At 48.3% G+C, this 142,952-nt stretch overlaps 2 protein-coding genes and 2 long non-coding RNA genes across 6 annotated transcripts in view; all 4 read right to left on the reverse strand.

The window, feature by feature from the left end:
• Positions 1-10,054: 10,054 nt before the first annotated feature.
• LOC111141345 (Ras association domain family member 2) lies at positions 10,055-51,817 on the reverse strand. Of its 3 annotated transcripts, none has more exons than XM_022493820.1 (12): positions 51,684-51,817; positions 50,732-50,797; positions 26,925-27,015; positions 24,767-24,842; positions 22,642-22,793; positions 20,294-20,388; positions 19,158-19,318; positions 18,263-18,364; positions 17,182-17,233; positions 16,607-16,728; positions 15,005-15,102; positions 10,055-13,970 (listed from the first exon to the last, which is right to left on the reverse strand). In XM_022493820.1, exons 3-12 carry the CDS (start codon positions 26,981-26,983, stop codon positions 13,901-13,903), a joined length of 987 nt encoding a protein of 328 aa, XP_022349528.1. In that variant the 5' UTR covers positions 26,984-27,015; positions 50,732-50,797; positions 51,684-51,817; the 3' UTR covers positions 10,055-13,900. The 3 variants fall into 3 exon arrangements, with proteins under 3 accessions (XP_022349528.1, XP_022349530.1, XP_022349529.1); XM_022493822.1 differs by having other exon boundaries at positions 20,300-20,388; positions 51,684-51,816; XM_022493821.1 differs by lacking the exon at positions 51,684-51,817 and adding an exon at positions 51,557-51,644.
• Positions 51,818-52,213: 396 nt separating this feature from the next.
• Positions 52,214-67,420, reverse strand: LOC111141346. The gene is made up of 4 exons (XR_002640193.1): positions 65,375-67,420; positions 55,434-55,671; positions 53,046-53,157; positions 52,214-52,937 (listed from the first exon to the last, which is right to left on the reverse strand). It is a non-coding gene; the product is annotated as an uncharacterized LOC111141346 (long non-coding RNA).
• A 19,999-nt stretch (positions 67,421-87,419) lies between these two features.
• LOC111141758 lies at positions 87,420-102,625 on the reverse strand. The gene is made up of 4 exons (XR_002640225.1): positions 100,580-102,625; positions 90,640-90,877; positions 88,252-88,363; positions 87,420-88,143 (listed from the first exon to the last, which is right to left on the reverse strand). It is a non-coding gene; the product is annotated as an uncharacterized LOC111141758 (long non-coding RNA).
• Positions 102,626-117,204: 14,579 nt separating this feature from the next.
• Positions 117,205-142,952, reverse strand: part of LOC111141397 (solute carrier family 23 member 2) — a 134,207-nt gene continuing 108,459 nt past the window's right edge. The window contains exons 10-17 of the mRNA XM_022493913.1: positions 137,506-137,626; positions 136,853-137,009; positions 133,278-133,425; positions 132,016-132,121; positions 125,945-126,074; positions 125,165-125,302; positions 123,657-123,752; positions 117,205-121,896 (exon numbers count right to left, since the gene is read on the reverse strand). Coding sequence (XP_022349621.1) covers positions 121,664-121,896; positions 123,657-123,752; positions 125,165-125,302; positions 125,945-126,074; positions 132,016-132,121; positions 133,278-133,425; positions 136,853-137,009; positions 137,506-137,626 — 1,129 coding nt within the window. The 3' untranslated portion in view covers positions 117,205-121,663. The remainder of the gene's footprint in view (positions 121,897-123,656; positions 123,753-125,164; positions 125,303-125,944; positions 126,075-132,015; positions 132,122-133,277; positions 133,426-136,852; positions 137,010-137,505; positions 137,627-142,952) is intronic.

Genomic DNA, 142,952 nt, shown 5'->3' on the forward strand with positions numbered 1-142,952 from the left:
TTAAAATACCCAGTGGGCTAGACTTCTTAGGGAAGGAAAAGCCAAATTGAACATCTGAGATGGGGCCATCTGCTATCACTTGAGAATGGAGATGACCTCACCCAAGGTGAGACAAGTTGGAGCAAATCCCTAGGGCAGGGAGCAAGGTAACAGAGGGGCAATTTCAGCACGTCATTAAGGCTGACACAGAGGAGGGCTTGGCCTTCTGGATTACTAGCAGCCCCTCCCCAGGAAGGACTGTCTGCTGAGTCATGAAAACGCCCTCTTTCTTGGCTCTCTGTGTCATAATGGGATCTTAATGGTTTCCAGTGTTCAGTGAACAACAGGGGGAAAGAACCAAAGCTTCCCAGGATCACTCAGTGCTTTGGGAATTTCCCATAAGAATGTGGCAGCCTTGAGGTGGATTACAAGAAGAGAGTGATCCCCGAGAAGCAGGGTGTTAGGGGCTAGGGGGACTGAGGTCAGCCCTGCCTTGGCCCCGTTTCACTTATCTTTGTTTTTCATCCCTGGACAATGTTCCAGGCTTCCACTGGTATGCATTCTCTTGCCTCCTAAACAGGGTCATCCAAGGACTGCAGGCACTCCTTTTTGTCTAACTTCATTTTTCCCGAACTAATGCCAGTTTTCCACAGTAGGGGTAGGCTGGAAAACGGCCCCCAAAGATACCAAGAACCTGTCAATGTTACCTTATATGAAAAGGGGCTCTTTGCCAATGTGATTAACTTAAGGCTCTTGAGAAAGGGAAATTATCATGGATTATTTAGGTAGGCCATAAATAAATTTCTGGAGTGTCACATAGGGCAGAGGAGAGAAGCCTTTCTTTTGGGGGCATCCAGAAAACAGCAAGCTGAAGAAATGCAGATGCAAGTTTACAAAAGTGTGGAATAGTTTAAAAATAGTTTAAATATCCACATCTAACACATTGCTGCTTTTAACACATACAGATACACCAAGTTCATGTCGCAGACCTTGTCCATATCCACTTGCCGTTTCTGTGCACATACACTTGACCTCTAAAGGCCAGCCCTTGTGTCCCTTGGCCTGTGGACTTTTCTTTGGCCACCATAGCTTCCTCTGCCTGTGGACCCTGAAAGCCAGAGATGCCAGGGAATTAATGCCTCCCCAGCCTCCAAGGGCAGCCCTCTCTCCCTGCCACTGATGCCTGTTGGAAGTTGGTGTGTAAGTACCCCAGCTCTCTCACCCCTCGGTGGGAGGACTCTGAACTGTGCTCTATCCTGGCTTTCAGAAGTCTCAGTTGGGATGAAGCTCCAGTTGCCCAGAGAAGTAACTTAATTTATATGCAAAGTGTGTGTGTGTGTGTGTGTGTGTGTGTGTGGGATACACAAGGATCAGGATGGGATACCATCCTGTCTGTGTCTCTTACCAGCCAGCTGTTCTCACCAACTCTCTGTTTTGGCATCTACTTTCAGATAGTGAAATTGGTCTTATGGTACATCTTTAGACTTTAACATACTTTCTCTACAAATTCTGAATAAGGAAAGTATTACACATGGTGAAACACAACCTTATCGCCTGGACGTAAAGCTCTTTTATGTAGTTCATTGAAACCAAACTGTTATCTTTCAGTATGTCCCCCAAGAAAGACAGTATTACAGATCTTGATCTCAGGGGGGATACATTTTTGAAGCCTCTTCCTTTTGGGGGAGAAAGTAGGTTAAGTCATGACCACTCAGCAGGGTCCTTTTATAATATCCTGTATGGAATCTTTGGGTGGCTTATCCCTTAAGTGGGGGCTCCTGGGATTTTGGTTTTTCCCCTCGCCATGCCGAATGTCACATTGGCCTTGAAAAGCAAATTCACGACTTTAAGGGCAGCTTAAAGTTAGTATTATAAAGCCTAAAATCTACACTACTTTCATCTTAACTCAGGGTAAATTTCAGTAATTACATTGAGAAGAACATGGTTGTATGATCCCCAGAGGGGTTTTTGGGTCCTAGATCAAAAGCTGGATGAACTTCTAAAAAATATTATTTCAGGGGCGCCTGGGTGGCTCAGAGGGTTAAAGCCTCTGCCTTCGGCTCAGGTCATGATCCCAGGGTCCTGGGATCGAGCCCCACATCGGGCTCTCTGTTCAGCAGGGAGCCCGCTTCCTCCTCTCTCTCTGCCTACTTGTGATTTCCGTGTGTCAGATAAATAAAAAAATCTTTAAAAAAAAAAAAAGTATTATTTCATCGTTTTAAATTAGATCCTTAGGTGACGGGTGTGCACATGGAACTCAGGGTAAGGAGTGTTACGGGGAGGGCCTGTGACCTTCCAGATCAGGAATATCAGCTGGTGCTGCAGGCTATCTTAATACTGCTTTCTCATTTTTCAGTGTTTAGGGTTTACAGTCAGTGTTATTAGGGTTTAGGGCTCTGGATATCAGAGGCAAAGTCACGTTTAGGTCCAGGTAAGCCTCAGGGTAACCTCTGTCACAGTTCTCATATTATTTGGATCATTAGGATGAAGGCATAGCATCATTAGGGAGACGAGTGTAAAGGTTAAGGTTGAGGTCAGGATATATGAGGGTCTGCTCTAGTCTCCTTTCCAGAGTTGACAGTGTAGGGTCATTAGTTTAGGGTAATCAGAAATTTGGGTTAGGTCAGGGGAGTCTGAGTCAACCATACATCAATCCTCTGTCATTTGGAACTCAGAGTCTTTGGGTTCAGCATGAATGGCCTCTCTGGGTCAGGGTTAAAAGTAGGTATATAGGGGCACCTGGGTGGCTCAGTGGGTTAAAGCCGCTGCCTTCGGCTCAAGTCATGGTCCCGGGGTCCTGGGATCCATCCCCGCGTCGGGCTCTCTGCTCGGCAGGGAGCCTGCTTCCCTCTCTCTCTCTCTGCCTGCCTCTCTGCCTACTTGTGATCTCTCTCTGTCAAATAAATAAATAAAATCTTTTAAAAAAAGAAAAAAAGCAGGTATATAAACAGAACCCTGCTCTTTGGAGCATGGATGCTGAGTCACTGGGGTATGGGGTAATTGGGGTCAGGACAGATCATCAACAGAGTGTCTGCGCCATTGCCTCTTAAGGTTTTTAGATCACTGCGTCATCAATGTCAAGTTCATTGAAGTAGTAGCACTAATGTCGCTGACAGTGGAAAAGTCAGGCTCATTAGAGCTAATCTCCATTTAAACGATTTAAGGTCATTTCGGGTTTAGGATAATTTTGGATCAATTAAAATTGTTTCAAGAGTCTGGGATTTTAGGTGTAATTAGGCTCTCTTAGGTCTTTTAGGATCTTTTGGACTGTTGGGTTTTAGAATCATTTAAATGTGAACTTTTAAGGCATTTGGAGGAAGGGGTACAAGGTTTAAGATCCTTTAGAGTCCATTGTGAACCTTAGGTACATTCAGAGTTGCCCGAGTTAGTATAGGGTCATGTGGGATACTTTGGGGCATAGGGTTTTTAGCATCATTTGAGAAATTTTAGGGTGTTTAAGGTTATTTAAGATTTAGGGTTATTTAAGATTTAGGGTTTCATTTTGTTGAGGATCTTTGAGGACATTTTAGGAAGTAGAGTAGTTCTACCTGTTTTAGGATCCTTTTGAGGCATTTAAGATTATGTAACTTACAGCCTTGCTATACAGAATGTGGCTTCTGGACCAGCAGCCCCCACAATCCCCAGGAGTGTGACAGTAAGGCAGGATCTCCCGCCACCCCCACACATCTGCTGAAACCAAATCAATATTTTAATAAAACTCCCGCCCTCCCACCACCACCACCATTAAGAGTCCCTCTGTTCTAAGATCGTTTAGGGCCATTTGGGACCATTTCCAATCATTAGAGCTTTGGGGTTGTAAGACACACTAGCCATGGAAACTTTGAAATGACTGGGTCCTTTAGGGCTGGAATGAAGATCATTTTCTTCATTTAGGATATTTTATGCATTTAGAGTTAGAGTCATCTAGGGTTCAAAAATACTGAAGATCCTTTAGAGATTTCGAAGGTTCAAGTTCTTTCTGGATCACTTGGAGCTTTTTAACCTTTAAGTGTTTGAAGTCTTGGGCCATTTCAGGTCATTTAGGATACCAAAAGGTTCAGGAGCATTTGGAGTGATTTAAGGCCCATTAGAGAGTCTGGGATGTCCAAGGTCATTTTCGCGGGGATTCCAGGGGTTACAATTGTTAAGAACCTTGGGCCAAGACCGTAAAGCTGTTATTAGCGTGGGCGTTCGTGGCATCTTAAGGTGTCTGTGTTCAGGGAACCGCTGGATATTGACTCGTGCGTTCCACAGATGTTATCAAGGTGCCCACCCAGGGGCAGGCAGTCCTCCAAGGGTTGGGGTTACCCTCATGAGGTTTGGGTTCTACTGGAGGAGATAAATCAACGAACCAAACCAGGTCATGATCCCAGGGTCCTAGGATCGGGTCCCACATCCAGCTCCCTATTCGGCCGGAGAGCCTGCTTGTCCCTCTGCCTGCCACTCTGCCTACTTGTGCTCTCTATCTCTCTGTCAAATAAATAAATAAAACCTTACCAAAAAAAAAAAAAAAGTTCCCCTGGTGATTACGATACATTCAAAACTCCTGGCCCTGAGTTTACAAGAATCTTCAGGACCCTTGAAGCTTTTATTAGGACGGGGGGCTTCTAAGGGCATTTTAGGGTCCCTTACTATCATTTGGGTTCGTTTAAGGTTCTTTACGGTTGGCTTAGTGCATTCATCTTTGTAGGGTATGGGTGGACATGTGAGGTAATTATTTTTAAAATAGGTTAATTGGATTATTCCCTGAATCCAAAAGTAATCTTTGCTGCCACCATGCCTGGACCTCTCCTCCCCTAAAACCCTTTGGAGAAGGAGAGCCCCTGCTCTGTGGGGATGTTGGTCAGAGCAGCTCCCAAGATCAGAGACCTTCTGGTGTGTGAGGTAAGACAGAGGAACAGAGACTGTCCCCTGTGCCAGGGTGGGGCGAAGCATACATATTCCAGAATCTACCACACGAGGCCTCGGTTAGCTAATCAGGGCAGTGCCTCTGGTACCCAGTTCTTAATAAAGAGAACTTCAGAAGTTCAGAACCCAAGTTCAACAGTCTGACAGCATATTCTGGATGACCTCAGGTTTCCAGAATTTATAATGGGGTTGTTGGTTTTTTTTCCTCCTTTTGAAAGCTGTTGCTTTTCTAATTCCTGAAAGAAGCATTGAGAGTACGATTAGAAAGCGGGTTTGGTGTCCAGGGTGACTGAGCCCAAAGACAAGGCATTCCCCAGTTCCTCACGCAGAGATCCCATCCCTCCAGCTCCTACTGGTTTTCTCACAGGCTCTGGGACTATGGGTGTGAGCCTTGCTTTCTGGTGTGTGTGTGTGTGTGTTTTGTGTGTGTTGTTACATCAGTGTGTATGCATGTGATATGTGCTACATGCACAGACACAGGGACTGCATTTCAATTGCATGACGGGCCTCCTAGGACAACAAGGACTTAAGTTTTGCCCTCGGAGAAGATGGACCCCAGCGGGGGGGATGAAAGTCTTGCTGGCTTTCATGTTCTGGCTACTGTTTGTGTTTGGTGTGTGTTTCTTATACATATATGTGCTTTTGGACCCTCAACATTTTTGGACATACTAGCAGGAAATTTTAACCTAAAAGCCAATGTAATAGAAACATAAAGAAAACATAATCCTAGCATTCCAATGTAACTTTTTGCATTGGCTTTTTTTTTTTTAAGATTTTATTTATTTATTTGACAGAGAGATCACAAGTAGGCGGAGAGGCAGGCAGAGAGAGAGAAGCAGGCTCCCCACTGAGCAGAGAGCTGATATGGGGCTCGATCCCAGGACCCTGAGATCATAACCTGAGCCAAAGGCAGAGGCTTTAACCCACTAAGCCACCTAGGGGCCCCTGCTTTGGCTTTAAATAGAAGCCTGCCATCCTCTTGAATATGCTATGTTATTCACTGTATGTAACAATATATTCCATGTTTCTACAAAAGCTTCATCATCATACCTTTAATGGCCGAATAATATTCATGATTATGGTTTCTATTTTATCTGCAGCATTATCACGGAAGGAAGAAAGGAAGAAAAAGTCTTGGCTTTTTTTTTTTTTTTAATTGAGGTATATTACTTGGCTTTTCATCGGGATTGTTTAGATCAATTTAGGGAGAGCTGCTGTCTTTCCAGTCCATAAATGAGTTATACCTTTCCATTTTTAGGTTTTATTTTCTAATCTCTTATTACCCATACATAGAAAAAAAATAAATTTTTATATATTCACGTCATTTTGGCAACCCTGCAAAATTTATTTGGTACTTCAAAATAATTTCTAGATTATTATGACCATTTTAAATTCAGCTTTCCCTTGTTGGTTTCTTTTAATGGGTCATGGATGTTATCATTTGTTCTTTTTGCTTAGGGAACTCAAGAGCTTTAGAGCAAACTACTCAAATGTATTTTTGTGACTTGTGTTATAGACAAAATTTGGCTAAGGAACTTTAACAATTTAAGCTGAACAATATATCCCATTTCTGTAAATATATACCTTACCTTTAGAATCTTTCCTTGGGATCATTTTGGACTCAAGGTTTTTCATAGTCCTGGACATTCAATATTTGCTATGTGTGGGAGTTCTCGTCTGCAGTTTGTCCCCGAAATTATACCCCAGACATCTCTGAGACATAATTACTTTCCATTAGCAAGCCATACCCATGCTGTCTTCTGCCCCAGTCTTTAGCACCAGCTACCCTCCTGGGAGCCCAGATTTCTCTCCGTGGAGGATATTGTAAGAGACCCAAAATCTGGGGGTTGCCCACCCGTTAGATGGCTCAGCATCTGTGGGCAGAGTTCAACCACAAGTTAATGCTAATGTGTCCGGTTCAAAAACTCCTTTAGGAAAAAAGGATCTCACTGGAACACAAGAACGTTTAAATCAGTGTTCTCAAAATATTGATATGTAAAATATCTGTATCACAGCACCCAGGTGGCTCAGTCGGTTAAGCGTCCCACTCTTGATCTCAGCTAAGGGCATGATCTCAGGGTCCTGAGATGGAGGAGTACCCCCCATCTCTGCTCAACAGGAAATCTGCTAGGGATTCGCCCTCTTCCTCTGCCCCACCTCCGCTCCCCCACCCCCAGCATGCGCTCTCCAAAAATAAATAAATAAATCTTTAAAAATAAAATATCCATATTATATCTTGCCTTTCACCAAAACGTGTGTTTAGATTTCAGTTCTGTCATAAAATGTAAATTTGAGTTTCCGCTTACGGCTTCTTCTTGACAACCTCACACATTATAATTACGGCGCGCTGTTTCTCTAGCCCATACACAGAGTGACCATATTAATTAGCCACACTGGGACATTTTGTGAGAAATAGGGGCTGCTTTTGATAATTACAACGGAACGACAGGTATAACCTGAGACTGTCCTGAGCAAACCAGAACTTGTGGTCCGTACCAAGGCGCCTGTGGTTTTAAAGCTTCTAAAGTTAACTGAAGTATCTACTTAAGTCATAAGTAATCATTTTTTTTTAAGTAGGCTTCATGCCTGGCATGGAGCCCAACATGGGGCTCAAACTCAGCACCCTGAGATCAGGACCTGAGCTGAGATCAAGAGTTAGACACTTGGGGCACCTGGGTGGCTCAGTCATTAAGCATCTGCCTTCAGCTCCGGTCCTGATCCGGGGGTCCTGATGCCAGGGTCCTGGGACTGAGCCCTGCACGGGCTCCCTGCTGGGCAGGAAGCCTGCTTCTTTCTTTTCCACTCTCCCTGCTTGTGTTCTCTCTCTTGCTGTGCCTCTCTGTCAAATAGATAAATAAAATCCTTTTTAAAAAGTCTCTGGGGTGCCTGGGTGGCTCAGTGGGTTAAGCCTCTGCCTTCAGCTTGGGTCATGATCTCAGGGTCCTGGGATTGAGCCCTGAGTTGGGCTCTCTGCTCAGCAGGAAACCTGCTTCTCCCCCCTGCAACCCCTCTGCCTGCCTCTCTGCCTACTTGTGATCTCAGTCTGTCAAATAAATAAATAAAATCTTAAAAAAAAAAAAAAGGCGCTTAACCAACTGAGCCCCCCAGGTGCCCCTTAAATCATAAGTGATCATCTTTATTTTGTGTGGTTTTAAAATGAAAAGAGCAACATCGATTTTACCCAAGTTCAGTTTTCAGTAGGTTTCCTTGCATCTAAGCACCTCAGCAAAACCTCTTCAGATGTATTCAGCACTTTACAGCTCGGTCTGTGCTCACAGCAAACTCCATTCAGTACTAGCTTCATTACTTAAAATAGACAAAACCAAATTATTTCATAAAATCTGTTTCCATAAAGAAAGCCAAGAACTGCTGGCTCCTTGGGGAGAAGGTTATTGGTATTTGCTGGGTAATTTTCTGCACTCTAACTTCGGTAAGGCTTACAGCCTAATTTGGGGTGTTGGTGGGACCCCAGACAGTTTATCTTTTGTCTTTGTCACCTACATGAACCATTCTGAACTGTACAAAAACCACACTTCCTTGGAAGTGTTTTAACTGTCTGCTCGTCTGTTTCACTCAATTCAGCAACCAAAAAGCTACTGCTCAGAGTGGAAACTCTAAATATAAAAAATCAAGACCACACTTTAGATGAGCATTGATCCATCCAAGTTTTTTCTTCTTTTCTTTTTTTAAAAGATTTATTTTAGAGAGCATGAGTTGGGGGGAGGGGCAGAGGAAGAGGGGGAGAGAGAATGTCAAGGAGACTCCCTGCTGAGCGTGGAGCCCATTGTGGGACTCAGCATGGGGGTTGTTGAGTCCAGGATCCTGAGATCATGACTTGAGCTGAAATCAAGATTTGGACACTTAAGCAACAGAGCTACCCAGGTGTCCCTTTCTCTCTCTTTCAAAAGAAACATATAGGGGTGTCTGGGTGGCTCAGTTGGTTAAGCGTCTGCCTTCAGCTCAGGTCATGATCCCAGGGTCCTGGGATTGAGCCCCACATCAGGCTCCCTGCTCTGCGGAGAATTTGCTTCTCCCTACCGCACTCCCCCTCCCATGTTCTCACTTGCTGTCTCTGTCTTTCTCAAATGAATTTTTAAAAAAATCTTTTAAAAAGTTAAAAAAAAATAAAAGAAACATATAAGTATCATTTGGGGGCATTGTTAAAAATCCTATCTTGGAATAAAAAAATAAAAAATTATTTTAAAAAATCTTATCTTGGTTGTTAGTTTTTTTTAGAGCCCAAATTATGTTGGTCACTATTTATGCTCTTAGGAAGAGCTCTTATCACATAGTCAAATGTTGTGAACCAACCATATAACCCCGCTGTGTTAAAGCTCTCCAGAAAAACAGAACCAACAGGACGTGGCAGTCTGGAGACCCGAGGAAGAAAGCCAACGTTGCGGCTCAAGTCCAAAGGTAGTCTGGAGGTAGAATTCTTTCTCCATCACGGGAGGTACTATTTTTTTTTAAGGCCTTCAACGGATTGGATGAGTCCCCCTGACCCCCCATTGTGGCAGGTCATCTGCTTTATTCAAAGCCTACTGATATAAATGTTAATCTCATCTAAAAAAACACTTCAGAGCAACATCTAGACTCATGTTTGGCCAAATATCTGGGCACTGTGGCCTAGCCAGGTTGACACAGAATTAACCAACATTGGCCCCACACCATAGGGTAGAACTTGGGACCTCATCTGGGGTCTTACATTTGGCAACCCCCGGGGAGCTACCTCCAGCAGAGGTAACTCCTGAGGCAAGCCCAGGTCCCCACTCCCCTACAGGGTGGCTCAGACATTTTAGAGATGGGGAAGGACTAAGGACTAAGATGGCCAAGGACTAGCAAAAGGTTCCATGATTTGGGCCCAGGATCAAAACAGGCCTGGGGTAGAGTCAGGGTAAAATCCAGCATCAATGGTATTCCCACCCAGCTCTTTCTGCTACAACTCTTGGCTCCAGCAGGACCTGAGCTCGAGACTCCTAAGGGACGTTCTCATTTCACTTCCTATTTGGAATATTACAGCCAAGCCTGAGCCTGTTCAAACCACAAACTCTTAGGGAAGAAAATCAACTTATTCCCTGGATATGCCTTCACACCCCCATCCCCGGCCCTCCCACAAGGCAGGGGTCCCCTCCCCAGCGGCCACACATGGACTCATCCACAGAGCAACTTCTCTTTGAAAAGTGCTTTATTTCAACAAGATCTAAGTTAGGTGCATGAAAACATCAAAATGTTACAGACATTTATGGCTCCCTCTGAGGCCTCGTCAAATGATGTTAGGATACCCAGATGCATCAGTTTATAAGTTCAGAACCAAACATTGAACCGGGTCATGTACCATTGTTGAAGGTAAGGTATGATAAAGAAACGAATACCTCGCAAAGCTAACATACATAAGTGGGGAAACCCTGAAGAAACACTAGCACTAACACACCAGAAACCATCAGCCGGGGAAGCTGGTCTGCAATCTGCTGAGAAGGCTCCGAAGGACAAACTGGGCTTTCCCTTCCGGGCTTGTTCACGTCTTGTGCTTGGTTCAAACATAGGGGGCGCTATAACCTTCCGTGGCAGGGGAAACGCTTTCCGTTCGACTGAAAGAAGGGCTGCCACGTTTCTCTGTATTTGCCTCTCTTGGAGATTCTCGTCTCACCTGACTCAAGCAGGACTTTGTGTAAAACAACTTAAGCAGTAACTCGGAAATGTGTGCTACGGCCTCAAGGATGCTGGGAACCTTCCCTGCTTGCTATCTCCGCTCCCACATCATGGTTTGGCCACGAGACCCTGAAATTCCCCCGCTCGTAGAAAATTTCTCTCTTGGCCGTTTATCTATGACACCATATTCTCTGTGCCGTGGAGCTTGGTATTTTTCGAGGCGGGAGAAGGGGGAGGAGAGTTTCTCTTAAGAGAGTTTCTTGCCCTGCTGGGAGCCATTGCACCTCTTTGCTCCTGACACCAAAATAACCACCCGACCCTGCAGAAAAGAATTGTGCCAAGAAGTTTTACATCTGAGAACAGATTTGCGTGTGTGTATCATTATATTTCAAAGTCTTATTATCTACAATGGTGATAAAATGTCTATATGGGGATCTCCAAGAGAGTGTATTGTTTTCTTTCTGCTAGGGAGAAGGACAGGGTGTGAATATTTCTCCTTGAAGTCTCAGACCAAAACCTCAGCTCTTGGTCCTAGCATGGGACCTAGTGGGTGGATGGCTAATCTAATCTCCTCTCTCTTAAACCTCACGTAGAATTCAAGTCTATCAGCCTGGAGCCCGGCGCACACATTCCTCACCAGCCCACACAGGCAAGCCTGCTGCTTGTGCTTGTCAGTCCTTCCCCAAGATTCCCCCGCCCTCCTACGCCCCCCTTTAACTCTTCACCTGCCCACTCACGTGATCACTGAAAATGTGACCTTGTGCTTAATTCCACCAACACCTGGCAGAACGGACCCCATCCCCCGCCCCCAGCCAGATGAGACTCAGGCTTTTCCTTCATTTGATCACCTTGTAACACAACCCCCCAGGAAAAGAAAGCCAGATGTGGCTAGCCTGCTTTTCACAAGTTAGGGAAAAAACCCTATAAATTGGCCTTTTGTTCCTCACCCGATTTCAGGTTCATTGCACGCAGTTACATAAAACCACACAAATCAGTAGAGGAATTCAAAGCTGCAAAGCCATACGATACCAGTGAGAAAATCCGGCTCCACACCATGGAGAAATGTCTCTGTTTCAGCCACTGCTATTTCAAAAGACCTTTCCAAAATTCCTGATGGGGTTATTAGGATGTGAGAAATGATCTCCAAACAGGGTGGGCCAAAACGGAAAAGTACAGCCCATGGTAAGGGGAATGTATCCTGTAAGATGCGATTTCCCCTGACTTTCACCTTGACACCCGCCCCCCTCAACCCCATCTTTAAGAGGCCAGGTCTACCCTACGTTTTGCAACATTTCCATATTGAAGCGATTGTAGTGCTAGTGCAAATCAAAGAGAACTTTTATAAACCAGAAGTCGCCATCTAACAAAAGTTAGAAGTTAGTCATCTGCTCTGTGGAAATTTTTCTGCCTAACCCACCAAGGAGAGTTATGGGACCAACACAGGCTTTGAACATTCAAAATAAAAGTAACTGGAAGAGAATTTCTTAGGTCATTTTCGCAAATGCAAAACTCAGGAAGTCTGTTTGCATTCACCAACCGGCTCTTTCCCAGCTCTAACAAAGGAAGCCTCTCCCCCTGCCCCCGGGGTTTTCTGTGCATTTTGCAGGAGGCCCACCAAGGGGTATGATGGAGACTAAAGCCTCCGGATTTCCAGTCCACGGCCCATAGGGCTGGTGGCGCTGTCCCCAAAGAGGAGGTCACCTTGCTGAGAGACCCCCGGCAAGATGCCAGGTGGCAGCATGCCATCGTTGTGAAAGTCAACAAGACCACAGCTGCAAGCCATCTAACGAGGCTACGGAAGCCACACAAGGGAGCAGGGGGCAGGAGGGGGCAGGAATGGCTCTGCTGCAAGCATCCCCCTTCTTTGCAGACACGGATCAGTGGCTCTCCTTCCGCCAACTGCCCGGTTCCCCAAACCTTTCTTGGAGAGGAGAAGAGATGGGGACACCATCCCCCAACAAGGCTGAGACACCTGCTGCTCGGAGCTCCCACCCTTGCCTGGTTGATCCTCTGCTCTCAGCATCTGTCTGTCCCTCTTCAAACTGTACCAGCCACATTGATGCCCAGCTACCCAGTGGTCTTCCTGAGAGGAGACACAGGGGACAGACTGTCCTACTCTTTCTCCCCCATTTGGGGTCTGTTCCAAAGATCACCCAGGTGCCTGCTCAGAGAAGCTCCACCCTCCACGTGCACCTGCATATGGCAGCCCAAAGAGCTTCCCTGAGCCCCACACTCAGTCAGTAGCAGGGTCCTCCTCATGCTTGGAGTCCATCTCCATGCATAAGTTGAGGGCAACTTGCAAGAATCCTGTGGTTGGGAAGAAGAAACCCTTGGCCTTGACCTCAAACACATGGCTTCAGCTCCAAGTGCAGGGAGAGCCCTTGATGATGGCAAATGGGCTGGCCTCCCAGGCATCTGTCACTTCAGCAAGGAGCTTCTGTGATTCCCTAAAGAGGGAAACTCTGGTCACCACCCAAGGACAAGTCCAGGTCCGGGCCATACTAGCCAGTTGGCCACGGAAAAACCCATGAGACATTTCCTTCGACTCAAGGAGGTGCCAAAGAGTTGGGGTTGGCCTCCACGGCATGGGGTTGGCATGCTGAGTGAGGCATCAGTCTCTTCTCTTCTCCTAGGCATGGCCACAGAGGTGAGGACAGAGGCAGAATCCACACAGATCACATACATCTTTGTTATTTTAAACAAAGTTTCCAGTGTAAAAACTTGTGGGTTTCTTGCATCTATCCCACAGATGATTTATCTTTCTCTTTCCATCTGACCTTCCCCAAGGGCATGGGGCGGCTATTTTGTTAATTTCCAATGCCCAGTCTTTCTAGACGTACAGGGAGGATCTCCACCAATATATAAATACCCCAAATGGTGAGTGTGCAGAAACCCCTTCCCTTCCAAACATGCGTGGCTGCTCCCTGGCCCTTGAGGGAAGACATCAATGTCAACCCCCCAGGTGGGTGCTGGTGGCTCGGAATTCAGTTCCGTGTAAATATCAGGTAGGCACGTGGATATGTACCATGTGTGCACACGCGCTTACTAGTGCATGCGTGTGCTCAAGTGCATACACACACACACACACACACACACACACACACACACACACATACATGTTGGGTCCTTATAACAAAATTCAAAAGTCCTGTGAGTGAAAGAAAGGAGAGGAGCGTGGGGATCCAAGGATGGGGAGCTGTCTGCTGGCTTCTCCATCCTGCTGTAGGCAATGGATGGTGGTTCCACAGGAGCTGGAGGGGTCTGTAGCTACACATTTCCATGGAAGGAAGGCTCCCAGCTTCCTGTGCGTCTTCTTGTGCCAGTGGCGGCCCCTGTGGTGTCTGGATACCCTCCTTCGTGTGGCTCAGATTGTTGCTGGGGTCTCGGCCATCTCTTCCAGCCTCTGCCGGATCATGAGCCGGAGCACAGTATACCTGGGGACAGGAACAGCTACAATGGGCAGCAGAAAGCAACACATGCTCCCTCTTGATCTTCCCCCACAGCCTGGGTTCCTGGGAGCCCCCTGTCAGTCCCTTCACTTCTATCAGTGGCCCAGCCGCCAGCCACCCTGTGTGGCCTGTGTTCATTTCCGCACCCAGAGGAGAGGAACTGAGCAGACCCAATCCAAACTAGACAATCGGACTACAGTAGCATTCAGTAAATGTTAACTGCTTTCGCGCGATCATCATTGTTAGAGCAAATAGAGCATTGGCACTATTCTCCAGGGGCAGAAATCAATCAATTGTTCTGCCGTATCCATGGAAAGCTGTCCACTTTACGAATACATATGGCAAAAAAAAATTTAAAAATCGTAAAATTCTCCCCAGAGAAATAGGGTGAAACAGGTGACGGGGATTGGGAGGTACGAACTTCCAGTTATAAGATAAAAAGTCACAAGGATGAAAAGTGGAGCGTCGGGAAGACAGTCAATAAAGTGTCAAAACGTTGGATGGTGACAGATGGGGACTTCGCTTATCATGGTGAGCACTGAATAATGTATGGAACCGTTGCATCGCTACGCCAGACGCCTGAAGCAAATATAACACTGTATGTCAACGACACTACGATCATAAAATTAAAAAAAAAAAATCCTCTCCAGAGAGAAGCTTTACTGGACTTTTCAAGCCAAATGTAATTTCCAGAAGAGAAGTGTTGAGAAGGAAGAAGGGTAGGAGAGAAGGATTTCAGAGGTAGGTAGCTCAGGCTACTTTCCACCACTAAGACAGCCTTCCTGAAATCCCCAGAACATTTTTCTGTCCCACATCAAAATGAGAAGCTGACCCAGGAAGCAGAGAGAACAACACACTTAAGCATTGTGTCCCCATCCGAGATCCACATGTGTCACAGGGAGTCCCTAGGAAGAAGGTCCCCAGGACCCAGGCCCACACAGCCACTCAGCACAGTCCCCGGGAGGCCCGGGGTCCCAAGAAGAAGCCCAAGCAGCTGCCCCGGGGCTGGCCATACGTACTTGCGCATCAGTTTCTTGACTTCTCGATCTTCTTCCTCTTGGAGCTTCTGAATGAAGCTTTTTAGGACAGGCATCTCAAACTTTATGTACTGGGCCACCTGGGGAGGAAGAAATCCGTCTTGGGTGCGTGCACGCCCTATCCCAAACTTATTCCAATTCCTTTTGTTGTCTGTCTCATGCAAGGTGCAACGGGGAAGGAAACCTATTTCTGCTCAGATCCAAGATTTCTTTAAAGGCTACAGTAGCCAAGCCCTGTTCATCTCACAGCTGGCACAGAGTTTGTGGTGACGGTCACTCCCTATCCGTGACACAGATCTTAGAACTTCTCATCTCTCATCCCATGTGTCCAAATGCACGACAAGCTGCTATCCAACATGCAAAGCACTCTCTCGTGAGGCAGCGATGCTGAGAACACCTGAACCCCCAAGTCAATAGACCTGTACGTTCTGCCCTATCGGGATTCAGGGACCCATGGCTCAGGACGATAATTTGCATTTGGAGTCTCACACGAGCATCCAAATGGGAACCTGCTCCAGAGAGGCCATGGGGGTGAGGGTGCCCCCAGGTGAGCTGAAGTTAAAGCAGCTGTCCCCTCGCCTCCACAAGAATCCCCCTCCTACTTGATCAACTATTTTCCATGGGAAAAGCCTATTCATGTTGAGCTGCTCGTGGCTTGCTTTGGTCGATGGAATGTGTGTGGACATGATATAAGGTCCGTTTGAGTGGAGGTTTCAGAGGAGCTTATGAGGGTCAGTCTTGTATCTCGCCCTCCAGGCAGCTGCCCTGGGAAGTGTACCCCAGGAAGCCACTACCCCTCATACCTGGGTCTCCGACTGAGACGTGCCACACACATCTGAACTCAACCCCAGGCTGGGAGCAGAGCAGGCAGCCACCAGCCTGCGGTGCCCTGGGCAAGAAAGTGAACATTTGCTGTGGCAAGCAGCTAGGATTTGGAGATGTTTGTTACTGTAGCAAAAGCTGACTAACACACAAGATAAGGGAAAATCCCTGCCAACAGCTTCAAGTTGCTGAGAGAGGTCTGCAGAAACTTCTCAGCCCCTTACAGTACCCTAGAAAGGTTGAAGACATTTACTCTTTCAGTGTAAACCACTTTGTGCCAGAACATTCCCTCAACAGCTCCCCCAGCGCATGCCCTCCGCCTAGCTTTTGTGTTCATTCTCCCGGCCTCATGACCATTCCTGCTTCAAGAAAACCTGGTATTAAAAGTAATAATAATAAAAGAAAAAGAAAGAAAAAATTAAAAATTAAAAAAAATTTTAATCGTAATAAAATGTTTCATTAAAAATAAAATAATTTTGAAAATAAATTTTAAAATTCAAAAAATAAAATAAATGAATTAGAATAAACAAAAATATTTAAATGTTAAAAATCAGAAATTTGAAAATGTTTTAAAGATGGAAAAAAGTAATAAAAAATAAAAAATAAATTAAACTTTAAGAAAGAAAGAAAAGAAAAGAAAACCTGGTATTGAGGAACGGCAGGAAAATGGGACTTGGTCCTTGGCCAGAAAGTCAAGCTGCACGTCACCCAAGCAAATCTCTGTCCTCCTGAGGACAGACCGCCCACCGGAAGGGGACTCACGTCATAGGTGATCTCCTGCACCTGGTCCTTCTCCATAAGAAACACTTTGGAGACTTGCTCACACGGTCCCTGGAGGATTCGGGCAACCAGAGGGTAATCGGTGTTCTTCAGCTTCTGTTTCTCTGAAACCACACACACAGCCAGGAACAGCCCTGAGTTTGGCCTGAGGCCTTTCTCACCGTAAGAAGCGGCCAACTCAGGGGCCCGGATGGCCCAGGCCCCTTAGAAGATGTGGCCACGTACGTTAAGAGACTGAATTGTGAATGAACAATTCTGGTTCAAAGCAACCATTCCCTCCCCGCTCTCCCTGACAAAACTACCAGGTTCCAACCCCGCTGTAAGACGCTACATGGGAGGAATCGGTTTCATCTACCTCTCGAGAAAATCTGGTTGTCTTTTAAATAAGCAGTTAGGTTTTAGACCACCTACGGCCTTCCCCAGTGGACTCAGACAGTGACCCCACCAGCCTCAGGAGCAAACAACATTTGGAACTTTCCAAAGGCCAAACAACAAGCAAAGGAGGATGATTTGAGGGACGTAAACATTTTCAAGTACACTGTGTTTTTCAGACTTACCACCGCTGGTATGGACCACGTACAAAGCAAACTCCTCTGCGGAATTCTCGATCTGAATCAGAAACAAGAGATGCTTGAAGAGAGTGAGTATTTACATATCCTACCTCTGAGCCATTCCTTCTGGAACGCTGCAAAGCTAAATGGATTTTCGGTGCTTCTGAGGGGGAGCCGTTTCTCTCCAGCTCTCAGAAGGGATGAGGAGAGGGGCCGATCACAGTCGATGAGAAGGACTCACCTTTCTGGCACCCTGCCAAGCACTGGGCAACACACTTGGCCCGTGTTAACTCATCTCATGTTCCCGACAGGCCCTCAGCTGGGTCCCGTGAACCCTCATTTTACAGAAGACGAAGGAGAAGCACAGGGAGCTTAAGTCACTATCTCGGCTCCTCCAATCAGCAGGTGACGGCTGGGGATTTGAACCCCGAGACCACCAGCTGACAGTGGCCTCAGGGAAAAATGGGGATCCCGGTCTCCTAAAGATTTCTTGTAAAGGGATCGTGTAAAACCTGCAGAGTAACAGGACTTTACGGACTCATGTACTAGAACTTGCACGTGTACTGAAGTTCATTTTTCAGAATACGTTTCCCAAATGTGTTTCAGAAGCCAGTCTGTGCCTGGGCTCTGAAGTGTGTGCCTGGGGCCTGGGGTCTGTGCCTGGGCTCTGAGGTGTGTGCCTGGGGGGTCTGTGCCTGGGCTCTGAGGTGTGTGCCTGGGGCCTGGGGTCTGTGTCTGGGCTCTGAGGTGTGTGCCTGGGGCCTGGGGTCTGTGCCTGGGCTCTGGGCTGCTTCTCAGAATTCAGCGGACCAATCTCCTGCCATTTGCCAAACAGTTTCCCTGGTCCTTGGGCTTCGGATTCAGTGGGTCTGCTTCAGGGCTGGGGACTGGGAAGCTGCTTGGCTAACAATCTCCCTTGGGATACTAATGCCACTGGGTCGGAAAACCCCAGGCCCCTTCGCCCAGTGCCCAGTGCCCCTCTGGGCAGTGTGCTTACTGCACACTCTCCTCGGTCCCCCTTCCCACCTCGGGGGCGCCGCAGGCCCCTGCGCCACCCCTCCAAGGCCAGCCCGCGGAGGGAACTTGCCTTGAATTTGTTGAGCAGCAGCTTCAGGACCTGGGGGGTGGTCATGGTGCTGTTGATGCGGACGTTGGTGACGGAGCCGTAGGCTGGCGTGAACACCGATGTCTGTCAATAGAGGGAGACCGCTCAGGGCGGAGGTGGGGACAAGAGGGGACAAGAACTGGGCCCTAAAACCCAGGTGTCCCGGCCCCATGACCTGGGGTAAAGGGCACAGTGACAAGGGCACTCTCCCTGTGCACCCTGAGACTCCCCCTCCTCCCCCACCCCACCCCAGAGAGCTGTGCCTAACTCCGGTTGTCTCCTCCCCACTGTCCCCATGGGAAGCTGGAGGGGTCTGAGCTCAGCAAGGAGGGGGAATGGACCCAGTAAGGAAGGCCCTCTCGCCAAAGAAAACATGCACAAGGCCCCTTCTACTGTGACTTCAATGCAAGGGGTCTCTGACCCCTCCTGTGAGGCACTTGCTTCTGGGGCTGGATTCAGACCAGGCAGTGGGAGGAAAGGAGGATCACCTAGAATTGGCAGGTGGCGGTTGGGTAGTGCACAGACACCCCCTGATTTGAGTCCTGCAGCCCTGCCTCAGTGGGTAGCACACAGCTCACAGAAAAATGAGACCACCCAGAAGCGAGAGGCCCACGGTATAGGAAGGGGGTACATGTGGATTTTCCAGGGAAAATCTGATGTTTGTGGGGTCATCTCACCCACCACCCTATGGGGGGCTCTGATCTGGGGTCCCTCATCCCTCCCAGAGCCCGTAGAGCCTGCAGTCCACCCATGACCCAAGACAGAATAGCAAAACTTGGCTTCCCACTCGTCTGTAGCCTTGAGGTGACCGCTGCCCAAAAGAGGCCTTATTCCCTTGGGGCTACCCCTAGCCCCTCCCCTCCCCCATCCTCTCTACCTTGTGGTTGTAGAAATGGCCATTGATGGAGAAGCGGTGGCGTCTGATTCGCCTCTGGTCACCGGGTGTCCTCACGTTGCCACGGCGACGCACCCCAACATCACTGCGTGTGCGCATCAGCTGGGGGGTGTCTTCCTGCAGGGGCTTGAGGCCCCTGGAGTCTAAGAGGGAAGGGAGAGATGAGCTCCATCTGCCCAGCCCAGGGTTGTGGCGGTTTGCACACAGTCCCCTCTTTGTGGCCAATGCTACCGTCGGTACCAGCCACGGCCTCCCCCTGAAATACATTTCATCAAAACAGTATTTCTTGCCAGGGCAAAAACCTATGGTATAATTTATGGAGAAGCAATACAGTGACAAGATTCAGAGGAGAGACTCGAGAGCCAGATTCCCAGGGCCAAATCCCAGCTCCACCATTGCCAGGTTTCACTAACCCCTCTACGCCTCAGTTCCCTCATCTATAAGATGGGCATACTAATAGCACCCCCATCACGGGGTTGTCGTGAGGGTTTCCTGAATTAATTCACACAAAGCACTGAAAATAGTGTTCGGCACAGGAGAAGCATGACATAAGGACCTGACAGTATTTATCAAAATTACAAATGCCTCAGACCTAGACACTCCACTTGAACGCATCCTACAGACATGACAAATGTGTGAAATGACACGTGTCCAGGGCCACTAACTGCCGCTTGTCACAGCAAAAGACTGGAATGACTTCAACGTCCATTAGCGAGGAGCGATTCAGCTCTCGTTTTCTCCACACAGTGGAACACAGCTGGATAAGAAAGCCAAAGTTCTCTACGGATTTGTGTGGAACACTCCTCAAAGCAAACCAACAGAAACAGGGATGTGCAGAAACAGAAAAGAGGAAGAAAAGAAATGGCCTCCAACCATAAAGGCATGTTGCTGTGTATTTGCTTTTCCCTGTCTAGAATACCTCAGAAAGAATGCCTTCGAGGATTTTCTAAGGAGGGAACCACTTATGGTGGGGAGAAGAAATGGGGGAACTTCCGACTGCCTCCTTTGAACACTCGTTAAATCTCGAACCATGTGACTTTTATTAATTCCATTTACAGCATCTAGATCACATCAGTCCTCCCAAAGGTGAGCCCAAAGTGGGACCCTTCCTGCCGCACCTGTACCTGTGGGGCTCGGTGTCTGCTCGCCCTCGGGCGGGGCATCCGCTTCTGAGATCTGAATGTTGGGCATGGTGAGGGGCTTCAGGATGGTGCTGGGGAGAAAGAACACAAAACGGAGACTGGTTCAGTTCCTGCAGGGGGACCCTCCCTCTCCTGCAAGAGCACTTGGCCTGGGCCGGGCTGGGGACCAGCACAGCCCAGTGCGGGCAGCCCGTGAAACTGGCCCCGCTCCAGGGCTGAGCATTGGGAGAGGAGGGGGTGTTCTGGAGAAGATGCTCTTTCCCAGCATCCGCTCCAACACAAGCCCCCAGTTCATCAAGCCCGGATGGAGAACACCAAAGAACAAAACCCAGGTGTTGTCTGCACTATTTCTGAGCACATACAGGTTCTCCGGCATATTTGGAAAACCCTGTAACAATGAGCATTTGCTTCTCCAGACAAGATTCCAGTTCAGATCCTTTTCTGTTGGAGGAGTAACTCAGAAATTGCTTCTGGCATCTTCAAGAAGGAGAAGCACAATACGTTGGCTGCCCACGAGGGTCAGAGCAGCGTTGGAAGGGCCACCGATGATAGTGTCCTTGGGGTTGCCAGACGGGATGCTCAGCCAAGCTGGACCCCACACAGCCAGCCTGAGCAGAGGCCCGGATAACTGGCAAATGACCCAAAAAGAATAAAGACTGCAACTCAGAGATGCATACTCCAAATCAACAGGAGATTTGAGCAGAGAGGAGAACCATATTTAACCCATTAGGACCATTCCATAGTAAGAAGAGCATAGGCTCCCTGGGATCCAGTCGAGATGGGACTTAGGATCCAGGGATGACAGTTTTAAGGGAAGACAATAAAAACTGAAAATCTGGAAGGACTCCCCACTGTGGTCTAACTCTGGACTTCTGACCACAGACTGGAGCTGGGGAGGGCTGCTCCCACCGCCCACTCCCTCACCGCAGCAGAAACTGGTCTCAGCCCCCTTCTTAGCCCAGTGGCCCAGGTATTTGCTTGATTCTAGCCGGCATTGGGGATGACATTCGTTACCGGTCCTGACAACCCACTCAAAAGCCCTGACGGGTTTCAAGAACCAGCCAAGCCCAGCTGGATGTTGCAGGGAAGGGAGGAGAAATGAGTGTGCGGAGTGAAGGACGCGCCAGCAGGTTCAGCCAAAAATCATGCAGTCAACGGCATTCTCAAAATCCCCTCGTGGAGGGGGCGCAATGGAACACAGCCTGGGCGTCGTCCGGCTGCGGCCATGGAAAGGGTTTGGCCCGCAGGAAATCCAAGAAGGCAAAAGGGCTGAAATCAAATTAGAGTGTGAAACTAGCCAAGGAAATGAAGCCCGAGAACCTTGACCAGACATCCCAGCAGCTGATGGGACGGGCGACTTCTCTCCTAAAATTCCCTGGGAAAGAAAGCACATCAGCTCCAGGGCTTGGCCACCATGTAGGCGTCTCTCAACTTTAGAGAAAGATGGATTTGGCTGCGGAGTTGAGCAGAATTCCAGTGTGTCCAACAGAGATGGCTTAGGTCCGGTTGAAAACAGAAAACATGTCACCGTGGTTTTGGCTGGGAGGTCAGCACACATCCCCCACACTCTGGCCTCAGGGCAGCACCAGCCAATTTGGGGACAGAACACGGCCGGTCACTGATACCCAAAACTGAAGCCCCTGAAGGAAGTCCCAGCGGAGAGGGCAGGCCTCAAAACATGGCACTTGGCTACTCAGCTGGCAGCAGAGGGAGGGGGCGACCAGTCTTGGGCTTTGCAGACCTTGCAGTGGGAATCCAGAGGAGGGAGCCTCCCAGACTACTGACTGTCACACTGTCACCCAGCTCCGGGTGTGGCCTGAAGGAAGCAGTCCCCTGGCTGGCCTCGCTGGAGCGGTTTGGACAAGGTGTGATGTTCCTTTTCTTCTTCCAGGTTCCTCCACCCCAAGTCATGGAAAGCTTTGGAGACAAGGTTCAAGCCCTTGCTGTCTCCAGAGCAGGGTCATTCTATAAGGAGTGGTCCCCATGGGGAGATGCCGGGGCCGGCTCTCCATTAGAAATCTGTAGGTGAGGCCCAGCTCACCACGGGCTACACCCCCCCAGAGACTCAGAAATTCTCTGTGAGGGAGGACACACTGCAACCAGGCCTTAGCGTTTCTCCCCTCTGATGTGGTGACAGGCACAGTGGCCTGATCACACCAACACCTGCTCCTTCCTCCTCCTCCTAAGCCCAGAACAGGTACGTAGTGTAGGTGGGGAGAATGGGGGCCAGGGTCAAGCTTGCTGGAAGAAGGTGGCATTTCTCTGCTCAAGGACATTTAAGAACAGAACCCCAGTCACCCCCGTTCCCCTCTCTCTTCACTCACCCCTGGGCCCCCAAGTTACAGCCAGAGTGCCAGGAGGAAGAGGACGGCGGGGGGCGAATACGCTCATTGTCATCCTGCATCTGTAGACGGATGGGCCGTCGCAGCCCCCAGGATATGTTCAGCAGCCCCTCCACGATGAACTCGTCTTCCTCCTGCCCACAAAGCAATTGGCACCGTGAGCCAGCCCCGAAAACCCCGCAGAAGCCAGCAGCACGTCCAGGGACAATGGACAGCGCCCCTGACGCGTCCTGGCTGGGCGCACGCAAGTTACACCCGCAGGCCAGCTCTGAGACACACCCCACCGCAAACGACCCCTGATGCCCTGAAGACAACCTCAAGGTCAACACAAAAGTTGCCTTGAAATCAAGCACATGTGTGTCAATTATAAAAAGGGTGGGGTTTTTTTTGTTTTGTTTTTATACTTTAAAGAAAGAAGAAGACATCTCTTAGAGTGAGATGAGCCTTGCTAACAGAAGTCAGAGCCAGATTCTCGAATTAGCTACTTTCCCCTCCCCCACCATGGGAAGATATGTCTTTAGCTAGAGCATATGCTTACCAATCTGACCTGCTGGATGAAGGAGATTTGCAGTAACATTTCCCCTAGTTTGTTCTATCGAATACTAGCTCCTCTCGCAGATCAACCGTTCCCTTAAATAGGGTGTCAGGCGATCATGAGCTGGGAGAGGATATGTTCATCAGATTTCTTACCAGCATAACATCCCAGAGCCTTTAATTAGCTAATGTGCTACATTATGGCTCTCCAAGAGGTGACTAAATCCTCTAAGAATTCCAAATTTATACTCAAGGGTGGTTGACTGCTAACAAGTTAAACATCAGACCCTTCTAAGGGCATCGGTGTGTTTTGTCTCAAAGAACTGAATCTCATTTATTATAATGAGTCTCTATGTAATCACAGAGCATTCTGAGAATTTATTCTATAAGACACACTGCTGAAAAGCTATCCAAGGACCAAAATCTTACAAATGGCTGAGCCACTCACTACGAGAAGCTTTAAGGGCAGTGCCTAAAAGGGTCAGACCTTTTAGAGGGTCTCAGAAAAACCTACAGCTGTCAGACCTGGGCCACAGCTACGTCTTCGGGATGAGCCACATGGATGAAGAGGACACCCGGCCAACAAACAACTGACCCAGATCCCAGGATCATCGACAGAGAGGAGGGAAGAGCCAAAGACGGCAGGAGAGGAGGAGAACAACTTTCAGGCTGGTAGGGGTCTTGGGGGGAAAGGCTTTATGTAAGAGCAGGCCGTATAGAGGGCCTTCTAGCTGGTAAAGCCTGAGGCTGGCATGCCTACTGTTACATAGTATGATTTTAGGACAGGATTTAACCCACAGTAGGACTTTGCCTGCATGGACTGGTTTGAGGGACACAGAAAAGGCCACTGCATCTCACATACTCTCCCCAACGAGCCTGCCCTTGTAGCTGAAATTCTACCATCTGATATCTGTTTCTGTGGATTGAATCGCCATGGCTTGATGAGCTGAAAATGTGTTTAGAAGGTATTACACACATCTTATCAGCCTAGAACACTTGAGTATAAATTACTCCACCTGGCTCCTCCATAACTCACCATCTACCCGATAACAGGCTTTAATGGAAATGGATACGGGATGAGTAAGCTTAGATTCAGGCTGGGGGCTGGGAGAAGCCGGACGGAGAGCAAAGGGCATCCCAGGAAGGCACCCGAGGAAGACCACTGCAGTCATACAGAAGGGCCAAGTGTTTCCACGCCGAGCTGACTGATGTGGGCCCAGGTGTGTAAACACAGAGGACTGGGTAAGATTCCTGAATTGCCCAAGAAGAAAGAGCCTGCTTGAGAGCCATGGGAAAGGATCATTTCATGAACGTCCCCTTTGAAAGACCCCCCCTCTGAAGCAGAGGCTAGCCCAGGCTCACAACCCCAGGAATATCTCTGGAACAGAAAAGCTCATCCTCATTAGAACAAAACAAGCCTGGGGTCTCCTTCCAAAGAACTCCAGGAGCTCCTGCTAACATCCTCAATGAGAGACCACCCCTGGGTGGGGGTAGGAGAGGCAGGGACCCCAAGACCCTGGAGACATGGAGACAGACTGGGCTGGCCCACAGGCTTTCCCCGCGGTCTCCTTACCTCACGGTGTCGGAGCTGCAAATTCTGGCCTTCATAGTACAAATTGTAGGTCTTCAGATGAAGGAGAAGTTCGTTCCTTAGGGCAAGCAAGATACAAAAGGTGTGACATTCTCAGCTGAAGCCACTTGTAATGCACCTGTTCCCTCTTTTCTCACCTCCAACCTGGCCTTCAGCTGCCCCAGTCTGGGTGTCCGTCCACACATGCGTACACACACACACACACACACAGCCACCACCCCCATCTCCATTTTCCCCAGGATCAAGGTCAAGAACAGATCCCACCTAGAAGAGACTGAGTGCAAGGAACAACTCCAGCAAACCCAGGCTCGCAGCTCTGACAACACTCCCCAAACCAAACTCCACATGCAGTCCTTGGTGAGGTGAGATTCACAGAGGCAAACACACGACTAAGTCCACGTACAAGGCTGCTGGGGCCCCACTATCTTTTCTTCCTCACCCCTGCTGTGAGGACAGGGCAATCAATACAGGCTTTCGGGAGACTCAGGAACTTCTAGGCTTTGCAGCAAGTTAAAAGGGACGGTCTGGACCCACTGACTAATGCTTCAGAGACATGACCTTACAGCGTGTTTAAAAACTCACAAATTCCTGTCAACAGCGCAGAGGATGAATAAAGGAAGCTGTAGTCACACAGTGGAATGTTACATAGTAACAAGAATATCAATGAGCCACAGCCCCCACGGATGGATCTCACAGACGTTCAGTTGAGGAAAAGATGCCTGACTCCAAAGGCCACGTATTATATGATCCCATGTATATAGAGTTCAAAATGGGTGTTAGAATTCCGGACAGCAGTTCACCTCGGGGAGCAGTGACCACAAGAGGGCAGGAGGGGATTCTGGGCCCTGGCAATATTCTGTTCTACAAGGTTTTATCTTTTTATTCTATTCTAAGTGCTTTCAAGTTTATTAAAAAAAAAAAAAAAAAATTGGGGTCGGTGCTTGGCTGGCTCCGTGGGAGGGGTGTGTGACTCTTGATTTCAGGGTCGTGAGTTCAAGCCCCATGTTGGGTATACAGATTATTTAAATAAATAAAAATTTAAAAAATGTTTTCTTAACTTGCAAATCTCCCTCTGAAACCCTATATTAGCCTCCTTTGCTGTTAAATCCTGGTTTTCAGGTGGCCCCTGGAAACACAGCTCTACTGAACGAGAGAGAGCAAGGACTTCCCACCTTTGTGATTTGGACGGACTTCCCACCTTTGTGATTTGTATGAGGTCTTATCCAACTTGAGAACAATATACTCCGGTTTTATCTGAAGGTGCATGCTAGTGCCTGAGGGCTAGGAAGGCAGGGGCTTGAAGATATCGCCCTGTGCTCTTGCCTGCTCTCAGGCAAAAGTTTGGACTCTCTGAATGCCGCCATTCAGTGGGAGCGATTTGGGGCCATACCAGAGGTCAGAGCTGGCTTGAAATTCCAAGAAGCTCCTGACAAGTTAAACCTAGAAAAATCGGAGTCATTCTATGCAAACCTAAATGAATTAGTTGAAAAATGTGACTCCAAATAACCTAACGCAAAAGCTGCTTGGGACTTTTGAGCACAGAGATCTAAAATGACTGGCCAGTCGGTCGAGGGCCCTGGAGAAATCCCTCAGTGAAGCAATAAGAACGAGCCGCAGTTCACACAACTGCGTGTCTGTATGTGGCCAAATATGTGTAAAGGAATTAAAACAATTTGGCCTTGGATGAGTTAAACATTTAGGTCAGATAGAGAGCATTCAGTATGAGCGAATCCCTGTGCTGGATAGAAAAATCTATTCTCAAACTTATCATTTGAAAAAGTCCATTCTGGCTCCCATTAGCAAAAAAAAATCTGAGCTCAAGAGATTTGAGTGCATATAAAGCCATAAGACTGTCTCTTTCTGTTCAGGGGTCACCTGTGCCCATTCTGGTCAGACCCCCAGCTGCAAAGGGATATGACCCAGCGGGGACTGCCTCAGGGGACACCACGGACAGCGCAAGGGGCAACCACCATTAATTCCTCCTTCCAGGACACCATCTGTGTCTTGAAGGTCCCCTTTGCTTCGCTGTCCATGACATGGAGCCCCTGCCACCCATGGGCAGAAGAGGCTCTCCTGCCAGGGGCTTCCATCCACGCGGGACTGGCCACTGGGGGCACAACACTAAAGCCAAAAATCTTACTTGGAGATGTATTTATCTTGTCCGCACGGGACGAGGGAGTTTTGGTGACTGTAGTCCATTCTTCTGTTCTCTTTTCATCAGAAGGGGAGACCTATGTTTGAAAAAAGACAGAGGTCAAAGTCAAGTTGGGTCCTTAGGGACGCAGAACTTGGGCCAGGGGAGGGGGCACGTGGCTCTCTGTTCCCACCCCAGATCCAATGGGCAACCCAGTGCTGACCCAGGGCTAGTGAGATACCACACTGCTGGCTGCTGCCTCTGCTTGGCACAGCCTCTGGGGGAAAAAAAAACACCCAAAGGGGAGACTGACAACCCTTGGAGGGCCCCAGAACAAATGCTCCAGTCACTAAGAATGTTGATGCCCAAGGTAGTCCCAAGGGTGACCAACGAGTCTTCCCTGAAGAGAACTTCACCATGCAGAATAGAGATGTGTCTGTCAGGGAAGACTCGAACTCCACTAAGGTACACTAGAGACTGGCCAGCCACCTGAAAATGCCCAGACAGAGCTGGGCACAATGAATCTAGCATAGACACCTACAATCGCCATTAAAATAGGATAAGGTTTAAGGCAGTTAATTACCTGGGAAAATGACAACATGTTATGGAAACAAAGGTTACAAAACCATGAGTTCAAGTTTGTTTAAAATATATGTAAGCCTAGGGGTGCCTGCGTGGCTCAGTGGGTTAAAGCCTCTGCCTTCAGCTCGGGTCATGATTCCAGGGTCCTGGGATCAAGCCCCGCATTGGGCTCTCTACTCAGCAGGGAGCCTGCTTCCTCCTCTCTCTCTGTCTGCCTCTCTGCCTACTTGTAATCTCTGTCTGTCAAATAAAATAAATAAAATCTTTAAAAAATATATATATATGTAAGCCTAAAATATGTGTGTGTGTATATATACATATGTGTGTGTGTGTGTGTGTGTGTGTGTGTACATAATCTGAAGGTCCTTAGTCAGTCTCATATATATATATATATATATATATGTATATACACATTAATATGAATGGGTATAAATATTCAGATATTCAGATATATATGACAGGGTTTCTCAGCCTCAGCACTGTCGACATTTGGGCTAAAACATTCTTTGTTGTGCAGACTGTCCTCTGCATCGGAGGGCACTGTTAGCAGCATCCCGGGCCTCTACCCACTGGATGCCGGCAGCACCATCCAGTCATGACGATCAAAAATTACCCAGTGTCAGTGCGCCTGGGTGGCTAGGTGGGTTAAGCCGCTGCCTTCGGCTCAGGTCATGATCCCAGGTCCTGGGTTCAAGCCCCACATCGGGCTTTCTGCTCAGCAGGGAGCCTGCTTCCTCCTCTCTCTCTGCCTGCCTCTCTGCCTACTTGTGATTTCTCTCTGTCAAATAAATAAATAAAATCTTTAAAAAAAAAAAAATTACCCAGTGTCCCCTGGGGGCTAAACTTCCCCCAGTTAAGAATCCCTGGCATGTGTCTATCTGTATATAAAGGAATGAAGGATTGGCTCTCTCTGGGGAATGACATTACCCCCAAGTTTTTTCCAGCATTTTGTTATGAGAATTTTCAAACATAAAGATGAAGAAGAAGACAATGAACAGCCATGGATATATGCTTATTCTACCCTTAACATTTGCTGGGGTGCCTGGGTGGCTCAGTCAGTTAAGTGTCTGCCTTTGCCTCAGATCATGATCCCAGGCTCCCAGGATCGAAAGAGCCCCACATTGGGCTCCCTGCTCAGCGATGGTCTGCTTCTCCCGCTCCCTCTGCCCCTCCCCCACACTCATGTTCACTCTCCCATGGTCTTCTCTCTCTCTCAAATAAATAATCTTTAGCGTGCCTGGGTGGCTCAGTGGGTTAAAACCTCTGCCTTTTGGCTCAGGTCATGATCCCAGGGTCCCGGGATCGAGCCCCGCATCAGGCTCTCTGCTCAGCAGGAAGCCTGCTTCCTCCTCTCTCTCTGCCTGCCTCTCTGCCTACTTGTGATCTCTCTCTGTCAAATAAATAAATAAAATATTTTAAATAAATAAATAAGAGTCTTTAAGAAAAATTACTATCCTTATCACACAGCTGTCCAGCTATACATTCCTTTATCTATTCAACAATCCACTTATTTTTTATGCATTTCAAAGTAAATTACAGATAAAACAAGTTTCATAACTTAAGAAGATTGAGATCATACCAAGTATCTTCTCCAACCACGGTGGTATGAAACTAGAAATCAATAGGAGGAAGAAAACTGGAAAATTCATGAATATGTGGAAATTGAACAACACGCTCCTGAACAACCAATGGGTCAAAAAGGAAATCAAAATGGAGGTCAAAAATATCTGGAAACAAACAAAATGGAAATAGAGCATACCAAAAGTTATGGGATACAACAAAAGCGGTTCTATGAGGGAACTTTATAGCAATAAACACCTACATTAAGAAAAGAGAAAGATCCTAAATAAACAACCTCGAGGAACTAGAAAAAGAATAAACTAAGCCCCAAATTAGAAGAAGGAAGGAAATAACAAAGATCAGAGCAGAAATAAATGAGAGACCAGTAAAACAATAGAAAAGATAAGTGAAACTAAGCTGGTTTTTAGAAATGATGAACAAAATTGACAAACCTTTTGCTGGACTAAGAGGAAAAAACCCAAATAAACAAAATTAGACATGAAAAGGAGACATTACCACTGACACCAGATAAATGCAAATCATCTTAGAGACTACTATGAACAATTATATGCCAATAAATTGGATAACCTAGAAGAAATGGATACATTTCTAGAAACATATAATGTACCAAGATTGAATCATGAAGAAAAAGAAAATCTGAATAAACCAATAATGAGTAAGATTGAATTTGTAATCAAAAACCTCCCAGGTTTTGAAAAGAAAAGCAAAGCCTGGGACCAGATGGTCTCACCGGTGAATTCTACCAAATATTTAAAGAAGAGTCAATACCCAATCCTTCTCAAACTCTCCTAGAGAACCGAAGAAGAGGGAACACTCCTAAACTCATTTTATGAGGCCAGTGTTACCCTGCTACCCACAGCCAGGTAAACATACCACCAGAAAAAGAAAACTACAGGCTGATATACCTAAAAAGAGTGAGTGTAAATGTAAAGATTCTCAACAACTAGCAAAGCAAATTCAACAATACATGAAAAAGATCATACAACATGATCAAGTAAATCACAGGATTTACCCCTGGGATACAAGGATAGTTCCACACATGGATATCATATATGATTACCTCAACAGATGCAAAAAAAGCAATTGATAAAATTCAATATCCTTTCATGACAAAAACTCCAACCAATTAGGTATAGAAAGAATATGCCTCAACATAATAGAAGACAGACATGACAAGCCCACAGCTAACATCATACTCAACAGTGAAAACCTGAAAGCTTTTCTTCTGCAACCAGGAGTAAAACAAGGGTGTCCACTTTCACCACTCCTATTCAACACAGTACTGAAAATCCTTGCCAGAGTCTTCAAGCAATAAAAATAAATAAAAGGCATTCGAGTCAAAAAGGAAGAAGTAAAATTGTCTCTGTTTGCATAATATGATCTTATACATAGAATATCCTAAGGACACCATGGGGCCCCTGGGTGGCTCAGTCAGTTAAGCGTCAACTCTTGATTTTGGCTCAGGTCATGATCTCAGGGTTGTGAGATTGAGCCCTGAGTTGGGCTCCGCTCACAGTGGGGAATCTGCTTCTCTTCCTCTCTCTCTGTCTCTCCCCTGACTCATACACACTCACTCTCTCTCTAAAATAAATAAATCTTTTTTTAAGAATCTTAAGGATTTTTCCAAAAAACTGTTAGATTTAATCAATGAATTCAGTAAAGTTGTGGCATACAAAATCAGCATACAAAAATAGTTGTGTTTCTATACACTAACAGCAAACTATCTGAAAAAGAGATTTAAAAATCCCATTTACAATAGCATCAAAAAATATAATTCTTAGGAATAAATTAACCAAGTGTGTGATAGATCTTCACACTAAAGTTGAATGATACTGATGAAAGAAATTGAAAAAAATAATAATAATAAAATAAATGGAAAGATATCCCATGTTCATGGATCAGAAGAATATTGTTAAAATGTCCATACTACCCAAAGCCACCTCTTGATCAACAGAATCCTTATCAAAATTCCAATGGCATTTTTCACAGAAACAGAAAAAATAATCCTGAAATCTATAGGGAACAACAAAAAAACTCAAACAGCCAAAGCAATCCTCAGAAAGAACAAAGCTGGAGGCATCACGCTTCCTGAATTCAAACTGTATTACAAAGCTATAGCAATCAAAACAGCATGATGCTGGCATATAAACTAATGGAACAGAATTAAGAGCCCAGCAATAAACCCATGCACATGGAATTAATATTTGAGAAGGGAGCCAAGAATATTCAATGAGGGAAGAATAGTGTCTTCAATGAATGTTGGAAAAATTGGAAACTCACATGCAGAAGAATGGCATTAGACCCCTATCTTATACCAATCACAAAAATTAACTTGAAGGGCACCTGGCTGGCTCAGCAAGTACAGCATGCAACTCTTGAGGTCATGAGTTCAAGCCCCATGTTGGGTGTGGAGGCTACTTTAAAAAAAATAACTTGAAATGAGTTAGACCTGAAACTGTAAAACTCTAAAGAAGAAAACAGAACTAAAGTTCCTAGGCACTGGTCTTGGCAACAATTTTTTGGATATGACACCCAAGTCATGAACAACAAAAGTAGAAATAAGTAAGTGGGACTACATAAAACTAAAAAGCTTCTGTACAGCAAAGGAAACAAAGAGCAAGATGGAAAGGCCACCTACAGAATGGGAGAAAATATTTGCAAACTATAAATCTGGTAAAGGGTTACTATCCAAAATATATAAGGAACACAGAGAACTCAATAGCAAAAGAAACCCAACAATCCAATTAATAAATGGGCAGGGAAACCGAATAGACATTTTCCCAAAGAAGACATACAAGTGAACAACAGCACAGAAGAAGATGCTCAATAGCAGGTTGTTAGGGAAAAGCAAGTCAAAATCACATTATCACCTCATTTGTGTTAGAATGGCTAGTTATCAAAAAGACACGAGATAACAAGTGTCAAGAATGTGGAAGGATAGGGCACCTTGGGCACCACTGGTGGCAATGTAAAATGGTGCAGCCAATGTGAACAACACTACGGCAGTTCCTCAAAGAGTTAAAAATAGAATTAGCATATGATCCAGCAACTCCACCTCCGGGTATATACCCAAAAGAACTGAAAGCAGGATCTTGAAGAGATATTTATACATCCACATCTATAGCAGCATAAAACACAACAGCTGAAAGATGGAAGCCACTCATGTGTCCATCAACATATGAATGGATTAGCAATTCATGTTAGACACATACCAAGGAATATTCTGCAGCCTTAAAAAAGAAGGGGATTCTAACACATGCTACAACATGGAAGAACCTTGAGGACATTCAGCCAAGTGAAATAAGCCAGCAACCAAAGGACAAATACTGTGTCATGTCATTAATAGGAAGTCTCCAAAGTAGTCAACATCATAGAAACATAAGGCAGAAATTTGGTTGCCAAGGCTGGGGAGGAGCAGAATTAGTGTCTAAAGAACAGAGTTTTAGTTTTGCAACATTAAGCATTACATGGATGGATGGTGGTGTTGCTAGGGCAACAACGGGAATGTCCTTAATGCTACTGAACTATGCACTTAAAAATGATGAAGTTGAGGGCGCCTGGGTGGCTCAGTGGGTTAAGCCGCTGCCTTCAGCTCAGGTCATGATCTCAGGGTCCTGGGATCGAGTCCCGCATCGGGCTCTCTGCTCAGCAGGGAGCCTGCTTCCCTCTCTCTCTCTCTGCCTGCCTCTCTGTCTACTTGTGATCTCTCTCTGTCAAATAAACAAATAAAATCTTTAAAAAAAAAAAATGATGAAGTTGATACATTTCATGTGTATTTCACCATGATATAAAAGAGAATGAAAGAGGGAGGCAGAAAAGACAGTGTGATGGTGATACAATGTGAAAAGGACACAATCTGTTGTTGCTGGCTTTGAAGCTAGAGGAAGAGGGTCACAAATCCAAAGAACATGGCGGCCTCTAGAAGCTGAAAAGGATGAGCAAATGAATTTTTCCCTAGGTCCTCTAGAACACAGCCTTGCTGATACCTTGATTTTAGCCCAGTGAGACCCTGTAGGTACTGACCTAAAAAACCCTAAGATCATAAATTTGTGTTGTTTTAAGCTGTTATATGTTGACACTTTGTTAAAGGAGTCACAGGAGACAAATACAAGAGGCCACCTAATAAAGGGGGCATTGGTGCAGGGAGGGGAGTTGAAGGCTGAGTTTCGTTCTGAAAACTCAGTTCCCAACTGTGTACCCAAAAGTGGTATCCTAAGGACACAGTCATTCTCTCTAAGTTCTAAATTTTAATTTCTTGATTTTTCCTAAAAGGAAAAAAAAAATCATAAAAATTGGAGTTCAGGGGTGCCTGGGTGGCTCCGTAGGTTAAGCGTCCAACTCTTTATCTCAGCTCAGGTTTTGTTTTTGTTTCTGTTTTTAAGACTTATTTATTTATTTTAGGGAGGGAGCAAGAGAGAGCTCACACAAGCAGGAAAGAAGGGCAAAGGGAGAGGGAGAGAAAGCTTCAAGCAGACTCCACGCTGATCAGAGAGCCTGACATGGGGCTCGATCCCAAAACCCTGAGATCATGACTGGAGCCAAAACCAAGAGTCAGAAACCAAGAGTCAGACGCCTAACCGACTGTGCCACCCAGGCACCCCCTCAGCTCAGGTCTTGATCTCAGGGTCATGAGTTCAAGCCCTGCACTGGGCTCCATACTACTTAAAAAAAAAAAAAAAAATCAGAATACATATGTACTGCGAAGAAGAAGAAGGAGGAAGAGGAAGAGAAGGAAGGAAGGAAGGAAGGAAGGAAGGAAGGAGAGAAAAGAATGAAAGAAAAAGGAGAAAGAGAATCAGACTGGTAAGAAAGTTTTATGTTTTTTTAAGTGATAATTACCCATAACTAGTCAGTGCCCACTTTTTAAAAAAGTATCCATTCTAAGAGAAAAACAGAGCAGGAGGCAAACCAAAAGAGACTGTTAACTAGGAAACAGACTGAGGGTTGTTGGGGGTGGGGGATGGGGTAACTGGGTGATGGGTATTAAGGAGGGCACTTGCCGTAATGAGCACTGGGTATTATACGCAACTGATGAATCACTGAATTCTACCTCCAAAACGAGTAATACAGTATATGTTAATTAAATTGAATTTAAATTTAAAAAATGGGAAAAAAGTCCCCTTCCTATGAAGGTTTATTTATTTATTTATTTATTTTTTTTTTATTTGACAGAGAGAGAGACCACAAGCAGGGGAAGCAGCAGGCAGAAGCAGAGGGAGAATCAGGATTCCCACTGAGTAGGGAGCCCAATGAGGGACTCGATCCCAGGGATCGAGTGACCTGAGCAGAAGGCAGCCGCTTAATCCACTGAGCCACTCAGGCGCCCCTATGCAGGTTTAAATGCACACATTTCACAATCACTTCTCGTATGCCTGACATGTATGTGCCTTTTGCCCTTACTGATGGTGATTCAACAGCAAAGAGAACAGGCACAGCCCCGTCCTCAAGATGCAGTAAGAGATGGATAACAGGAGACTGTTCTAGCAAGGGAAGCAGATGCTAGGGCACCACACAGAAGGGCACCTAATCTGGAAATGTGTGGGGTCCCAGGAGCTTTCTTTCTTTCTTCCTTTTTTTTTTTTAAGATTATTTATTTATTTATTTGACAGAGATCACAAGTAGGCAGAGAGGCAGGCAGAGAGTGAGAGGGAAGCAGGCTCCCTGCCAAGCAGAGAGCCCGACGCGGGGCTCGATCCCAGGACCCCGGGATCATGACCCGAGCCAAAGGCAGAGGCCCTAACCCACTAAGCCACCCAAGCGCCCCTCCCAGGAGCTTTCTGAAGGAAGCATTGTCTAGGCTGAGGCCTCTGGGATGAGAAGGAACTGGCAGAAGTTTAGGGCAGAGTGGTCCAGATGGAAGCCACACGTATCCCAGAGCTGTGCAAAATGGGGGAGGAGGGTGCTTCTGGGACCTTGACCATGTCAAGGAGTTCGAGGTGCCACGGGAGGTATGGTAGGCTGAATAATGGACCCAAAGGTAGCCAGGTCCTAATCTAGGGAGCCTGTGAACATTACCTTGTACAGTACAGGAACCCCCCAGGTGTGATTAAATTAAGGTTCTTGGAATAGGGAGACCATCCTAGGTTACCTGGGTGGGCCCTGAATGTAATTACACGTGTCCTTATAAGAGAGGCAGAGGGAGCTTCTGGAACACCAACCCCAGCAGAGAGACAGAGAGACGGGAAGGTACTAAGCTGGATGAGGATGGAGAAAGGTCCGTGAGCTAAGGCACACAGCTCGCCGAGTCAGAAAAGGCAAGCAAATGATTTCCCCGCCCTCTGCCCCCCAGAGCCCTCCTGACATCTGTGTTTGGGCCGGATGAAACCCATTTCAGACCTCTGGCCTCCAGAATGCGAGAGAGTAAATTTGTTATTTTCAACCACCCCGTCTAGGATGGCGTTTACAGCTGCCCTCAGGAGACCAGGAGGGTGTGATCGGACTTGAATGTTGGAACAGCTGGCCCACACAGTCTACTTTGAGAAAGGATTGTGGCAGAGAACAGAGGCAGGGGGACCCCAGAGGGGCCTGACCCGGGGAAGGTGGCAGATTCACCGCATCTATAGGATTTAAAGAGGCAGAGAGAAAAGTAGTGATAACACCAGCAAAAAGATATGGAGAAGGGTCCAAGGCCAGAGTCACCGTGGGGATAAGGGCAGAGTCCGGGATGATGCAGGGCTGGGGGTGGTGTCACATTCGCACGTAGCAAGCTGAGGAAAAGGGGCTGACTTTGAGACAGGCCCACGGAACCCTTTGGGGCAGACGACAACAAGCATAGCCAGGTCTGCGGCCCGGGAAGGCAACCGCATGGAGCTCCCAGAGAGGGAGGTCTGGAACGCACGGAGGGCTCTGATGTACCCAGTAGGTCAGCTATGGGCAGAGAAAAAAGAATCTCTCGAAGAGAAGGAGGGAAACATGTTGCCCTGAAAGACAAGAGAATAAGAGGCCTTGCAAAGGAGGCTGGTCGGCAGAGCCAGAAGCTGATGGTAGAAGCCCAAAGAAGAAAGCCCAGAGGAGCCTCAGGGCAGTCATGGGGGACCTCAACCAGAGCCCATTCTGCAGCCTGCCTGGTGTAGAAATCAGATTAGCAGTGCCTAGCCGTCCACAGAAATTCTCACCCTGAGTGTTCAAGTCTTCCTCCAACTAGGGAAATGTTGTTCCAGCCTTTCTTCGTTCTCTTCTCTTCCTCCCATTCTTGGTTCGGCAACGTCTCTAGCCCCTCTCTCGAGCACTGTCTGCCTGTCTGTCCATCCATCCACCCAACCATCCATCCCTGCCCCTATCTCCCCCAAGTACCATCTCATTTTACTCCTTACCTTCCATCTCCTTCTTCTCCTTAGAATTCTGCAGCTAATCTTCTAACTCATGGATTGGGTTTTGGGCAGGACTCTCTTTTGTTCACTGCCTCTATCATAAGCCAAAATTTAGTAATTTCGTTCTGCATCTGAAAGCAGTCTGTCCTGTTCTCAAGACCATTCCCTTTGATAGCATGCCCTCTTAAATCTACGGACCACACACCAATTAGGGAATTTAAGTCTTCTCTATAGTTACTAAAACTACTTGGTACTTGAGAAAAAATAAGCAGATCAATGAAACAATATAGCATACGGAAATAGACCCAAATATATTTGGGGACACAGAATGTGGGGAGCATCTCTAAATAGCCAGGGAAAGATAGATTAATTGTTAAAATGTTGCTGGAGAATTGACTGACCTTTGGAAAGGGGAGGTTGGGCAAGCTAAATCCCTACCTTACTCCTTCCACCAAAAGAAATCATAGATGAATAAAAAATTTAAACATTCAAACATAAAATACTGAAAGGAAACATAAGACATATAACAACTTGAGGTGGGAAAAGCTCTGCTGTGAAAGACCCCAAATCTAGAAGACATAATTGAAAAAAAAAAAAAAAAGAAAGAAAGAAAGAAATGGAACCAATCTGTAAAAATTTCTGACTTCTTTCAGAAAAAAAAAATTTTTACCCTACCCAAAGTCAAAAGTCAATGACAAATTGAGAGAAAACATTTACAATACAATAGACAAAGGGTTAATGTCATTAATTTGTAAAATTAATAAATCCATAAGAAAAAGTTTCTATACCTAATACAAAATTGGGCAAAGGACACAAACAGTTCATTCACAGTTAATAAATAAATACAAATAGTTAATCGATTTATGAAAAGATGTTCAAACTCCCTAATCACTATTTTTTTACTTGCCAGATTGATATAAATCAAGTAGTCTGATGGCCCAAATGTGGGGATTCTCCAAGATTCCATCACTACCTGTTGGGTGATCTCAGGTAGGCCATCGCTGTGTATCAGACCCCCCAGGCTCATGTTGCTTAATCTTTGTCTCCAACCTGAACTTCTCCCCACCTTTTTTCTTACTTTTACAAATCTTGAGTTTGGGGTGTTAGGAAAACACATATTAGCCTACCACATTGTTGAATTAAACTCACAGGTCACGGACACCAGGACCCAACCCCTTCTTTGTCTGTCTCAAGGACAGCAATGTCTACATCTCTCTTCAGAAACTTTCCAACCATCACCATAAATCACTGGCTACCTCCAACTGGTTGGGGGGCTTGCAGGGGGCAACGCTGAGGGGGGTTCAGCTAAATTAACATTCACTTTAAGGCAAACACAGCAGCAAAGCTAACAAAGGGCCGGAAATTTAGAGTTCGGTCTGATATTCCTTAAACAGAGTATTGTTCCTCACACAAGGAAGGGTCAGAGGAAGATGGCTGATGGGGCTGGAATGTGGATTCAATGGGACACTTCCTCCAAGGGTGCTTGCCAAAATCTGCAGCCTTGGGGAGAGGGACTGGTTCAGCTGGCTCGTTGCAACTCTTCGGCCGTGTCTGTTATTATCAAGAATTTATGGGGCTCTCCAGGCCTCCAAAATGCCTTGTAAGAATCATTTGCCTGCAACGCTTCCACAATGCCTTGAGAACGGCAAAGGGGCAAGTGGCCGTCACCATCTTTTTGAGGAAGAGAGAGCATGATGGGGAGGAAGGCGGGACTTCCCCTGTGGGTCAGCATCTCAGACACAGAACTGAAACAGCTCGCAGGTGCCCACACACAAAAGGAAGGGGAGAGAAAGGGATGCAAACGAAAGATGACTTGGACACAACACATAAATTTTATAGAAAAATAACTTTCAAAAAAACTATTCATAAAAAAATCATTAACGCAGAGTTGCTCTTTGGAAGTCTAAATCATATTAAAACCGACTGACCTCCCTCTAGGAACATCATTGTTCACCCCTCAAGAATTCTTTTTTTTTTTTTTTTTTTTTCCCCTCAAGAATTCTAAATCGGTACAACTTCCCTGTAGAAAGACTTTAAGAGGGCGCCTGGGTGGCTCAGTGGGTTAAGCCGCTGCCTTCGGCTCAGGTCATGATCTCAGGGTCCTGGGATCGAGTCCCGCATCGGGCTCTCTGCTCAGTGGAGAGCCTGCTTCCCTCTCTCTCTTTCTCTCTCTGGCTGCCTCTCTGTCTACTTGTGATCTTTCTCCATCAAATAAAAAAATAAAATCTTTAAAAAAAAAAAAAAGAAAGACTTTAAGAGGTAAAATGTATATTGAAGCACATCTGCTGAAAGGTCTGGAGGTGCGTGTATCATTGGGCCTGCCACGTTGGGACAGGAGGGGCTCAGTCACATTGGAGACCCAATGGGGCCACCAAGTAATCAGTCCTTCCTTCTGACCTGGATTTCACACCCTGGCAGAATCTTCTAGGCTCTCTTCAGCTCCATCAAATGCCTGGGCAGTACCATGAACCTTGCTAGTGGTAGATGGGAAGACCCATCCATTACATCCTGCTTGTACAACCTTCCCTAAGATCCAAGAGAACGTTTTGACAACTGGAAGTTTCCTCAGCCATTGGAGATGATGACATCCCAGCCACAGAGGACTTTCTAGGCCTGCTCTTCAAGCTCCGTGTGTCCATGCTCCTCTACAGACCCAAGCAAACTCACGTGGTCCCTAGAACCTGATCCAAAACTTAGCTCCCCCTTCAAAGTATCTTCCCTGCCCCCGGGGCAGTGTTGGGGGACAGGCACTCACACCTCAGCCAGCTCCTCACAGCACTTGCCACCACCCAGAAATCATCCATCTGCTTGCTTTCCCCTCCTGGGCTTGGAGCTTCCCCTTTCTGGACCCCAGCCCCCAGCCTATGATTCTCTCCTGTGAATCTTCCCATGATCATTATTTTTTCAAGGGAGGGAGTAGATTCCTGCTGTCTTAGGTAAGAGGATTTCCAGAAGCAGGGCCCCATCCAAGGATTTTTGGACACATGAGTTAATGAGGACGTGTTCTCAAGAGAGTCCTGTCAGCAGCAGGACCAGGCCGGGGAAGGAGCTGGGTGACCAGATTCATTCAGCTGGAGCCCAGCCACAGTCTGATCCCATGGGAGCTCCGGGGTGTGAAGAGCCCCACGGACTTGGATAGGCAGGCTGGCCTCTGTACCCCTGTGCTAGTCCGTCGTCAGCTGAGAGCCACCCTGGAGGAGGGGTGAGCTCCCACACACGGCTCTGCAAGAACCCATCTGAGGACAAGGGAGCCACTAAGACTCAGCAGGAATCCCCTTTCTCCCACCTGCCATCCAGCAGGGAGGAAGCAGCTGCCCACCCCGCACCCCCCAAGCTGGCCAGGTGCACTGTGAGGCTGAGGTGCAGCCTCAGTGTGTCTGGGGACAGACACTTGCCAGAGCTCTGAACCAATCACAGCCCTGCAGCTGTGGCACAAAGGGGCCCTTCCTCTTCCTCTTCACAGACCTGCCCTTGCACAGGTGTCTCCAGCTTCTCCAAGAATAAATGAGGGACCGTACAAGCCGTTGAAAGTCACCAGCTCGGCTTCCTATGAGGAAGGCAAACATCGAGCCTTCAGCTTGCTCCAGGAGGGAGAGAAGGCATCCAAAGCTCTCTTCAAGGGAGCAAAATCTGTTCTTAACTCTTGGTTCCTCCAAAGCCCAGGGCCCTCACTCCCGTTCTGCCAGGCACCTGGAAAACATGCTGAGGTTCATCTGGCCTCAGAGCCTCCCTGGGACGCTGGCTAAGCCTTGCAGTTTCTGTTCCAGCCTATGGACCACGTGTGCTCATCTTATTGAGTCACTGGAAGGTCCCCAGAGGGAGAAGGGCAAAGGCAGAACAGAAAGGCTGGCAACCCAGGCCTTGGCAGGAGAGCCCGGAGGAGATGAAGAATCCAATTCATTTCCTACACTGTCTTCCTGGTGGCAAAGCGGGAGCCAGCCTTGACCTCGGCAGCTGGGGCAGGATGGGAGTGGGTGGGTGGCCACTGCCCATTAACAGGACCCAGGCAGTCCCAGTCTCTAAGACAGGACAGCGAGGAGAGTGAGACAGGCTAGGGGATGGGAGGGCTTTCCATAGAGAATGCCCAGAGGGGCAAACCCCAGACAGCTCCCATCTGACCGATGAGAGGGACGTGCCATCTGCGAGGCCACAGCGGAAACCAAAGCAGGAAGGAGAAGCAGCTGGCCTTGAGACACATAGCAGCTCAGAGGTTCTGAGTGTAGGTGCTCCTGAGACTCTCCCTGAGTGAGGACAGCAAGGTGGGGGGAGAGGGGGGTAAGCAGGGTTGATTAAAATTCCCCATGTCCAGGCTGCCCCTCATCCCAATGACATCAAACCCACTGAAAGGGGCCCAGGTATGAGCATTTTTATAGCCTTCCCCAGGGGGTGCCGATGTACAACCAGAGCTGAGAACGACCTAGAAATCTGATAGGGACAGAGCTGAGTAGACTGAGGACACCACTCAATGCGTCTCAAAACAGCCTTTCAGGAATGGAAGGAATAGAATTTTCTGAAAGCCAACTGAGTCGGGTCTTCAGCACCCCCCTCCCCATTACTAATATCTCAGCAGGGAAGAGAGGGCAGCATAGCGCAACCCAAAGGGTGGGTGTAGGCAGGGACAGAGTGAATTGACGCAAAGGGCCCCACGACGCGCAAACTAGAGCACCAGAGCAGAGAGGGCAGGAAGTCAGCCCTGGGCCCCAGAAACAAAGGAAATACTAACTGGAGGCCCACAGCTTCCCCTTTTGGGGCCTGTCCCCACCTCTTCTCTGAGTCCTGCCCTGCCCCCCTCCCCAGGGGGATGATCTAGAGCTCCTGGGCTGGAGTAGAAAATCCTCCTGCACAGTGCTTCATACTATAGTGTTAAAGACAGTCTCGTTAGGTCTCCTAAGGGACTCTGCTTTGTAAGCAAGCAGGGGTTACAGAGGAGATCGGGCTGACCCCTGTGGACTTCAGCCCCTTGGTAGAGGGGCAGGAAGAAGTGCCGATGGCAAACAGGAAATCCCAGCCCTATTGCGCCACCCAAGGAAGGAGACTAGAGTTATGGCCTGGGACCCTGCCAAGTTCTAGAGAGTACCAGAGATTCCACCACCTGGTTCCTGAACCTGAACCTGTCCCAGAATGGGCAAAATTCCGGCTGCCCGGGAAGCAAGCAGCTCACCTTGCTTCCACCTTTATTCAATAAAAGGCCACTTACTGGCCAGGCCTGGGTCCTCTCTGGGGCCTCTTCACCTTACTGATCCTCCCTTCCCTGAATGTACCACCTCTGTCCTCTTTTCCAGGCCTAGAGGCCCCCGGTGACCTACCCACAGGGCTATCCCAGTCACTCAGCTCAGGAAAGAGTCTGGCACCAAACACCACCAAAGCGGGAACTAAGGTCAAATGTCTTGAGTGTATGGACCGCACTCTCTCAGCTTTCCATCTGACTGTGAATAAAGGCTTTCATTCAGTCCCCACCCCAAAAGCATGCTAAGCATCACAAAAGGGGAAGTGGAAGGTATTTGGTAAGAGGTGGGCAGGTGGAAAAGGGCTTAGCTCAGGAGAACTAGCAGAAGACAGGTCTCAGGAGGCACCTTGATGCCTGTTTCCCCCATCAGTCGAGAACAGAACAATCACACTATTATTATTAGGCTAATAACAAGACACCAGATGTGAATTATAGGCAGCCACCATAAAAGAAAGTTCACTGTGGGCCACCTAGTATCTGCTTTGGCTCATTTCATCCCCACAACGACTTCATGGAGAAACCTCAATATCCCCATTTTGCAGATGAAGCAAATGAGGCACAAAGAAGCGAAGTCACTGGTCCCCAAGTACACAACCAGGAGAGGGGTGGGGGTCAAACCTGGAACTGTGTGAGTTCTGGCAAAGCAGAACCCTCTTGAGGTGAAGGGGAAAAAAGAGTTTCAGCTAAAACTCAACTGAGCCAGCGGTACCCTAGAGGAGGGGTTCTCACACTGGAGTGTGGACCCGAAGGCTCTGGAGGGCTCGTTCAGTACAGATTCCTTTCCCCCACCCCTCACCCCCAGCTACTGATTCAGTCCTTCTGGATGGGGTCTGAGGACGTGCATTCCTAACAAGCCAACTCCCCCAGTGATGCCAGCCTTGCCGGTAACAAGGCTCTAGAAGCTTTATCTTCTTCCTTACAAGAAAGAACCCACCGGGAAGGCTTTATTTTCACCATTTACAGATGAGGAAACAGAAGGTCCTAGAGGTCAGGCAACTCGTTCCAGGTCACAGAGTTGACATGAAGCCCAGGGCTCCTTCTGTGGTGCCCTGGCTAAGCACTGGGTATGGGGGGCTTCTGCTGACAGCCACAGCAGGCCCAGGGGGCCTGGGAAAAGGGGGGGCAGTGAGTAAATAGCTGGACGGACAGAGCAGACCCTGCAGGGGCCAAGGATAGAGACCTCAGCCAGGGACCTGGGCACCTACCACAGACCCTAAGTCACATCTACACTCTGTCCAAAAATAGCTACCCCTCACCTCATGGATCCCAAAACCACTGGCTCCCCCAACCCGGAAAAAGCTGGGGGCCCTGACTGAAGACAGGTGTGAGGCCCCTGCTGACAGGAAACATGGCTCCCATCCCCGGAGGCAGCCCATGCCTGGCCCACCCTCTCCGGTGAGGAGCTGGGATTCCAGCCACACTGGGCTCCCCACCAGCAGCTTGACCTACGAAGCCCCTGCTCTTTCCGCCACCAAATGGGACCCCAGCCCACTCTGCTCAGGCCTTCTGTACACAAGGCTGAGTCCCCAGTGCGGCTAGGGCAGATCTGAGGAAACGGTCCTGGGATTCCTGCCAGAAGGGCCTGCCTCCCCTTCCACACCAGCGGGCGGGTGGCCAGGTGAGTGACCTGGAAGGTCACCACTGCGACTCACCCAAACAATCACCTCAGAGGCCCGGATGAGCAACTACTTGCTTATAGGAAAGTCCCACCAGTGTCCGCAAGATTTTGACCTTCTGGATGTTTAGGAGGAAACCCAAAGTTGTATCAGAGAACCAGGGTGTTGGAGCAGGATGGAAAAAAAAGGCATTAAGGAAGTAAAAACTCCAGACAGAAAATGTTCTGTGTGTGTGTGTGTGTGTGTGTGTGTGTCTGTGCGCGCGTATGTAGAATTTAGACTCTGGCTTGGAGGAACCAGAGATTTAGAAAGCCAACCTTTCAATTCGACAGATCCTCCTGCTTCCCTAAAGCAACCCCTTTATCACCACCCACCAGAGGGGTCTCGCCAAGATTAGCCCCTCACAGGCTAGGATTCAGCAACATGCCAACTTTTGTGTGGCTGAGGTAGCCTGAGGAAAAGTGGGAAGTCAGCAAGAGGCCACCCTGGCCCTAATAAGGGAAGGAAGATGAAACATTCCTTGACCTGCATCTTTCAAAACCAAGGTCTATTTTATAGGGTAATTTCATGTGCTACCTCAGGAAGGGCAAATTAAGCTTTCCTCCACCCGATAATTATGGGATTTAGGTGGAGCCTGTCCCACAGGGAGGGCCTGAGGCCTGGAGCCCCCGCTCACTGTCCATGGTTAGTCTCTCAGCTATGCAGGGATGTGCTGACCTATCGGGGCAGGTGAGGATGGGCGGCCTCCAGCTCCCCATTTCCTACAAGCACAGGTTTCTTTCTGGCCATTCTTCCTGTTTACTGAGCGATTTCTCTGAGACTCATCTCTGACCTCACTTCCCCTTCCTCAGGGAACCCCAGCAGCTCTTCCTTTTTTGGTGCTAGAAGCTAAGGCCGAGCTTTGTGTGCAGAGATCTTGGGGGTTCTGCTCCTCACTACCTGCGGCCAGGATTGAGCACCCAAGAGCCAGGATCATGGGCTTCCTCCATGCCTCCCACCATCTCTCCCCCCACCCTTGCCAAGATGGGCAGGTTCCTGGCATTTCAGAAACAGTAAAGAAGAGAGAGCAAAGGAAGAATCCTGTGGGCACTGAGCCCTCCCCTGGGGCAGCTACTGGAGGGGGACCTCCTTTCACCTCCTTAATACCCCGTGTGTGGAAAAATTCACCCTCACACATCAGATCTCAGATCCTTCCGAGTACCAGGAAAGACGGCTCATCTGGGGGTTTCCAGAGCATTTCCAGGAGGCTGACAGGGGGAGTTTTCCACAAAACCATGTTCCTACCCTCCTCTGCCTGCTCTGCTACCAGCTGACTAACCCTGAAGAAAAATCAGCACCGTGCAACACAGAACCTCTCCTCAAGATGGGCTTCAAAGGCCATCTCTGTAAAATCTTTACACTCCCCCAACTGCCCTGGATTAAAAGAGCAGCCTCCCACTGGGCAGAGAGAAGACAGGTAGAACCAGGTAAAGAAACTTCCAGAGTTCAGTGGCAAGTCTGTCCCTCCCACACCTAAATCCTCTCACTGGCTCTCTGGAAAGCCCGACAGGCCTTCTGGGAGCTCACTTACCAAGAAACTTAAAGCTTTTCACACAGAACAAGGTATCCCATTGAAAAGCCACTTGATCCACTCCCATGACGCCTAAACAGGGCCACATGACCTGGTTTCCCAATTCTGGGTCCCGAAGCTTCCTGACCCCTTTCACCTCAGAGTCGACACACCATCTTCCCTGCTCCCCACCCCACTGCACCATGTCCCTGACTACCTTGTGACATGCACAAGAGAGCCATCCTTGTCCCAAATGTCTGTGTGATCAACTGTGAAGTTCCATATGGAGCTTCAGCAAGAGGGCTCCGCCCACCTAAGGCCACCACCCATCTCTCCGGAGCACTTGGGGCCTCACAAACCCCACCAGCTAATGCCCCTGCTGCACACCAGCCTGCCCACCCCACCTGCTGACAGAACATTCGACAGCCATACCCCCAGCCACCATGGTGGCAATTTAACAGGTTATGGTGGGGAGTTGGCAGGTCAAGTTCAGCCCCGGGATCTGGAACAGACACAGAGGACGATTGAAATTGAAATGATGAGGCTGTCGTTCTCAGCCTTCAAGAAGGATGGTCCCAATAACCCACCTCTAGCAGGTTTGGACCTTTCTCACTGCAAGACGGCTCTGAGGTTCAAGGCACAGTGAACCCTAAGCACACCCACTCAAACCCACCACAGAAGCCGCCGTCTGGGGCCTGAGGCCCAGCTGCCAGCAACCAGCGAACCACACCTGCGGTCAGCTCCGAGGCCAGGGCGCTGCATTCGTCAGTGCCTGGCCACCTGCCCTTGGCTCCCCCAGGCCGATGGGAAGGTCAGAGCCTGTCCCCCACCCCGGAGGAAGATGGCAGAGTTGGGATGGATGGCCAGGACCAGGAGCTCGTGGCCCTGCCTGAAACGAAACCCCCAGGAACAAAACACCGCCACTCTCTCACGGGGCTCTTTCATTCCTTGTTATGTAAAACATTTCTATTTCTTTGACAAATATAGGGAAGCACAAAGATTATTGAATGATTCACAAAGGCAGTACGTGGAACTGAGGTTGCCAGGGGCTCTCAGGTCGGGAATGGGAAGTTGACAGCTGATGGGTACAGGGTCTCTGGGACAACGGAAGAGCTCTGGAGAGGGAGTCTGGTGATGGTCGTACAACACTGGGAGTACACATAATGTCACTGTTGTCGTTGGAACATTTGGGTCCCGCCAAATTCTTACGTTGAAATCTTAACCCAGTATGGCCTGGATTAGGAAGCGGGGCCTTTGGGCTTGACTCACGGGGGTGACTAATCCCCAAAGGGGATTAGTGCCCTTCTCAGAGACCCCATGGAGCTCCCCCCTCCTTCCTGCCACATGAAGGTATAACGAGAAGTCTGAGATCTAGAACAGCCTCTCGCCCACCTCTTCGGGCACCCTAATCCACACTTCCAGCCTCCAAAACTTCGAGAAAGTCATTTCTGGGGTTTTCAACTCATTCAGTCTGTGGCATCCTCTGACAAGAAACTGCACAGCCCTTGAATTCCACACTTAAAAATGCTGAAAAGGACAAATTTTCTATTACATATATTTTACCATCATTAAAAACAAAAATATTTAACTTAAAAAAAGACTAAGATCAGTATCTCCCCGAAATTCCACCACGCAGAGACAACCACTGCGAACATTTGCCTGCACATCCTTCCAGAGACAAATATAAAATGGAGGGGAGGAGATATTTTGCAAAGTGCACAGTTGGGTAACCTGCTTTTGAGAAATATCATATATTTCCACGGTAATAGATGCACATCACTCCCCTGTATTTTTTGCAGCCCCATGGTATTATAGTGCGTACATATGGAGGTGTTCCCTGCCACCCAAAAGCAGAGAGCTCCTATGAACCTTTTCGTGAGCCAAAGTGACCTAAAGCAAAGAATCAATTACCATTAATCTATATGGGAAAATGTGTTAGCGTTCCCAGACCCAAACATAACCTCATTTAGGTTTTTCTGATACCTTGGGACACATCTTGCTAACAGATAACACAAAATAAATCAAGACAAAGCACAGATGCTCACAGACACAGTTCAAAGCTCCGGCGTTGGCTTGATGCTGAGACGGTGAGATGCTGAGAGTAGGTCCCAGGGAAGGAGCTTGGCGGGGCCAGTCTCAGCTCGGGGGTGGGGGGGGTGGGGGGGGTACAGCCTCCATAAGGGCTCACTGCAGAACAAATGCTGAGTGCTACTTATGCTTTTTGCCTTTTTTTCATAAAAACAAAAATCCTGGGATGCCTGGGTGGCTCAGTCGGCTAAGCATCTGCTTTCAGCTCAGGTCATGATCCCAGGGATCCAGTCGTGCATCAGATTAGGCTCCCTGCTTAGTGGGGAGCCTGCTTCCCCCTCTCTCTCTGCCTGCCCCTCTGCCTACTTGTGATTTCTCTCTCTGTCAAATAAATAAATAAAATCTTTAAAACAAAAACAAAAAACAACCAAGCAGCCTAAGGCAAACAACTTTGAAAAAGCCAGGGCTACCTGGACCAGAATTAACATGTTTGCTTTTGTTGGGGTTTACTCTCCATTTCGGTGGTTATTATTACAAAGAATGCTGCAAGGGACACCCCTCTGCACATATTTTTCTGCACTTGCCTAATTACATCCCTAGGATAAGATTTCCCACCAGGGCCACTGCGGAGTCCGGGACTCCCTCGGCAGGACTGTCCACAGAGCTTTGGGGATAAAAATCACAGCAGGGATGTCGAATTCTGCCACACAAAGGTCTTTTTCGCCATGTAGAATTTCCTGGGCTCTCACTTGGGTGTCTGTGGCACGGCATAGCAGTTCAGGAAAGTAGGGACTGTCCTTTCCATAAGAAACCAGTCCCCTCCTCAGGGACACAACACGCCTGTGTCATGAAGAGAAACTGTTATGCCAGGAAGGCAGAAGGTGGCCGGGCTGAATTCCCCTTGGCAACAGGAAAGACCACAGCAGAACTCCAGCATGGCCCAGTGCCACCCAAGCGGCTGTTCAGCATCTATCACCGGTCACAGCCTAAATGTGACAGCCATGAGCAGGTGCACTCAGCTTTCTCACCTAGCTGAAGGATAGCCTCTCTCCACCAAGGCGTTATAACTGGCCATTCATGAGCCATCATAATGCCCACTCCCAGAACCTCCATGGCCCCTTCCATCTTGATCAATGAGCGGCCCATGGCTGCCTGAATGTTTGCTGTATGCCAGGCTCTCCTCTGAATGGGCATCACAGTATGACCGGGAGACAGTTATAACTGCCATCTTACAGCTGGGGAAACTGAGGCTAAGAAGCTTTACATGACTGCTTGACTGCAGCCTGAAACCCATCCTCGGTTGCCTTCCCCAGAAGTTGACCCTAAAACAAGGATCCAGGTGCAAGTGGAAGGGGGCTGGAAAGGGAAATAGGGAAGGGACAGCAGCCAGTGAAGGGGACCAGTTACTAGGCGACTCTAAGACACAGCATAGCACGTGCCCCCATGCCACCCCAGCAGAGAAGTGAGGGAGCTTTCATCCGTCACTGGCTGAGGCCAAGGGAACACAGGAAGGATGCTGAGAGCATCTATTACGTTGCCCAATATCATCGAGCTGGAAGTGGTCAAATCCCATTCAAACCCCAAATCCAACACTGCATTCCTCTTTTAGAAATGAGCAGTTAACCAAACATTGAAGTGCATGCCAGCCATGGGGAGAGCGCCATGCTGGTGAAATAAACCCACTTTGCCAAATCACTTTGGGTTGGGATGTCCAAGGGAGCAAGGGTATCTTTTTGTCAAGTTTTATCAATGGGATGACCAGGGGAAAGCCCTTCTATGTCACTTTGCTCATCCCACAGGAATTAGCCAAGACCCTTTCACTGCCCCCTTCTTGGGCATAAGGCTTCCCTCTCGGAATCAGCCACAGCTGGCCTGGGCAGAGTCCTACAGCCTCAAACGTCATCCCAAGCAGATTCATCAGCCGATTATAGGCTCCAGGCTCCGTCTGCCACCCCAAGGACGATCCCAAATGACCCACTAGATGCCCTGCCAGCCGAGTCTGGAGGATGTCCCGGTTTACTGTGCCCCACTTCCCCTGTGCCTCCTGCCCTACCCTCTCCCTCCAACCTCACACACACATGCCCTCCACGGGAACCCACAAGTAGGCCAAAGAAATGAAACCAGCAATCACAGGTCTGCAGGAGCTGACCCCATCTTAAGGACTCACTTAACATTCTTCTGGAGATGCAGGGAGGTGTTTAATAGGACAGTGTGTCATGAGGGTAGATCACTGGACCATACTGTAAGGAGCGGTGGGAGAAACAAGGAGGTGGCAGAGGGGGACCACTGCCCTAGTTTTAGAAACCCAGTGGCAGCAGCTCTCAGCAGCTCTGTCTTGAACACAGAGACTGGCTGTCCTGTTCTGTCCCAGGCACACTGCTGAGACCTGCCCGGTTTCTCACCCTGGGGGAAAGGAGGAGACCCTGGCAAGTCCCAGTCCCTTTCCTGGCCCCCCAGCAGGATTCTCTGGTCCTCAGGTCCTGCCTGTAAACACCCTCCCAATGAGGACACTTCCGGCCCAAGTATCTTAGGGAGAACCGAAGGCAATCATCAGGCCAGCGTTCTTCTGTGCTGTGGGACAGTCATGGGCACGCCATCAGAAGCGCAGTCCTGGGCGCCTCTCCAGCCAAGTGTCCTGGTCATTCCTAAGCAGCTCACGCACAGAAGGCAGACACGAAGCTTGGCTCTGGGATTCCAGGAAATAGACCAAGAAATCAAAGCAAAACCAGTGGGTGACTGAAAGTTCGTGGGTAGGACAGCGCAGCTGAGAAACGGAAGGCTTGAGGGAGGGAAAACAGGTGTAGGGCATCTGTCCCTGCTAAGTGACTTCTAAGGGAACACGAAGAACAGAAGCTCTGCAGAAATGCAAAGAGGGGGGTTCCAGAGCCCCGGGGGCAGGATGAGACTCTCTGTCCCCAGCTCATGAAGGTGGGGATGCTGCCACCCGAGGCACAGGGACGCATGCTCTGGTCTGCACATTTGGGGGCAAGGGGCATCCCTTCCCACCCATTCCCCGGGACTTGCCCTGGAGGGGGGAATGCCTGGGGGCCCCAGGTCACCTGGCCTCCTTTCAGCCAGGCTCCCTGAAGATGCACCTCCTTCCAACTGGATTTCCAAAGCACAAAACTGAGGGCAAGGAGCATGGGATACATCTCGGCTGCACCCCAGCCTGATTATCCCGTCTCCATATACGCCACCCCTGCTCTTCTGTCTTCTGAAGGGGGGTCAGGACTCATAGCCCAGCCTCCCCAGCCCAGCCCAGCTCACGCTCTGAGGTTCCCCAGGTGGGCAGCCTCTCTGACTCCCTGTCCTTCCAGCCTGGGCAAGAACCACCTACCCTCTTTCCCAAACTATCCCACCTCCCCCAGCCCAGCCACCACGTGGCTGTTAGCCTGTCAGGGCCCAGAGGACTGCAGCAGCTCCCAGGCTGCCCAGTTCAGAGGAGAAAGCACAGCTCACGACCCCACTGCAGGGTCTCTGATCCCAAGTGGGAGCCTCCCAGGTTGATTCACACTTAGTCCCTGGAACACCACATGTAGACACAAGTTAAAACACACACACACACACACACACACACACAACAACAACAACAACAAATAACCCACCTCCCCTCAAAAAACCCAATATATCTTAGCCATGAGAAGTTTCTTTAATTCCAAAGACCACTCCAGAAAAAGTTCCCAGTAAATAAGTGTGGACTGATAAGTAGAATAAATCCAACCCCAGATTCCTCCCCCAGATGCTCTGGAAAGCAGGCCCCAGGCTCTGAATCCCAGCTGTTTAAAAGAATCATTGTTTCTAATTCTTTCCTCCCATTGTACCAAGATCAGCTGTGACAGGAACAGAGTCCCACTCCAGGATGAATTGTTACTTGGCAGCTCCCTGGGTCTAATTTTCATTCATCCCACTAAGGTACTTACTAGAAACCTGGCCCACGCTGGTTAGTCACGGCCTCTGTCCTCTGGGAGAACCCCGATTCCGGACACCTGGGAATAAAGTATGGGCAGCATTGAGAAGCGCAGCGCTCAGCTCCTGCTGTCACTCAGTGGCGGAGGGGGGGGGGGGAACAAACGAGGACCCACAGAGAGCCCCACAGTAAGAGGAAGCCCTCCGTCGCCCAGTCGGGCCACCGCGCCGCTCCGCGCTGTCCCCAGGGTTCTCCCAGTTTAAGAGCTGAATGCAAAGCAGGCGACCGAAATGCAGAAGTGGCTGGGTCGCCCAAGGAAACTGCCCCTCTCCGGAGAGAGAGGACGCAAAGCTGAGGTCCCCAACGACCTCAGCGCTAGCTCGGTAGGCTGACGGGGAGACCGCAACGGGAAGTGCCACGAGGACCGAGGGCCCCCGAGGCCCCGCGCCCTTCAGAAGTGGCCTCGGGAGCGCCGCCTGCCCGCGCCGGGTGCTGGACCCCCCTCTGGGGAACCGTCCGTTGGGCTGGGAAAATGGGGACCCGTTTGGGGTCAGACACTTCCCAGCGCTGTCCGGGCCTCCCATCCCGGCACCTGCTGCCCGCAGCTTGCCAGGGAGTCCCGAGAACCCCGGGGTTGGGGCGGGGGCGCCGGAGGGAAGAAGGACCCCCAAGGGTCGCAGAGGGAAGGCAAGCTTGGAGCCACAACTTTCTCCGGCCAGAAGCTGGGCGCTCAAGGGCTGGCTCCTACGCGGCCCCCGGGGGTTCCGCACTCCCGGGAACCCCCGGCGGCCCCGGGAGGAGTGAGGAGACCAGGGTAGGGGAAGACTGAGGCGCTGACCTGGACCAGGCTGGGAACACCGCGGGAAAACTTTCGGCTGGGCTGGAAGGAGGCAGGGGAGAGAGGACCGGCCCGTGCCCGGCACCTTGCGCCCCGCATCCCGCGCCCGGTGCCCCGCGCCCCGAACCTTGCCTGCGTCCTGAGTCGGCTGCATCGCCCGCGGAGTTGGAAAGTGGGGGTGCCTCTGCGTGGGGGTGGGGGGGCGTTGCTCCAGCCAGCGCCTGGGTCCGCTAGCCGCGGGCCCGGCTCAAATCCAGCCGGGCGGCGCAGGCGGCGGCCGCGCGATTGGGGGTCGGGCGCCCCGCCCTCCTCGCGTCCCCTCCGCCCCTCCCGCCCTCTATCCCGCCCCCCTGCCTTTATCCGTCCCTACCGCGTCGGATCGGCCTCTCTCCCCGTCTTTCTCTAGCTCTCCATCTCTCCCCCGCCCCTCTTCCCTCGCCTTTCTTTCTCCCCGCGTCTCCCGCCCTCCGTCCCCTATCCCCCTCCTCCCCTCCCCTCCTCCTGGGGGGCGGAGCTTCTCCCCTCCCTCCCAGACAATGCTGGGGCTTCGCGTCCTCTCCTTCCCCTCCTGCGAGTCAGGGCTCAGGCTGCCAGCGCTCCTTCCGGGCTGGCGGGGGGGCGGTGGCGGGGCGGGGGTAGAAGTGCAGGGGTGGAGAGGATGGACTCGCTCCCCTCACCCCATTCGCCACTGCCCTCTTAAGCCGGATGGAGTCTTGGCCCAAGCCCCTTGGCTCGCCCCAAGCTGTGACAGCCACTCCCAGGGAATGGTCACGCCGCCCGGCAGAGCCCACCTCGAGCGCCCCGGATTCCCCAGGCAGAGGATGTCCGATTCATTTTCTAACACCCCGCCTTATTCCAAAAAGGGTTTGAGCTGAGCAGGGGCTAAGCAAGCCCCCTTCGACAGGCGGGCGGGCAGACGTGACCGTGAGTGAAGGAAGACAAGTTTCTTTGTCCACCTCTCACCTCCCTCACTCATCCATCCCTGGACTATGGGGACGCTCAGTGCGGAGGAAGGCTTGGAGAACCCCAACTGCGGGGCCCCTTATCTATTTCCTTCCTCTTATCATAAACCCCTCCTCCCATACATGCCCCAGCCCTGCAGGGTGAGTCTCCTTGTCTAAAGGGAAGGGAAGCTAATGGTTAATGCATAGCCAGCCCCCAGGATACAGCGGGCTCTGCTCATCCCTCCTAAAAGCCAAACATTCTTTACTGAATTCATTGTTTGGATCTTGGAATGTGTCTCCCTTAGAAACAATGTTATAAATGGTGATGTGCTTCCCAGCCCAGCCACAAAAGCCTTTGAACCCAAAACGCAGCTGTAGGGTGGTGCCCAAGACTGTGTCAGCTACCCTGGAACAAGGAGGCCACTGATCAGCATTTTCTGTAGGGAAAAAAGAAAAAAAAAAAAAATCTACTTGTACTTTCCCCTTGACCTATAAACACAAAGCTCTCCCATTAATATTCTCCCTACCCCTCAGCCACTACTTACTCTGTATTGGTAGGCTGCTTTCCTTTGTAGGTAACATGAACACCATCCGGGGAATGTATTTGGAGGACAGGGTGTTTTCTCTATGACCTCGAGGTCAGAACGGCGGGGAGAGCTGCATGAGAGGCACAATCAGAGCCTGGAGGGCTTCCAGGAACTCAGAAAGTCTTCTCTGAGATGCCAGCTCTTCCCTTGGCTCACAGATGGGCCTTCCATAGGCCCCAGACACGTGACAAAGGGTGGCCCTCATTTACATCACTGGGTCTTGGAGCTCCCCTTTTCAAGATGGGCAGCAAGGTGGAGCTGGAATCCCTTCGCCTTTACTCAGTCCCCCAAGAGAGCAACTCTTTGGCCCAGGTTGAGTCAGGTAACCGTGCTATGTATGACCAATCAGCTGGGGTGGGGGACTCTTGTGCAAACTGGGCTGTCAGGGACCCTGCCGTTAGGCCCTGTTTAAAAGAGTCCAGTCCTTGGGGCCCCTGGTTGGCTGGTTGGTTAAGCAACAGACTCTTGGTTTTGGCTGAGTTCATAATCTCTGGGTCCTGGGATCAAGCCCCAGTTGGGTTCTCTATTCACTGGGGAGTGTGCTAGAGACTCCCTCTCTCCCTCTCCCTCAGCCTCCCTCCCCCCCCCAACTTTCTCTCTTTTTCTGTCTAAAATAAATCTTTAAAAAAAAAAGAAAAAAAGGGGGCACCTGGATGGCTCAGTGGATTAAAGCCTCTGCCTTCAGCTCAGGTCATGATCCCAGGGTCCTGGGATCGAGCCCCACATTGGGCTCTCTGCCCAGCAGGGAGCCTGCTTCCTTTCCTCTCTCTGCCTGCCTCCCGGCCTATTTGTGATCTCTGCCTGTCGAATAAATAAATAAAATATTTAAAAAAAAAAAAAAAAGAATCCATTCCCTTCTACTTATATTTCCATGCTGGTGAATAAATTGATTAATTCAAGATACCAGAAAACATCTTTCTTTCCATCAATTTCCCCATACAGAAGCCACAGAAGAGAAAGGAAAAGGTTCTTATACTTCCAGTGGATATAGGGACAATACATCTGTAACAGGTTTAATACTTCACAAATACTAAACAGCTACATGAAAGCCCACCCTCAAAACCTTCTTTTCTTGCCACCATCCACCCCTGGGGACTGGCCCTGGAGGCACATGGCTCCAGGGAAGCAGCAGATAGCACTCTCTAGAACACAGGCTGGCCAACGGAAATACAGTGCAAGCCACAGGCTCAATTAAAACTTTCTAGCTACATTGAAAATAGTTTAAAAACAAAACAAAACAAGTGAAATTAATTTTCATGATATATTTTACTTAACCCAATTCAAAATATTACCATTTTCACCATGTAAACAATATAAAGACATGACTCATGAGGTATTTTGCATTCTGGTCATGTACTAAGGCTGTATTTCTATTTCAGCACATCTCAATTCGAACGTTAGATTTTCATTAAAAAATACTTGATCTGAGTTTAGGCTTTATAAAATCTCTATCTGAGAAAGTAGATTCACAGGCTCAAGTTGTTTCAGATATACTCTAAAGTTAGCCAATAACTGAACTGAGTATATCAGTTTTTACATTTAAATTTTAAGATTAAATGAACTTGAAATTTAGTTCTTCAGTAGTAGCAGCTGTGTTTCAGTGCTCTGTAGCCACATGTGGCTGTTGGCTACCCTGTTGGGACAGCGCAAGGTTAGAGAGCGAGGAAGCCACTGACTGACTCAGAGTCTCAAAGTCGACTTCCCTCATCTCTTTAGCGAAGCAGTGGCAGGAATGTCAAGCGTGGCCAGAGAGAAAATGATTTTCCAAATTCCTCATGTCTCCACAGAACATCGAAAGGGGCAGGCTTTGCCAGTAGATCAGAGCTCTACCACACGCCTGGGTAGAAGGAAGGTCTGCAGAGAAGAGTTGGTGGCCCAAAGCCCACTCTTGAGTTCCCAGTGGATTGTGGGAGAAGAGAGGAAGAAGCAGGAGACAGACAGTCTGAAGGAAAGGTCGCATCTTCCGTGATTGTGACCTTTGACCAGAGTGAGGAGGTATGTCACTGGGTTAAGGGAGGTTCTGAGGAGATAACCACATGGGCTGCCTACCTCCTCCTCCCCTGTCCTCAGGCACTGGGCTAGGAGAGGGGGCAGCCTCTTTAAAGTCAGCTTCGTGGATCACCATGGTTATACAGAGCTAGGTCCTGGCCTGGATTTAGTTTCTGGAGTCACCTGTAAGTCCTCAGTGGTCCAGACATGATGCAGAAGTTCCTTCCTGCTCCCCAGGACCAGGGGCCTCAGAAGGAAGCTAACTTGTGAGTCTCGGGCTTTCTGCAGGGCCTGTCTTAGTTTGAGTTCTCTCAAAAACAGAAATCTGAGGTAAGGACTTGGGTACAGGTCACTTACCTGGAGTTGATCCAGAAAGCAGGGACGTAAGACAGGGCAGGAGGAGACGCTAATAAAGGGTGTACAACTGGGTCTCCATTCTTCTGGGGCCCCTCTGATGAACTGTATAAAATGTGCCTCAAAATGGTCCTCTCTGAAGTTCAGGGGGCTGGGGCATTTATCTCATCTCCCACCAGTTGAGGATGTCTCCCAGGAAAGTTTACTTCTTCTTACTTCTGGTTATGTTTCAAGGAAACATCTGGAACAGAAAAGCAGAGCCACTGCCTTTGTCACTAGAGGTGGGAGGAGTCACTGTGCATGAAGCTGTGCCCCACAGTTCTGCTAGGGTCAGAGGTGGGCTGAGGGGTTGTGACACAGAACACACGAATCATCTGATCTAAGGCCCAGCATGGAGAGAGACAAGTAGACCCTGGAGGTTTGGTCAGGGACTGACGGGAGGACATGATGAGGTCTCAGAGGGAATATTGGTGAAGGAACATTGGTTAACATCGTTGGGGAAGTCAGGGGGCACTGCAGAGCTCTGAAGGAGCACGGAGCACCCAGTCCATGAGGTACACAAGCCGCAGGCTTCCACAGCCAAGCACTGAGGAATAGGGCCATCACCCCTCAGCGTTCTGCTTTCAAGGGTTGGTCTGGAGCAGACTTTCTGCGGGGAGGCCTAATGGAGACCCAGAGGCACCACCTCACGTGCCACCACAGGAAGAACTTGGGAAATCTCTAAGGAGATCAGAGACACCGTTTGAATTATTGCCTCAGACTCCATTTTTTCCCTCTGCTATCCAGGAAGAGAGACTCTGCAAAAGAAAATCTAATGAGTTATAGAGAATTAGAGAAGACTCAGCGATGTCTGCCACTGGGATCCAAATATATCTGGACATGTCTGGCACACTAGCATGGTGGGCTGGCTGGAAATCTATTTGCTTGGAAGGTGAAAAAAGTCCTCCTGGGAGATTATTTTCATTCTAAGGAAAGAAGAAACCATGTTTGGTTTGGTCTAGTAACAAAGTTTTAGTGCCAGAAGGAAGATGGAATTGTCATTCAACTCTGCCCCCAACTTGGCTCTCTGGACACACCAGGGATCCTAGGAAGATAGAAACTCTATGTTACAACTCCAAGAACTATTTCATAAACTGCAGGGAGACTCTGGGGCCCAAGCAGCTGTGCGTTGGGGACCCTCCTGCTAAGCAACACTTGAGAGACCTACACTTCACTCCGCTTCTCCATTTCAAGGGCTTGGTATGTTGACATTACCCAGAAAGTAGTAGATGAATTGCCACAACAGTCACAGTTACTCCCCTCCCGGCAAACACTTCACAGTTCCTCCCACAAAAAGGGGGAACCTACTTCCCCACCTTGAATCTGGGTTGATACTGTTGCTTTGGCCAACAGAATGTAGCAGAAGTCACACTGTACCTTTTCAGACCCTGACGTCAAGAAGCCTTGCATTCTCCTACCCTCTCCACTGCCACGTGAGTAAGCCTGAGTTAGCCTGCTGGAAGGTGAGAGATCTCTTGACCCAGAGCCAAGGCAACCCAGCTGTCCCAACTGAGGCCCTCCAGACATGTGAAAGACCCAACCAAGATCTGAAAGCCCTCTACCCAATCCTGAGTTGACCGCTGATGCAGGAAGAAATCCAGCTGAATCTAGCCCAGATAGCCAACCAGTACAAGCCCCAGCTAAATAGACGGTTACATCTTAAGTCACTCAGGTCTGGGTTGTTCCTTATACAGCAGTGACCATTAAAGAATTTGACAGGATAAAAAATGGTAACTCTGGCCACTGATGGATGTGTTAACTAACCTTATTGGTGTAATTGTTTTGCAATATATATACATATCAAATCATCATGCTGTACAGCTTCCATTTACTTAATGTTGTATGTCAATTATATCTCAATAAAGCCAGAGGGGAAAACACACAAAAATAAAAGCCTGGGGGCGCCTGGGTGGCTCAGTGGGTTAAGCCTCTGCTTTCGGCTCAAGTCATGATCCCAGGTTCTGGGATCAAGCCCCACATCAGCTCTCTGCTCAGCAGGAAGTCTGCTTCCCTGCCCCCCTGCCTGCCTCGCTGCCTACTTGTGATCTCTCTCTGTCAAATAAATAAATAAAATCTTTTTTAAAAATAAATAAATAAAATAAAATCCTATAATACAAAGGAAGAAAAAGAACTTAGTAAGATGAGGTGGGCATGGCCGACACAACCAGGATATCAGTGAACACGAGTCTGGAGCCTCCTGGATTTGCTTATGAGCTTGCAAGGGAGGCCTCTGGGAATCTCCCCCCCACAAGCACCCCCACCTCCAAAACCAGTATGGAAGTATGGATGGCCGAAGTCTCAGTGAGCTGATGAAATTTCTGTTAATGGCTGTTGATGGGACCATTTGTTCTCATAAAGTGGAGAGACTAGGGAAATTTGAGTAACAAAGACTTTGTCACTGAACCCCACAGCTTTATCTGTCATGGAGAAGGGCTTTCTTAATTAAAAGCATCCACTTTATCCACCACTAAGAAATTTCCATAGCATCTTAAATATTTATACAGTACAGTGTCTGGACTCATCCTTGGAGATGGGAGGGCAGATTAAAGCTCTCATACAGTTGGCACCTAAGACTCAGGTGTGCCAGTCTCCGGCCCCAGAGACGAGACCTGCCTTTCCTGGATTTTTCCCTCCTCCACTTCAAGTGCAGATGGGGGATGGTGAGAGGGGGAAAAAGGAAAGTGAAGGACTCAAAGTATATAGCTTAGAGTCAGTTCATTCCTTGCAAATATGCAACTTTTCCCAATAAGTATTGGTAGAGAGGCGTAAGTCAAAAATTCTCTGCACAGCTATCCCCCTAAACAAAGTGCTTATAAACAGAATTTGGTGGGGTGCTTGGGTGGCTCAGTCAGTTAAGTGTCTATCTTCAGCTCAGGTCATGGTCTCAGGGTCCTGGGATCGAGCCCCACATGGAGCCCCACATCCGGCTCATTGCTCAGTGAGAAAATCTGCTTCTCCCTCTGCACCTCCCCCAGCTTTTGCTCACGCTCTCTCTCTAGCTTGCTCTCTCTCAAATAAATAAATACAATCTTTAAAAAATAAAAATAAATAAACAGAATTTGGTAACTGAACTGTGTTTCAGATTAGATAGGAGATTTCATATAATTTTTCTAGCCATCTATTCAAGTTTCTTTGACCCCAAGGTTACATTCCATCAAAGCTCCCCCTCCATTCTTGGATGTATTGAAATACTAATTACTTGGTGTGAAAATGTTATCCTGTCATAATGCAATACACATTCAAAATTATGTTGATAGATATTTACGAGACATCTGTGGTGTGCAAGGGACCATGTTAGGCATGGTGAAATAAAAGAAATATCAAAATCAAGGAGCTAAAAAAAAAAAAGAAAGAAAAGAAAACATTAAACAACATCTTGTCCAATAATGCATTTGGTGGGCTCAGAAATCGAGACTTAGAGAAACCAATTCACTGCACCCTCTGATTACAAGAAACAGAAGCCCTCTGAGCCAGTCTAAGTAAAGAGAAACTGATTTTAAGGAATAAAATTCCTTGTAGAACTCATGGGAAGGAAGTGAGCCAGCATCAAGAGGGCTAGACTGTGACCTACAATCTCCTCTCATTCTTGCCCCCCATCTCTCTGTCTCCCTCTCTCCCTCCCTTTCTTCTTCCCTGCTTCTTGTATTGCCTTCTCTCCTCATATCTGCTCTAACTTCTGCCCAGATGGCAGTCTTGATCCCTAAGTCTACATGAACTTAGAGATCCTGTGCCCACCATCAGCTCATACAGTGTCTGGGCATCATCCTCTGTGGCTTGCAGCAGAGTAAGGTGGGCAGGTAAAATGGGTTAGTGGTCTCAGAAAAGGAAGAAATGGGCAGAGGTGGAAAGTGCTTGCTTGGAGTCTCTATCTGACCGGTCACATAGTCTGTTCATCTCCCACCTGTTGGCCCTTTCATCTCTGTCAGCTCAGGTACATGGTCAGGTGGGATGGTCCCTGTCCATGGAAACCTGGCCCCTGGGCATTCTTGAGAGATCCTGGGTGGTGGGTTCCCTGAACGTGCCATGCCTTCTCACACCTCCATTAACTGGCTCGAGCGTTCCCTTTCTCCTGGAAACTCTTTCCTCCCCCTCTCTGCTGGGCTCTTTCTCTCATTACCCTCGATGTAATGTCCATCAGTGCCCTCCACCCTTCATCTTCCCAACTAAAACATGCAATCCAAGTAAAAGATCAGTCAATCATAGCATCTGCTGCATCCCTTAATTCCGTAATCCAATTAGAACTCTACTTAAAGCCCTTCCCATATTCTGGACCTACTCTTGATGACTGCTCATTCTCCAAAACTCGGCTCCAGTGCCCCTTCTTTCAGGAAGCCCTCCCTGAAGAGCCTTTCCTCACCCACTCTGTCACTTCTTCAGTGATCTCACAGCAACATTTCAAAATGTATCTACAGTGAGCACCTCCTCAGGTCAACCAGCCCAACAGCCAAGATGGCGTCTTATTTGTCAGTTTATCAGTTCTTCTCCAACAGCCATATTGAGAGTGCTCGACACATATCTGTGAATGAAGGAAATGAAAAAATTAATCCTATCATGTTATTTGCCACAATACTTGCCACAGGTTTTAGCTCATTTAATTCTCATATAGCCCTGGTAGGTGGTATTATTATTATCTTCATTCTTACAGAAAAGGAAACTGAGGCAAAGAGTGGTTGGATAACTTGCCCAAGATCATAGCAACAAGAGTCAGAGCTAGGATATGAATCTAGGCAGTCTATCAAAAGTGTCTCTCAGCCTTTGTGCTTTCTGCCTCCGCAGCAGCCCAGACCAGGTAGAGAATGACAACTACTGGGTCCTCACTCTGCTAGCCTCACTTAAAAACTGAAACTGAATGAGGAAACTGAGGTTGGTATATGTCCGGGGGTGAGAGTAGAGAAAGTCAGGTTATTGCTTCTTTGTAATCTCTAAAGGCTGGGCATTGGAAACAACAGAAGCATCACCTCAGAATTCTTGGGGTGAGAACACAACACCCACCCACTCTTGGAAAAATTGTGAAGTCAGCAGAAGTTGGCCTGGCACCCTGCCCTCACTCCCCTATCTTCCCTTCCTATCCCACACTCCCATTTTCTCCTCCATTGTGATGTAGAAGCCTCTGTTGGTCACAAGCAAACATTCAATAAATAGGAACAATGCCAGAAGTGCTTTCAACAATCAGGAGACAAAAGCCTGTCAAGTTACTATAGTGTAGTGTAAGAAGTAAATATGTATTACTGTTCATACTACTGTTAATATATATTACTGTTAGTATTCTATATTGTTGTCTAGAGCTTTCTAAAGATCCAGAGAGAGAGACCCCTTACTCCCACTTGAGAAAGACTTTGTCTTGGATAGATAAGTTGTGACAAAGATTTTCTCATAAATTCAATAACTTAATGAAAGAATCACCTATAAACAATAATTCAAAGAAAAGTTATAAGCACACAAGATAAAATTTAAGACAAAGGGAAGAGGAGAAATATAAGCTGTCAGGACTTAGGAAAAAAAGTAGAAGAGAAACATAAAATCATCACATTAATGAAGGGCGTAGAGAAGCACTAAAAAAAAATGGGAAAAATTCAGCTTCAAACATCAGAGATGAATTCCAGAAAAATGAGCACCATAACATGGACAATAACAATGAGTTTTAGGGGCAGCTGGGTGGCTCAGTTGGTGAAGTGTCCAGCTCTTTATTTCGGCTCAGGTCATGATCTCAGGGTTGTGAGATCGAGCCCCATGTTGGTCTCCACACAGGGCATGGAGCCTGCTTAAGATTCTCTCTCCCTCTGTACCCCCTCCCCGAAAGATAAAAAAAATACTTTAGAAGCCAAAACAGTGAATTTTAAAAGGAAGAGAATAACAAATATGGAACAAAAACAAAGGATTCCAACACACGTATACTGGCATTCAAATATATGAATTGAGAAAACTTCCCTAAACAAAAAACTTGAGTTTACAGATTTAAAGGGCATACTATGTTGTGAGAAAATGGGTAGAGTTTTCTTTCCTAAGTTTTTCACCAAAATGAAAGTTTCATGAAGTGTAGGAACAGGGGTTCTTGTCCTTTTTGTTCACTGCTGTGTCCCCCACGTTTAAAATCATGCCTGGCACCGGAGAGTCCCAATAAACGTTGATTGAATGAATTGCTAAAGGGCTAGACCAGCCAACACCAACACATCCTAATAATGTTACCGTACTTCAAAGATAAAGATTCCTTTAGTTACCCAGCAGTAAAGTCAAATCACCCATTTGAAAAAAAAAAAAAAAAAAATCAGGGCGCCTGGGTGGCTCAGTGGGTTACGGGTCTGCCTTCAGCTCAGGTCATGATCCCAAGGTCCCAGCATTGAGTCCCACATCCGGCTCCCTGCTCAGCAGGGGCTGTTTCTCCCTCCCCCTCTGTTGCTCCCCCTGCTTGTGCTCTCTCATAAATAAATAAACAAACAAATAAATAATCAATCGATCGATCAATCAATCTTTGGGGGAAGAAAGGTCAGGCTGGCACAAACAACAGCACAGCAACATTCCAAGCTAGAAAACAATGAAGCAGTCGGGTACCTCTTACAACACCATGGCGTCCACAGAGAAAGAAAACCTGACCCAAGAATTTACATCAACTCAAACTGTAATCCGAATATAAAACACACTAATATCTCAAATCGACACAACTTCAGCCATCTTGAAGAAAATACTTGAAGAAAGATAAAGTCTGGTAAGCAAATGGATCAAGAAAGAGGGGGAAAGGCATCCAAAGAGATCACTGAATGTACTAATGTTTGGGATTAAAGTTAAGACAACTTTTGGAATTATGGTTCCAAAAACCACATAAATGTTATACCCCATTATGATACAAAAACCATAAAACCAAGGGAGGTAAGCGGTTGTTAAGTATCCTGATTTCTTCATTTTTTTATAGCAAGGGAATAAAAAAAGATGTTGCAAGCAGACAGCCCAGGTAATAGAGTTATGGGGAGGGGTGTCCAAGGGTCCACTGAAGGCAGGTTTCAGCCAGGGGCAGTGTCTGCATCTTTGGTGGTCCCGGAGCTTCAGCAGCACTCACGCCTTCCTGTGGGTTGGGATCAAAGCTTAGGAGCAAGTGCAAAGTGCTCGCCCGTCTTACACAAAGAAGATCTGTCTCCCAGAAACACATTAATTCATCCCCACGGAGAAATAAAGCCCCAGAACCAATAGTAACAATCAACCGGAACTGAGGAGAGGAGAGCAGAGGAGAGGGGAGGAGAGGGGAGACAGGAGGAGAGTGGTGGGGAAGGGAGAATGAAAGGAGGGGAGTGAAGAGGAGGGGAAGGGAGGGGAGGGGAGAAGAGGGGAGGGGGAGAGATGAGGCAGAGTGGAGGCATGGGGATTTGCCATCACTATGGTAGAGACTTGAACAACATTGTCTTAGATAAGAAAAGTAAATAAACTGTGTAACAATTTGAGTGCTTTTGTACTATGTGAATTACTTGTTTAATATGCATATATTAAGTAGTAAAAAAATTACAAAGTAAACGTAGCCCTATGGGAGGCAGGGAGGTGGGAGGGAGAGTGAGCAGGCCATGAAGCAAGTCAGTTAGTAGCTGGTGGGGATTTCTGAGGGGTCCACAGGCTGCCTCCTCTCTAGGGTTAGATCCAGAAAGTTGGGGGAGTGGACAAGAAGGCCCTCAGATTTCTGGATCAGTTTGGGACCTGAAAGTGGGAAGGAACTCCTCCAGGCGCCAGCAGTAAGCTGGTCGGTCCTGTGACCTGGGGTCTGCCTAGGTCAAGGGAGGGACCTAGGCAGGTACAGAAAGCTTCTGGCGGCCTCTGGAGGGGGCTGTGGGAGACGACTGACATTCTCCTCACCCCAGAGAAGGGCATGGAAGCCAGATGGGAAAAGCTGAGGGACCTGAGGGTAGCTCAGGACAAGGGGACCCACAAAAAGGCGGTGGTCTGGGCCATCCCGAGGACCATATGGGAGCTCAGACATCTTGGGGGAGCCGGAGTGGAAGGGTGCGCTACCCACAACCAGCAGGACACCCACCCAGCATCAGATGCCTCCCCCAGGCCCCAGCTGCCAAGACACCACACAAGCCCCCCAGCCCCCACCACCACTGGCAGCAGCAGCATTTGCAGCAAAACTGAGATGAGACCCTAGAGAGAAGCGGAGGGGGGTGGCGGGCAGACAGAAAGGAAAATTTTAGAATTAACCATTAATTTTAGAATTAATTTAACCTGGAATGAGCAAGTTTACCAGAAATTAACCAGCATGTTTTCTGCTACTACCTGAATGGGAGTTCAAAGGAGAAGGTAAGTTGTATTTTTTTCAAACCGTTTCACATGTGGCTTGTCAGACAAGCGAGAGAATGAGATAAATGCTTTAAATCTTTGCTTCCTGGACTGTGGCCCAGGGACCAGCAGCACTGACCTCAGGAGTTGGCTATAAGTCCAGAACCAGGCCTTAGGCCAGGTTCAGTTTTAATAAGGGGTCAGGTGCTCCAAAGGAACCCTAATGGGAGAGGCCCCTGATCTGATAGTTTCAGGTGCTCCGTGGAAGCACCTAGAAAGACAGGACTGGGTATATAGGAAGGGGGGAACTTCAGGAAGGAGGTAACATCTGGATTGAGCCTTAAAGGGCAACCAGAAGTTCCTTGGGTAGCAAAGGCTATTCCGGGCAGAGCTATAGTAGGCTCAAAGCCACGAAAAGCCTGCCCGTGTCAGAGGCCGTGTGTGGTCTGGGGTGGCTGGAACAGAAGGTGGAAGGTGAGACGTGTTTTACGTTCCATTTGTGCAGCCAAGAAACAAAGTTCAGGATGAGTTGAGACCCTGGCTCCTGCGGCGTCTCAGGAACACAGCTCCCCCGGGCCTCGGCCTGAACACTGTTCAAACTGCAGGGCCGGACGGAGAGCCAACGCCACCTCTCTCTCGGAGAGGCAGAGCAGCCGAGAGGAGCCAGCTAGGGGGAGTTTCTTGGAGGACCAGCATGCTTCCCAGGCCAAGAAATGTCTGGAAGGAGCCAAGGAGGGGAGGGCAGGACAGCTCAGCCAGCAGGAGCAGTCCATGGGCCTCTCCCGGCCTGTGTGAGATGCTGACCCTCCACCCGGAGCTGGCCGAGTCTCCACAGCCACAAAGCCAACTCTCAGGGCTTTGCCACTTTGAGGCCTTGACCGCCCCACCCTCCGCTGTGCACAGAGACGAACCTTCAGCATGTTCTCTCCTTCACCGCACCTAATCGCTCTGCTGTGGAGACTTCCCAGGACCCAGCCAGCAGCCCCACGCCTTCCTGCTGGGCCCTGATTAAGAACAGGCCTGGGCTGCCCAGGCCTTCCAACAACTTTAACCTCTTCCTCCCCAGACCCACGCCCAGGGAAGGGAGGGCAAGGAGAATCTGGAAGCCGCTGAGTGGCCAGGCAAGAGGAGGGTCCAGCGTCCTGCCGGCTGGCTTTGGTCATGAGGGAATGGCGAAAGTAGTGTGTGGAGGAGCAGGGAGAGGGCGCGGGGAGATGGGCACAGGTGAGGCGCTGGTCAGGCCTCGCACGGCAGGCCACAGTGAGGAGCTTGGGTTTCACCCATGTTGGCAGTGAGAACCTTAAATCATGAATTTCGTAGCGCCATGGACCTCACCTCCCTAGTGTGAGACGGTGAGGTAACATCTGAAAGAAAATTGTTGAGAGATCAGAAAAGTCATGAGTCGAAGCCATGAAACAGGGAACATGGCAGAGAACTCGAGGACAGGCTGGTGCTTCTGTATTCAGGCTACCATTAGGAGAATGGATTAGCAAGGGGTAAGGTTAGAACCTGGAAACCAGCCAAGAGGTTATTACGTCAATGAAGAAACAAAATTGTGATGGCTTACACCACAGAGAGGTGTCAGTCTTCTAGGGCTACATACCGCAGTGCGACACACAACCCTAAAACTCAGGATTGAAAACACTTACCCTTTGTGGGGGGGCCGTTGGGACAGCTCTGCTTCATGCTGCAGACCTCAAGCTCTGCTTGGCGTTCTCTCCCCTTCCAGAGACCAGTGTGCTCGCCACGGTATGTTCTCCTCATCGTGATGGTCGAGGCACAAGAGAACTCATCTTGCCCCACCAGCACATTTCAAGACTTTAAAACATCTCGTTGGCCAAAGTGGGTCACATGGCCAAGGCCAAAGCCAAAGCATGGGAAGAACACTGCACCGCTAGTGAGAAAAACCACAGTCATGTGTCAAAAGTTGTGGATTCTGGGCAGACTCAGATGCAACCACGTTGCAGGGTTACAGTGGTAACACCACATAGCCCTAATCGTGTGATGGGGTAACAGCGGGGGTGCAGAGGAGACGATCGATTCAGGAGGTGGTGGCGGGGCAGGACTCACAGGTGACAGCCTGGGTCCAGGAGACCAGAGAGTAATCACAAGCTGGAAGAGAAGTGTCTTTGGTGGAGAGGGACGGGGATGTCTCTGGTTTGAGGCACATCCTGTGGCTATGTCAAGTAAGCAGTTGGCTCTAGGGTCAGGAACTTGGAGACGAGGTCTGGGTGAAGGTTTAGAATGGCCAGTCATCGGCTTACCAAAGTCTACCAGAGGGTTTTTGCTTGTGGCCATAATCTGTGATGCCATGGGAGATCTGTTCTCCTCTCCCCAATCCCACACCCTGACACAGACCCCTGAAGACATGAGACCCCAGGTGACTAAGTGGAAGGGACACCAAGCTGCCACATGAGAGGACAATTCTCTGTCAGGTTCAGAGAAGCTGAAAGAAGAGAAATTCTGCATGGGGCTGGACAGAGGAGTTTTGTTCTAGTTTGGTTTTTGAGAAAGTTATTTGTAGAAGCTTCAGAGCACTATACCTCTTCCTTTCCCCACTTCCAGCATGAGGCACCTGTGAAGTTCAGTGATAACCGCGGGTGGGTGTCAGAATTTGGGTCCCCTCCAATGTAGGTCCCAAGACACAGATGCCAGTGCAGGTTGCCTGGGTGGGAGGTGGGGAGTGGGGGAGTAAAGGACACCAACCCGGGGCCTGTGGAGCCCAGTACCACTGTGGGCAACTGGGGCTCAGTCTTGCTGGGGATTCTGGGAGAGAGTGTAGAGCATACCTCAGCCATCCACCCAGTGGATGAGGCAGCTGGTCACTGATACTCTTCAGCCATTGGCTGAGAGCTTCTCCTGTGGGTGTTGTCCCCGGGCACTTCCTGTTTGCTTGAAAGCTTCCCATTGACAGCGGCATTGGTCGAGTGAGTGTCTGTGCCTAGAGAACGCGGGTGGACACTGACAGCCTCTCCCATGGCAGGGAAGGCCATCGTTCTGTCCCTCACATGGGGTGCCCAGAAAGGCCGCCTTCCTCCCCGCAATACGTCTACAGGTGTTGGCAGGAGGGACAGGTTACTTTCACGGTGTCTGGGAACCATGGACGCCACCTGGGATGGCAAGGTGAGCGTGGCCACCTCAGGAGACCGTTTCAGGAACTCATGTCCCAGGTCACCTAGAGTGGAAGGGGGTGGGGATGTGTGACACGGCTTCCATTCTGGGGGAAGCCTCCCACTCAAGGACGCAGAGTCTTCAGACCTCTCATCCGAGAGAGGCGGTTTCAGGGCTCTGGGGTACAGAGAAAAGAGCACCTGGACGTCAGCCACGGAGAAGCAGGAGCAGCGGGGGGTCTGCCAACACGGTCAGACAGGCTCCCGGACCCTCAGGCACCACACCGTGGCCCTGCACTCTGGAGCTGGTGTGGGGGCGGAAGCTGAGGGGGTGCGGCCTACAGAGGAGCTGGACCCAACAGATCCAGGGTTGGAATAAAGTCACCCCCTGGCCTGCCTGGACTAGAGAGGACCCAGAAAATCCGAATGGGTCTCAGAGTCAAGAGATCAGTCAGAAAGGTTTCCTTTTGGCAGAGATCCAATTTGCGCATGCCACATGGGAAGATAATGTAAGCCGCGGCCATGGGTTGAGAGTGGGCGCCCTGAAGAGGGAAAAGACCCAAGTTGGGATCTGCTCGTTGGAGCTAGGGGGTTCCCCCTTAAAATCCTTTTGCAACTTCCTACACCTAGAGGATTAGGTCCTGAAGCCTCCCATGTCTTACCCCAAAGCAGAATCTATATTTTAATTAACTATTGTCATATAACAAATTACCCCCCCCAAGTTAGCTTAAAGCACTAATAAATGCTGGTTATTTCCTACCTTTACTGTGGGTCAGGGAGTTGGGAGTGGATTAGCTAAATGATTCTGCCTCAAGATCTCTCACAGAGGCTACAGTCTATCTGAAGGCTTGACCGGGGTCAGAGAACCCATTTCCAAGATGGCTTGTGCACGCAGGTGTTGTCAAGAAGCCTCAGTTCTGCCCCACAGCCTGGACCTCTCAATAGGGCGGCTCACATGTCCTCACAGCATGGCCAGTAGCAAAGGATCCAGGAGAAGCAAGTAGAAGTTGTTCTGTCTTGTGTGAGCAGAGCAAAGGATCCAGGAGAAGCAAGTAGAAGTTGTTCTGTCTTGTGTGAGCAGGGAGCCTGCTTCCCTCTCTCTCTCTCTGCCTGCCTCTCTGTCTACTTGTGATCTCTCTCTGTCAAATAAACAAATAAAATCTTTAAAAAAAAAAAATGATGAAGTTGATACATTTCATGTGTATTTCACCATGATATAAAAGAGAATGAAAGAGGGAGGCAGAAAAGACAGTGTGATGGTGATACAATGTGAAAAGGACACAATCTGTTGTTGCTGGCTTTGAAGCTAGAGGAAGAGGGTCACAAATCCAAAGAACATGGCGGCCTCTAGAAGCTGAAAAGGATGAGCAAATGAATTTTTCCCTAGGTCCTCTAGAACACAGCCTTGCTGATACCTTGATTTTAGCCCAGTGAGACCCTGTAGGTACTGACCTAAAAAACCCTAAGATCATAAATTTGTGTTGTTTTAAGCTGTTATATGTTGACACTTTGTTAAAGGAGTCACAGGAGACAAATACAAGAGGCCACCTAATAAAGGGGGCATTGGTGCAGGGAGGGGAGTTGAAGGCTGAGTTTCGTTCTGAAAACTCAGTTCCCAACTGTGTACCCAAAAGTGGTATCCTAAGGACACAGTCATTCTCTCTAAGTTCTAAATTTTAATTTCTTGATTTTTCCTAAAAGGAAAAAAAAAATCATAAAAATTGGAGTTCAGGGGTGCCTGGGTGGCTCCGTAGGTTAAGCGTCCAACTCTTTATCTCAGCTCAGGTTTTGTTTTTGTTTCTGTTTTTAAGACTTATTTATTTATTTTAGGGAGGGAGCAAGAGAGAGCTCACACAAGCAGGAAAGAAGGGCAAAGGGAGAGGGAGAGAAAGCTTCAAGCAGACTCCACGCTGATCAGAGAGCCTGACATGGGGCTCGATCCCAAAACCCTGAGATCATGACTGGAGCCAAAACCAAGAGTCAGAAACCAAGAGTCAGACGCCTAACCGACTGTGCCACCCAGGCACCCCCTCAGCTCAGGTCTTGATCTCAGGGTCATGAGTTCAAGCCCTGCACTGGGCTCCATACTACTTAAAAAAAAAAAAAAAAATCAGAATACATATGTACTGCGAAGAAGAAGAAGGAGGAAGAGGAAGAGAAGGAAGGAAGGAAGGAAGGAAGGAAGGAAGGAGAGAAAAGAATGAAAGAAAAAGGAGAAAGAGAATCAGACTGGTAAGAAAGTTTTATGTTTTTTTAAGTGATAATTACCCATAACTAGTCAGTGCCCACTTTTTAAAAAAGTATCCATTCTAAGAGAAAAACAGAGCAGGAGGCAAACCAAAAGAGACTGTTAACTAGGAAACAGACTGAGGGTTGTTGGGGGTGGGGGATGGGGTAACTGGGTGATGGGTATTAAGGAGGGCACTTGCCGTAATGAGCACTGGGTATTATACGCAACTGATGAATCACTGAATTCTACCTCCAAAACGAGTAATACAGTATATGTTAATTAAATTGAATTTAAATTTAAAAAATGGGAAAAAAGTCCCCTTCCTATGAAGGTTTATTTATTTATTTATTTATTTTTTTTTTATTTGACAGAGAGAGAGACCACAAGCAGGGGAAGCAGCAGGCAGAAGCAGAGGGAGAATCAGGATTCCCACTGAGTAGGGAGCCCAATGAGGGACTCGATCCCAGGGATCGAGTGACCTGAGCAGAAGGCAGCCGCTTAATCCACTGAGCCACTCAGGCGCCCCTATGCAGGTTTAAATGCACACATTTCACAATCACTTCTCGTATGCCTGACATGTATGTGCCTTTTGCCCTTACTGATGGTGATTCAACAGCAAAGAGAACAGGCACAGCCCCGTCCTCAAGATGCAGTAAGAGATGGATAACAGGAGACTGTTCTAGCAAGGGAAGCAGATGCTAGGGCACCACACAGAAGGGCACCTAATCTGGAAATGTGTGGGGTCCCAGGAGCTTTCTTTCTTTCTTCCTTTTTTTTTTTTAAGATTATTTATTTATTTATTTGACAGAGATCACAAGTAGGCAGAGAGGCAGGCAGAGAGTGAGAGGGAAGCAGGCTCCCTGCCAAGCAGAGAGCCCGACGCGGGGCTCGATCCCAGGACCCCGGGATCATGACCCGAGCCAAAGGCAGAGGCCCTAACCCACTAAGCCACCCAAGCGCCCCTCCCAGGAGCTTTCTGAAGGAAGCATTGTCTAGGCTGAGGCCTCTGGGATGAGAAGGAACTGGCAGAAGTTTAGGGCAGAGTGGTCCAGATGGAAGCCACACGTATCCCAGAGCTGTGCAAAATGGGGGAGGAGGGTGCTTCTGGGACCTTGACCATGTCAAGGAGTTCGAGGTGCCACGGGAGGTATGGTAGGCTGAATAATGGACCCAAAGGTAGCCAGGTCCTAATCTAGGGAGCCTGTGAACATTACCTTGTACAGTACAGGAACCCCCCAGGTGTGATTAAATTAAGGTTCTTGGAATAGGGAGACCATCCTAGGTTACCTGGGTGGGCCCTGAATGTAATTACACGTGTCCTTATAAGAGAGGCAGAGGGAGCTTCTGGAACACCAACCCCAGCAGAGAGACAGAGAGACGGGAAGGTACTAAGCTGGATGAGGATGGAGAAAGGTCCGTGAGCTAAGGCACACAGCTCGCCGAGTCAGAAAAGGCAAGCAAATGATTTCCCCGCCCTCTGCCCCCCAGAGCCCTCCTGACATCTGTGTTTGGGCCGGATGAAACCCATTTCAGACCTCTGGCCTCCAGAATGCGAGAGAGTAAATTTGTTATTTTCAACCACCCCGTCTAGGATGGCGTTTACAGCTGCCCTCAGGAGACCAGGAGGGTGTGATCGGACTTGAATGTTGGAACAGCTGGCCCACACAGTCTACTTTGAGAAAGGATTGTGGCAGAGAACAGAGGCAGGGGGACCCCAGAGGGGCCTGACCCGGGGAAGGTGGCAGATTCACCGCATCTATAGGATTTAAAGAGGCAGAGAGAAAAGTAGTGATAACACCAGCAAAAAGATATGGAGAAGGGTCCAAGGCCAGAGTCACCGTGGGGATAAGGGCAGAGTCCGGGATGATGCAGGGCTGGGGGTGGTGTCACATTCGCACGTAGCAAGCTGAGGAAAAGGGGCTGACTTTGAGACAGGCCCACGGAACCCTTTGGGGCAGACGACAACAAGCATAGCCAGGTCTGCGGCCCGGGAAGGCAACCGCATGGAGCTCCCAGAGAGGGAGGTCTGGAACGCACGGAGGGCTCTGATGTACCCAGTAGGTCAGCTATGGGCAGAGAAAAAAGAATCTCTCGAAGAGAAGGAGGGAAACATGTTGCCCTGAAAGACAAGAGAATAAGAGGCCTTGCAAAGGAGGCTGGTCGGCAGAGCCAGAAGCTGATGGTAGAAGCCCAAAGAAGAAAGCCCAGAGGAGCCTCAGGGCAGTCATGGGGGACCTCAACCAGAGCCCATTCTGCAGCCTGCCTGGTGTAGAAATCAGATTAGCAGTGCCTAGCCGTCCACAGAAATTCTCACCCTGAGTGTTCAAGTCTTCCTCCAACTAGGGAAATGTTGTTCCAGCCTTTCTTCGTTCTCTTCTCTTCCTCCCATTCTTGGTTCGGCAACGTCTCTAGCCCCTCTCTCGAGCACTGTCTGCCTGTCTGTCCATCCATCCACCCAACCATCCATCCCTGCCCCTATCTCCCCCAAGTACCATCTCATTTTACTCCTTACCTTCCATCTCCTTCTTCTCCTTAGAATTCTGCAGCTAATCTTCTAACTCATGGATTGGGTTTTGGGCAGGACTCTCTTTTGTTCACTGCCTCTATCATAAGCCAAAATTTAGTAATTTCGTTCTGCATCTGAAAGCAGTCTGTCCTGTTCTCAAGACCATTCCCTTTGATAGCATGCCCTCTTAAATCTACGGACCACACACCAATTAGGGAATTTAAGTCTTCTCTATAGTTACTAAAACTACTTGGTACTTGAGAAAAAATAAGCAGATCAATGAAACAATATAGCATACGGAAATAGACCCAAATATATTTGGGGACACAGAATGTGGGGAGCATCTCTAAATAGCCAGGGAAAGATAGATTAATTGTTAAAATGTTGCTGGAGAATTGACTGACCTTTGGAAAGGGGAGGTTGGGCAAGCTAAATCCCTACCTTACTCCTTCCACCAAAAGAAATCATAGATGAATAAAAAATTTAAACATTCAAACATAAAATACTGAAAGGAAACATAAGACATATAACAACTTGAGGTGGGAAAAGCTCTGCTGTGAAAGACCCCAAATCTAGAAGACATAATTGAAAAAAAAAAAAAAAAGAAAGAAAGAAAGAAATGGAACCAATCTGTAAAAATTTCTGACTTCTTTCAGAAAAAAAAAATTTTTACCCTACCCAAAGTCAAAAGTCAATGACAAATTGAGAGAAAACATTTACAATACAATAGACAAAGGGTTAATGTCATTAATTTGTAAAATTAATAAATCCATAAGAAAAAGTTTCTATACCTAATACAAAATTGGGCAAAGGACACAAACAGTTCATTCACAGTTAATAAATAAATACAAATAGTTAATCGATTTATGAAAAGATGTTCAAACTCCCTAATCACTATTTTTTTACTTGCCAGATTGATATAAATCAAGTAGTCTGATGGCCCAAATGTGGGGATTCTCCAAGATTCCATCACTACCTGTTGGGTGATCTCAGGTAGGCCATCGCTGTGTATCAGACCCCCCAGGCTCATGTTGCTTAATCTTTGTCTCCAACCTGAACTTCTCCCCACCTTTTTTCTTACTTTTACAAATCTTGAGTTTGGGGTGTTAGGAAAACACATATTAGCCTACCACATTGTTGAATTAAACTCACAGGTCACGGACACCAGGACCCAACCCCTTCTTTGTCTGTCTCAAGGACAGCAATGTCTACATCTCTCTTCAGAAACTTTCCAACCATCACCATAAATCACTGGCTACCTCCAACTGGTTGGGGGGCTTGCAGGGGGCAACGCTGAGGGGGGTTCAGCTAAATTAACATTCACTTTAAGGCAAACACAGCAGCAAAGCTAACAAAGGGCCGGAAATTTAGAGTTCGGTCTGATATTCCTTAAACAGAGTATTGTTCCTCACACAAGGAAGGGTCAGAGGAAGATGGCTGATGGGGCTGGAATGTGGATTCAATGGGACACTTCCTCCAAGGGTGCTTGCCAAAATCTGCAGCCTTGGGGAGAGGGACTGGTTCAGCTGGCTCGTTGCAACTCTTCGGCCGTGTCTGTTATTATCAAGAATTTATGGGGCTCTCCAGGCCTCCAAAATGCCTTGTAAGAATCATTTGCCTGCAACGCTTCCACAATGCCTTGAGAACGGCAAAGGGGCAAGTGGCCGTCACCATCTTTTTGAGGAAGAGAGAGCATGATGGGGAGGAAGGCGGGACTTCCCCTGTGGGTCAGCATCTCAGACACAGAACTGAAACAGCTCGCAGGTGCCCACACACAAAAGGAAGGGGAGAGAAAGGGATGCAAACGAAAGATGACTTGGACACAACACATAAATTTTATAGAAAAATAACTTTCAAAAAAACTATTCATAAAAAAATCATTAACGCAGAGTTGCTCTTTGGAAGTCTAAATCATATTAAAACCGACTGACCTCCCTCTAGGAACATCATTGTTCACCCCTCAAGAATTCTTTTTTTTTTTTTTTTTTTTTCCCCTCAAGAATTCTAAATCGGTACAACTTCCCTGTAGAAAGACTTTAAGAGGGCGCCTGGGTGGCTCAGTGGGTTAAGCCGCTGCCTTCGGCTCAGGTCATGATCTCAGGGTCCTGGGATCGAGTCCCGCATCGGGCTCTCTGCTCAGTGGAGAGCCTGCTTCCCTCTCTCTCTTTCTCTCTCTGGCTGCCTCTCTGTCTACTTGTGATCTTTCTCCATCAAATAAAAAAATAAAATCTTTAAAAAAAAAAAAAAGAAAGACTTTAAGAGGTAAAATGTATATTGAAGCACATCTGCTGAAAGGTCTGGAGGTGCGTGTATCATTGGGCCTGCCACGTTGGGACAGGAGGGGCTCAGTCACATTGGAGACCCAATGGGGCCACCAAGTAATCAGTCCTTCCTTCTGACCTGGATTTCACACCCTGGCAGAATCTTCTAGGCTCTCTTCAGCTCCATCAAATGCCTGGGCAGTACCATGAACCTTGCTAGTGGTAGATGGGAAGACCCATCCATTACATCCTGCTTGTACAACCTTCCCTAAGATCCAAGAGAACGTTTTGACAACTGGAAGTTTCCTCAGCCATTGGAGATGATGACATCCCAGCCACAGAGGACTTTCTAGGCCTGCTCTTCAAGCTCCGTGTGTCCATGCTCCTCTACAGACCCAAGCAAACTCACGTGGTCCCTAGAACCTGATCCAAAACTTAGCTCCCCCTTCAAAGTATCTTCCCTGCCCCCGGGGCAGTGTTGGGGGACAGGCACTCACACCTCAGCCAGCTCCTCACAGCACTTGCCACCACCCAGAAATCATCCATCTGCTTGCTTTCCCCTCCTGGGCTTGGAGCTTCCCCTTTCTGGACCCCAGCCCCCAGCCTATGATTCTCTCCTGTGAATCTTCCCATGATCATTATTTTTTCAAGGGAGGGAGTAGATTCCTGCTGTCTTAGGTAAGAGGATTTCCAGAAGCAGGGCCCCATCCAAGGATTTTTGGACACATGAGTTAATGAGGACGTGTTCTCAAGAGAGTCCTGTCAGCAGCAGGACCAGGCCGGGGAAGGAGCTGGGTGACCAGATTCATTCAGCTGGAGCCCAGCCACAGTCTGATCCCATGGGAGCTCCGGGGTGTGAAGAGCCCCACGGACTTGGATAGGCAGGCTGGCCTCTGTACCCCTGTGCTAGTCCGTCGTCAGCTGAGAGCCACCCTGGAGGAGGGGTGAGCTCCCACACACGGCTCTGCAAGAACCCATCTGAGGACAAGGGAGCCACTAAGACTCAGCAGGAATCCCCTTTCTCCCACCTGCCATCCAGCAGGGAGGAAGCAGCTGCCCACCCCGCACCCCCCAAGCTGGCCAGGTGCACTGTGAGGCTGAGGTGCAGCCTCAGTGTGTCTGGGGACAGACACTTGCCAGAGCTCTGAACCAATCACAGCCCTGCAGCTGTGGCACAAAGGGGCCCTTCCTCTTCCTCTTCACAGACCTGCCCTTGCACAGGTGTCTCCAGCTTCTCCAAGAATAAATGAGGGACCGTACAAGCCGTTGAAAGTCACCAGCTCGGCTTCCTATGAGGAAGGCAAACATCGAGCCTTCAGCTTGCTCCAGGAGGGAGAGAAGGCATCCAAAGCTCTCTTCAAGGGAGCAAAATCTGTTCTTAACTCTTGGTTCCTCCAAAGCCCAGGGCCCTCACTCCCGTTCTGCCAGGCACCTGGAAAACATGCTGAGGTTCATCTGGCCTCAGAGCCTCCCTGGGACGCTGGCTAAGCCTTGCAGTTTCTGTTCCAGCCTATGGACCACGTGTGCTCATCTTATTGAGTCACTGGAAGGTCCCCAGAGGGAGAAGGGCAAAGGCAGAACAGAAAGGCTGGCAACCCAGGCCTTGGCAGGAGAGCCCGGAGGAGATGAAGAATCCAATTCATTTCCTACACTGTCTTCCTGGTGGCAAAGCGGGAGCCAGCCTTGACCTCGGCAGCTGGGGCAGGATGGGAGTGGGTGGGTGGCCACTGCCCATTAACAGGACCCAGGCAGTCCCAGTCTCTAAGACAGGACAGCGAGGAGAGTGAGACAGGCTAGGGGATGGGAGGGCTTTCCATAGAGAATGCCCAGAGGGGCAAACCCCAGACAGCTCCCATCTGACCGATGAGAGGGACGTGCCATCTGCGAGGCCACAGCGGAAACCAAAGCAGGAAGGAGAAGCAGCTGGCCTTGAGACACATAGCAGCTCAGAGGTTCTGAGTGTAGGTGCTCCTGAGACTCTCCCTGAGTGAGGACAGCAAGGTGGGGGGAGAGGGGGGTAAGCAGGGTTGATTAAAATTCCCCATGTCCAGGCTGCCCCTCATCCCAATGACATCAAACCCACTGAAAGGGGCCCAGGTATGAGCATTTTTATAGCCTTCCCCAGGGGGTGCCGATGTACAACCAGAGCTGAGAACGACCTAGAAATCTGATAGGGACAGAGCTGAGTAGACTGAGGACACCACTCAATGCGTCTCAAAACAGCCTTTCAGGAATGGAAGGAATAGAATTTTCTGAAAGCCAACTGAGTCGGGTCTTCAGCACCCCCCTCCCCATTACTAATATCTCAGCAGGGAAGAGAGGGCAGCATAGCGCAACCCAAAGGGTGGGTGTAGGCAGGGACAGAGTGAATTGACGCAAAGGGCCCCACGACGCGCAAACTAGAGCACCAGAGCAGAGAGGGCAGGAAGTCAGCCCTGGGCCCCAGAAACAAAGGAAATACTAACTGGAGGCCCACAGCTTCCCCTTTTGGGGCCTGTCCCCACCTCTTCTCTGAGTCCTGCCCTGCCCCCCTCCCCAGGGGGATGATCTAGAGCTCCTGGGCTGGAGTAGAAAATCCTCCTGCACAGTGCTTCATACTATAGTGTTAAAGACAGTCTCGTTAGGTCTCCTAAGGGACTCTGCTTTGTAAGCAAGCAGGGGTTACAGAGGAGATCGGGCTGACCCCTGTGGACTTCAGCCCCTTGGTAGAGGGGCAGGAAGAAGTGCCGATGGCAAACAGGAAATCCCAGCCCTATTGCGCCACCCAAGGAAGGAGACTAGAGTTGTGGCCTGGGACCCTGCCAAGTTCTAGAGAGTACCAGAGATTCCACCACCTGGTTCCTGAACCTGAACCTGTCCCAGAATGGGCAAAATTCCGGCTGCCCGGGAAGCAAGCAGCTCACCTTGCTTCCACCTTTATTCAATAAAAGGCCACTTACTGGCCAGGCCTGGGTCCTCTCTGGGGCCTCTTCACCTTACTGATCCTCCCTTCCCTGAATGTACCACCTCTGTCCTCTTTTCCAGGCCTAGAGGCCCCCGGTGACCTACCCACAGGGCTATCCCAGTCACTCAGCTCAGGAAAGAGTCTGGCACCAAACACCACCAAAGCGGGAACTAAGGTCAAATGTCTTGAGTGTATGGACCGCACTCTCTCAGCTTTCCATCTGACTGTGAATAAAGGCTTTCATTCAGTCCCCACCCCAAAAGCATGCTAAGCATCACAAAAGGGGAAGTGGAAGGTATTTGGTAAGAGGTGGGCAGGTGGAAAAGGGCTTAGCTCAGGAGAACTAGCAGAAGACAGGTCTCAGGAGGCACCTTGATGCCTGTTTCCCCCATCAGTCGAGAACAGAACAATCACACTATTATTATTAGGCTAATAACAAGACACCAGATGTGAATTATAGGCAGCCACCATAAAAGAAAGTTCACTGTGGGCCACCTAGTATCTGCTTTGGCTCATTTCATCCCCACAACGACTTCATGGAGAAACCTCAATATCCCCATTTTGCAGATGAAGCAAATGAGGCACAAAGAAGCGAAGTCACTGGTCCCCAAGTACACAACCAGGAGAGGGGTGGGGGTCAAACCTGGAACTGTGTGAGTTCTGGCAAAGCAGAACCCTCTTGAGGTGAAGGGGAAAAAAGAGTTTCAGCTAAAACTCAACTGAGCCAGCGGTACCCTAGAGGAGGGGTTCTCACACTGGAGTGTGGACCCGAAGGCTCTGGAGGGCTCGTTCAGTACAGATTCCTTTCCCCCACCCCTCACCCCCAGCTACTGATTCAGTCCTTCTGGATGGGGTCTGAGGACGTGCATTCCTAACAAGCCAACTCCCCCAGTGATGCCAGCCTTGCCGGTAACAAGGCTCTAGAAGCTTTATCTTCTTCCTTACAAGAAAGAACCCACCGGGAAGGCTTTATTTTCACCATTTACAGATGAGGAAACAGAAGGTCCTAGAGGTCAGGCAACTCGTTCCAGGTCACAGAGTTGACATGAAGCCCAGGGCTCCTTCTGTGGTGCCCTGGCTAAGCACTGGGTATGGGGGGCTTCTGCTGACAGCCACAGCAGGCCCAGGGGGCCTGGGAAAAGGGGGGGCAGTGAGTAAATAGCTGGACGGACAGAGCAGACCCTGCAGGGGCCAAGGATAGAGACCTCAGCCAGGGACCTGGGCACCTACCACAGACCCTAAGTCACATCTACACTCTGTCCAAAAATAGCTACCCCTCACCTCATGGATCCCAAAACCACTGGCTCCCCCAACCCGGAAAAAGCTGGGGGCCCTGACTGAAGACAGGTGTGAGGCCCCTGCTGACAGGAAACATGGCTCCCATCCCCGGAGGCAGCCCATGCCTGGCCCACCCTCTCCGGTGAGGAGCTGGGATTCCAGCCACACTGGGCTCCCCACCAGCAGCTTGACCTACGAAGCCCCTGCTCTTTCCGCCACCAAATGGGACCCCAGCCCACTCTGCTCAGGCCTTCTGTACACAAGGCTGAGTCCCCAGTGCGGCTAGGGCAGATCTGAGGAAACGGTCCTGGGATTCCTGCCAGAAGGGCCTGCCTCCCCTTCCACACCAGCGGGCGGGTGGCCAGGTGAGTGACCTGGAAGGTCACCACTGCGACTCACCCAAACAATCACCTCAGAGGCCCGGATGAGCAACTACTTGCTTATAGGAAAGTCCCACCAGTGTCCGCAAGATTTTGACCTTCTGGATGTTTAGGAGGAAACCCAAAGTTGTATCAGAGAACCAGGGTGTTGGAGCAGGATGGAAAAAAAAGGCATTAAGGAAGTAAAAACTCCAGACAGAAAATGTTCTGTGTGTGTGTGTGTGTGTGTGTGTGTGTGTGTGTGTGTGTGTGTGTGTGTCTGTGCGCGCGTATGTAGAATTTAGACTCTGGCTTGGAGGAACCAGAGATTTAGAAAGCCAACCTTTCAATTCGACAGATCCTCCTGCTTCCCTAAAGCAACCCCTTTATCACCACCCACCAGAGGGGTCTCGCCAAGATTAGCCCCTCACAGGCTAGGATTCAGCAACATGCCAACTTTTGTGTGGCTGAGGTAGCCTGAGGAAAAGTGGGAAGTCAGCAAGAGGCCACCCTGGCCCTAATAAGGGAAGGAAGATGAAACATTCCTTGACCTGCATCTTTCAAAACCAAGGTCTATTTTATAGGGTAATTTCATGTGCTACCTCAGGAAGGGCAAATTAAGCTTTCCTCCACCCGATAATTATGGGATTTAGGTGGAGCCTGTCCCACAGGGAGGGCCTGAGGCCTGGAGCCCCCGCTCACTGTCCATGGTTAGTCTCTCAGCTATGCAGGGATGTGCTGACCTATCGGGGCAGGTGAGGATGGGCGGCCTCCAGCTCCCCATTTCCTACAAGCACAGGTTTCTTTCTGGCCATTCTTCCTGTTTACTGAGCGATTTCTCTGAGACTCATCTCTGACCTCACTTCCCCTTCCTCAGGGAACCCCAGCAGCTCTTCCTTTTTTGGTGCTAGAAGCTAAGGCCGAGCTTTGTGTGCAGAGATCTTGGGGGTTCTGCTCCTCACTACCTGCGGCCAGGATTGAGCACCCAAGAGCCAGGATCATGGGCTTCCTCCATGCCTCCCACCATCTCTCCCCCCACCCTTGCCAAGATGGGCAGGTTCCTGGCATTTCAGAAACAGTAAAGAAGAGAGAGCAAAGGAAGAATCCTGTGGGCACTGAGCCCTCCCCTGGGGCAGCTACTGGAGGGGGACCTCCTTTCACCTCCTTAATACCCCGTGTGTGGAAAAATTCACCCTCACACATCAGATCTCAGATCCTTCCGAGTACCAGGAAAGACGGCTCATCTGGGGGTTTCCAGAGCATTTCCAGGAGGCTGACAGGGGGAGTTTTCCACAAAACCATGTTCCTACCCTCCTCTGCCTGCTCTGCTACCAGCTGACTAACCCTGAAGAAAAATCAGCACCGTGCAACACAGAACCTCTCCTCAAGATGGGCTTCAAAGGCCATCTCTGTAAAATCTTTACACTCCCCCAACTGCCCTGGATTAAAAGAGCAGCCTCCCACTGGGCAGAGAGAAGACAGGTAGAACCAGGTAAAGAAACTTCCAGAGTTCAGTGGCAAGTCTGTCCCTCCCACACCTAAATCCTCTCACTGGCTCTCTGGAAAGCCCGACAGGCCTTCTGGGAGCTCACTTACCAAGAAACTTAAAGCTTTTCACACAGAACAAGGTATCCCATTGAAAAGCCACTTGATCCACTCCCATGACGCCTAAACAGGGCCACATGACCTGGTTTCCCAATTCTGGGTCCCGAAGCTTCCTGACCCCTTTCACCTCAGAGTCGACACACCATCTTCCCTGCTCCCCACCCCACTGCACCATGTCCCTGACTACCTTGTGACATGCACAAGAGAGCCATCCTTGTCCCAAATGTCTGTGTGATCAACTGTGAAGTTCCATATGGAGCTTCAGCAAGAGGGCTCCGCCCACCTAAGGCCACCACCCATCTCTCCGGAGCACTTGGGGCCTCACAAACCCCACCAGCTAATGCCCCTGCTGCACACCAGCCTGCCCACCCCACCTGCTGACAGAACATTCGACAGCCATACCCCCAGCCACCATGGTGGCAATTTAACAGGTTATGGTGGGGAGTTGGCAGGTCAAGTTCAGCCCCGGGATCTGGAACAGACACAGAGGACGATTGAAATTGAAATGATGAGGCTGTCGTTCTCAGCCTTCAAGAAGGATGGTCCCAATAACCCACCTCTAGCAGGTTTGGACCTTTCTCACTGCAAGACGGCTCTGAGGTTCAAGGCACAGTGAACCCTAAGCACACCCACTCAAACCCACCACAGAAGCCGCCGTCTGGGGCCTGAGGCCCAGCTGCCAGCAACCAGCGAACCACACCTGCGGTCAGCTCCGAGGCCAGGGCGCTGCATTCGTCAGTGCCTGGCCACCTGCCCTTGGCTCCCCCAGGCCGATGGGAAGGTCAGAGCCTGTCCCCCACCCCGGAGGAAGATGGCAGAGTTGGGATGGATGGCCAGGACCAGGAGCTCGTGGCCCTGCCTGAAACGAAACCCCCAGGAACAAAACACCGCCACTCTCTCACGGGGCTCTTTCATTCCTTGTTATGTAAAACATTTCTATTTCTTTGACAAATATAGGGAAGCACAAAGATTATTGAATGATTCACAAAGGCAGTACGTGGAACTGAGGTTGCCAGGGGCTCTCAGGTCGGGAATGGGAAGTTGACAGCGGATGGGTACAGGGTCTCTGGGACAACGGAAGAGCTCTGGAGAGGGAGTCTGGTGATGGTCGTACAACACTGGGAGTACACATAATGTCACTGTTGTCGTTGGAACATTTGGGTCCCGCCAAATTCTTACGTTGAAATCTTAACCCAGTATGGCCTGGATTAGGAAGCGGGGCCTTTGGGCTTGACTCACGGGGGTGACTAATCCCCAAAGGGGATTAGTGCCCTTCTCAGAGACCCCATGGAGCTCCCCCCTCCTTCCTGCCACATGAAGGTATAACGAGAAGTCTGAGATCTAGAACAGCCTCTCGCCCACCTCTTCGGGCACCCTAATCCACACTTCCAGCCTCCAAAACTTCGAGAAAGTCATTTCTGGGGTTTTCAACTCATTCAGTCTGTGGCATCCTCTGACAAGAAACTGCACAGCCCTTGAATTCCACACTTAAAAATGCTGAAAAGGACAAATTTTCTATTACATATATTTTACCATCATTAAAAACAAAAATATTTAACTTAAAAAAAGACTAAGATCAGTATCTCCCCGAAATTCCACCACGCAGAGACAACCACTGCGAACATTTGCCTGCACATCCTTCCAGAGACAAATATAAAATGGAGGGGAGGAGATATTTTGCAAAGTGCACAGTTGGGTAACCTGCTTTTGAGAAATATCATATATTTCCACGGTAATAGATGCACATCACTCCCCTGTATTTTTTGCAGCCCCATGGTATTATAGTGCGTACATATGGAGGTGTTCCCTGCCACCCAAAAGCAGAGAGCTCCTATGAACCTTTTCGTGAGCCAAAGTGACCTAAAGCAAAGAATCAATTACCATTAATCTATATGGGAAAATGTGTTAGCGTTCCCAGACCCAAACATAACCTCATTTAGGTTTTTCTGATACCTTGGGACACATCTTGCTAACAGATAACACAAAATAAATCAAGACAAAGCACAGATGCTCACAGACACAGTTCAAAGCTCCGGCGTTGGCTTGATGCTGAGACGGTGAGATGCTGAGAGTAGGTCCCAGGGAAGGAGCTTGGCGGGGCCAGTCTCAGCTCGGGGGTGGGGGGGGTGGGGGGGGTACAGCCTCCATAAGGGCTCACTGCAGAACAAATGCTGAGTGCTACTTATGCTTTTTGCCTTTTTTTCATAAAAACAAAAATCCTGGGATGCCTGGGTGGCTCAGTCGGCTAAGCATCTGCTTTCAGCTCAGGTCATGATCCCAGGGATCCAGTCGTGCATCAGATTAGGCTCCCTGCTTAGTGGGGAGCCTGCTTCCCCCTCTCTCTCTGCCTGCCCCTCTGCCTACTTGTGATTTCTCTCTCTGTCAAATAAATAAATAAAATCTTTAAAACAAAAACAAAAAACAACCAAGCAGCCTAAGGCAAACAACTTTGAAAAAGCCAGGGCTACCTGGACCAGAATTAACATGTTTGCTTTTGTTGGGGTTTACTCTCCATTTCGGTGGTTATTATTACAAAGAATGCTGCAAGGGACACCCCTCTGCACATATTTTTCTGCACTTGCCTAATTACATCCCTAGGATAAGATTTCCCACCAGGGCCACTGCGGAGTCCGGGACTCCCTCGGCAGGACTGTCCACAGAGCTTTGGGGATAAAAATCACAGCAGGGATGTCGAATTCTGCCACACAAAGGTCTTTTTCGCCATGTAGAATTTCCTGGGCTCTCACTTGGGTGTCTGTGGCACGGCATAGCAGTTCAGGAAAGTAGGGACTGTCCTTTCCATAAGAAACCAGTCCCCTCCTCAGGGACACAACACGCCTGTGTCATGAAGAGAAACTGTTATGCCAGGAAGGCAGAAGGTGGCCGGGCTGAATTCCCCTTGGCAACAGGAAAGACCACAGCAGAACTCCAGCATGGCCCAGTGCCACCCAAGCGGCTGTTCAGCATCTATCACCGGTCACAGCCTAAATGTGACAGCCATGAGCAGGTGCACTCAGCTTTCTCACCTAGCTGAAGGATAGCCTCTCTCCACCAAGGCGTTATAACTGGCCATTCATGAGCCATCATAATGCCCACTCCCAGAACCTCCATGGCCCCTTCCATCTTGATCAATGAGCGGCCCATGGCTGCCTGAATGTTTGCTGTATGCCAGGCTCTCCTCTGAATGGGCATCACAGTATGACCGGGAGACAGTTATAACTGCCATCTTACAGCTGGGGAAACTGAGGCTAAGAAGCTTTACATGACTGCTTGACTGCAGCCTGAAACCCATCCTCGGTTGCCTTCCCCAGAAGTTGACCCTAAAACAAGGATCCAGGTGCAAGTGGAAGGGGGCTGGAAAGGGAAATAGGGAAGGGACAGCAGCCAGTGAAGGGGACCAGTTACTAGGCGACTCTAAGACACAGCATAGCACGTGCCCCCATGCCACCCCAGCAGAGAAGTGAGGGAGCTTTCATCCGTCACTGGCTGAGGCCAAGGGAACACAGGAAGGATGCTGAGAGCATCTATTACGTTGCCCAATATCATCGAGCTGGAAGTGGTCAAATCCCATTCAAACCCCAAATCCAACACTGCATTCCTCTTTTAGAAATGAGCAGTTAACCAAACATTGAAGTGCATGCCAGCCATGGGGAGAGCGCCATGCTGGTGAAATAAACCCACTTTGCCAAATCACTTTGGGTTGGGATGTCCAAGGGAGCAAGGGTATCTTTTTGTCAAGTTTTATCAATGGGATGACCAGGGGAAAGCCCTTCTATGTCACTTTGCTCATCCCACAGGAATTAGCCAAGACCCTTTCACTGCCCCCTTCTTGGGCATAAGGCTTCCCTCTCGGAATCAGCCACAGCTGGCCTGGGCAGAGTCCTACAGCCTCAAACGTCATCCCAAGCAGATTCATCAGCCGATTATAGGCTCCAGGCTCCGTCTGCCACCCCAAGGACGATCCCAAATGACCCACTAGATGCCCTGCCAGCCGAGTCTGGAGGATGTCCCGGTTTACTGTGCCCCACTTCCCCTGTGCCTCCTGCCCTACCCTCTCCCTCCAACCTCACACACACATGCCCTCCACGGGAACCCACAAGTAGGCCAAAGAAATGAAACCAGCAATCACAGGTCTGCAGGAGCTGACCCCATCTTAAGGACTCACTTAACATTCTTCTGGAGATGCAGGGAGGTGTTTAATAGGACAGTGTGTCATGAGGGTAGATCACTGGACCATACTGTAAGGAGCGGTGGGAGAAACAAGGAGGTGGCAGAGGGGGACCACTGCCCTAGTTTTAGAAACCCAGTGGCAGCAGCTCTCAGCAGCTCTGTCTTGAACACAGAGACTGGCTGTCCTGTTCTGTCCCAGGCACACTGCTGAGACCTGCCCGGTTTCTCACCCTGGGGGAAAGGAGGAGACCCTGGCAAGTCCCAGTCCCTTTCCTGGCCCCCCAGCAGGATTCTCTGGTCCTCAGGTCCTGCCTGTAAACACCCTCCCAATGAGGACACTTCCGGCCCAAGTATCTTAGGGAGAACCGAAGGCAATCATCAGGCCAGCGTTCTTCTGTGCTGTGGGACAGTCATGGGCACGCCATCAGAAGCGCAGTCCTGGGCGCCTCTCCAGCCAAGTGTCCTGGTCATTCCTAAGCAGCTCACGCACAGAAGGCAGACACGAAGCTTGGCTCTGGGATTCCAGGAAATAGACCAAGAAATCAAAGCAAAACCAGTGGGTGACTGAAAGTTCGTGGGTAGGACAGCGCAGCTGAGAAACGGAAGGCTTGAGGGAGGGAAAACAGGTGTAGGGCATCTGTCCCTGCTAAGTGACTTCTAAGGGAACACGAAGAACAGAAGCTCTGCAGAAATGCAAAGAGGGGGGTTCCAGAGCCCCGGGGGCAGGATGAGACTCTCTGTCCCCAGCTCATGAAGGTGGGGATGCTGCCACCCGAGGCACAGGGACGCATGCTCTGGTCTGCACATTTGGGGGCAAGGGGCATCCCTTCCCACCCATTCCCCGGGACTTGCCCTGGAGGGGGGAATGCCTGGGGGCCCCAGGTCACCTGGCCTCCTTTCAGCCAGGCTCCCTGAAGATGCACCTCCTTCCAACTGGATTTCCAAAGCACAAAACTGAGGGCAAGGAGCATGGGATACATCTCGGCTGCACCCCAGCCTGATTATCCCGTCTCCATATACGCCACCCCTGCTCTTCTGTCTTCTGAAGGGGGGTCAGGACTCATAGCCCAGCCTCCCCAGCCCAGCCCAGCTCACGCTCTGAGGTTCCCCAGGTGGGCAGCCTCTCTGACTCCCTGTCCTTCCAGCCTGGGCAAGAACCACCTACCCTCTTTCCCAAACTATCCCACCTCCCCCAGCCCAGCCACCACGTGGCTGTTAGCCTGTCAGGGCCCAGAGGACTGCAGCAGCTCCCAGGCTGCCCAGTTCAGAGGAGAAAGCACAGCTCACGACCCCACTGCAGGGTCTCTGATCCCAAGTGGGAGCCTCCCAGGTTGATTCACACTTAGTCCCTGGAACACCACATGTAGACACAAGTTAAAACACACACACACACACACACACACACACAACAACAACAACAACAAATAACCCACCTCCCCTCAAAAAACCCAATATATCTTAGCCATGAGAAGTTTCTTTAATTCCAAAGACCACTCCAGAAAAAGTTCCCAGTAAATAAGTGTGGACTGATAAGTAGAATAAATCCAACCCCAGATTCCTCCCCCAGATGCTCTGGAAAGCAGGCCCCAGGCTCTGAATCCCAGCTGTTTAAAAGAATCATTGTTTCTAATTCTTTCCTCCCATTGTACCAAGATCAGCTGTGACAGGAACAGAGTCCCACTCCAGGATGAATTGTTACTTGGCAGCTCCCTGGGTCTAATTTTCATTCATCCCACTAAGGTACTTACTAGAAACCTGGCCCACGCTGGTTAGTCACGGCCTCTGTCCTCTGGGAGAACCCCGATTCCGGACACCTGGGAATAAAGTATGGGCAGCATTGAGAAGCGCAGCGCTCAGCTCCTGCTGTCACTCAGTGGCGGAGGGGGGGGGGGTGAACAAACGAGGACCCACAGAGAGCCCCACAGTAAGAGGAAGCCCTCCGTCGCCCAGTCGGGCCACCGCGCCGCTCCGCGCTGTCCCCAGGGTTCTCCCAGTTTAAGAGCTGAATGCAAAGCAGGCGACCGAAATGCAGAAGTGGCTGGGTCGCCCAAGGAAACTGCCCCTCTCCGGAGAGAGAGGACGCAAAGCTGAGGTCCCCAACGACCTCAGCGCTAGCTCGGTAGGCTGACGGGGAGACCGCAACGGGAAGTGCCACGAGGACCGAGGGCCCCCGAGGCCCCGCGCCCTTCAGAAGTGGCCTCGGGAGCGCCGCCTGCCCGCGCCGGGTGCTGGACCCCCCTCTGGGGAACCGTCCGTTGGGCTGGGAAAATGGGGACCCGTTTGGGGTCAGACACTTCCCAGCGCTGTCCGGGCCTCCCATCCCGGCACCTGCTGCCCGCAGCTTGCCAGGGAGTCCCGAGAACCCCGGGGTTGGGGCGGGGGCGCCGGAGGGAAGAAGGACCCCCAAGGGTCGCAGAGGGAAGGCAAGCTTGGAGCCACAACTTTCTCCGGCCAGAAGCTGGGCGCTCAAGGGCTGGCTCCTACGCGGCCCCCGGGGGTTCCGCACTCCCGGGAACCCCCGGCGGCCCCGGGAGGAGTGAGGAGACCAGGGTAGGGGAAGACTGAGGCGCTGACCTGGACCAGGCTGGGAACACCGCGGGAAAACTTTCGGCTGGGCTGGAAGGAGGCAGGGGAGAGAGGACCGGCCCGTGCCCGGCACCTTGCGCCCCGCATCCCGCGCCCGGTGCCCCGCGCCCCGAACCTTGCCTGCGTCCTGAGTCGGCTGCATCGCCCGCGGAGTTGGAAAGTGGGGGTGCCTCTGCGTGGGGGTGGGGGGGCGTTGCTCCAGCCAGCGCCTGGGTCCGCTAGCCGCGGGCCCGGCTCAAATCCAGCCGGGCGGCGCAGGCGGCGGCCGCGCGATTGGGGGTCGGGCGCCCCGCCCTCCTCGCGTCCCCTCCGCCCCTCCCGCCCTCTATCCCGCCCCCCTGCCTTTATCCGTCCCTACCGCGTCGGATCGGCCTCTCTCCCCGTCTTTCTCTAGCTCTCCATCTCTCCCCCGCCCCTCTTCCCTCGCCTTTCTTTCTCCCCGCGTCTCCCGCCCTCCGTCCCCTATCCCCCTCCTCCCCTCCCCTCCTCCTGGGGGGCGGAGCTTCTCCCCTCCCTCCCAGACAATGCTGGGGCTTCGCGTCCTCTCCTTCCCCTCCTGCGAGTCAGGGCTCAGGCTGCCAGCGCTCCTTCCGGGCTGGCGGGGGGGCGGTGGCGGGGCGGGGGTAGAAGTGCAGGGGTGGAGAGGATGGACTCGCTCCCCTCACCCCATTCGCCACTGCCCTCTTAAGCCGGATGGAGTCTTGGCCCAAGCCCCTTGGCTCGCCCCAAGCTGTGACAGCCACTCCCAGGGAATGGTCACGCCGCCCGGCAGAGCCCACCTCGAGCGCCCCGGATTCCCCAGGCAGAGGATGTCCGATTCATTTTCTAACACCCCGCCTTATTCCAAAAAGGGTTTGAGCTGAGCAGGGGCTAAGCAAGCCCCCTTCGACAGGCGGGCGGGCAGACGTGACCGTGAGTGAAGGAAGACAAGTTTCTTTGTCCACCTCTCACCTCCCTCACTCATCCATCCCTGGACTATGGGGACGCTCAGTGCGGAGGAAGGCTTGGAGAACCCCAACTGCGGGGCCCCTTATCTATTTCCTTCCTCTTATCATAAACCCCTCCTCCCATACATGCCCCAGCCCTGCAGGGTGAGTCTCCTTGTCTAAAGGGAAGGGAAGCTAATGGTTAATGCATAGCCAGCCCCCAGGATACAGCGGGCTCTGCTCATCCCTCCTAAAAGCCAAACATTCTTTACTGAATTCATTGTTTGGATCTTGGAATGTGTCTCCCTTAGAAACAATGTTATAAATGGTGATGTGCTTCCCAGCCCAGCCACAAAAGCCTTTGAACCCAAAACGCAGCTGTAGGGTGGTGCCCAAGACTGTGTCAGCTACCCTGGAACAAGGAGGCCACTGATCAGCATTTTCTGTAGGGAAAAAAGAAAAAAAAAAAAAATCTACTTGTACTTTCCCCTTGACCTATAAACACAAAGCTCTCCCATTAATATTCTCCCTACCCCTCAGCCACTACTTACTCTGTATTGGTAGGCTGCTTTCCTTTGTAGGTAACATGAACACCATCCGGGGAATGTATTTGGAGGACAGGGTGTTTTCTCTATGACCTCGAGGTCAGAACGGCGGGGAGAGCTGCATGAGAGGCACAATCAGAGCCTGGAGGGCTTCCAGGAACTCAGAAAGTCTTCTCTGAGATGCCAGCTCTTCCCTTGGCTCACAGATGGGCCTTCCATAGGCCCCAGACACGTGACAAAGGGTGGCCCTCATTTACATCACTGGGTCTTGGAGCTCCCCTTTTCAAGATGGGCAGCAAGGTGGAGCTGGAATCCCTTCGCCTTTACTCAGTCCCCCAAGAGAGCAACTCTTTGGCCCAGGTTGAGTCAGGTAACCGTGCTATGTATGACCAATCAGCTGGGGTGGGGGACTCTTGTGCAAACTGGGCTGTCAGGGACCCTGCCGTTAGGCCCTGTTTAAAAGAGTCCAGTCCTTGGGGCCCCTGGTTGGCTGGTTGGTTAAGCAACAGACTCTTGGTTTTGGCTGAGTTCATAATCTCTGGGTCCTGGGATCAAGCCCCAGTTGGGTTCTCTATTCACTGGGGAGTGTGCTAGAGACTCCCTCTCTCCCTCTCCCTCAGCCTCCCTCCCCCCCCCAACTTTCTCTCTTTTTCTGTCTAAAATAAATCTTTAAAAAAAAAAGAAAAAAAGGGGGCACCTGGATGGCTCAGTGGATTAAAGCCTCTGCCTTCAGCTCAGGTCATGATCCCAGGGTCCTGGGATCGAGCCCCACATTGGGCTCTCTGCCCAGCAGGGAGCCTGCTTCCTTTCCTCTCTCTGCCTGCCTCCCGGCCTATTTGTGATCTCTGCCTGTCGAATAAATAAATAAAATATTTAAAAAAAAAAAAAAAAGAATCCATTCCCTTCTACTTATATTTCCATGCTGGTGAATAAATTGATTAATTCAAGATACCAGAAAACATCTTTCTTTCCATCAATTTCCCCATACAGAAGCCACAGAAGAGAAAGGAAAAGGTTCTTATACTTCCAGTGGATATAGGGACAATACATCTGTAACAGGTTTAATACTTCACAAATACTAAACAGCTACATGAAAGCCCACCCTCAAAACCTTCTTTTCTTGCCACCATCCACCCCTGGGGACTGGCCCTGGAGGCACATGGCTCCAGGGAAGCAGCAGATAGCACTCTCTAGAACACAGGCTGGCCAACGGAAATACAGTGCAAGCCACAGGCTCAATTAAAACTTTCTAGCTACATTGAAAATAGTTTAAAAACAAAACAAAACAAGTGAAATTAATTTTCATGATATATTTTACTTAACCCAATTCAAAATATTACCATTTTCACCATGTAAACAATATAAAGACATGACTCATGAGGTATTTTGCATTCTGGTCATGTACTAAGGCTGTATTTCTATTTCAGCACATCTCAATTCGAACGTTAGATTTTCATTAAAAAATACTTGATCTGAGTTTAGGCTTTATAAAATCTCTATCTGAGAAAGTAGATTCACAGGCTCAAGTTGTTTCAGATATACTCTAAAGTTAGCCAATAACTGAACTGAGTATATCAGTTTTTACATTTAAATTTTAAGATTAAATGAACTTGAAATTTAGTTCTTCAGTAGTAGCAGCTGTGTTTCAGTGCTCTGTAGCCACATGTGGCTGTTGGCTACCCTGTTGGGACAGCGCAAGGTTAGAGAGCGAGGAAGCCACTGACTGACTCAGAGTCTCAAAGTCGACTTCCCTCATCTCTTTAGCGAAGCAGTGGCAGGAATGTCAAGCGTGGCCAGAGAGAAAATGATTTTCCAAATTCCTCATGTCTCCACAGAACATCGAAAGGGGCAGGCTTTGCCAGTAGATCAGAGCTCTACCACACGCCTGGGTAGAAGGAAGGTCTGCAGAGAAGAGTTGGTGGCCCAAAGCCCACTCTTGAGTTCCCAGTGGATTGTGGGAGAAGAGAGGAAGAAGCAGGAGACAGACAGTCTGAAGGAAAGGTCGCATCTTCCGTGATTGTGACCTTTGACCAGAGTGAGGAGGTATGTCACTGGGTTAAGGGAGGTTCTGAGGAGATAACCACATGGGCTGCCTACCTCCTCCTCCCCTGTCCTCAGGCACTGGGCTAGGAGAGGGGGCAGCCTCTTTAAAGTCAGCTTCGTGGATCACCATGGTTATACAGAGCTAGGTCCTGGCCTGGATTTAGTTTCTGGAGTCACCTGTAAGTCCTCAGTGGTCCAGACATGATGCAGAAGTTCCTTCCTGCTCCCCAGGACCAGGGGCCTCAGAAGGAAGCTAACTTGTGAGTCTCGGGCTTTCTGCAGGGCCTGTCTTAGTTTGAGTTCTCTCAAAAACAGAAATCTGAGGTAAGGACTTGGGTACAGGTCACTTACCTGGAGTTGATCCAGAAAGCAGGGACGTAAGACAGGGCAGGAGGAGACGCTAATAAAGGGTGTACAACTGGGTCTCCATTCTTCTGGGGCCCCTCTGATGAACTGTATAAAATGTGCCTCAAAATGGTCCTCTCTGAAGTTCAGGGGGCTGGGGCATTTATCTCATCTCCCACCAGTTGAGGATGTCTCCCAGGAAAGTTTACTTCTTCTTACTTCTGGTTATGTTTCAAGGAAACATCTGGAACAGAAAAGCAGAGCCACTGCCTTTGTCACTAGAGGTGGGAGGAGTCACTGTGCATGAAGCTGTGCCCCACAGTTCTGCTAGGGTCAGAGGTGGGCTGAGGGGTTGTGACACAGAACACACGAATCATCTGATCTAAGGCCCAGCATGGAGAGAGACAAGTAGACCCTGGAGGTTTGGTCAGGGACTGACGGGAGGACATGATGAGGTCTCAGAGGGAATATTGGTGAAGGAACATTGGTTAACGTCGTTGGGGAAGTCAGGGGGCACTGCAGAGCTCTGAAGGAGCACGGAGCACCCAGTCCATGAGGTACACAAGCCGCAGGCTTCCACAGCCAAGCACTGAGGAATAGGGCCATCACCCCTCAGCGTTCTGCTTTCAAGGGTTGGTCTGGAGCAGACTTTCTGCGGGGAGGCCTAATGGAGACCCAGAGGCACCACCTCACGTGCCACCACAGGAAGAACTTGGGAAATCTCTAAGGAGATCAGAGACACCGTTTGAATTATTGCCTCAGACTCCATTTTTTCCCTCTGCTATCCAGGAAGAGAGACTCTGCAAAAGAAAATCTAATGAGTTATAGAGAATTAGAGAAGACTCAGCGATGTCTGCCACTGGGATCCAAATATATCTGGACATGTCTGGCACACTAGCATGGTGGGCTGGCTGGAAATCTATTTGCTTGGAAGGTGAAAAAAGTCCTCCTGGGAGATTATTTTCATTCTAAGGAAAGAAGAAACCATGTTTGGTTTGGTCTAGTAACAAAGTTTTAGTGCCAGAAGGAAGATGGAATTGTCATTCAACTCTGCCCCCAACTTGGCTCTCTGGACACACCAGGGATCCTAGGAAGATAGAAACTCTATGTTACAACTCCAAGAACTATTTCATAAACTGCAGGGAGACTCTGGGGCCCAAGCAGCTGTGCGTTGGGGACCCTCCTGCTAAGCAACACTTGAGAGACCTACACTTCACTCCGCTTCTCCATTTCAAGGGCTTGGTATGTTGACATTACCCAGAAAGTAGTAGATGAATTGCCACAACAGTCACAGTTACTCCCCTCCCGGCAAACACTTCACAGTTCCTCCCACAAAAAGGGGGAACCTACTTCCCCACCTTGAATCTGGGTTGATACTGTTGCTTTGGCCAACAGAATGTAGCAGAAGTCACACTGTACCTTTTCAGACCCTGACGTCAAGAAGCCTTGCATTCTCCTACCCTCTCCACTGCCACGTGAGTAAGCCTGAGTTAGCCTGCTGGAAGGTGAGAGATCTCTTGACCCAGAGCCAAGGCAACCCAGCTGTCCCAACTGAGGCCCTCCAGACATGTGAAAGACCCAACCAAGATCTGAAAGCCCTCTACCCAATCCTGAGTTGACCGCTGATGCAGGAAGAAATCCAGCTGAATCTAGCCCAGATAGCCAACCAGTACAAGCCCCAGCTAAATAGACGGTTACATCTTAAGTCACTCAGGTCTGGGTTGTTCCTTATACAGCAGTGACCATTAAAGAATTTGACAGGATAAAAAATGGTAACTCTGGCCACTGATGGATGTGTTAACTAACCTTATTGGTGTAATTGTTTTGCAATATATATACATATCAAATCATCATGCTGTACAGCTTCCATTTACTTAATGTTGTATGTCAATTATATCTCAATAAAGCCAGAGGGGAAAACACACAAAAATAAAAGCCTGGGGGCGCCTGGGTGGCTCAGTGGGTTAAGCCTCTGCTTTCGGCTCAAGTCATGATCCCAGGTTCTGGGATCAAGCCCCACATCAGCTCTCTGCTCAGCAGGAAGTCTGCTTCCCTGCCCCCCTGCCTGCCTCGCTGCCTACTTGTGATCTCTCTCTGTCAAATAAATAAATAAAATCTTTTTTAAAAATAAATAAATAAAATAAAATCCTATAATACAAAGGAAGAAAAAGAACTTAGTAAGATGAGGTGGGCATGGCCGACACAACCAGGATATCAGTGAACACGAGTCTGGAGCCTCCTGGATTTGCTTATGAGCTTGCAAGGGAGGCCTCTGGGAATCTCCCCCCACAAGCACCCCCACCTCCAAAACCAGTATGGAAGTATGGATGGCCGAAGTCTCAGTGAGCTGATGAAATTTCTGTTAATGGCTGTTGATGGGACCATTTGTTCTCATAAAGTGGAGAGACTAGGGAAATTTGAGTAACAAAGACTTTGTCACTGAACCCCACAGCTTTATCTGTCATGGAGAAGGGCTTTCTTAATTAAAAGCATCCACTTTATCCACCACTAAGAAATTTCCATAGCATCTTAAATATTTATACAGTACAGTGTCTGGACTCATCCTTGGAGATGGGAGGGCAGATTAAAGCTCTCATACAGTTGGCACCTAAGACTCAGGTGTGCCAGTCTCCGGCCCCAGAGACGAGACCTGCCTTTCCTGGATTTTTCCCTCCTCCACTTCAAGTGCAGATGGGGGATGGTGAGAGGGGGAAAAAGGAAAGTGAAGGACTCAAAGTATATAGCTTAGAGTCAGTTCATTCCTTGCAAATATGCAACTTTTCCCAATAAGTATTGGTAGAGAGGCGTAAGTCAAAAATTCTCTGCACAGCTATCCCCCTAAACAAAGTGCTTATAAACAGAATTTGGTGGGGTGCTTGGGTGGCTCAGTCAGTTAAGTGTCTATCTTCAGCTCAGGTCATGGTCTCAGGGTCCTGGGATCGAGCCCCACATGGAGCCCCACATCCGGCTCATTGCTCAGTGAGAAAATCTGCTTCTCCCTCTGCACCTCCCCCAGCTTTTGCTCACGCTCTCTCTCTAGCTTGCTCTCTCTCAAATAAATAAATACAATCTTTAAAAAATAAAAATAAATAAACAGAATTTGGTAACTGAACTGTGTTTCAGATTAGATAGGAGATTTCATATAATTTTTCTAGCCATCTATTCAAGTTTCTTTGACCCCAAGGTTACATTCCATCAAAGCTCCCCCTCCATTCTTGGATGTATTGAAATACTAATTACTTGGTGTGAAAATGTTATCCTGTCATAATGCAATACACATTCAAAATTATGTTGATAGATATTTACGAGACATCTGTGGTGTGCAAGGGACCATGTTAGGCATGGTGAAATAAAAGAAATATCAAAATCAAGGAGCTAAAAAAAAAAAAGAAAGAAAAGAAAACATTAAACAACATCTTGTCCAATAATGCATTTGGTGGGCTCAGAAATCGAGACTTAGAGAAACCAATTCACTGCACCCTCTGATTACAAGAAACAGAAGCCCTCTGAGCCAGTCTAAGTAAAGAGAAACTGATTTTAAGGAATAAAATTCCTTGTAGAACTCATGGGAAGGAAGTGAGCCAGCATCAAGAGGGCTAGACTGTGACCTACAATCTCCTCTCATTCTTGCCCCCCATCTCTCTGTCTCCCTCTCTCCCTCCCTTTCTTCTTCCCTGCTTCTTGTATTGCCTTCTCTCCTCATATCTGCTCTAACTTCTGCCCAGATGGCAGTCTTGATCCCTAAGTCTACATGAACTTAGAGATCCTGTGCCCACCATCAGCTCATACAGTGTCTGGGCATCATCCTCTGTGGCTTGCAGCAGAGTAAGGTGGGCAGGTAAAATGGGTTAGTGGTCTCAGAAAAGGAAGAAATGGGCAGAGGTGGAAAGTGCTTGCTTGGAGTCTCTATCTGACCGGTCACATAGTCTGTTCATCTCCCACCTGTTGGCCCTTTCATCTCTGTCAGCTCAGGTACATGGTCAGGTGGGATGGTCCCTGTCCATGGAAACCTGGCCCCTGGGCATTCTTGAGAGATCCTGGGTGGTGGGTTCCCTGAACGTGCCATGCCTTCTCACACCTCCATTAACTGGCTCGAGCGTTCCCTTTCTCCTGGAAACTCTTTCCTCCCCCTCTCTGCTGGGCTCTTTCTCTCATTACCCTCGATGTAATGTCCATCAGTGCCCTCCACCCTTCATCTTCCCAACTAAAACATGCAATCCAAGTAAAAGATCAGTCAATCATAGCATCTGCTGCATCCCTTAATTCCGTAATCCAATTAGAACTCTACTTAAAGCCCTTCCCATATTCTGGACCTACTCTTGATGACTGCTCATTCTCCAAAACTCGGCTCCAGTGCCCCTTCTTTCAGGAAGCCCTCCCTGAAGAGCCTTTCCTCACCCACTCTGTCACTTCTTCAGTGATCTCACAGCAACATTTCAAAATGTATCTACAGTGAGCACCTCCTCAGGTCAACCAGCCCAACAGCCAAGATGGCGTCTTATTTGTCAGTTTATCAGTTCTTCTCCAACAGCCATATTGAGAGTGCTCGACACATATCTGTGAATGAAGGAAATGAAAAAATTAATCCTATCATGTTATTTGCCACAATACTTGCCACAGGTTTTAGCTCATTTAATTCTCATATAGCCCTGGTAGGTGGTATTATTATCATCTTCATTCTTACAGAAAAGGAAACTGAGGCAAAGAGTGGTTGGATAACTTGCCCAAGATCATAGCAACAAGAGTCAGAGCTAGGATATGAATCTAGGCAGTCTATCAAAAGTGTCTCTCAGCCTTTGTGCTTTCTGCCTCCGCAGCAGCCCAGACCAGGTAGAGAATGACAACTACTGGGTCCTCACTCTGCTAGCCTCACTTAAAAACTGAAACTGAATGAGGAAACTGAGGTTGGTATATGTCCGGGGGTGAGAGTAGAGAAAGTCAGGTTATTGCTTCTTTGTAATCTCTAAAGGCTGGGCATTGGAAACAACAGAAGCATCACCTCAGAATTCTTGGGGTGAGAACACAACACCCACCCACTCTTGGAAAAATTGTGAAGTCAGCAGAAGTTGGCCTGGCACCCTGCCCTCACTCCCCTATCTTCCCTTCCTATCCCACACTCCCATTTTCTCCTCCATTGTGATGTAGAAGCCTCTGTTGGTCACAAGCAAACATTCAATAAATAGGAACAATGCCAGAAGTGCTTTCAACAATCAGGAGACAAAAGCCTGTCAAGTTACTATAGTGTAGTGTAAGAAGTAAATATGTATTACTGTTCATACTACTGTTAATATATATTACTGTTAGTATTCTATATTGTTGTCTAGAGCTTTCTAAAGATCCAGAGAGAGAGACCCCTTACTCCCACTTGAGAAAGACTTTGTCTTGGATAGATAAGTTGTGACAAAGATTTTCTCATAAATTCAATAACTTAATGAAAGAATCACCTATAAACAATAATTCAAAGAAAAGTTATAAGCACACAAGATAAAATTTAAGACAAAGGGAAGAGGAGAAATATAAGCTGTCAGGACTTAGGAAAAAAAGTAGAAGAGAAACATAAAATCATCACATTAATGAAGGGCGTAGAGAAGCACTAAAAAAAAATGGGAAAAATTCAGCTTCAAACATCAGAGATGAATTCCAGAAAAATGAGCACCATAACATGGACAATAACAATGAGTTTTAGGGGCAGCTGGGTGGCTCAGTTGGTGAAGTGTCCAGCTCTTTATTTCGGCTCAGGTCATGATCTCAGGGTTGTGAGATCGAGCCCCATGTTGGTCTCCACACAGGGCATGGAGCCTGCTTAAGATTCTCTCTCCCTCTGTACCCCCTCCCCGAAAGATAAAAAAAATACTTTAGAAGCCAAAACAGTGAATTTTAAAAGGAAGAGAATAACAAATATGGAACAAAAACAAAGGATTCCAACACACGTATACTGGCATTCAAATATATGAATTGAGAAAACTTCCCTAAACAAAAAACTTGAGTTTACAGATTTAAAGGGCATACTATGTTGTGAGAAAATGGGTAGAGTTTTCTTTCCTAAGTTTTTCACCAAAATGAAAGTTTCATGAAGTGTAGGAACAGGGGTTCTTGTCCTTTTTGTTCACTGCTGTGTCCCCCACGTTTAAAATCATGCCTGGCACCGGAGAGTCCCAATAAACGTTGATTGAATGAATTGCTAAAGGGCTAGACCAGCCAACACCAACACATCCTAATAATGTTACCGTACTTCAAAGATAAAGATTCCTTTAGTTACCCAGCAGTAAAGTCAAATCACCCATTTGAAAAAAAAAAAAAAAAAAATCAGGGCGCCTGGGTGGCTCAGTGGGTTACGGGTCTGCCTTCAGCTCAGGTCATGATCCCAAGGTCCCAGCATTGAGTCCCACATCCGGCTCCCTGCTCAGCAGGGGCTGTTTCTCCCTCCCCCTCTGTTGCTCCCCCTGCTTGTGCTCTCTCATAAATAAATAAACAAACAAATAAATAATCAATCGATCGATCAATCAATCTTTGGGGGAAGAAAGGTCAGGCTGGCACAAACAACAGCACAGCAACATTCCAAGCTAGAAAACAATGAAGCAGTCGGGTACCTCTTACAACACCATGGCGTCCACAGAGAAAGAAAACCTGACCCAAGAATTTACATCAACTCAAACTGTAATCCGAATATAAAACACACTAATATCTCAAATCGACACAACTTCAGCCATCTTGAAGAAAATACTTGAAGAAAGATAAAGTCTGGTAAGCAAATGGATCAAGAAAGAGGGGGAAAGGCATCCAAAGAGATCACTGAATGTACTAATGTTTGGGATTAAAGTTAAGACAACTTTTGGAATTATGGTTCCAAAAACCACATAAATGTTATACCCCATTATGATACAAAAACCATAAAACCAAGGGAGGTAAGCGGTTGTTAAGTATCCTGATTTCTTCATTTTTTTATAGCAAGGGAATAAAAAAAGATGTTGCAAGCAGACAGCCCAGGTAATAGAGTTATGGGGAGGGGTGTCCAAGGGTCCACTGAAGGCAGGTTTCAGCCAGGGGCAGTGTCTGCATCTTTGGTGGTCCCGGAGCTTCAGCAGCACTCACGCCTTCCTGTGGGTTGGGATCAAAGCTTAGGAGCAAGTGCAAAGTGCTCGCCCGTCTTACACAAAGAAGATCTGTCTCCCAGAAACACATTAATTCATCCCCACGGAGAAATAAAGCCCCAGAACCAATAGTAACAATCAACCGGAACTGAGGAGAGGAGAGCAGAGGAGAGGGGAGGAGAGGGGAGACAGGAGGAGAGTGGTGGGGAAGGGAGAATGAAAGGAGGGGAGTGAAGAGGAGGGGAAGGGAGGGGAGGGGAGAAGAGGGGAGGGGGAGAGATGAGGCAGAGTGGAGGCATGGGGATTTGCCATCACTATGGTAGAGACTTGAACAACATTGTCTTAGATAAGAAAAGTAAATAAACTGTGTAACAATTTGAGTGCTTTTGTACTATGTGAATTACTTGTTTAATATGCATATATTAAGTAGTAAAAAAATTACAAAGTAAACGTAGCCCTATGGGAGGCAGGGAGGTGGGAGGGAGAGTGAGCAGGCCATGAAGCAAGTCAGTTAGTAGCTGGTGGGGATTTCTGAGGGGTCCACAGGCTGCCTCCTCTCTAGGGTTAGATCCAGAAAGTTGGGGGAGTGGACAAGAAGGCCCTCAGATTTCTGGATCAGTTTGGGACCTGAAAGTGGGAAGGAACTCCTCCAGGCGCCAGCAGTAAGCTGGTCGGTCCTGTGACCTGGGGTCTGCCTAGGTCAAGGGAGGGACCTAGGCAGGTACAGAAAGCTTCTGGCGGCCTCTGGAGGGGGCTGTGGGAGACGACTGACATTCTCCTCACCCCAGAGAAGGGCATGGAAGCCAGATGGGAAAAGCTGAGGGACCTGAGGGTAGCTCAGGACAAGGGGACCCACAAAAAGGCGGTGGTCTGGGCCATCCCGAGGACCATATGGGAGCTCAGACATCTTGGGGGAGCCGGAGTGGAAGGGTGCGCTACCCACAACCAGCAGGACACCCACCCAGCATCAGATGCCTCCCCCAGGCCCCAGCTGCCAAGACACCACACAAGCCCCCCAGCCCCCACCACCACTGGCAGCAGCAGCATTTGCAGCAAAACTGAGATGAGACCCTAGAGAGAAGCGGAGGGGGGTGGCGGGCAGACAGAAAGGAAAATTTTAGAATTAACCATTAATTTTAGAATTAATTTAACCTGGAATGAGCAAGTTTACCAGAAATTAACCAGCATGTTTTCTGCTACTACCTGAATGGGAGTTCAAAGGAGAAGGTAAGTTGTATTTTTTTCAAACCGTTTCACATGTGGCTTGTCAGACAAGCGAGAGAATGAGATAAATGCTTTAAATCTTTGCTTCCTGGACTGTGGCCCAGGGACCAGCAGCACTGACCTCAGGAGTTGGCTATAAGTCCAGAACCAGGCCTTAGGCCAGGTTCAGTTTTAATAAGGGGTCAGGTGCTCCAAAGGAACCCTAATGGGAGAGGCCCCTGATCTGATAGTTTCAGGTGCTCCGTGGAAGCACCTAGAAAGACAGGACTGGGTATATAGGAAGGGGGGAACTTCAGGAAGGAGGTAACATCTGGATTGAGCCTTAAAGGGCAACCAGAAGTTCCTTGGGTAGCAAAGGCTATTCCGGGCAGAGCTATAGTAGGCTCAAAGCCACGAAAAGCCTGCCCGTGTCAGAGGCCGTGTGTGGTCTGGGGTGGCTGGAACAGAAGGTGGAAGGTGAGACGTGTTTTACGTTCCATTTGTGCAGCCAAGAAACAAAGTTCAGGATGAGTTGAGACCCTGGCTCCTGCGGCGTCTCAGGAACACAGCTCCCCCGGGCCTCGGCCTGAACACTGTTCAAACTGCAGGGCCGGACGGAGAGCCAACGCCACCTCTCTCTCGGAGAGGCAGAGCAGCCGAGAGGAGCCAGCTAGGGGGAGTTTCTTGGAGGACCAGCATGCTTCCCAGGCCAAGAAATGTCTGGAAGGAGCCAAGGAGGGGAGGGCAGGACAGCTCAGCCAGCAGGAGCAGTCCATGGGCCTCTCCCGGCCTGTGTGAGATGCTGACCCTCCACCCGGAGCTGGCCGAGTCTCCACAGCCACAAAGCCAACTCTCAGGGCTTTGCCACTTTGAGGCCTTGACCGCCCCACCCTCCGCTGTGCACAGAGACGAACCTTCAGCATGTTCTCTCCTTCACCGCACCTAATCGCTCTGCTGTGGAGACTTCCCAGGACCCAGCCAGCAGCCCCACGCCTTCCTGCTGGGCCCTGATTAAGAACAGGCCTGGGCTGCCCAGGCCTTCCAACAACTTTAACCTCTTCCTCCCCAGACCCACGCCCAGGGAAGGGAGGGCAAGGAGAATCTGGAAGCCGCTGAGTGGCCAGGCAAGAGGAGGGTCCAGCGTCCTGCCGGCTGGCTTTGGTCATGAGGGAATGGCGAAAGTAGTGTGTGGAGGAGCAGGGAGAGGGCGCGGGGAGATGGGCACAGGTGAGGCGCTGGTCAGGCCTCGCACGGCAGGCCACAGTGAGGAGCTTGGGTTTCACCCATGTTGGCAGTGAGAACCTTAAATCATGAATTTCGTAGCGCCATGGACCTCACCTCCCTAGTGTGAGACGGTGAGGTAACATCTGAAAGAAAATTGTTGAGAGATCAGAAAAGTCATGAGTCGAAGCCATGAAACAGGGAACATGGCAGAGAACTCGAGGACAGGCTGGTGCTTCTGTATTCAGGCTACCATTAGGAGAATGGATTAGCAAGGGGTAAGGTTAGAACCTGGAAACCAGCCAAGAGGTTATTACGTCAATGAAGAAACAAAATTGTGATGGCTTACACCACAGAGAGGTGTCAGTCTTCTAGGGCTACATACCGCAGTGCGACACACAACCCTAAAACTCAGGATTGAAAACACTTACCCTTTGTGGGGGGGCCGTTGGGACAGCTCTGCTTCATGCTGCAGACCTCAAGCTCTGCTTGGCGTTCTCTCCCCTTCCAGAGACCAGTGTGCTCGCCACGGTATGTTCTCCTCATCGTGATGGTCGAGGCACAAGAGAACTCATCTTGCCCCACCAGCACATTTCAAGACTTTAAAACATCTCGTTGGCCAAAGTGGGTCACATGGCCAAGGCCAAAGCCAAAGCATGGGAAGAACACTGCACCGCTAGTGAGAAAAACCACAGTCATGTGTCAAAAGTTGTGGATTCTGGGCAGACTCAGATGCAACCACGTTGCAGGGTTACAGTGGTAACACCACATAGCCCTAATCGTGTGATGGGGTAACAGCGGGGGTGCAGAGGAGACGATCGATTCAGGAGGTGGTGGCGGGGCAGGACTCACAGGTGACAGCCTGGGTCCAGGAGACCAGAGAGTAATCACAAGCTGGAAGAGAAGTGTCTTTGGTGGAGAGGGACGGGGATGTCTCTGGTTTGAGGCACATCCTGTGGCTATGTCAAGTAAGCAGTTGGCTCTAGGGTCAGGAACTTGGAGACGAGGTCTGGGTGAAGGTTTAGAATGGCCAGTCATCGGCTTACCAAAGTCTACCAGAGGGTTTTTGCTTGTGGCCATAATCTGTGATGCCATGGGAGATCTGTTCTCCTCTCCCCAATCCCACACCCTGACACAGACCCCTGAAGACATGAGACCCCAGGTGACTAAGTGGAAGGGACACCAAGCTGCCACATGAGAGGACAATTCTCTGTCAGGTTCAGAGAAGCTGAAAGAAGAGAAATTCTGCATGGGGCTGGACAGAGGAGTTTTGTTCTAGTTTGGTTTTTGAGAAAGTTATTTGTAGAAGCTTCAGAGCACTATACCTCTTCCTTTCCCCACTTCCAGCATGAGGCACCTGTGAAGTTCAGTGATAACCGCGGGTGGGTGTCAGAATTTGGGTCCCCTCCAATGTAGGTCCCAAGACACAGATGCCAGTGCAGGTTGCCTGGGTGGGAGGTGGGGAGTGGGGGAGTAAAGGACACCAACCCGGGGCCTGTGGAGCCCAGTACCACTGTGGGCAACTGGGGCTCAGTCTTGCTGGGGATTCTGGGAGAGAGTGTAGAGCATACCTCAGCCATCCACCCAGTGGATGAGGCAGCTGGTCACTGATACTCTTCAGCCATTGGCTGAGAGCTTCTCCTGTGGGTGTTGTCCCCGGGCACTTCCTGTTTGCTTGAAAGCTTCCCATTGACAGCGGCATTGGTCGAGTGAGTGTCTGTGCCTAGAGAACGCGGGTGGACACTGACAGCCTCTCCCATGGCAGGGAAGGCCATCGTTCTGTCCCTCACATGGGGTGCCCAGAAAGGCCGCCTTCCTCCCCGCAATACGTCTACAGGTGTTGGCAGGAGGGACAGGTTACTTTCACGGTGTCTGGGAACCATGGACGCCACCTGGGATGGCAAGGTGAGCGTGGCCACCTCAGGAGACCGTTTCAGGAACTCATGTCCCAGGTCACCTAGAGTGGAAGGGGGTGGGGATGTGTGACACGGCTTCCATTCTGGGGGAAGCCTCCCACTCAAGGACGCAGAGTCTTCAGACCTCTCATCCGAGAGAGGCGGTTTCAGGGCTCTGGGGTACAGAGAAAAGAGCACCTGGACGTCAGCCACGGAGAAGCAGGAGCAGCGGGGGGTCTGCCAACACGGTCAGACAGGCTCCCGGACCCTCAGGCACCACACCGTGGCCCTGCACTCTGGAGCTGGTGTGGGGGCGGAAGCTGAGGGGGTGCGGCCTACAGAGGAGCTGGACCCAACAGATCCAGGGTTGGAATAAAGTCACCCCCTGGCCTGCCTGGACTAGAGAGGACCCAGAAAATCCGAATGGGTCTCAGAGTCAAGAGATCAGTCAGAAAGGTTTCCTTTTGGCAGAGATCCAATTTGCGCATGCCACATGGGAAGATAATGTAAGCCGCGGCCATGGGTTGAGAGTGGGCGCCCTGAAGAGGGAAAAGACCCAAGTTGGGATCTGCTCGTTGGAGCTAGGGGGTTCCCCCTTAAAATCCTTTTGCAACTTCCTACACCTAGAGGATTAGGTCCTGAAGCCTCCCATGTCTTACCCCAAAGCAGAATCTATATTTTAATTAACTATTGTCATATAACAAATTACCCCCCCCAAGTTAGCTTAAAGCACTAATAAATGCTGGTTATTTCCTACCTTTACTGTGGGTCAGGGAGTTGGGAGTGGATTAGCTAAATGATTCTGCCTCAAGATCTCTCACAGAGGCTACAGTCTATCTGAAGGCTTGACCGGGGTCAGAGAACCCATTTCCAAGATGGCTTGTGCACGCAGGTGTTGTCAAGAAGCCTCAGTTCTGCCCCACAGCCTGGACCTCTCAATAGGGCGGCTCACATGTCCTCACAGCATGGCCAGTAGCAAAGGATCCAGGAGAAGCAAGTAGAAGTTGTTCTGTCTTGTGTGAGCAGAGCAAAGGATCCAGGAGAAGCAAGTAGAAGTTGTTCTGTCTTGTGTGAGCTTAGACTTGAAGACATACCTTGTGATTACTACGACATTCTAGTCATTAGACATAGTGACGAAAGCCACTGCCCTGAAGGGGAGGGAAATTAGCTCCACCTTTGGAAGGAAGGCATGTCAAAGAATTCGTGAATCTATCGTGAAATCCCCACATACTTTTTGGGGGGGAAGTAATCCTAGGAAACACCAGGGAGGGAGGGGGGAAGCCATCTGTCGCTGTGGCAAATGGGACTCCAGCCCGTGAGTTCTCTGGAACAGTACACAGAATGTGCCTTAGAGTCATCCCACCAGAGGATGGAAGTCTGGGGCCTGACCCACTGTGACCAGTCCAGTACTGGAAGAGGAGAAATCCCTGCATCTTCCACTTCTGGTACCCCTGCCTTCACCTGAGCAAACTGCTGTGATGCCCAAGCTCGAAGCAGAGAAAAAGTGAAACATACATAGGCTTGAGGTAGGAAGCTGTCCCTGGGCTTCCTCTGCCCCCGCTGATGAACTCAGGTAGCCGGGGAGGATAGGAAATGGAGGGTCAATGTCACTGACTCCAGCCTGCAAGGCTGTCCGTTAACTAGCTCTTACCTAAGGTGCTGTCTTCATGACTGACTTCTCTCTGGCTCACACCTTATGCTCCAGCAGTGCCCAAGTGTTTGTTATCCCCTAAAATGCTCTCCGGTGTCACTCTTCCTGGACTTGGCTCAGTTAGCCATCGCACCGCAGCAGGAGCAAAAAATTAATAACACTGCCCAGCAAGATGTAAGAACAGCACAAAAAATGAGGAACTAAAATATTATTGAGGCTTAAGATGAATACTTACACATAGAAAGTACCGTGAATTCCCACACGCCCGTCACCCAGATTCAGCAAGTAGAAAGATTTTGCCATAGGCAAAATCTATCTCCTTTTCTTCCCTACTAAGTATTTTAAAGCCCATTCCAGACACCAAGTCTTATCACCTTCATACTTCAGGATCCAGCTCAAAAGAATACATACTTGCTCTCTTCTAACCCAAATTGAACCCTTGCTTTATCTACTTTTCTACTTTGCAAAAGTAACTTAAATCCAGTTCTCTAAAACATATGGGCATTGTACCATCTAATCACAATGATAAAAATGTGATTTTTATTTATTTTTTAAAGGATTTTGTTTATTTGTTGGTGGGGGGGGGAGCACAAGCAGGGGGAGCAGCAGGCAGAGGGAGAAGCAGGCTCCCTGCTGGGCAGGGAGCCCAATGCAGGACTCAATCCCAGGATCCTGGGATCATGACCTGAGCTGAAGTCAGACGCTTAACAGACTGAGCCACCCAGGTGTCCTTATAAAAGTGTGATTTTTTTTAAAAATTAATATGTTCAGCAAATGAACTGAAGGAAAGGATGGCTGATGCTGAGATTTGAAAGAAAACACAGGAAAAAAAAAAAAACTAAAAAAAAAGAAAGAAAGAACCAGGCAGTTACACATGAAAAATAATCAAACTGGCATCAGACTTTTAATCTGCAACACAGGAATCTAATGGACAGTGGGATAACATGTACTGATCAAAAATTAAAAAGCAAAAAAACCCTACCAAACCAAAAATCCTCTACTCAACCAAGATTCATTAACATGTTAGCGTAAAAGGAAGATATTTGTGGATATGATAAGAATCAGAATGTACTGTCCCTTAGGGAAATTCTCAAGAAAGAACCTTGTCCAAAAACAAATGACTCAGAACAGAGATTTCAAGTTGAGAGAGGGTAAAGAAAAGAGGAAACGGTGTTGACCAGTGGACCTTTAAAAGGGCACACTGATAAATAAGACACGGTGTGAAATTGTGTAGTATAAACACTTAGCAAGGGTTTATGCATAGAAGAGACGTACTGTAAGAGAAATTCAAGTAATCAGCTCGGATGAAGTCTATTAAACTATCTCTAAAAATTTAGGAGTAATAGGGTGACAGGCAGGGTTTGGGAAGTAGCAGCTTTCTAAATGTCATCTAAAAAGATGAGGAAATGCAAGTATTGAGCTTGCCTCAACTTACTGAGGGGAAAGGATGGGAATAGGGAGAGGAATGGCTGGTGTCTTGTTTTTTTTTTGTTTTTTTTTTTTTTTTTAAAGATTTTATTTATTTATTTGACAGAGAGACAGTGAGAGAGAGCATGAGCGAGGAGAAAGTTAGAGGGAGAAGCAGACTCCCCATGGAGCTGGGAGCCCGATGTGGGACTCGATCCCGGGACCCCGGGATCATGACCTGAGCCAAAGGCAGTCGTCCAACCAACTGAGCCACCCAGGCGTCCCTGGTGTCTTGTTTTTAAAATGGAATTTTAGGGATGCCTGGGTGGCTCAGTCGGTTAAGCAGCTGCCCTCGGCTTAGGTCATGATCCCAGTGTCCTGGAATCGAGTCCCTCATGGGGCTCGCTGCTTAGCAAGGAGCCTGCTTCTCTCTCTCCCTCTGCCTGCCACTCTGCCTGCTTGTGCTCTCTCTCTCTTACTGTCAACTAAATAAAATCTTTAAAAAATATATAAATAAATAAAATAGAATTTTACTTGTTTAATTATGAAATCTGGAGGAAGTTCAATGATCTCCTCTACCTAACTGGGCAGAGAAAGGAAAGGAAGGAAGAAATGAGCATAATTTTGTCCAATTAATACAAAGTGTTTTGTTTTTTTTTTTTAAGATTTTATTTATTTATTTGACAGACAAGTAGGAAGAGAGGCAGGCAGAGAAAGAGAGAGAGAGGGAAGCAGGCTTCCTGTCGAGCAGAGAGCCCAATGCGGGGCTTGATCGCAAAACCCTGAGATCATGACCTGAGCCAAAGGCAGAGGCTTAACCACTGAGACACCCAGGCGCCCCTAATACAAAGTTTTTAAAAAAGTAAACTAGAAGGGTGCCTGGGTGGCTCAGTGGGTTAAAGCCTCTGCCTTCAGCTCAGGTCATGATCTCAGGGTCCTGGGATCGAGCCCCGCATTGGGTTCTCTGCTCAGCGGGGAGCCTGCTTCCTCCTCTCCCTCTGCCTGCCTTTCTGCCTACTTGTGATCTCTGTCTGTCAAATAAATAAATAAAATCTTTAAAAATAAATAAAAGGTATAGCCTTAAATTTCAGTATTAAATAAGAAAGGTAAAGGAGGGGCTCCTGGGTGGCTCAATGGGTTAAAGTCTCTGCCTTCCACTTGGGTCATGATCTGGGGGTCCTGGGGTCGAGTTCCGCATTGGGCTCTCTGCTCGGCAGGGAGCCTGCTTCTCTCTCTTTCTCTGCCTGTCTCTCTGCCTACTTGTGATCTCTGTTTGCCAAATAAATAAATAAAATCTTTTAAAAAAAGGTAAATTAATATAGAGATCAGTTTTTAGAAATTAGAAAAAGAACAAAAAGTTAAAGCAAAAGAAAATAGGAAGAGGAAATTAAAAGTTGATTAATAAATAAAGGAGATGCCGTAAGGTATTATAAAAATGATCAAGAATACTTACCCACCTCTATATAAGTACATTTGAATTTCACAGAAAACAGTTGATTTTCTGGCAAAAAGAAATTGGGAGGGGAGGTGAACAATGAGAGACTATGGACTCTGAAAAACAATCTGAAGGGTTTGAAGAGGTGGGGGGGGTGGGAGGTTGGGGGAACCAGGTGGTGGGTATTAGAGAGGGCATGGATTACATGGAGCACTGGGTGTGGTACAAAAACAATGAATACTGTTATGCTGAAAATAAATTTAAAAAAATGATTAAAAAAAAAAGATTTCCATAAGTGGAGATTTGAATAGACTATAATAAGAGAGAGTTGTGTTCAAACATCAGCCACTGAAAAAGAACCAGATGGGGTCACAGCCACATTCTATTTACCTCTAAAGAAGGAATGATTTTAGTGCTATTTAAATTTTTTCAGGCAATGGATAAATAATTTAAACCTTCATAATGTATTAAACGAAGCCACACTAATTTGAAGACTAAATTCCGATATGGCACAACAAAAACAGAAAACTTACGGTCAGTTGCCCTCATGGATACGGCTGTCCAATTTTTGACCAATTGTTAGTAAATAGAACCCAGCCACGTACCAAGAGTGGGACACTGTGGCCGTGTGTGCCGTATTCCATGAATGCAAATCTGGCTTACAATCAGGAGCTCTGGCAAGGTAATTCATTATAGTAAATTAAAAGACAAAACCATCTAATAAAATAATTCAATGTTGAAAAGTCGTCTGATAAAAATCAGCAGGCACTCTTATTTAAAATGCTAAATAAAACTGAAAACGGCTTAAATATATAATAAACTCTATTTACTAAGATCCAGTAGCAAATATTCTAAAGGGAAAAATACTCAATTTGTGCTCTCCCACGTGTTGTCCTTGTTGAAATGCACAGGACACCTGACATCATCATTATTAGTCAACCTTGTCTTGGAGCTCTAGTAATTGCAATACAATCAGGGAAAAAAAAGAAAAGAATCAGAACATCGGACAAGAAAAGCTGACACGATCTTGTTTTTGCCAACAACACAACTCTTTGAATTCAAAATCGGCCTAATAAAAGAAAACTAAAAGGATTAATAAAAGAAGTTAGGAAGCTGGTTGATACGAGATAAATATATAAAAAGTAATATCTGGTTTGTACAATACATGTAGAGAAGTAGATACTGGAAAAATATTCCATACACAATAGCAATGAAATTGTTAATTTCTTATGAATAAATCTAATGAGAGCCATAAGACATAACTGAAAAACTGTAAAATCTTTTTGAAGGCCTTAAAAGCAAGATTCTAAACAAATGAAAGGATGTATCACATTCTTTATTGGGGATTAGTATATAATATAATTCTAGTTAGAATCTCAAGGCTTAGGGATTTGGATGAGTTCATCAAGACGGTGTTGATAAACAAGAAATGCCTGAGCCACTCCCCAAACACAGCCTCTGGTTCAACTCCAACAAGGCAAAAATCTTCAGCTCTATGGAGACTGACTGGAGCTCTGAGTCCCTGACTGCTGTGTTTCAGAAGTATGCTGGGAAGGATGGTAACAACAGCAGACTCTCTAAGAGTTCTTAAGCTTCATGAATATGAAACTGGCTGCCTTCACAGAGAGCCAGAAGGACCCTGGTACAAAAATGGAACCTCAACTGTGAAGGGAAGCCAGATCTCCAAGAAGTTCTCAGTCTTCTTGGCCACGTAGCTGTGGCTACCCATTTCCATACACTAATCCGAGAAGCCCTTGGGCCTGGCCTCCAAACCCATCCTCTTTCCAGCTTCCCAACCAACAGGGCACACAGTTCAGGCATACCCTGAGCCCAGGGTAACCACCGCCCCATCCAGGCCACCCCTGGTGGTAGTAATGAGCAATGTATTTTTAAAAAATAATATAAAAGCCTGGGGAAAAAATAACAAATATAAGGAAAAGAACAGTAAGCCTGGATTTGCCTTCTTACTGGAACAGGGACAGATAGATTAGTAGAACAGCCAATCATAAAAATAACCTCCAGAAGTGTTAAAACATGTAAACATAAAGCATTAAAAATAAAAATTAAGAATGAAATCTTGGACTACACATGGAATCTAGGGTTGGGGAGATTGTCTTAAAGCAGGAGACACACTTGCTCTGCAGGCATGGACATAGTTAACCATATAACTGCTAATAAAGTCTTTATGTATTATGGATATTTAACTCTACCTGTATTGTGAAATTTTTCCCCCAAATTTATTTTTCCATTAACATTTTTTCTGATGGGGCGCCTGGGTGGCTCAGTGGGTTAAGCCGCTGCTTTCGGCTCAGGTCATGATCCCAGGGTCCTGGGATCGAGCCCCGCATTGGGCTCTCTGCTCTCTAGGGGAGCCTGCTTCCTCCTCTCTCTCTGCCTGCCTCTCTGCCTGCTTGTGATCTCTCTGTCAAATAAATAAATAAAATCTTTAAAAAAAAAAAAAAAAAAATTGTTTCTGATATTTCTTGCCAGGAAATAATACTAAAACAAATACATTTGGGAAAAAAATTTGCAACATAGACGAGGACTTAAATATCCATAACACACAAAAAATTCTCACAAAATAAAAGATAAACCTAGTGGCGGTTGGGTGGCCCAGTGGGTTAAGCCTCTGCCTTTGGCTCAGGTCATGATCTCAGGGTCCTGGGATCAAGTCCCGCATAGGGCTCTCCGCTCAGCAGGAAGCCTGCTTCCCCCACCTCTGTCTGCCTCTCCATCTACTAGTGATCTCTCTCTGTCAAAAAAAAAATTTAAGGGACGCCTGGGTGGCTCAGTTGGTTAAGCAGCTGCCTTCGGCTCAGGTCATGATCCTAGCGTTCTGGGATCGAGTCCCACATCGGGCTCCTTGCTTGGCGGGGAGCCTGCTTCTCCCTCTGCCTCTGCCTGCCTTTCTGTCTGCCTGTGCTCGCTCTCTCTCCCTCTCTCTCTGACAAATAAATAATAAATCTTTAAAAAAAATTAAAAAAAAAAGGTAAACCTAAAAAAGAAAATGAAAAATGAGGAAAGAATAGGAACAGACCATTCATAGAAGGGAAAATTGAAGGGACTGAGAAATTAAAAAAAAAAAAACAACAAAACTGCTCAAATGCACTAGTGGTCAAGGAAAGATAAGTTGAAGTCCAATGAGATACCATGTTATAGTCGTTAGACTGACATTAAGAGAAAGGTAGCATCATTGCCAGCAGAGCTGCAAGAGTGAGGACAGAAATGAGGTATTGTCCTGCCTTGCTGATGGAAAGAGAATTATTTCTGTTTTTAGAAAGCAATCTGGTAAGATCCCTTAACATTTAAAATACACATACTCTCTAGCCTACCCATCCCGGTTGTGGGAATGTATTTTAGCATTTTTGTTAAGATGTGTGTACAAAAATGTTTACTGTAACTATGTAGGATGGCTAAAAATGGAGAACACCAACATCAACTCTGAATAAACTACTGGGAGTCCTCAGCAAAGAATATTATGAAATCTTTATTAAAAAATGAGTCCAGGTGATGGCTACTGACTCGTAGAGATCTCATAAGATACTGTTGAGAGAACACTGCAAAGTACAGGACAGTGTGTATAAGAGGATCTTTTTTTTTTTTTTTTTTTTTTTTGTAGAACAACCCTGAGAAAAGATGAATGAATGAATACATGGTGTGGTGTCGATGCCCATGTGTGCGCACAGTGAGGTGGGTAGTTTACGTGGTCACACGAACACGGAGAAATGCAGGAGTGCTACAAAGCAGGTTGCCAACATGGGTTACTAGAGCGATGCAGAAGGGTGGGCAGAGGGAGAGGGAGATGGAGGAAGAGAAGTGAGCAGACAGAAATGATGGAAAGAAGTCTGCACAAAAAAAGAAATCGTGGTGTATAAGATCATTTTTATGTTAAATTGTATCTCAGCGCAGAAAGTATCAGGAAAAAGATAGATCTACGTCTTTCCAGTTGTAAGAATGTCCATGCTATACTGTGAAATGAAAAAAAACGGGTTTCAGAATGTAGTACGCCACCATTCTATTTCAAAAAAAAAAAACAACAAACCAACAAATCACAAGCACAACGTTTGTAGATGTTGATTTATGATTATATGCATTTGTCGAACAAAGAGAACGTGTGAGAGGATACGCCAGATGGGTGACGATGGTTATGCGTGGTGGGGTGGGACTAGGATGGAGCGGGGGAGGGGAGTTTCACTGTTCACATCTTTGTATTGACTGAACTGTCACGACAAGCACATATTACTTTGTTTCAAAACATCCAGAGAGAAAAAAACTCTAAAGTAATGACAGGTTTCCTTCTCTTTCCATCTCCATTTGCCCCCTGAACATCTGGCTCTGGATGGAGCACAGCTTCCCAGCAACCATCTCACTCTACCTCAAGTATGTGTAGACATTTGAGTCCCATTTGTAGAGGGACTTGATGTTACCTTCCACAAAAATCCCAGGTGGTGGTCAAATTCAGAGAATGTGTCTGGGTATCTATGAGGCTTTTTAAAAATTCTAGGTCACTTAAGGACTTGGGTAGTCTAGAGAACACAGAGGAACAACGGATGGGACCCACAACTGTACACATTGACATACCCAAGTCTCAGCGCTGGCCTGGGCAATTCTTCCAATAAAAATACATGTGCCATGATTGTGGCTCTATAAAAATATGTGTGTGTGCCTACAAGGCCTGGAGAGTTGAGGAGGAATGGAACCTAGCCTGTTGAGGCTTTATATCTTAACCCCAATAATCCCAATACTCTGGATGAGTATTACTTCTGTTTTATAGAGAAGTTAAAAAGCATGCTCAAGGCTATATAAGCTGGTCACTTGTAGGTGGAAATGTATGAATTGCTAATCCAATTTTAGATTGGTTTTTAACCTCCAATAGGGCACAGTTTTGGTAGCTACAACAGATACACAAATAATAATGGTTTAAGCCAGTGTGTTTCTCTCTCACAGCAAAGTTTGGGCTGCTGTCATGATGAGCTCAGGCTCCTTCTTCCATATCTTCGTGCCCTGCCACGTGTTGTCCTTGTTGAAATGGACCATATTGGCTGGCCACTACCTCTGCCTTCCAGCAGGGAGAATTCGGGGTTGTAAGGGAAAGCAAGGATGTGGGTAAACATCCATCCTTTAAGAACACAACCCGGAAGTTATACCTTCAGCCTTACTTACCCCTCACTCACGGGAGCCTGATCATATGGTCATAGGGAGCCACAATGTAGCAAGGTTGGGAAGTGTGGTCTTGAGCCCTTTTGAAACTGCATGACCATGGGAGAATGGGGGAATAGACCCGGGGACACTTGGTAGTGTCTGCCACAGTGGAAAGAGGACTTCTGAGATCTGAGCATGGATCTGTATACCTGCAAAGCTCATTACCTGATCACTGAACCATAATAAAAATGACTAGGCTGCTGATCCATGTGAAATCTTTTTATTTCAAAAAACTCTTCTGTTGTGCCAGAGGCTCATTCCTAGAAGATCCCTCTGAGGGTGATTCTTCCTGCTTCAAATTCATTCTCATAATTTTCCTGAGACCACAGTGAATCACTCACTGCCCAAGAGGTAAAACAAAACAAATTGTACATGTGCTCATATGTGTATGCACACACACATAAATATATAAAACTTTGAGACTTTGAGTCTCCAAGGACAGTTGCTTCATAGTTGATATAAATTGGGAATTTGAGGCTCAGCATCTCAGTAGTGGTGGGAAGGCTGGGGCTGCAATGGAAGTTTTCCAGAGACCACATCAGCCCAGTTCAGACCAGGGCTGCCTTGGTGTGTTGTGGCCACAGGGCATGGTGCAGGAATGGTCATTACAGACTTTTGGGCACAGCTCAGGGCAAATGCCAAAATTCCACCATCTGAGGGTCATTCAGCTTGAGCTTGTGTTTTCAAACATCACTGTGTCCTCCCCAAGCAACCCCTCCTTCTGTCCCTAAGGATGGAACGTTCTGGAAGATTTCGTCCACCAAGCCATGTCATTTATAAGGCAAAATCTTCCTATACAGGACAAATGGCAGCCAACACATTGAGTGGTAGCTTTAGCCGTTTCATATTTCAACTGAGGAGTATTTGGCTACAACTTATTTTAATGTGAAGTACAATTTGAGGAAGTGCAATGTTTTATATTTATATTAGAAGAGTACAGGACTTCCTTATTTCTTAAACTATGATATTACTGAGTATTCATAATACAATTTTTATCTTCTTTGAAAAAAGATTTATGAGTAATTTGTATTTAAAATAGTTTAAAAGTACAAAAAAATTCAGACAGAACAAATGGAATAAATATAACGATAACCCTACTTCCCAAAGATAATAATCAAAGATCTTGAGGTACATTTTCATTACTTCCCTTTAAGCACAAGTTCACGTAAATATGAAGAGATTTGTGATAAAATTGAAATGTTAGAAGAACACCTATGAGTTATTGCTAAGTAAACCAGAGTCTGGCAAATAGATGCAGATGGAACCAAACCGAAGAAAGTCCAAGGAGAGGCCCACTCAAAGGGTCTAAAGGATTTTAATTTCAACTCAGAAGCTTTGGGGGGGGGAAAGTAATCAACCAAATTCACCATAAATCCTACTGTTGAGTAAGCACAGACCTCCTTCTTGAGCATAAGCAGTCAGAAAAAAAAAATCACCAGATAACATGAAAAGATTCCAGTCCCAAAGAAGAGTACATTCAGAGTAACTGAAAGAAACACTTCCCAATGAAACATAAGAAATGGGAGAAAACTTTTTTTTAAAATTATTTTATTTATTTATTTGACAGAGAGAGATCACAAGTAGGCAGAGAGGCAGGCAGAGAGAGAGGAGGAAGCAGGCTCCCCACGGAGCAGAGAGCCCGATGTGGGGCTCGATCCCAGGACCCTGGGATCATGACCCGAGCCGAAGGCAGAGGGTTTAACCCACTGAGCCACCCAGGCGCCCCAGAAATGGGAGAAAACTTTTAAGCAAAGTCCCAAGATATATTTTCAGTGGGACTTGTGAGGTTACACCATCTATGAAAACATCTCATCATGGAAGAGTGTTTAATCTGCAATGCAATTACAGAGCCAAATAAAAAAAGGCAATGTCCCCAGAAAAACTTTGGTATGGGAACTGAGTATCACTGGCTGTAAACATCACGAGAGGAGAGACTATGTGCTGCCTCACAAAAGGAACCACAGCCACTTACAAAGTAGTGCTCCCCGCCCCCCCCCGGGACCAACACCAGGTTCAGGGCAAAGAACATGTTTAAGGGGCTGCACTCAGCACTTCTGTAGGAAATTGCAGGACCAATAATTTGCTCAACAAATAAACTGCAATGAAGAAAGAGACTTATCAACCAATACCAATGACCAAATCTGAACATTTCAAACATTCATGAGACAACTGCAAATTTGAACACTGTGTAACTATTAGACCATATTAAATACTATTAATTTTAAGACCGAGTAGCTTTTATAAAAAAAACCTTTTAGTGGTAACCAGTGAAATATTTATAGATGAAGTAAGATGTCTGGGATTTGATCAGAACAATGGAAGAGGGAAAGTTGAGGGGTATAAATGAAATGAGGTTTGCCAGGAGTCGATATCTGGGCTGTGGGCACGTGGGGAGTGGTCATGCTCTTCTACTTTTGTATACATTTGGAAAATGACCAAAATAAATTGTTTAAAAGTTGCACTAGACAACACAAGTAAGAGGTTGAGTATTCTAGAAAAGCCAGCCAGTAACCTAGAACGTTGCTCAAGAACTTCTCCCAGAACTTAGAGGAAATGGAAAAGAGAGCACGAGTGAAACTATACGAAACCCATAGGAGACACCCAGGAGATGAAAGGCAGACATAAAATCAGAGTTCTAGAAGGAGGCATGTACAGAACCACCAGAGGATGCCCAATACACTTCATTAAAGAACATTTCCATTATCGGTTTCTCCTTTAGTCACGGAGTTATTTAGCAATATTTTATACATCCAAATATGCAAACTTATAAATTCAAGTTTTTATTATTAACTTCCAACTTAATTGCACATAGGGAACATGTTCTGCATAATACCTATTCTTGAAATTTTTTCAGGGCTTGTTTTAATGACTAGGACAAGTAGTTTCCAGAAACATGCCTGAGTGCTTGTGAAGATCTATTCTCTAGTTCTTGGATGTAGAGTTCTAACCATGCCCATTGGTCACTTCTCTGCGTTGCCTAGTTTTTGCTTGTCTGACATATCAAAAGGGAAGTGCTAGAATTTTCCACTGGTAGGTGGATTTGCCACTTTCTTCCTATAGTTCTAGCCATTTATGGATGAATTTTGAGGTTGCGTTTAAAATTAATGACTCTTTGTAAATTGAACCTATCATTACATCATGAACTTTCATGTCCTTAACAAAGCTTTGTCTCAGATTTTGTCTGAGAATAAAATAGATGGTTTGTATTTGTCCCATGTGATATTTTCCCCATCCTTTGTCGATTTCGCACTGCCTTACGGAAACCAGTTTCTTATAAATGGTGCTCTTAAACCTATCTGTGGTGAAAGATTTTTTGTTTTCCCCAAACCATTATAGCCTCAGACTTTTAAAAAAATGTTTTAAAAGATTAATAAAATTCTGGACTTAAAGACCTGTAAAATACAGGCGAGATATTTTAGTATTGGATCCAACACACATAAAATAACTGTTGAATTGCTTGGAAACTTTTTCACATGAAGCTTCTAAGATCTTATCAACTCCGAAACAGGCAGCTGCTTAACCAACTGAGCCACCCAGGCGTCCCTGAATACCAATGTTTTAAACACACATCAGGATTTTGTTCTGTCCTAACATCTACCTTTTAACCGGCAAGTTTAGTTCATTTATCGTAATTGATGAATTTGACATGTTTCTCTCATCTCTGTAAGGTTCCTCTTTTCCCCCAACGCCAAGTTTATACGGCCTTGAATTACAATTTGAGACCAGGTGCTTTAGACTGTGCCCCCTCACCCCCACCAATTCATGGTAAAACTGAATTCCCAAAGTGATAGTATTAGGAGCGGAGACTTTCGGGTGATCAGGTCATGAGGTGGGATGGGGAATCCCTCATGAGTGTGACTAGTGGCCTCATCCAAGAGGCCCCCGAGAGATCCTGTGCCTCTCCCACCATGTGAAGACACAGAGAGGGGATGGCCGTCTGTGGACTGGGGGACCGGTCCTCACCAGATACTGCATCTACTGGGGCCTTGACTTCCAGCCTCCGAAACTGCAAGAAATGTTTGTTTGTAAGCCACCCTGTCTATGGTTTTCTGTGATTGCAGCCAAAATGGGCCAAGAGAGCAGGTTAACCGAAGTCTATGCTGCTCACCTCGCCCTCTATCATCTCCTACAACGCTTCCCGGCTTTGATTCCTACTCACAGTCAACTACTTCATCCCAAGGATTTGAATGGGGACATTTGGGTGGCTAGACGTAAAATTCTCAAGTTTGAAGTTTTTTTCTTTTCCTTCGGTCCTTAGAAATGTTAACTCCACACACAGGGCTGCTGCTGGAATACCTGACGTCCGTTGCTTCTGGTTCATGGTCTCCAGTTTTCAGAATGAGCTTCGTCTTTGTTAATGCTCGAGTTCACTAGCCAGCAGTGAAGATGGATGAACATTCTAGACACATACCAACACGAAAGATTCTCACGATATTGGGGGAAATGTGATAATACAACACTGTTACTCTTTTTATGTAACCTTAAAAAACACACAAAACAGACTCAATGGTAAACTGATCAGAGATGCGTCTATATGGGCAAGATTGTGAAGCAAGGAGACGATCAACCCGAAACCCAGAAGGTGGTTCTCTCGTGGTGGATGGGGTACAGCAGGAGAGAGGTACATGGGGTACGGTGCAGGAAGGGCTCTGAAGTACTGACCGTATGCTTTTGTCCCGCTGGAGGTGGGAACATGGGTATTCTATTAATACCTTATATTTTTCTGCGCGGGGGGGGGGGCGCATGTCCATAGCATCAGGTAAATACCTTGTGACAGACTGGATGTCCAGGGGCAGCTTACAGGTCAGGGTACTGGTGACAGGGTGCAGCAGGGTCCACACCCTACGAGAGTAACTGCGGGGGCCACTCACGGCCCAAACTGCCAGAGATGAATCAGGGATGGGGATAGGAATGGAGGAACTCTAAGTTTGCTCTAAATTAAGAAATACATCGGGGTACATCTGCGCCCATCTTCACGTCCCCACCGGGAGGCCTGGCAGAACGAGCGGTCGCCAGCTGCTCTCAAGCTCAGCTCCAGGCCTTTAGGGCACCCACGCCTCCGTGGCTCCTGCCCCAGCATCAATACTCGGTTTGGCCAAGGCCGCTCTGGGAGCCTTTGATTCCACCGTGTGCACAGACTGCTTCTCTGTCCAGCCTCCAGAGGTTGTGGCCTTAATAAGAGACTCAGAGTTTCACCCACTGTCCTGCAGGCTGCGTCTTGGAAGGGAAGCCTCACTCAGGCATCCCCGCAGGGAGCCCACTGTGGTTCTCTGGTCGTGGGGACAGATGACACTTTGGCTCCTGCTTTCCTCCCTTTGAGTCTTCCAGGACCCTGACCATGGTAACATCGGAGACTTGCTGAAGCAAGTTTTTTATTAGTCGATTTCCCTCCCCTATGTGATGACTTTTAATTAATGACACATTTCTTAAAGATGAGCCAAAGAAGGAGGCACATAAACACAGAACTGCATCCAGGAGAGCTTTTATTCATACGGAACAGTTTTAAAAATACAGAATAAAATAGCTTTATCTCTACTATTATTCACAACATCTGGTCCAAATAGTACATATTTTTAAAATACTTAAACGTTTAATGAAGCCATGTTAGAAAAACAATATGAAAATTCTTTTTAAAAATTCCATAAAAGAATTACACATCTCAAAAAACAACCCCACCCCCAAATACCCTCGGTATGCAAAATAAACATAAAAAACAAACAAAGAAAATCCCCGAAAGGTATATAGCCAAAGTCAGTCACAAAAACTCAAGGAAAATATAGGCATCCCCACTGCTTTAAGAACAGTCAGAAATTTATTAATGTGTCAAACAAAGGTGGTTACCAATGAACAGAAAAGGGTATTAACTCGAATTGTCAGTAGGACGGCCGTCCTGGTGTGGGGGGCCCTACATGCCAGGAAACAAACACAGGAAGTCGAGGGGCGCTGGATGGGACTTCTGCGGAGTGAGGACGAGGCACAGTCAAGAACCACCTCAAAGGACAGGAATGTGTGTGAGGCTGCCGCAAAGGGGTGCCCAGCGTTAATGTGCTTTCTGCGTCCACGGGGCTGGGGGGAGCCGAGTGCCGGCACCACGGGCAGTCTTCTCGCGCCGCCACTGTAGGTGAAGTGGCGAGGATCCAAATCCTAAGGGGACAGAGCACCACACGCACAGCGTGTGAAAGCCCCAGGCGCATCTCTGAGGCCAAGGGTGGCGCCCGCAAAGAGACTCCCCAAAGTCTCAGGCCCACTCACGTGGGCAGCACAGCTCCCCAGGGCCCAGGGGTGGGGTGCCCGTGCAATGCTGCCACCCAGCGCTGGCCAGGTCCCAGAATGAGGCCTCTGCCACAGCCACCTAGCCACATGCCACCTGCCACTCCTGCCCCATTGGTATTATGCCAGATGACCATTGCCAACTTCAAGTCTAAGTTGCCAGTACTGGTATTTCAGCAGGGCCGTGAACTAAGGAAGTAACAACTTAGCTCGTGGTGATAAAACAGACGCATGGGTAAATAAAGTATACACACATACTAGAGATTCATCAATGGAGAAATTCTATTATCACATGACATTGTCATGAAAATTATATCATTCCCTCCCTGGAAAACTGTGACTATTATCCTGGGTAGAAATGTTACTTTACTATATGGAAATACTGCAATATTCATGCATAAACCAAGGCGCCATCAGGAAAGTAAGTATTCTACAGTATAAAGCAAATCCTGCATGTGAATTTGTCACCATGAAAATGGGAAACCATCGGGCCTTGGGATGCTTCAGCTGGCCTGGTTAAGCCACTTTTCTCCTTCACCAATCACCAGAAACTCACCACAAGTTAACAGCTAAAACTGTCTTGAGAAAGACTCTGTATGAATGAATCTAAGTTTAATTACCTAGTGAGACAAAGACTGGAGCCATTTCCCATTATTCTGTCAACCATGTTAGATGTTTTATTAAAACCAGTGGTGGGATCTCCTTTGCCACCCACCGTGATATGACCGCATCAACCGTCCTTATAAACACTTTCTACTTCTCACATCAAGATCACCAAAGTGAATGTAAAGATGGTGGGTAGGTGGTCACTATGGAAACTGGAGTCTGAATGGCCTGCCCAAGGACATTTACATCCAAAACACTTTGAAACATTCCACTGGCCAAACAAAGCCTGGTGGGTATGCACCCCAGCAGTGCAGGCCAACAATGTAAGTGGTAAGTGTACAGGTACAGATGAGGCACGGCCACTGTGTTCCCCCAAACTTCCCTTTCACGTGTGTGCTTAAGCCTCAGGAGCAGATGAATCCATTTTTCTCTTGATTACAGACTGATTCTACAGCATATCTGCCAGCAGGAGGACCACTGTCAAAAATGGCATTCATTAGGAGACTCTAACACTCAAGCAAAGGTGAGTTTCACAGGCCGCGCAGAGGTACCAGACTCAATGGGACCTGTAGTCGGGCTGCCTTCTCTCCTCCCCACCTCCTGTCCCCCTTCCCCATGCCTTAGGGAATCCAAAGTTGGCCCCAATGGAGCAAGAAGGGGAACATTTCTAACAGGGGGTCGAGGTCCAGGGCTTCCCTCCATAATTAAATGCTTGCAGAAAACATCCACCACCCAGACCAGCAGATCTACAACCTCCCAATAAAACCCAGTCCAAGGAGGGGTTTCAGAAGGGAGGGAGCGTCTGAATGTTTGAAGCACATATCCTGAGTGTCACTCACTGGGACGGACGATGCCAGGTTGAAAGTTAAGATTATCCAATGGTTCAGATGCTTTTATTTGTATATTTGGCCCTTCTGCTCCCTTAGTGAGCTAGGATCTCTGGCATGTTTAACAGTTTTCCCCACTTTTCAGGGCAGAGAAATTAGAGATGCTGAGCAAAAACACAAACAGAAGGAAACTAAGAGCGCCTTGGAGCAGGAGGGCTTCTGACATCAAGTGCTTACCAACCAAGTCACGGGGACGACCGTCACAAAAAAGTGTGCTTCCAAAGTTAACTAGGCATCAGGTACAATTTTTAAAAACAACATACAAAATTAAATGTAATTTAGAATCTGATTTTTTAAACTTAATCTGCAACCAGATCTTGGCAAAACAATGCAGGGCTCTGAACTGTTCTTGCTAGAATACACTTCGCAGCCCCAAACTTCCCAGGAGCCAGGGAGGCTGCAGTGACAATCACGCTGCCAAAGACACCCCAGTGCAGTGGAGCGGAGCCGGCTGTGGGAGCAGCGAACGCACCTGGGGACACGAGGCTGCGCGGAGCCATGCTCTGCTATCAGAGACAGGAACACCTGCGGCCACCCAAGGCTCAGCCAGGTCAACAAACCATCTAGGAAGCACCACCTCACGTGGCGAGGTCACTACTTGGTGTTTCAGGGTTTTCCTTTGGCTGACAAATTTCAAACCGTATTTCAAAGAAGTCACTTTTTTCAGAAAGGATTTAGTGTTATTAATGAGAACCCGACAGAAGGGCCTGCCACCTGCTTTTCTCACCACCATTCTGCAATGACTGAAGTAGGAAAGGTGCTTTTGGCCAGGGGGTCTACTCTACCCCTCTGCAAAATCAAGATCCAGTGGACACACAACATGGCAACCCACACAGAGTCTCCTTAAGCCTTAAGTGCCGGAAAAGACTCGAAACAGAACTGCAGTGGTGAATTTACCAGGATGCCTGACCATTCAATATGGCGACTCTGCCGATTACCTGCCCCCAGCTTCCCTTCTTCACAAAACAAATTCACCTATAACTTAACCCATAAGGTTTCTGGGCTCTGGTCCAGTAGTCAGTTTTGATAAATAGATTAGGCATTACAGTATTTACACTTTCATGGTATCAAGCAATACAAAACACAACCACAATAATGGTTACTGGCCTTCAAAAGCCATGATGACAAGCTTCCCTGATGGTGTCCACAGCTTTACAAATGCTGGTTCTTTTCTTAATGGGAGGTGAGGGGTGGGGGACAAGTGACAGGGATGCAAGGTGAGAGGGTCACATGGAAAACACTGATTTCAAAAACCTGCTATAGTCAATAACATTAAATAGGAATAAAATCTTGTAATTTATAGACACGCGCAACAGTAACTGACATCCACATGACAGCAGAGTCAAGACTCCCATGAACATCTGCTTAGTGCCATCGTGTGGCACTCTACACCCATCGCACCAGCCTGGAGTGATAAATGTCAGATAGAGTGTCTCCATTAGAGTGAAAAAGAAGCCCGTGTGAAATGTGCTGGCCCAGCCTGGGCCAGGATGGCACCAAGAAAGAGCAGCTGAGAATCAGATTCAACTTCAAGGTACTTCCCTTCCCTTCCAATCCCCCAAACAGATTTCAATTCTAAGAACATCTGTACAGACCTTACTCACACACAGACATGGGCCTGGGGTAACCATGTCACGGTTTTCAATCAGGCCAATAGCTTCCCTCTACAGGAGTATCAGGGAACACAGAATCACATTTGACCCATCAGTTGTGACAGTGTGAGGATACTGGTGCCCCGTGACCAGAGGGGGTCTCTGTGGGTTGCAGGCCAAGGTCAAATTAAATAGGAGCAAGTCCAGGTGCTTCTGGGACAGAAAGCCCCTGGACCATGGAGGCAGCTTGTAGGAAAGCTAGCCCAGGGTGCTGGAAGGAGACCAAAACCAAGGAACCGCTGTGGATTTCAAACACCCACTCCCACAGGAGGATAGGAACTTCAAGTTCAACGGACGCTCTTAAGGGCAAGGGGTAGGGCTTAAATAAGAAGACAAGTGAGACACGATATTAGACACGATCACCACCCACAACAAAAAAGCTATCTGTAATCGTCTTAGCTCTGGGTGCAGAATGTAAATGCAGATATACAAACATAGGTTACTGCTTGTTAGTCAGCAAGGAACTACAGATTCATGCCCCACTGCGGCCGGGCCACAGGTGACCTACAACTATACTGTGGCCTGCGAGTCCTCATCCGGACTCCGGCTGGTGGCGCTCTTCCCGAGGCCTTTCCACGTGTAGCCCGCAAAGGTTGGGCTGATGGGTAAGTAGCTGAAGCATCTGTATTTTTTAATAATGTTCATGCCAAATGGCAAATCGTAGGACTCCATGCCATCGAGCGACTTGCTCCCTTTGCCCACACCCTTCTTCCATTTCCTGATTCCTCTTTCCTCTGGAGTACCTGGAACACACACATACAGACACACACAGAGCAATACAAAGGAATGTTTAGCTTGACAGTACCACCAGGAACTGAGCTTGCCCAGCGTGCTGTCCCGCATAGGGAGCTGCCGGGAGGACAGCAAGGAGCCCTTAAGGAGGAGTTGATGGCACTCAGCCATCCAGGTGCCTGAGCCAGAAATCTAAGAATCACTAACCCATCCTTGTGCTTTTTACTCCACATTCAAGCCATCTGATGGCTCCAGCCTCCTCCCTGTCCTTCCACATGACCCATTTCCTCCCCTGTCACTGTTGAGGTCCGGAGCACGCCTCATTACCGCTTTCCGGGGTCATCACAACAGTCCCCTTCCTGCCTGCTCTTCCATCTCACCATCTCCTTCCTCCAATCTGTTCTCACAAAACCACAAAATGGGACCCATTTATAATGCCTTCAACAACTGGTCAGGGCAAACCACCCGCATCCAGGCATAATGAGTTCTATCCTGCTTTGCTCCGTGTGTGTGTGTGTGCACGCGTGTGTGTGTGTGTGAGAGAGAGAGAGAGAGATGGGGTGGAGGGAGACAAGGAGAGGGATACACCTGCTCTGTATTCTCCACTTGTCATGCCCCTTTTGTGAGGATGAACTTCTACTGGCATGAACATTCAGGGACACTGTACCCCAACAGATGAGTGAGGGAGAATGATGTGGGCCCACTGGGCTCAGCAACTGCTGAGCCTTGGATTCGATTCATAAATCTTTCCAGTGCAGAGAGGCGCACTGGCACCTGCCCTTGGCTACACAGGACATACTTCTGTGCCCAAGCCTAGATGACGAGTTTGAGTCCCCAGTGAGTAGAAGGAACATTATTCTCTTACATCTAAACTATGCCCTATGCCCTCCCGTCAGTGTTTCTGTGACGGGGCTCTCATTCCCACCTGTCTGACTCCCAAGCCTGCCTCTCAGTTCACTCTGAGAGTGTGTGTTACTGACATCCGTGAATCTAACGCGGTCCACGAATTCATGCACGTGACTCCCTCTGCCTGATGTGTTCATCCCTAGTTTCCCCAGCAACCTCTTCACAGAGGCTTTTTGGAGGTGTGCGGTCTTCAGGGGAAATACCTCAACAAAACCTTCTAGCTCAAGAATAAGCATCAGCCTTCCTTGAGGGAAGGTGAATCCAACCGCGCGTCCACAGAAGCACTTTCCTGCCTCCTCTGGGAAGCTGGGAAGGCTGCAAGGCAGGACCCACATCACCTCCCCGTCCAGCACCCAGCACTGGGCATAGAACGCACACCGGAGGAACAAGGGTTGCAGGTGTCGGGAAGAGAGTCACCTCCATTGGTCCCCTCAGTCACCGATCCTGACAACAGCCTGCACCGACCATACTCACTATCTTGAGGTCTTAGTTGGCGGGGCCCTGCCTCAGGAAGGAGGAGGAACCCCCACGGGCTGTCAGCAGCTCAGAGGCGTGTCTGAGCAGGCTGACAAAAGCCGCTGCGGGGACTGAGCAGGGATGCACGGGGCGGGGCAGACAGCCTGGAGAGTGACCACGGTGAGGGACTTCCTTGCTTTCTCCTAACTGAGCAAGGAGGAAAAAATCTGCCAGGTTTATTAGCAAAAAACGGACTCACAAAAGGAGTCTGGGAGTGTCATCTTAACCACTTAAAAGACCGTCTTAACCACCAATGGCCCTGAGCTGATTTGTTCTGCCTGCTTCCCGATTTACTTGGCAAAACGAGTGCTTCACGCGTGGAATAAGCATGCGTGTATGTACCACATACCTGGGATGGTATTATCCAAAATAAAAGCCACGCAGCCTCCTACAAACATGGCAGTTGTGAGAAGAACGTTCAACACCTGATCGATTCCTGTTATCCCTGGAAACAGAACACAGTGGTAGGGTCACGGCCATGGCAAGGAGCACTGGGGGTGGGGGGTGGGGCAGGAGAGCCACCAATCACCAGTCAATGCGATGCACAAAAGTATAAATTTCTGTTGGACATGAGTAGATAAATTTTTGCCAGTAACATTTTAAACTTTTATAAATAATTTCAACAATAATTAAGAGGTTACTCCTATAAGGCAAATGCCCCAACAGTGGTCCCCAGAAGAGAAATCTAAGAGTGAAGCTCACCCTAATCTGCTAACATCACACTGGGGTGTGGTGTTAGCAGATTAGGAAAAGAAAATTAATAAAAAGATGACTGTTGTTAAGGCTGAAAATATTACAAAGTGAGTAAGACAACAAAAATATCTGTGGTGTTTGCAATCAGATAAAGGGTTTCAGAATCCTGGATCACTGATTTGTGCTTAGCTGCTTTTAAAGGATTTTATTTATTTATTTATTTATTTATGAGAGAGAGAGAGAGAGAGAGAGAGAGAGAGTGAGTGCGCACAAGTAGGCAGAGCGGCAGGCAGAGGGAGAGGGAGAAGCAGGCTCTCCACTGAGCAGACAGCCTGATGTGGAGCTCGATCCCAGGACCCTGGGATCATGAACTGAGCCAAAGGCAGCCGCTTAACCGACTGAGCCACCCAGGCGCCCCTGTGCTTAGCTGCTTTTAATTAGGAGCAACTGCATGTATATAAATGAACTCATATGAACGTGATATATTAAAATATAAAAAGCAGCAAGAATCTCCTTGTTATTAGAAACTCTCACACTTTCTATATTAAAAACATATGATCCTTAGGAGTGCCTGGGTGGCTCAGTGGGTTTTGGCTCAGGTCATGATCTCAGAGTCATGAGATCAAGCCCTGCATCAGGCTCCACGATAAGTACAGAGTCTGCTTGAGGTTCTCTCTCCTGCTCTGCCTTTGCCGTCCCCCACTTAAAAAAACAGTTTTCCTTTGTTCATTTTTCATGACATCAGGTTATTAAAATAAAAAGGTGTTAAAAAGGTTAATCTTGAATTCAAAAGTTACAATCCTGGTAGAAAGACATGTATTTGAAAGTCTATGAAGCTGAGTTTTAAGGAATACATTTTCATAAAGCATTAGTCTGAGAAATCAAAAGGTTTTACACACAGGCACTGTCCCAAAAGACAGGGTCCCAGTCAATAAAGAGACCTTAATGTACACATGAGTCACGTGCAGCCTCCAGCTCATGCTGGATGCGCAGGGGGCTTCCAGATCGGCTGTGGCAGAGTGAGGCTTGAATCAAACACATGGACAGATGTCAGAGGAGACAGCTCCTGAGGTTCCAATGCCCTCTGTGACAGGGGGTGGGGTGTCTGGGAACCGACAGCTGGGGTTCCAACTACTCCCAAGACTCAAGGCCAGTTTTCCTTACCTGTGACGAGAGGGTTCTGTCTGAGGTAACTTGGAAGGACGAGCCCGAAGAATATTGAAAATCCAAGCACAAAGAGGTTCCGGGAAGAATTTAAGTCGATGAACTGCAGGTTGGAGAGCCCAACAGCTGTGATCATTCCTGAAGAGAAACAGCAGATGGCAAGTTGCACGGAGCTCACCTACAGACGGGTGACGGGCCTTGCAGACTCCCCACATCGTCCCTTCTCTGTCCCACCAGAAACCAGCTGGGACACAGAACAGTGACAGGATGGGGTCAGAAAGTGACCACCTAGCTCTCTGATCCAAATGGCTTACGGCTGACACAGGGACACAAACATCACACGACACCTTCTTTAAACCAAGCAGAAAACTGAGGACATTGGTTGCCCCCTGAAAACCTCTATGCAAACATCTTGACTCAACTGGGAAACCCACCCGAAGATCTGGGCCCTGTTCACAACTGGATGGCACAGAGATCATGTCGAGTGCCAAGGTAAAAATGGTCAGTTTTAAATGGCCATTCAGGGGAGAAGTTAAATCAATTAGATACACCAATTAAAGATTAAGGTCATCTCATTTTTCCTAGCACAAGTATTCTACATTTGGTTCTACCTTTAACATAAACTCAACTCAGAGATGGCTGAAGGTTTTCACGTTTTGAAGATTCCCCTTTGTATTTTTAAACAGAAATGTATTATTATCTCCCATCTCACGGAAGGGATTCGTTAGCAAATGTGAAGAGGAGGAAAGAGGTCAGGCTACCAAGGAAATGGGATCTTACCGAAGAGAGTACAGAAGAGGGCGCCGAGCACGGGATCGGGGAGGGAGGCGAAGAGGGCACTGAACTTGCCAATCATGCCCAGCGCCAGCATGAGGGCCGCGCCATACTGGATCACCCGGCGACTGCCGACCTGCGGGACACACCAGAAGCAGACGGCACTCAGTGCCAGTTCTGCGCCCATTCTCATCCAGTGCCCCCTGCCCTACCCCCATCCCGGAGCAAGTGTAACAAAACCCCACACATCCCCTAGATCCTGAAAACTTGTTGTTAAGACAAGTCTCATCAGATAGTGACGATTGACCTCAGGGAACCATTGCTATACAGACACCCCAAGTAAAGAGATTCCTCTCCTCTAGCTCATCCTGTCCACGCCCCAGGAGGAGGGCAGCACCAGGGCTCAGCCTCTGCTTCCCTGCACTCTGGGTAATGTCATTTCGGCGTGGCTGTGCTCCAGCTGTCGGGTCCCAGGTTTCGAATGCCCTTACAGTCAGCAGCTAGGATGACCTAACATCAAACACAAAAACCCTGCTTCACCCTGCTTTTCTCTTCTGGGCTCTTGGAATCACCCTTTACCAAGTTAATCACCCCAAAGCAATTCACCTTCGTCTCCATCTTCCCCACACCCCGAATCAGACAGTAGCCCTGGATAATTCTGGAATCCCCTCTCCTCAAGGAGCTTTGCTTGTGAGAGGTGGCACAGCCAAGAGGCAAAGGAGTGTGGATTCTCAGTGTCCCCTGCCTGGTGTGTATCCCACTCCGCTCTATCCATGTGACCAGGACAAGTCACTTGGCCTCTCTGGGTGGCGGGATCCTCACTTCTATAATGATAAACCACAAGGTTTGGCTTTAGGGGTTAAATGAGACAAGGTGGAAAACAGCGTGAACAGTACCTGGCAAGCATGAGGCCATAATGACAGCCTCCCAGCTAGGTTTGCTGACTCTGGCCTTTCCTTTGCCTCCCTGTCCTCTCCACTGTGGTAGAGTGACCTTTCAAACACAGCGATGTGGGATGTCAATGCTCCTCTGCCCCCCCCTTAAATCCTCTGGTGCTCATGAAATAAAATCCCTTCGCAGATATCCCTAGACCTGTCTACCCAGAACACACCCACATCCCCCCCTTTCTGGCTGGTTCCAGACACGTCCTTCAGAAAACTGCCCAAATGCTACCTCCTCTTTAAAAAAAAGTCCTCCTTGATTCCAAGGCTCTGCCTTCCCACACTGGGCCTCTGCAGAACCATTATATTTTCCACACGGTCTCATCTTTATCTGCTCAACCTGCTCTCTGCCTTCTGGAAACTTCTACCTACCCTGCTGTCCCCTAGGCAGTGGGATGTGGAGCGGGCAATAGGCTCAAGAATCCTGTACTGTTGGCCCCTACTGTGTGCTGTCTCTTCCAGGAAAACACCCCGAGCACATAAACTGAGTAAAAGAGGTTCCAAAAGGGACTGGGGAGTGTCTGTAGGGCTTTAAGTATGACTTACAGTGAGAAGATGGCTACTTAAATTTAATTGAAATGAAATGAAATGAAATGTCATCTCTAGTCCCTCAGTCGCACCAGCCACTATATCAAGTGCTCATCAGGAACACATTGTGTGGTCCCCGCACAGAACAGCAGTGCAGGCAAATGTCCGCTGTGCCCACCACACCATGCTTTCACTGGCTTGCATTGGTCTAGAGCTTCCAGCAGCATCTCAGAGGACCCAAACGTCAGTTGGTTAAGAATCAGAGGAGAATCTTACTGAGCTGACGGAGGGATGGCTGTTCCTCCCAGCTGACCCTGGAGGCCAGGCTCAGCTTTTATAATCTACCGTTCCCCACCTCTCCCACTGAATCTTCGAGCCCAGGGAAGCAGCAAGAAAGGGTATGCAAACTAGAGAATCGAGCAAAAATGACTTCTGCTGGGTGGCGTTACATGGTAAGGAAGCCTGCCGCTTTCAGCAAACGTTTTTGGGAACCTACTCTGTGACCAGCACTTGTTAGACTGGAGGGGGAGGGGAATATGGAGAGGAGTAAGCCACAGACTCACGATCACATCACAGATCATATCACAGCACTGCCGCAGTTGTTACGGGCTGTGGGAAGCCAGGTGGGAGGAGGAGCTGGGAGGAGCTGCGGAGGGCTCCACAGAGACGGTCTCAGGGGATGAGGAAGAGCTCCCCAGAGGAAGAGCATCCAGGCACGGGGAACCACCTGTGCGAAGCCCACCCCCCCAGCCGATCAGAGGTGCCAGGGGGAGGCCGAGGCTGGCCCTAGGGACCCTTGAAACAATAAACCTTTATGAAGACTAACCGTTAGAAAAGGCTGATCTGCCTTGAAGGCTCAAAATAAACAAGCAGCAACTAAGCCATTCTTCAGCTCGATGACTGAACCAAGTGCCGAGTGCCTATTACACACTTCTGTGAGCGACGTGGGGAGCACAGGCCTAATCCCTGTCCCCTCAGTGCTGACGTAGAACCTTTGCCTCACCCCTCCTGCTGCCCACTCTCTGGACTCCATTCCCTGCCTCCATTCTGAACTCCTTCTTGAATTATTCTGACTTTGCCTCTAGGGCCATCAAAACACTGAACCCTCATTTCTGACTTGCCAAAGTCTTCAACAGTGTGGGACACGGCAGGGGAGAAATGGCCTTCCTCTGAAGGGACTGCGCTGGCAGGAGAGGTGGGGTTTACTCAGTCCCTAGAAATAAACTTAGGGCTAAATATCAAGCAGGGACACTACCTACTGCTTACTGTGTACCTACACGCCCGACTCTGCTACATGCATTATACCAATTTATTAATTCTAATGGCTGGCCACCTGTCTTTATAGACAAGAGCATGGAGACACAGGGAGGTGACATAATCTGTCCACAGCCACATCGGGACAAAGTCACAGCACCAGGGCTGCAATACCAAACGGCCACCTCCCCACCCCGTCATGCCACCCCCCTTTGCAGGACAGACACCAGAGCACACTCAGAAGAGAAGACCTACTCCTGGAATCCCACCTGACGGCTTCCAAGCACACAACAGGGGAGCTGGCAGCCTCAGCTCCTGATCAAACAGCTTAGGATCTCCACGTACAGAGAATGACAGGAGTGGATACGGGGTAACAAGAATCCGGGCTGCCAGGACATGGAGGCAGATCCCTGGGAAGAACCAGAGATCACCCTCTTTCCACAGCCCTGGATGTTGGACACAATGGCCCAGACCAGTGCTGTCTGCAGAACTTTCTACAAGGATGGACATGTCTTATATCTGTACTGCCCATCGACAGCCACTAGCCACATGTGACTACTGAGCCTTGAAATGTGGCTAGTGTGACTAAGAACTTAATTTTTCTTTTTAACAAACTTAAAAGAGCCACATGCAGCTACTCTCAAATTGGGCAGCACAGATCCAGGTCTAGAATTGTCAGATTTCAGAGCTGAGAGTTCTGCTCAGACAAGTGACTTGTCCCAAGTCCTTCCACTAGACGAGGGGCAGAATATAGCCTCCAACTCGTGCCTCCTTCCTCCTGGACAGAGTCCTTCCAATGGCCGCATGGCTGGGGCCAAAAAGAAATTTCTGCTTTGAGTCCCACTTCCCACCCCAAGGCAGCTACATGGACGGCTCAATCATCCCCACTGTGAGTTGGGGCAATGAAAACCAATTCCAGGCCCCTCAATGCATGCCGCCTTTGCCTGGGGATAGTAATCCAAAGGGGTTCAGAGGTAAGATCAATTAGTTCATTAAAGAGATCTAGCAGGTTGCCTTTTCAGAATAAGCTGGCAACATTCAAATTGTAATAAAGATAATTATTCCCTAAACCACCTCAGTGACATTTCAAAATGGAACCTCCATGAACAACACCCCCTACTCCTTACAGTGACCCTGATTACGTTATGTGAGGGGAGGATCAGTTTTAAAGGGGTGCAGAAGGGAGCTGGCTTGTTAAACTGTTTTGCCCTAAGTTCCTCTGTCTGTAAGAATTTCATTACTATGGTATTTTGGATTCTTTCTAGGTCTGTCGAGAACCACAGGGTCATGGCAGCAAACTGGTTAAAGAGAGGCATGGCCCTGAGCTCCGCATCAGCTTCTCCCTAGGGGCAGTGCCAGGACCCAGCAATGGTGCTGGAGGACATAGGGCATGAGAGCACCAGGAGCACCTGACAAGGCCGTGTGCACACAGGACACTGGGCTCTGCGAAGGCCCTGCTGACATCCAAGGAAATCAAAGTGTCAGGACCATGCTCCCTTCTCACCTGGACTCGCAGTCAGGATGAACCAAGCAGTCTCTGTTTTCTTTTGGTCTGGTCATACAATCTTGCAGAGAGCGGGGGGGGGGGTGGTATTTCTAACTGTACAGAGATCAGATAGCTTAAGAAGACTGAAGCTTGCCTGTAGGTTCTCAGGACACAGCGCTCTGGTGAGGGAGACCTGTGGTGCACACAGCCATCCCAGATGGTGAGCAGGTCTCTAGCTGCTCGGCGTACAATGGCTGGGGCAGAGGCACGTTCCAGCCCCGCAGACAGTCGCTCTGGCCAAGACAACTGGGAACTAGAGTTCAGTACTAAGTGAGAAAGGCCTAGGAGCAGTTCCTCACAGAAGCTGGACTGTGGCGTGGGACAGCCCCAGGTCACAGATCTGTGTGGGGACAGGGGCGGAAGAGGCCCAAGGGGAGGACTCCAGACCCAGACCCAGACCCTGCTCAATCTGGGGGCCTGTGGCTTGGCAAACCCACTAACTTTGTGCCAGATTTCATCTGAAAGAGAGGGTCCCTGTGGCTTTGGTTTGAAAATATTAATTCTTTACAGTAAGATTGATGTTTTCCTGTAAGGAATGGGACCATCTCACATCTAGAACTAGTGCTGTCTCCTGCTCCCGTTTCTATCTCCTCCCCTGACCCTGAGGTCCACTCTCATCATAACAGCCAAAGTGAGCCTCACAAAATATCCTGATGTCAGTTAAGTTGGTTAAGTATCTGACTCTTCTTCTTTCTTTATTTATTTATTTATTTATTTGACAGACAAAGATCACAAGTAGGCAGAAAGGCAGTCAGAGAAAGAGAGAGGAAGGGAAGCAGAGAGCCTGATGCGGGGCTCAATCCCAGGACCCTGGGATCACTACCTGAGCTGAAGGCAGAGGCTTTAACCCACTGAGCCACCCAGGTGCCCCAAATATCTGACTCCTGATTTTGGCTCAGGTCATGATCTCAGGGTCAGGGGATCAGGCCTCATGATGGGCTCGGTGCTGGACATGGAGCCTGCTTAAGATTCTCTCTATCTGCCCCACCCCGCAACTTGCACATGTGTGTGTGCAAGGATGTGCTCCCTCTTCCTCTCTAAAAAAACCAAAAGCAAAAACAAAAACAAAAAAACCCAAAACCTAATGGAGCCACAGTTCAGGGGATGTCCTTTCCCTGTCTCTGGCAGCTTCTGGGGCCTGTGTGACCTGGTCCTCCATTACCTGGAAGATGTTATCTGCTATTACCACCCCCACCCCATACTCTGCTCTTGCCCCACCGGCCTCCTTGCTGATGGTCAGCGTGTGGACCTGCTCTCAGGGCAGGGCTTCACACTGGCCATGTCCTTGGCCTGAATGCTCTTCCCCAAGGGCTTGCATGGCTCCCTCCACCTCCCTGTTCAGGTCCTTGCTCAAGGTCATCTTCTTGGTGAGGCTTAGCCTGACCCTATTTCACACTTACCAGCCCTCCCAATACCCACACCTGCCCTGTGCTTTTCTCACACTATGCGCACTGTCTGCAGTTTGTCTACCTCTGTCTAGAATGTAAACACTGACAGCGGGAATTTTGTTTTATTCACTGTTGTATCACAAGTGCCCGTAGCCTGGCACAGGTTGGTGCTTAGTATTTGCAGAATGCCTACGAAGCAGAGACAGCTCTGAGTGCCTGGCTACCCAGGCAGCCAAGGAAGGGAGACCTCCATCAGCACTCCAGAAACCCATCAATGAGAAAAAGGAAAAGGGCGGGGTGGGTGATGGAGATGATCTCGGAATTGGAAGCCTTCCTTTTGGGACTCACGGTGGTTAGACCAATCGATGAAATGGATCAACACTTAGAGGCCCAACCATTTAATTAGAAAAACAGAGGTACCTTAGTAATTCCCAAAACTCCAATGTTAGGACTGGATGAAGTAGAGCCATTCCCAGTACCAAATATGCCATCGAGAACACAGGAGAGACCCTCCACGAAAATCCCCCTAAAATGTAAAGGAATGGGGGAAAGAGAAACATTCATTCAATGGGGGAAACACTCTGAAATACGCTCCAAGTGGCTGCACTCCAAAGGTGGTGTGCGCAGGCGGGGAGCCTCCACACTCCTGGGAAGGGTTATGAGTGCAGAGTCTCGGGTCCCCACCCCCAGACCTGCCGGAGCAGAGCCTGCATTCTATTTTAACAGGATCCCCCATGCTCATTCAACTGTGAGAAGCACTTCTGAGAACCACACATTAGACACAGGTGTTTAAAAACCATTCCAAATTAAAGGCTTTTAGCCAGAGCCATTGGTTGGGATAGAAGACAAATATGGGCTGTCTGCTGATCTGATTCCTTTACTATTAATAGTTTCATCAGGAAAGAAACGCTTCGTAATTCTGTCAACACTGCAACTTTTTAAAGAATCAATATATAAGTAGCTCTGTCATGTGCAACACCCTTTAGAGAAAGCTGTAAAAACCAGGAGTGTGAACACGAACAGAACCGAAGCAAGACATGCTCGGACAGCAGCGCACTGGATCTCATCACCCTCCATCCCTCCGGAAGGGCAGCGGCTGGCTGGCCGAGGGGGGGGTAGGGGCTGATCTGTGCTCTTCTCTGAGGCCTCCACAGGGTCCAGTTTGCTCTCAGCATCCAGAAACGGAAGACCAGGTGTACTGAGGAGATAAACCCTACAGTCCATAAGTCTCCAAATTCTGCAGACCGCACCTATGCCTGCTCCTTTCGTCTCTCTATACGGAAATTACAACCGTGAATAGATGACACAGCTTTTAGCCATAAGAACGTAAGAGAAAAAAGAAATCAAAGGGAACATCCTTCCATGACCCCAAATCAAGCAAAGAACAACGGCAGCATCCCGCATCTGTTGTGACGAGTTTAAGGTCTGGCAGGGTCTCAGAGAGTGTCTTCCGTGACTGTCAACATAGCAGGAAGGGTGGAGTTGCCCTCCATGCCCCAGATAAGGAAAATGAGAGCAAAATGGGGGCAGTGACTTGTCCAAAGCAGACAACCAATAAGGAGCCCTGATGGCTGGCTACTTCCATGCTGAAACTCCACTCCTTCTCTTCTCCAAGATTAACCAAAGAGCCAGGTGATCAGGCACTGGGCCCAAGGAAGAGCTCCACTGTCAGAGGAACGTACCTGTTTATTGCATGGATGGGAGGCGGCGGAGCACAGGAGAGCCTTGCGCAGGCGTAATAGTCCCCAATGGACTCAATAATACTGGCGACCACCGCGCTGAGCATGCCGATGACACCAGCGGCAGAGACGGTGGGCAGTCCCCACTGAACTACGGAAGGCAAACAGGCGAAAGTAAGCAGGACAGCAGAGGACTCCACACCATGTACCCAGGTTCCGAGCCTCGGGGAAAATCTTTGTTGATTTTTAAATGTCACTCTGAATTACACTACATGCCTGGGGACAGTTCCTAAATCAGATGAAGGTGGCCACAACTAGGATTGGTCTGTTCTCTTTCTTAGAGATAAAGTGATTAGAAGCAGAGGGTGCTTCCAAGCCACACTTGGTGTCTCTAAATTACAATTTAACACGGCCTGCTGGGGTAGAAATTCCTGTTGGGATGGGATATTTGTATGAAGAAGATTTTTAACCCTGCTGTGCAAGGCATGGCACAAAACAGTGGCGATCTTGCCCAGGGGGTGGCATTAAATGAAAAAGCAGTGAAAAGTCACCAGCTAAATTTAAATCCCAGCAGTAAAGCATAGCACCAGATACAGACAGTCCCCTAATGTAAGATCAGTGCTTTTTTTTTTTTTAAAGCAAACCATGTTATGCTAAATAGTTTCCTTTAGAAAAGCAAAGAAAAGTCCTTAGGACACCTTGTCTTGGATAGCTGGATTGCCACAAGAGCCACACAGGGAGACTGGGTTTGGGAAGAGAAAGAGGACAAGAAGTAAGGTGTGCAGATAAAAGCCTGGGATGTGTGTGAAGGCAGGACTCTTCCTGTCTGGGAGTAAAGGGGGACGTGCCTGGTCAACATGGCATTTCCGGGTGGGTTTGGAGATTTTTCTCATGCTGATAATTTCTTTATCCAGCAACATTTTTTATATAATCTCTAATCTAAATAATCTTTTACATAGTTATTGTGTTACTGACAGAGTACTGTAGTTTCATTTTAGTGTCTTGTTTTTGGGGGGATACTTACTTTGCCATTGTTTCTATTGCCTTTTATTTCTTAGTCTCTTTACTCTGTTTTCTTATTTTTTTTTTTTAAAGATTTTATTTATTTATTTGAGAGAGAGACAGTGAGAGAGAGCATGAGCGAGGAGAAGGTCAGAGAGAGAAGCAGACTCCCCGCGTAGCCGGGAGCCCGATGCGGGACTCGATCCCGGGACTCCAGGATCATGACCTGAGCCGAAGGCAGTCGTCCAACCAACTGAGCCACCCAGGCATCCCCCTGTTTTCTTATTTTTTTCCCATTTTACCTGCAGTCTTAAATGTGATTTTTAAAATCTTTATTCCAACTACTCCAACATTTTATTTTTTTTTTAAGATTTTTTTTATTTATTTGACAGAGAGAGATCACAAGTAGACAGAGAGGCAGGCAGAGAGAGAGAGAGAGAGAGAGGGAAGCAGGCTCCCTGCCGAGCAGAGAGCCCGATGCGGGACTCGATCCCAGGACCCTGAGATCATGACCCGAGCCAAAGGCAGCGGCTCAACCCACTGAGCCACCCAGGTGCCCCTACTCCAACATTTTAAATTGTACTTGTCTAAATTTTTGATCCCTCTTCCTTCAAATCATTTCTATATAAAGTATACCCTTGAACAACACAGGTTTGAACCACACTGGTCCACTTACTAGCAGGTTTTTTCCAATAAATACAGTACAGTAGTGTAAATGTATTTTCTCTCCCTTGTAATTTTTTTAATAACATTTTCTTTTCTCTGATTTTTTTGTAGGGATACAGTATATAAAACACGTAACATACAAAACGTGTTAATTGACTGTTGACATTGTTAGTAAGACTTCCGGACAATAGTAGGGCTTTTAGTAGTTAAGTTTTGGGGAGAAAGGTTATATGCAGATTTTCGGCTGCAGGGGTGAGGCACATCTCCCCACCACCTCCCACTTGTTCAAGAGTCAACTACAGGTTGACTTTGTTGGCTTCCAGCCTTCTGTCTGAACTGTTACTTCATCTCCCCTTATAACTAGAATGCCTAATTTATGTTGTCACTTCACAGCAGTTTCTCAGTCTCAGCACTACTGACATTTTGGGCCCCCAATCTGTATTTTAGCCATTTTTCTCATGCTAAAGACCAAGGACCACTGCTGTAGATATCTAAAAACCTGTCTCCAGATGAAGCCAAACTGTCGGGGTGCACTCTCTTGCTGTCTGGGGGTGCCCTTCTGCCCCAGGACTGGTGGCCCCAGAGCAGCTCGTGGCAGCAAAGGGCTGTGGTGAAGAGGAGCCCGACAGCGAGGGCCACCATCCTGGGGCCAGTAGCCCAGTCTACTTGGCCACGCCCCTCACGCACAGGCCAGAAGGACCCTGGGGACATCTCTCTGGTTTTTCAGCACATGCACAGCTGCTCTTCCGGAACAGCCCACTCCGTGTTCCTCGTCTGTGCTCATCTTAGGACTGGCCCGCACCACAGAGAAGACCTCCCGGCAGGTGCTCCTCCTACCGGCCTCCCACACCTCCTCCTGACTGCCTGGCCAACTGGTTTCACCTCATTTTATATCAGATTCTATGTCTGTTTAGAAAACATGCATTTGTTGTTTTGGAGGGGGAGGGACAGATGTACATAAATACATAAACCATATGATCTGATGAGAATGTTATTTTAGAAAGAATAAACTTAAGTATGAACAGGTCAGTGATGGAACAACTGCCAATATCACGGTCATTTAACATGCCCAGAACAGTTTTCTTTGACCCAACCTTGTTATTCTCAGTTTCTCCTACTTTTTCTCCTCATCATCATAAAATGTGAGGATGTGGCTGCTGAGCAGGGGAATAAATCAGCAGAACCCAACTAAGGTCAGGTTTCAGTTCTAATTAAAAGGCCCAAGTGCCGGGAACAGGGTCTTTACAACAGAACAACCAAGCATTAATAACCACTGGATTCACACAAGTCACTTTTGGGGCTGGGGCCCCAAAGTCCTCTGTGTGAATCCAAGTGATACCTCAGCTTGGGACTGCACCCCCCACCCCCGACACCTTGCCAAGAGTTACCCAACACTTAAATAATAACTCAAGAGCCATCTCCCACCCATTAGTGAGTATTCGTTTACTTCTGACAGCTGTGACCAAATAGAAAACAAAGAGTATAGCTCCCCATTAAGAGATGACACAAATCCCATCATGCTTGAGCAGTCGATTTGCTGATCTTCAGGCCTCTCCTACTTAAGCCTGCTCTGTGTGGGCAGCTCAGGTACCATGTGGCTCTATACTTGCCTTCTTCAACCCTGGCAAGGGACTCTTTGTCCAGGATTTCATCCCAGTGGAACCAAAAGTACTAGTTCATCTGGGAAGGGAGCTGGCAAGAGTCTCCGAGCATTAGTCACAGCCCTCTGGGGACAGGGCCTCCCCCTGTCTGCTGTCAAATCCTCCGAATTGTAAGACCTTCATGGGACATTCTAGACCAAAGAAGGCTTTTCAAGCTGCAGAGCCTTCTGCCACCTTCCAGCTCCTCTAAAAGAGGCTCTCATGAGCTCCCAACCCCCCTCCCTCTCAAACCCCCACCAGAGTACTTACATGGGTATGGGACCTTAAACCATGGGGCTACCAGAAGCACACCCTGCCTGGCATCCGTCCGAGCATAGAAGCCGTATTTTGTGCTGTCGGGAGGGAAGACGTCGGTCACTGTGAAGATGAAGCACAGCAGCCAAGACACGAGGATGGCCAGGATGATCTAAAGTGGTCAAAGGGAAAAGCTCCATGAGGCCAACCGAGGTGGTAGAGGCTGGCAAAACACACACCTTCCTCCTCTGGGCTGCATCTCACACCCCACAACCTCCACCATTGTTGGCACTTCGCAGGAAAAAACACACACAGACCTGCTGAGAGCCCATTCCTGGATGGAATCACATTCCAAGAGAGGAGTTTTATGCAGGTAAAGTTACTGTAACCCTCAGCCTGGCTAGAAAGTAAGAATAACGGACAATGTGCTTGCAGAGGCCATGGGAATACAGATCTCCCCATCTTGAACTGTGTCCTCCTTCACACTCCTGAAAGGATTTTAGAATCAGAACCTTCTGCCACTGGTAAACTTTAAGCCAATGACAATTTTGTGGTCATCAGTACCCTGATGTTACCATCCCGACTTAATTCCCCCGGGAAGACCTGCTTAAAACTTCCTTCCACATGAACAAAAGCAATGTTGTGAAAAAATGAAAGTGACTACTCACAGGGAACATTTTGAAAAGCTGTAACTTGTATGCAGTCCATCCTTTCTTGGATTTGTAAATTGGGAGAGGAAATTTAACATTTCTGGCATACTGCGAAAACAACAATACTAGGAAAATTGTCCTGATGAGAGAGAGAGAGAAAATAAACTCGGTTAAAGGCTATCTGTGTTTTAAAATAATACTCAAAGCTTCAACAGCAAAACTGACCATATTATTCAACTCATTTCTCTAGGAGCTGCTAGTCCTTTTAACTGTTATTTGGGAAATCTTATTTTTTTAGAAATGCCATTTTGGGAAAGATACTAGTTCTAAGTATATCTTGATGCCAAAGGAAACTGCCATATAAATGCTTTGGCTAAATTTTCCTGAACAGGACAAGAAAACCCAAAGAATGCACAGCCTCAGGAGAGATGCTCACACTGTGTAAAGGAAAAAGATACCACATACAAGACAATGCACACTAGAATCACAACTATGAATTAGCTATAAGACAAGCACTTGCCACACGGGCATGAACACACACGCACGTGTGCAAACAGGTAAGGGGGTCCCAAATGCTCACAGGGATTGACTACAGGTAGCAATATGTTTTGAGACTTTTCTACTTTCCCGTATTTTCTGATTTATGTATCAAGAGCATAAAGTTAGCTTCAAAAAGCAAAAAGCTTCAACATTTATGAAGGCTACATACAGGATTCAGTATTAATAACATTCCTGAGAAGTTTGTGTGTCAGACATTATGTGAGGGTTGAACTGCCCATCCCAGCCTTCTGCAGCAGTGGCTTCTCTGACCATCCACGTCCCAGACAGATAAAGCCAGTGGTCCAAGATTACACAGGCATGAGTTTGCGGGGGGAGGGGGGGCAGGGGGGTCTAGCTCTGCAGCCTGGGCTCTGAACTACTTTGCCACACTATCCTAAGAGCAGGGATGCTAGGGCTGGCTCAGAAGGCTATCCACCTCAAGCCCCCCACCACTGACCCAGCTGCACTGAGGATCAGAGGAGGCAGCAACATCAGATGACTGCTCTGCAGCAGGACCCGGCACGTCCTCATCAGCCCGCTACCAAGCACGGCAGGTGTGGGACGACTTCCCATTGCTGACACAATGAAGGTCTACAAAGACATGTTTCATTGCCCACAGGGATGCACTCTCACTTACGACCCGAAGGAGAGTTGGCACAAGAGTGGGTTCTCAAAGTTCAGCTTAATTGTTCCTGGGCACAGCTCCAATTGCAGAGATGGAATTATCAGCTCCGCTGACAGCCGGTCAAGTGCAGCTTCACTGTCACATTCCTAACGAGGCATGTGGTCTATAGCTAGCCGGAGAACAGGCTCAGGCTGCTCCATCCTCTCCCCACCTACCCAAGCACTTTACCCACCTGACGACGGGGGTCTCAGCCCAAATACAAAGTCATCGAGCCAGTACCAGTTTGAAGTTGGAAATACACATGTGCCCAAACTATTCTAATTCCCCCCAGGGTGGTAAAGTTTTAACTTAAAAATGTTATGGTAGGGGAACCTGGGTGGCTCAGTGGGTTAAACCTCTGCCTTTAGCTCAGGCCATGATCTCCGGGTCCTGGGATCAAGCCCCGCATCGGGCTCTCTGCTCAGTGGGGAGCCTACTTCCTCCTTTCTCTCTCTCTCTCTCTGCCTGCCTCTCTACCTATTTGAGATCTCTGTCAAATAAATAAATAAATATCTTTAAAAAAAAAAAAATGTTATGGTGAACACTTGGGTGGCTCAGTTGGCTAAGCGTCTGCCTTCGGCTCAGGTCATGATCCCAGGATCCTGGGATCAAGTCCAATTATCGGGCTCCCTGCTCAGCGGGGAGTCTGCTTCTCCCTCTCTGTCTGCTGCTCCCCCTGCTTGTGCTCGCTCTCTCACTCTCTCTGACAAATAAAATCTTTTAAAAAAATGTTATGGTAATGATGGGTGCTAAAACTGGTTTACTTTAAATTTAGATTAACATAAAGTTTTCATGTTCCAAAAAAATGCCGATTTATTTCAAAGTGAACACTATGAGATTCCAAAAGGCCCCAAGTCTATTATTCAGGCAACAGCCACCTGTCATTGCCTGCACTATGGTGTTCACGTTTTAAAGCATGTTTCAAGGGGAGAGGGGACAGAGAATTCCAGGAAGGACACCCAGGTCTCAGGCCAAACCTGGCCGTGCAAATGAAGCGGGCGGACTAGGCAGATGGACGCTCCATTTTCCTGCCACTCTGAAACCCATTCCCCCCCCCCTTCTAATTTGTCCTCCAACAGCCTGTGTAGCAGGTGGGGCAGGCAGTCCCATCACAGAGAGGCCACAGCAGAGGCTCACAGGTGAGGGATGTGCCCAAGCCCACGCATCTTGGCCAAGCAGAGAAGGGGAAAGGATGAGCCAGCCGCAGGTCCTCAGGCCAGGGTTCGGTCCAACCACAGGCTTGCTGACTTTCTACCGGACAAATATTATGCAAGCAATGCAGACTACAATGTAGGAAAATTATAAAAGACAAATAAGCAAAAAGAAAGACAAAATCCTAAAGACCACTCATCACCCCAGCTGGGTAACAACAACGTAACATTCAGCCTATAGGTTCTGAAGAGCTTCCACTCCCTGGGTATTTACAAGGCATCACTGGGTCTGGGGCACCAGGGTTAGAGAGGGACATGGGACCACTGACGTCACCCTTGCCTTTGAAGCACTAATGGGTCATCATCTGACCCAAAATGGAATTGCACTTCACAACATGCTTCCCAACTAGCTTGTAGCCCCTATTAATGACACAACCTCAACAGATGGAAATAAGCAACAGCACCTCAGTGGCTACTTAGCGTTCTGCCTTAGGCACATACCATGTCTTGTTACACAATTTCCACATGGTGTGACACCAGGAGCATAAACAACCGTGGTAGATCACCCCTCCTGGCACCTGTCTACACATCTCCTTAGGGCAGGTTCCTAGGACTGGAATGGATCTGTCAAACAGTAAATGCCTTACGAAAAAGCTCCTTTTTTCCTTATTAAAAAGCTTCTGATACAAACTGCCAAATACACAAAAGTTGAAAGAATTTACAAATCCCACCCAGAGACCAAAGACATCCACTTGCTTCTCACTGCAATACCAGGTCTTATACTTTTTTTTTTTTTTAAAGATTTATTTGAGAGAGAGACACCAAGAGAGAGCAAGTGAGGAGGGGCAGAGGGACAGGGTCCCTGCTGAGCTGGGAGCCTACCAGGGCCTGATCCCAGGACCCCGAGATCATGGCCTAAGCCGAAATCAAGAGTCAGGGGCTTAACCAACTGAGCCACGCTGGCGCCCCATAAAGTCTTATACTTTTAAATACCTACCAATTTTGTCAATTTAAAAAATTATCGTCATTTATTTTAACTTTCATTCCTTACACTGAAGAGTATGTATCTCAGCATTGTTCACAACAGCAAATGCTTCAAACAACAAGCATGAGTATCAATGGGGGAATGGTTTCATAAATTCTACACTATTCCATACTATTTAGCATTGTGCAATTTTACAAAGAATGGAGTAGATCTAAACACACAGTGTTAGAGAGATGAGCCCGGAAAACTGTTAGGGTGAAAAGCAGACGATCCAGGTAAAACTATGTCTGTCACTATGTTCGTGTTCAGGCATACAGGGCAAATACGAACTTCTCACTCATTAATCGTGACTTTTTTTTTTTTTTTTTTGAGGGGTGGCAGTGGGTAGGAGAAAATATTACTTTAATTTAGATTTCCCTGTTTACTGTTAAACTTCAAATGACTAGAATTTTAAATATATTTAATATATGCGGTGATGGTACATGGGGGTTCCTTACACTATTCTATATTTGAACAGGTTTGAAAACTGTATGAAAGTAATCAAAATAATGTTTTCTCATGAAAAGCAGTTCTCATCCAGGACCAATGCTTGGAGTTGGAAATGTCACCCCATTTATCCTCTCTTGAGAACCTGCCTCTAACTGTGCCTCTCTTGGCTGACTTAGGAACCCGTGTCAGTACAGTCTAACTTACCACCACTGCCCCCACTGCCAATAAAATCCCTATGAAGGGGCGCCTAGGTGGCTCCAGCAGTTAAGCAGCTGACTCTTGATTTTGGCTCAGGTCATGATCTCAGGGTCCTGGGATCAAGCCCCACATTGGGCTCCACGCTCAGCGGGGACTCTGCTTCATGATTCTCTCTCTCTCTCCCTTTGTCCCTCCCCCAGCTCTCTAAAATAAATAAATCTTAAAAAAAAAAAAAAATCCCTGTGAATATGCAGCATTGTGATAACCAGGGAGGCTAACCCCTTTTACATACTAGTTAGCTATTTATACTTCCTTTATTTGATTAAATGGCTGCTCATATGATACCCTTCATCCATTATTCCACCAGGACTCTCCCTTAATGAAACTATAAATTAAGGACCTTAACCTTTAATGGAATTTGTTGTAAATATATCCAAGATTCATTTATAATTTAGTTTGTGGTTTTTTTTTTTAAAAGGTCTTATTTATTTATTTGACAGACAGAGATCACAAGTAGGCAGAGAGGCAGGCAGAGAGAGAGGGGGAAGCAGGCTCCCCACCAAGCAGAGAGCCCGATATAGGGCTTGATCCCAGGACCCTGGCATCATGAACTGAGCCAAAGGCAGAGGCTTAATTTCAGTGGATTTTGATGGGAGCTTTAAATGCATCAGTAGTGGGGCGCCTGGGTGGCTCAGTGGGTTAAAGCCTCTGCCTTCGGCTCAGGTCATGATCCCAGCATCCTGGGATCGAGCCACGCATCGGGCTCTCTGCTCAGCAGGGAGCCTGCTTCTCCCCTCTCTCTCTGCCTGCCTCTCTGCCTACTTGTGATCTGTCAAATAAATAAATAAAATCTTTAAAAAAAAAAATTTTATTCAAGCGAGACCCTTCTATTCCCATACTGCTAATAGTTGACAGCAGAGATAGAGACTGAATTTGATTTAGTTGTCATCATGGTTTTTTATTAATTAAATCCAACATGGGCCTATAATAAGTTTTCTAGGGACGTCTGGGTGGCTCAGTTCATTAAGCATCTGCCTTCAGCTCAGGTCAGGAGCCCTGCATTGGGCTCCCTGCTCAGTGGGGAGCCTGCTTCTCCATTTGCCTACTGCTACCCCCCACATGTGCTCTCGCTCTCTGACAAATTAATCTTTAAAAACTTTTCTTGGGGAGGGGGGCACCTGGGTGGCTCAGTGGGTTAAGCCTCTGCCTTCGGCTCAGGTCATGATCTCAGGGTCCTGGGATCCAACCTGGCATCAGGCTCTGCACTCAGCAGGGAGCCTGCTTCCCACCCCCGCCACCCCCCCGCCCGCCTCTCTGCCTATTTGTGATCTCTGTCAAATAAATAAATAAAATCTTAAAAAAAAATAAAAATAGAAATAAACTTTTTTTTTCTAATATTTAATCATCCTTGAGTTCCTAAAATGACACACATAGTGTG

Source organism: Enhydra lutris, unplaced genomic scaffold (genome assembly GCF_002288905.1).
Source record: "Enhydra lutris kenyoni isolate GAN:26980312 unplaced genomic scaffold, ASM228890v2 scaffoldscaffold6, whole genome shotgun sequence".
NCBI classification, from domain to species: Eukaryota; Metazoa; Chordata; class Mammalia; order Carnivora; family Mustelidae; genus Enhydra; species Enhydra lutris.

Excerpts from the sequence above, each read along its gene's own strand:
- LOC111141345 (XM_022493820.1), bottom strand. The coding sequence starts at position 26,983 with ATGGACTACAGTCACCAAAACTCCCTCGTCCCGTGCGGACAAGATAAA. Across the intron at positions 22,794-24,766 it reads TGCAGCTCCGACACCGTGAG|GAGGAAGACGAGTTCATCGT; the intron begins GTAAGGAGACCG and ends CTTTGTGGGCAG. Across the intron at positions 13,971-15,004 it reads GTCAAGAAACTGATGCGCAA|GTATACTGTGCTCCGGCTCA; the intron begins GTACGTATGGCC and ends TCCTGTCCCCAG.